General features: G+C 49.2%; 2 protein-coding genes and 2 pseudogenes across 3 annotated transcripts; 3 read left to right on the forward strand and 1 right to left on the reverse strand.

Annotated features, from left to right (window-relative positions):
- Nucleotides 1-231: 231 nt before the first annotated feature.
- LOC141060170 (U7 small nuclear RNA) lies at nucleotides 232-293 on the forward strand (annotated as a pseudogene).
- Nucleotides 294-19,040: 18,747 nt separating this feature from the next.
- On the reverse strand, nucleotides 19,041-19,102 carry LOC141060157 (U7 small nuclear RNA; annotated as a pseudogene).
- Nucleotides 19,103-40,735: 21,633 nt separating this feature from the next.
- Nucleotides 40,736-121,334, forward strand: RNF8 (ring finger protein 8). Of its 2 annotated transcripts, none has more exons than XM_073556251.1 (8): nucleotides 40,736-41,009; nucleotides 43,720-43,848; nucleotides 50,117-50,764; nucleotides 54,158-54,220; nucleotides 70,308-70,394; nucleotides 70,501-70,608; nucleotides 70,694-70,898; nucleotides 120,862-121,334. In XM_073556251.1, the coding sequence occupies exons 1-8, from the start codon at nucleotides 40,896-40,898 to the stop codon at nucleotides 121,113-121,115; spliced, it is 1,608 nt and encodes a 535-aa protein (XP_073412352.1). In that variant the 5' UTR covers nucleotides 40,736-40,895; the 3' UTR covers nucleotides 121,116-121,334. The 2 variants fall into 2 exon arrangements, with proteins under 2 accessions (XP_073412352.1, XP_073412353.1); XM_073556252.1 differs by having other exon boundaries at nucleotides 70,694-70,905; nucleotides 120,862-121,155.
- An 11,355-nt stretch (nucleotides 121,335-132,689) lies between these two features.
- On the forward strand, nucleotides 132,690-135,611 carry LOC141060008 (alpha-1,6-mannosyl-glycoprotein 2-beta-N-acetylglucosaminyltransferase-like). Its single transcript, XM_073556253.1, has one exon. The coding sequence runs from the start codon at nucleotides 133,163-133,165 to the stop codon at nucleotides 134,429-134,431; it is 1,269 nt and encodes a 422-aa protein (XP_073412354.1). The 5' UTR covers nucleotides 132,690-133,162; the 3' UTR covers nucleotides 134,432-135,611.
- The last annotated feature ends 3,092 nt before the right edge of the window (nucleotides 135,612-138,703 follow it).

Here is a 138,703-nt window from a genome sequence, read left to right on the forward strand (position 1 = left end):
TCTTCCTCAACATAGGTCTATTGATAACAGATCTTCCTTCTGCAAATGGCCAATATTCACAAACTCATGCTTTTTGCTAATCTACATATTGTAGCATGATTAGCTCCGCCTCCTCCCTGTTTTTGTAAATACATGTATCACTCTTGTATCCTGCCAAAACCTCTTCTGTGTTGTCTCCATGATATTGATGGTGAGCGGGGAGGGGAGGTCGGATGAAGCGCTCCATGTGATCAGTGTTCGTAGCTCTTTTACTATTTGTTTAATAGCTTTTTGGTAAATTCTGAAAAGCCCAAATATTTGTGAAAAACAGAAGAAAAGCAACTTTGAAAGGATTTTGTTATTATGATGGATGTTTTCTTTTATTTAGTTGTTTCAGAAATTTTGCTTCCTTTTTTGTTATGGTCCCCACGTGTAACACAAGGGCTGGTACAGAGCATTGTGGTACCCCACTTGTAACACTGGGGCCAAGACAGAGCGTTGTGGTCCCTACTTGTAACACTACGGCCAGGACAGAGCCTTCTGGCGCCCCACTTGTAACACTGGGGCCAGGACAGAGCCTTGCAGTACCCCACTTGTAACACTGGGGCCAGGACAGAGCCTTGTGGTCCCTACCAGTAACACTGGGGCCAGGACAGAGCCTTGTGGTCCCCACTTGTAACACTGGGGCCAGGACAGAGCCTTGTGGTCCCTACTAGTAACACTGGGGCCAGGACAGAGCCTTGTGGTCCCCACTTGTAACGCTGGGGCCAGAACAGAGCCTTGTGATCCCCACTTGTAACACTGGGGCCAGTACAGAGCCTTGTGGTCCCTACTAGTAACACTGGGGCCAGGACAGAGCCTTGTGGTCCCCACTTGTAACGCTGGGGCCAGGACAGAGCCTTGTGGACCCCACTTGTAACACTGGGGCCAGGACAGAGCCTTGTGGTCCCTACTAGTAACACTGGGGCAAGGATAGAGCCTTGTGGTCCCTTCTTGTAACCCTATGGCCAGGACAGAGCCTTGTGGTACCCCACTTGTAACACTGGGGCCAGGACAGAGCCTTGTAGTCCCCACTTGTAACACTGGGGCCAGGACAGAGCCTTCTGGCGCCCCACTTGTAACACTGGGGCCAGGACAGAGCCTTGTAGTACCCCACTTGTAACACTGGGGCCAGGACAGAGCCTTGTGGTCCCTACTAGTAACACTGGGGCCAGGACAGAGCCTTGTGGTCTCCACTTGTAACACTGGGGCCAGGACAGAGCCTTGTGGTCCCTACTAGTAACACTGGGGCCAGGACAGAGCCTTGTGGTCCCCACTTGTAACGCTGGGGCCAGAACAGAGCCTTGTGATCCCCACTTGTAACACTGGGGCCAGTACAGAGCCTTGTGGTCCCTACTAGTAACACTGGGGCCAGGACAGAGCCTTGTGGTCCCTACTAGTAACACTGGGGCCAGGACAGAGCCTTGTGGTCCCCACTTGTAACACTGGGGTTAGGACAGAGCCTTGTGGTCCCCACTGCAAACACTTCCATTTGGATGTGCAAGCATTTATCACCACTCTTTGATTATGATGATATAAAACCTACAAGAGAAAAAGTGAGCAAAAGTCCTACTGTAACTAAATAAAACGCAAAAAGTGCATTACAATAGAGTTTTTAGTAAAAAATTTTTTAATCAAACATAGAATAAAAGCCGACCCACTATGACAAGGTAACTCTGATATGGACAGTCCTACACTGTATAATATTATTAACCTTACCATGTGTCAGTGTTGACATCAGTGTGTGAATAAAGGTAGACAAAAGGACTGGGCCCAACCCGTGGAAAACCAGTCTGGGGGAGCCTTACATACAATTTCCGGCTCGGAAGAGGGAGGCCACACCCCGGCTTGCACAAAATGCAATAATAAAAAAAAAAAACTAAACACAAAGATCGAGCTTGACTTGAAATGAGACACAAGCAGAACATAAATGCATGTTCACATTGGCCACAAAAACACATAAAACCTACAAAATAAAAAAGTGAGCAAAAACTCTGCTGTAATTAAGAAAATAAAAAGCATATTATAAAATAAGAAATTTGTCAAAGTTGTTTTTCTCTATTTTTCACAAATATTTGTGTTTTTCAGCATTTGCCAAAAAGCTATTAAACAAATAGTAAAAAAGCTATAAACACTGATCACATGGAGCGTTTCATCTGACCTCCTCTCCCCGATCACCATCAATATCATGGAGACGACACAGAAGAGGTTTTGGCAGGATACAAGAGTGATACATGTATTTACATAAACAGGGAGGAGGCGGAGCTAATCATGCTACAATATGTAGATTAGCAAAAAGCATGAGTTTGTGACTATTGGCCATTTGCAGAAGGAAGATCTGTTATCAATAGACCTATGTTGAGGAAGACAAAGGATAAATATCTTTACTGATGATCAAAGGTACTCAAACATCCATTGAGGAATTTGCCTAGAAAGTGAAGATTTGCATAGCTCCACCCTCCTCTTGAAGATGAGCTGGTTTGGAGCCAGGTGAGCAGCTCACTACAGTATAGAAATCAATGGACTGGAGAGAGCTGTCTGGGATGTTAAGAGTTAACCCCTCTCATGAGTTGTAATTACTGCTCACTCCAGGGTCTGAAGGCCGAGCTTTATTGAAATGAGCTGTAAAAGATAAAAGCTTAATTGAATGAAAATGACAGCAGATAGAAAAAGAAAGTCAATTGCTAAGGCTAGTTTCACACTAGCGTTTATTCCACGCAGCGCACGGCGCCGCTAAATCCCGCCCCCTGCCGGCTCCCTGCCCGCCCCATACGGTCATCGCCATCTACTATCACACATGGACGCTTGTGATCTGCGCACCCTAAATTTAGCACATGCTGCGTTCGGCGCACATGGGCGCAGCTTCAAAAGTGCGCAGCGCACGCCAAAATCGTACTAGCGCACGGCCAGCGCATGATCTGTGCACCCTATACTAAAGATAGGGTGCGCAGACCGCAAGCGTCCATGTGCGATAGTAGGCGGTGATGACCGGATGGGGCGGGGCTTAGCGGCGCCATGCGCTGCGTGGAATAAACGCTAGTGCGAAACTAGCCTAACTTGCTTATTTTCACACTTATTTTGTGAAAAATAAACAGGAAGTTATAACAGTAAATGAAACTTATGTTTATATATCTTAGAGTTTTGTCTGATTCTGAGTATTATTTGTGAGTCTTGATCACTCATTAATCTTTTGACTAAGCACAAGCCTTCGATTGAGCTTTCATTTTTAAGAAATGCGAAAAACCTCTGAGATCAACAATCAGGGAGGAAGATCTGGTTTCCAATAACTTTCATGGAAAAAAAACATGATTGAAGCCGAAAAAAATCTCAACTGAGCAATTTGCCAAACAAATGCTATAGATTAAAATTTGAATAGCCCCACCCCTTTCTAGAAAATTCAGATGGCAGAAACTTCGACGTGCAACCATTTATGACCACTCTAAGAGTACGATCACTGAACCAGTTATGAATCCATCTAACCATAGCCTTCTCAATCCCATACTTGGTCATTTTTTCAATAAACATAATATGAGATGCTTTAGCAAATGTTTTAGTGAATTCAAGATATACCACATTTCCCTGATTCACACAGTCAGTTAATCCATCAAGAAGCAAATACAGCAAGAATAAATACAACGCTTCATTATATTGAATAAGACTGAAAATCAGCAGACTCATTCTATTTTTTACAAATATTTGAGGCTTTACCAAAAACTGTTAAACAAAAGCATTACAAAGACAGATGATATGGATCGTTTCATCCAACCTCCCCTCCCCGATCACCATCAATATTATGGAGACAACACAGTGAAGGTTTCGCCTGGAGAACACAAGAATGATACAAGTATTTACATAAATAGGAAGAGGCGTAACTGATCCTTCAACAATTTGAACTTCATAAGAAAGGGGTAGGAGATATGAATTTCTGAATATTGGCCAGTTGCATAAGGAAGATCTGTCATCAGAAGACCTTTGTCGAGTTAAGTAAAGGATGAAATTTTTCACTGATGATGAAAGGTCCAGAAAAACATTCATTAAGGAGCTTGTCAAGGAAAATAAAGATTTGCATAGCTCCACCCCCTTCTTGAAGATGAGACTAAAAGGAGGGAGGTGAGCAGTTCACTGCTGCATAGAAATCAATGGACTGTAGAAATCTGTCTGGGATGTTAAGAGTTAACCCAGAGTTTTAGAACTTGAGAATACCCTTTATATGTAAAATGTTTATGTGGCACCCCTGAGGGTTCAGTCGCCACAGAGGTGTTACACGTCATCCAGAGGTGTGGTATTCTGCTCTCAGGAAAGGAGGGGGGCACTACCCAGAACCCAGACACTTGCATCCAACACTATACCTCTCAGGGCCCGGGACGAGCTAAGCAGAGTGTGTGGGTGAAGAAAGCAGCAGGGGGGAGCTGAAGGAAGTGACAGTGGGAGAGTGAGACAGTTGGAGCTCATCCCTAGACCAGAACACAGTAGAAGGAAAGACAGAAGAACAGAAAGATAAGCTTTAGTGGAAGAGAGAAAGAAGGGGTCCTAGGGGCACGGATAGTGAGGAATCCAACCGTGGGGCCGTATCCACGCCAATGACCTCCGGACAGCACAAGATGTATAATCTTGCATTTCTCCCTGTTAAATACCATTCTATTTAGTCACTGCCCATTGTTCAAACTTATCTAGATCCTTCTGAATCCTTTCTCTGTCTTCTTTACGGCCCCGTCACACATAGCGATCTCGCTAGGGAGATCGCTATGTGTGACAGCGACCGGCCCCCCTGCCGGTATCGCTGATCGCTGCAAGAAACCTCTGGACATTTTTTTCGTCGCTGATCTCCCGCTGGCCAGCACGCATCGCTACGTGTGACAGGCGGGAGACCAGCGATCAGCTGTACTAAGATGTAAAAATAATTAAAAAAATATTGTTATTCTCACTTTCCGATGTCCCTACAAACACTGATCACATGGAGCGTTTCATCCGACCTCCTCTCCCCGATCACCATCAATATCATGGAGACGACACAGAAGAGGTTTATCCTGGAGGCTACAAGAGTGATACATGTATTTACATAAACAGGGAGGAGGCGGGGTTAATCCTACTACAATATGTAGATTAGCAAAAAGCATGAGTTTGTGACTATTGGCCATTTGCAGAAGGAAGATCTGCTATCAATAGACCTAAATTGAGGAAGACAAAGGATAAATATCTTTACTGATGATCAAAGGTCCAGAAAAACATCAATTGAGGAATTTTTATAGAAAGTGAAGATCTGCATAGCTTCACCCTCCTATTTTATTGTAGTTGATGTTTTTGAGTCTTGGCTTATTATCTGAGATATATCGTTGTTACAGAAAGATAAATGATTGTAGAATGTCTAAAAAAAAGATTTCAGAGAAGATCTGATATCAAAAGGCTGAAAAAGGAGTATGAACAGCCCTCCTAAAAGATCAAACGTCGATCTAATGCCTCTATGCAAAAATGTATTTAAAGTATAAGTGAACAACTTTCATTGCTTTAAAGGAGAAGCGTCGTGCAGTAGCCACCACTGCAGCAACAATGCACTAGCCGGGCGGGTGGCCTGGTGCTCCACAGCGCACATGCTGCAAGACGAGTCCCCAAGACTCACGATCACACCGATCCACAATCACAAAACCACAGCAACAATGGCCAACGCACAGCACCAGTTGTATAATCTTGCATTTCTCCCTGTTAAATACCTTTCTATTAGTCGTTGCCCATTGTTTAATCTTGTCTAGATCCTTCTGAATTCTTTCTCGGTCTTCTTTAGTGTTAGATATCCCTCCTAGTTGTTAGGAACGGCGGAACGCACTAAATAAATAAATAATAAAGTGCGTTCGCCGCTCGGGGTCCACTCTGCAGAAGGTGTTCACACTGTTGCTAACTAATGGCAGACACGCTATATGGCGGTATAATGTGCACGGGTTCAAATTCACCTGATGTGCGCTGAGCGGACTCTGTTAGCTCACAGAGGCGCTGTAACATAAACACCGAGCCTGTTAGAGTCACAGGTCTCAGCGAAATTGCACGCACGGTATCTGGTCACAGGACACGAGTCCAAGACAGGGAGCGGTGTCTGTCTAGACCCACCGTGTATGCGGCGTCGCTACTGCAGACTCCGGTAAGCACTGTTGAATGCAGTGCGGCGGCAGACACAGCCGCTATGTGATAGTGAAGTGAGAGACGTGACATCACCGGACGCTAGTGTAGAGGTGCGGTGTGCACAGTGGCCTATGGCTTGCCGCTGACTCTATAGTTCCCTATCCACATGCGTAATATCAGAGGGAGGGGAATCTTAATAAGCCAGTCACCAGAATCATACATCCATCACCAGTCTAGCAAGAAGAGTCTGTACTAGCTCATGGCCGAACGGCCATGCGGGCCTTATATAGCCGTGCGCTGCCGGGACCTTCCAGATCTCTGAGATGGACCAATCAGATCAGGAGAAGGACCTGAGCACGTGACTCCCGACCTCCAGTGGGAGATCGTCTCGTGAGCATGCTCAGTGGAGTGGCAGAGGAACTTAGCCTCAGGAATGACTTGCTGCAGAGCAGCATGTGAGGCTCTGGATTCCTGTTGTGTAGCTGCAGGAATCCGACGCCTAACATTAGCTTTGCATCATCTGCAAATTTGATTTGTTTACAATCAGTTGCCTTAGCTAGATCATTTATAAAAATGTTGAACAACTCTGGGGCTGGGACAGAGCCTTGTGGTCCCCACTTGTAACACTGGAGCCAGGATAGAGCCTTGTGGTCCCCACTGGAAACACTCTTCCATTTGGATGTGCAACCAGTTATCACCACTCTTTGATTATAATCAATGAGCCAGTTATGAGCCCACCTAACCGTAGCTTTGTCAATCCCATACTTGGTCATTTTCTTAGTAAGGATAGTATGAGATACCTTATCGTCAAGATACACTATATCTACCGCATTTCCCTGATCCACCCAGTCAGTGATTCCATCAAAGAAATCAGATTAGTCTGGCATGACTTGTTTGCTACAAAGCCATGATGGCTCTGTTTAATTACTGAATTCTGATAAATATGTAGAATATATATATATATATATATATAGAGTATTCTACTCAATAGAGATAAGGCTCAATATATTTTTCTTCCTTTTTTACCCAAATATTTCTGGAAATGGAAGCCGTGTGACCTAGGTATGATCAGTTCCCGTTCAGCCGTCTGGAAAAGAAGAATGGCGGGGGCCGAAGCATAGGAAAAGACAAGAGTCCAGAGCCACAGTAGCTGGAGAAAGCGAACAGGACACCCAGAACGAGTGAGCGTGGAGCACACGGCCGAAGTGGAGGATCATCTGGGGCAGATACAGCTACTGCAGTTAGTTCGGCATCTAGCAATTTAAAATTTGTTTTGTGCTAGTTGCACCAAACAAAAATGAGATCCTGTTCCGCGTTTCTACTGGATTACAGGACTAAAACCTTGAATGGAGTTAAACACCTTTGGTAACAAGAATGGACCGTGTGTGGCTGCTCTAGGTCCTGTGCTGTTTTAACCCTGGACTGTTGTTGTTTTAACCCTGAAATGCCCCCTGGTAGTATAAAAGCAGTACACTTGTTTTAAAGGGGCTGTACTCTGTTAAAGGAGGGAGGGGAAACACCTGAACAGTATATGGACTGTTGGAGCGGTGGTGAGTTGGCCACTGAGCTATCATGTTTGTTTACATGGACTTCCTGTGTTTGGACGCCTAGAGCAGGAAAGGACTTGCCCACGGGCCTGAAATATTGCCAGTAAGAACAATGTGTGTATGGGTCCTAGGAGCAGAGGGACCGGGGTCAGTCAGAACCATATTTAAGGAAAAATGAACTTGAACTCTGTTTCTGGGTTCCGACCAAGTGGAACCTGGATCACGGTTGACCAACAAGATGTACTGGACTAAGACTTTATTAACTTTATGTTTTAAATTTGGCAAATGGTGTTTTACATGTGCCGCCAGGGTCGGACATGACCATATTTTAGGAGGGAGGAGTGTAAAGGGAGGTGACAAAGGCCATCATATGCCTCCCCCTCTTTGAGCAGTATTCCCATTAAGTGTGTGTGGTTCCATAATGCTTATGATTGCTAATGTATTCATTTATTGTTACTGTATTGTGTTTAGGAATAGCGACAGTATAGGACAATAGTGAGGCTAGAATAGTGGGGGACTGACAGTCTTAGAATAGGTATAGTTAGCATAAAGGGTTTTCCAGGCTGGGAGGAGTTACAGATGGGTGTGGTACAGGACAGAGGGATATAGTGATAGGACTTCCTGGTTAGTGAGCAGAGCCTGGTCAACCATGGCCAGGGCAAGGTGAAGTGAAGCAAGGCAGAGATTGCTGGTACGGGACAGGGATTGTCCAGGAAAGGCAGAGATTGCCAAGAAGAGGTAGAGATTGCCAGGACGAGACAGGGATTGTCCAGGAAAGGCAGAGATTGCCAGGAAGAGGCAGTATTTATATTGCTGTTCTGAAGTTTTTGTTTATTATCTGATGTTGAATATTTTTCTGTGATATATCATTGTTATATTTTCACCTAGCAAACAGAAGAAAATTGCTGCTGATTTGCAGGAAGGTCGGTTGCCACTGTAGAACTTCAGCTTGACAAAGCTAATTCAGTTATTAATTGAAGCAAAACCAGAGTAGGAAATTTGCATATCTCCGTCTCCTTGTGGGAGAAGGGCTAGTAAACACTTGCTCAGACAGCTTTAAAGATACTTCTAGAAGCAATGGCATCAAGTAAGCCCAACAAAAATGACACATACAGGGTCACACAGGAGCCCCCAGCTAACACTTTTTCCTCCATGGGTTCTTCTGCCTCTCATCCCACCCTACCCCCTCCATCGATTTGAAATTCTCACACTCCTTGCAAACACATTGTCATATTCCTTAAGAGGTTTTGTACAATTGTGCACGAGCCATCCAGATCCAGAAAAGCTATTTACTGTATTATTGTCTGGCAATAGGTTGGTCATAATCCCACAATCAATGACCAAGTTTCAGAAAATCGGCTCCACCACTGGCCTCACATCATGAGCGGGAGGCCTACGCCTTCCCCATACACAACCTGCTAGAAGACGGAGAGGCAGAGAATGTCCCAAATATGCTCGTCCAGGCTAGGGCGGGTGGGACCATCAAAGATGTGGAGATTTGCGACCATTTCTGGTTGGACGAACAGTCCCAGCTGGAGGCAACCCTACACCCCTTCCGGAATTTGTTCAACAACAAGCCCAGAAGGACAGAGTCGGCCATCCATCACGTTGACACCGGGGATCACCCAATGCCACGCATCCATAACCTGCTCGATTTGTTGGCCAGGACCAAGTACCTGACCATCATGGATCCCAGCGGGGATATTGGCAGATTGCCCTGACCCGCGAGGCACAGGAAAGCTCTGCCTTTATCACTCCCTTCGGACTGTATGCATCCATGCCCCTGCCACTTTTCAGCGGAGGATCACCAACTGGGAGGATCACCAAGAGCATCTGGTGCATGTGCTCGGACAGATCCACCGAGCAGCTTAACCATCAAGCCGGAAAAGTGCTAACTGGGTATGAGTGAGGTCCACTACCTGGGACACCGGATTGGCAAGGAGGTTCTAAAGCCAGAGCCCGGGAAGGAGGATGCCAATTGACATTGCTGTCATTCTCCTTCAAAAAAACTTTTGTCTTTTACAGCTCATTTCAATAAAGCTCGGCCTCCAGACCCTGGAGTGAGCAGTAACTGCACCCCAGGAGAGGGGTTAACTCTTAACATCCCAGACAGCTCTCTTCAGTCCATTGATTTGTATAGAGCAGTAAGCTGCTCACCTCGCTCCAAACTATCTCATCTTCAAGAGGAGGATGGAGCTATGCAGATCTTCAATTTCTGGACAAATTCATCAATGAATGTTTTTCTGTACCTTTGATCATCAGTAAAGATCTTCATCCTTTCTCTTCCTCAACATAGGTCTTCTGATAACAGATCATCCTTATGCAATTGGCCAATATTCACAAACTCATCCTTCTTGCTAATCTGGATTTTGTAGTAGGATAAGCCCCACCACTTCCTGCTAATTTACATACAGTAGTAGGACTAGCCCCATCTTTTCCTTTTTATGTAAGTACATGTATTTATCTTGTATCCTCCTGGTTAAACCTTTTCTGTGTCATCTCCATGATATTGATGGTGATCGGGGAGAGGAGGTCGGATGAAATGCGCTATGTGATCTTTGTCTGTAGTTCTTTTTACTGTTTAAGGCTGGTTTCACATTAGCGCATTTTCAGCGCGCGCACGGCCGGGGGTAGCTCCGCCCCCGAGCCGGCTCTCTGCCCGGCGTGCCCGCCCCTTGCTTGTAGCGCCGCCTACTAGCGGACAGCGGCGCCTGCGATCGGCGCACCCTATCTTTAGCATAGGGTGCGCAGATCGTGCGCAGGCCGTGCGCTAGTTGCGCTTTGACCTGTGCTGCGCACTTTTGACGGTGCGCCGTGCGCGCCAAAATCAAACTTTTCGGATTTTGGCGCGCACGGCGCACCGTCAAAAGTGCGCAGCACAGGTCAAAGCGCAACTAGCGCACGGCCTGCGCACGATCTGCGCACCCTATCCTAAAGATAGGGTGCGCCGATCGCAGGCGCCGCTGTCCGCTAGTAGGCGGCGCTACAAGCAAGGGGCGGGCACGCCGGGCAGAGAGCCGGCTCGGGGGCGGAGCTACCCCCGGCCGTGCGCGCGCTGAAAATGCGCTAATGTGAAACCAGCCTAACAGGTTTTTTTTGGCAAATACTGAAAAACCCAAATATTTTATCCTAACAGAGACAGGAGCATGAAATCAGGGTATAGTAAACCATACAAAATTGTATTGTGACATAATAGAAAAATACTACATACAAAGTATAAGGTTAAAGGAAAGGCACATGGTATCAAGAAAAACTACACATGAGCAAACACAAAAATAATGGGAATTAAGATAACCTCATTACAACCTCAGAAAATCCACAAAGGTGGTGCTTCTCTGTAATTAACTATTATAGAGAAGAATATATTATTACTACATCATACAGAGAGACACCAAAATAAATAACTACACTCAAATGATCAATTACATATATTACTGTCATAGTCTAAATAAGGGATAATACTAACAGCCATGAAGTGCATATGAAGGTAAAAATAGTAAATCTGTATATAGAGTGCCCTAAAAAGACATGGCAAAGGTTGATCAGAAGAGGAGAGGTATCTCACCCATAGTAACCTGGTGTGCTCTTGTGCAGACAGCAGCAGCCCCTACGCACGTTTCGTGTGGGCTTCCTCGAGCAGCCCCCCTGTACAAAATGTCTCCAAGAACATAGCAATGTCTTTTCCCAGAGTGGGGGGTTCTTCTTTCTCCCCTCTATAAAGGATAGCTTCCAGGGAGAAAAGAAAGTCCGGACTCAATGACATAACCGCCTCACATTATAATTAAGATGAATGTGACAAAATCTTGGATGCTAAATGTTTCAGACTTGCAGAAATCCTGGTACAGAATCACTTTTCAGAAATCACATTGTGTTACATGTCTAGAGCCTTTCCATCTACCTCAATGGGTTTCAGAGGAATAGTCTGTCTCCTTCAGGACAGCGTGGTTGGGGCAGCTTGGCTTAATATCTCCAGCTCCGACAAGTGGGGGAGGCTTACACACACAAGGAGAGCCAGGGCCAAACTTTCTACCATTGGGGGATTATCAGAAAGATTCTCACTCACTTACCACCTCCAAATATCTCCTGCAGATGTTCATTAGTTTCTGACATATTTAATTTAATAGTTAATTAATTACAGAAGAATTCTGACTTCAAAAAGTGAAAGTGTCTTTTATAGCATTGTAAGCTACAAATTGAAATACAACATAATTATAAAGGATATTTCACTACTTCAGACGCTGTTAGAGAAATCAGAGCAAAAGCGATAACGCCTGTTATCACACAGGTCACATTGGGGGAACGGATTTGCTTCACGGATGAATTATCTCGAAACTAGAAGCAATTCATTAAAATACCTATAATCGATAAAAAAACACATTGGCTCCTGATTATTTTTCTAGACCTGTGTAGTAGATCAGTAATAACACCTGATCTTAAAAGACCAAGAAGCCTCACTGCCACATAATATAATATTCATCTGTTACACAATAACCATACTAACTCCACTTGTTTCTATTTTTCACAAATATTTGGGCTTTTCAGCATTTGCCAAAAAGCTATTGAACAATTAGTCAAAGAGCTACGAACACTGATCACATGGAGCGTTTCATCCGACCTCCCCTCTCCGATCACCATCACTATCATGGGGACGACACAGAAGAGGCTTATCCAGGAGGATACAAGAGTGATACATGTATTTACATAAACAGGAAGAGGCGGGGCTTATTCTACTTTTGTAGGTAAATTAGCAGAAAGGGGAGGTGTGAAGAATTGCACCAGAGAGGTCACATAGATCCATATGTGAAGGATCTGCACCTCCCCACCCGAGGCACGTCAATATTACATCAGTGGAATTAGGCCTCTTTCACACATCAGTTTTTCGCGATCCGGCTTTTTTTTGTAAAACCCGATCAGGCGAAATGCAATGTTGGATCCAGTTTTTCCCCATTGACTTGCATTAGTGCCGGATCACGCCGGATGGCATTGCGTTTCATCCGTTTTTTGCCGGATCCGGCTACTTGTCTCATTCCGGCATCTGGAAAAAACGGCTACTGTAACGTTTTTTGTCTCGGGCGAAAAAGCCGGAAGCGTCGGATCTGACGCTTCCGGCTTTTTCCACAATGAAAGTCTATGGGCGCCGGAATGCGCCGGATCCAGAAAAAGACAGATCCAGCCACCGGATCCGTTTTTTTTTAAGTCTGCGCATGCTCAGATCCAATTGGCCAGCCCCCAGGAAACAGATATAACCTGCTAGATGGATCCGGCAGAAAAACGGATCCGTTTCTACAGTTCTCCAAAATTTATGCCGGATCCGTTTTTTCTAAAAATAGCCGGATCCTGCCTGATGGCAAAAAACTGATGTGTGAAAGTAGCCTTACGTGGTAAGGTCTCTCCACTTGTGCTAATGTGATGGTCCACAACACCTGGGAACCAATAAGGTCAGATCGGTAGTTTTACACTGACTCCCCTATCCACACAGGTCTGGGGAGCGAGAGAATGTGGCTCACAACCCAGAGAGGCTCCTTTCACTAGTGAAACAGAACCTTATCAGCCCGGTAAGACTGCCACCAGTTCCTTATTCGATATATGCCTGGTCTGTTAACAGGATTATATCAGGCCAGGAACCAGCCCCGGTAGCATGAAACATTAAACCGAGAAATGGACGTATAGATTGAGATTAAAAAAAACAGCCCAAAGGCAGGGGATGCCACGTGGGAGGCTTGTGGTCCTCTCTGTTCCTGGACTTCTCACATGATATGCCAATATGCCGTCACAATCTCCCCAGATTCAAAACAATACGCCAGCTCTGCAGGATGATTTTACCCCTCTGGGTCACTCCCCTCCTGCCCTCTGGGCTGAACCTAAATCCCCTCCCCGTGCCTCTGCAGCTGTAAAACTCTGAAACCTATGAAAGGTCATAACTCTGTTCTGGATGGTCGTAGGGCGGTGGTTCTGGAGCCATCGGATCCAGCCGAGTGCCTGCTACGCGTTCAGACCAAACACTGCTGTACCATCTGGTTTGTACTGGCTGTTCTAGGGATCTCCTCACCCTGTGAGGCTAGGATGGCTCCAGACACCATCACAAGGCACGTTAGGTGAATTCGATCATTGAAACCTATCAATGTTTTTATAAATAAGTTTTTTTATAAACTGGTTGTCATTTTAAATGTATTGTTGAAATATTTTTTTGCAATTAACACTGTGAATGTTTGCTAAACCTGTGATGAGGTATGGATTTGTCAAACTACTAATAAGGATGACACTCCCACACCTCGATACAACTGGACCCGGAGAAGCGCCAGACGACGGACGTGAAACAACAGTAGTCCACAATGTCTCCTGCACTCTAAGGAGGTGGAGCTATGCAAATGTCCTACTCTGGATTTGCTTCAGTTAATACCTAAGCGGAGGCTTTTTCGAGCTGCAGTCAGTGACCAAAGTTTTTAGGTGGCGGACAATCTTCCTGCAAAATGTGCAGCAATTTTCTTCTTTTTGCTAGATGGAAATCTAATAATGATATATCACAGATCACACTGAACATCAGATAATAAGTGAAGACTTGAGAGCATCGATACAAGCTAATATCATTTTTCTTTTTGTTCTCAAATATTTTAACTTTTTAGCATTTGACAAACAAATAATAAAATCTATAAACACTGATCGCATGGAGCGTTTCGTCTTCAGTGGATGGTTCTGTGGAGATTTGCTCATCAGTGAAGATCTTCATCCTTTGTCTTCCTCAACAAAGGTGTTTGGATAGCAGAGTTTCTTTCAAGTCTTCTTACAGATTCTATATCGGTTTAAACTAATTTTTGTCCCATGCAGCAAATAACAAAGTAAGTAAAAGAACTTCAGACACTGATCACATGGAGCGATTCATCCGACTTCCCCTCCCCGATCACCATCAATATCATGGAGACGACACAGAAGAGGCTTCGCCCGGAGGATACAAGACTGATACATGTATGTACATAGACTGGGGGCTACATGTTCTCATTATCTGAGCGAGCTGCTCCCCATACTGTGTCCTCCTGCTGGCTCTCATTATATGGTCAGGACCTCGGTCTCTTCTGACATTTCCTTTCTACTTGTATAGAGAAGTCTCTGGCATCTGTTTTACCAGAAGGGGGTGGAGCTATGCAAATTTTCCCTAAAATCTTTTCTTGCCAAATTCCTCAGTGCTTTCCCATTTGGAGTTCTTTGAAAGCAGATTTTCCTCCATAATCACAGAAGCTTCTTCTGAAATCCCCAATAATTAAATATTTGAGTTTAATTTACAGGCCACAGTGCGCCCAAGACTCACAGATAATAGCAAGAAACATGCAGGCCACGAAAACTGGAGAACACGAACTCTGAGTATAATTGTAACTTACTTTCTATTTTACTCCAACATTTGAGCTTTTCAGCATTTGTTAAAAAGATATTAAGTAATTAGAAGAAAAAAAAATGACCTTAACCAACAATCACCTGGAAAGTGTCATTCGACTAAACCTCTTCAGGAACACGACGATTGGCCGGGAGTGTGAGGATGTCATCTGGAGACGGCGCTCTTCTCTTTCTGGTGAAGGAGGATTAAGGGCTCGCTGCTTTCATTGATTTTCATTGATGATGGCTCCTCCACCACCGATCTGGCACAAATAGTTGTCTCTCTCCTATGGAAGCCGGAGCCCAGTGAAAGCTGCTCGCAGTCTCTGAGCGGCTCTGTCCTGATGGAGCTGGAAGGATGGGGTGGGGTGGGGTGTTATGAGAGGTAGAAGGAGCCTTGGAGGAACAAGTATTTGCAGCCTGCGGCCTCCCGTGTGGGTGATCCTTGCTTGGCTTAGTTGATGCCGTTGCTTCTTTCGGTACCCTTATAGCTTTTGGAAGGAGGAGTTAGTAGCTGTTATTCCATAAGGAGGAGGAGCTATGCAAATTTCCTACTCAGGGTTTGCTCCCATTAAAACTTCAGTGAAGGCTTTTTCAAGCTGCAGCCAGTGAACAAAGTTCTTTGAAGGCGGCAGAAAAATATTCAGGATTGAGAGTCCTCAGTAGTTGATACCTTTTAATAGCTAACTGAAAAGATGGTAATACATTGCAAGCTTTCGAGACTACTAATTACTGGTATTGAAAGGTAACTTCAAGTCTCAGAGAGAGAGACGAGTTTGGGAGTACAAATTTATGACGAACTTTGACACTCTCAGTGCTGGAATCAATGTGTCGCATGGATTTATGTCTTTTTACATCAATTAAGGAATTTCCTTTTAAAACCTTGCGGGGCAACACAGAACTAGACCCCAATCAGAGGACCATAAAACATCCGGACTCCTTATCTATGAACTGGTCCAATGTTTATATTTATGTTTCTCCCTCTCCCATATTGATAGTTCTGCTTCACGTCACTTGTCTTATCTATTGCATTTTTTCTAGGCTGTATTGTGCATAAATATGTGACTTCAGATTTTGTATTAGTCTAGCCTGATGAAGAGACCTGAGTAGTCTCGAAAGCTGCAATGTGTCACCATCTTTTCAGTTAGCCATTAAAAGGCATCAACCACTGAGGACTCTCAATCCTGAATAATTTTTCTATCCACTGGCTAACACGGTACAAAGACCTACATCTTTCCTGTATCAAATTGAAGGCGGCAGACCTTCCTGAAGATCTAGAACAACTTTTCATTTTAATCAGATGAAAACCAAACAATGATATTTCACAAAGAATATCTGTTCATAAGCTTAAGGCTGCGTTCACACGTCGCTTTTTTTTGCGTTTTCGCTGCATTTTTTAACGCGCGATTTTGCCATGAAAACGCAAAAAACAGCATCCCATGCAATCCTATGGGATTCCGCAATGCTGTGCTAATGCTGCGGATTTTCCTGCGGTGGAATTGCATCGCGGAAAAATCCACAGCATGCTCATTATTTTGCAGAATCGCGACGATCCCGCACCCATAGGATTTGCATTGTTCTGCTTCCCGCATGTGGCTGTGCGAAAAGTAAGCAGAACATTTGCGGATGGTACCCAGGGCGCGGAGGAGACTCTCCTCCGGGCTGTGGTTACCATAAAAAATAGAATTAAAATAAAAATGGTGTTATATTCACCTTCCGACGTCCCGCGCAGCCCCCCGGGCCTCAGCGATGCTTCCGTTCCCAGTAATGCCTTGCGAGACCTTTGATGACGTTGCGGTCTCGCGATAATGTAGCAGACCCTCGCGAGATCGCTACAGTATCGTGAGCGCGACGTCATCAAAGGTCTCGTAAGGCATTACTGGGAATGGGAGCATCGCTGAGGCCTGGGAAGGCTGTGCCGGACGCCGGAAGGTGGATATAACACCATTTTTTTGATGCCGCAATAGGCAACTTCAGTAGTAAAAGCTGGTCACACCCGACAAACATAGTGTGACCAACCTGCCAATCAGTTCTGCAGGCGATGCTACAGATAGCTTGGAAAACGCTAGCATTCTGCAAGCTAATTACGTTTGCATATCGCATTTTAAATTCCTGCGATTTGGAATGGAATTCTCACGGTAACTTCCGCTACATGTGCACATAGCCTGAGACCATCAACTACAATAATAAGCAATCTTGCCTTTGTTTACAAATAGCCAAGACTATTAAACAATCAGTAAAAGATCTATCAGCACCATAGAGCCTTTCATCCAACCTCCCCTGCCCGATCACCATCAATATCATGGAGACGACACAGATAAGATCTGTAAGATACAAGATTGATACTTCCTGCGCATCTACATATTGTAGCAGCCCCGCCCTGTGTTGTTTATGGAAATACGTGTGTCAATCTTGAATCCTCCTGCATAACCCTCTTCTGTGTCGTCTCCATGATATTGATGGTGATCGGGGAGGTCGGATGAAACGCTCCACATGATTGGTGTCAATACCAGCTTTTTGGTTGAAGAAGTAGACAATGTGCTGTTCCTCAGTCTGTTATACACAATTTAGAACTTTCCATTTGTTTTTTTTGCTTTTGAGCCTTTATTCTTATTCTGGACCTTAGGATTATGTGGGAATATTTACATTCTCTCTGTAAGAAGTTGGCTCAGTTTTCTGCTGAATGATCTTGGTAATGTATCTGATCACTGTGTGTTCTTGTAATGAGAAGGGTTTAGGGCTCAGTTCTCTTAAGACCCCGTCACACACAGCGAGATTGCTGATTTTGTGACGCAATAGCGATCTCACCAGTGTAATCGCTGTGTGTGACATGTATCAGCGACCGGCCCCCCTGCCGGGTATCGCTGATCGCGCTCCATTGGCCTGGGCCGTTCTTTGATCGTTGGTCTCCCGCTGGCCAGCACGCATCGCTGCGAGAGACCAACGATCAGCGACACTGGGAGCTGGTAACCAAGGTAAACAGCGGGTATCTAAGAGCCGCGCAGCTCTTAGATACCCGCTGTTTACCTTGGATACCAGCTTGCTCGCTGGTCCTGATCGCTGGTCGGTCTGTCTATGTGACAACTCACCAGCGATCAGTGTATGTCCCAGCGATCCCATCCATGTCGGATCATTGGTGGGATCGCTGGGACATTGAAGCGTGTAACGGGGCCTTTACGTGTTTCCTCCTGATCGGTCTCGGGGAGCAGTGTGAGGTCATCAGGTTCAGCTTCTCCGAGAGCCTCTCTAGACTGAGCTGTTATAAATCCCCTCGGAGTCCTCTGCTCTCTGCTGGACCTTTGTTCTTGTTCATCTGTCTTGTCATCTCTATGTATAAATACTGGGATAAAAAGTGTAGGAACAAAACACTGATGGCCGAATGTGTTATAGCAGATCTTGTGCTGGGCTTGAGGTGTCACTCAGGAGGAGAGCCAGGAAGAGAGGAGACTGTAAGGATAGTGTAAGGAGTGTTTAAAAAGACGGTAAGGAGTGTGTATGGAGACTGTAAGAAGAGTGTAAGGAAACTGTAAGGAGACTAAGGAATGTGAAAGGAAAGAGTAAGGAGAGAGTGAGAACTGTGTACGGAGAGTGTAAGAAGACTGTAATGAGTGTGTACGGAGACTGTAAGAAGACTGCAGATCTCTGAACTCCTCAGTATAGGAAAGGTGAGAATAATCCTTCAAGGATTATCAGAAAGTGCAGAGACTTATCCTCCTGCATACTGTAGATTAGCAGGATGGGTGGTTTTAATTGTGTGGGCTCTGGAATCACTACACAGAATCAAAACGACACAAGTAGAAGTATCGGCATACATCGGCATGGCCTGCGCACCCAATGCTAAAGATAGGGTACACGGGCCGCATGCCGACGTAGGTGGAACTGAATGGAGGAGGTGTGGCAGTGGGTGGAGCTTCATGGAGGAAGTCCGCATCCCTCCGCAGCGTGAAACTAGCCTAATATAGAGAGTCAGCACATTCGCTTTATTTTTTACACAAATATTTGGACTTTTCAGCAGTTACCAAAAAGCTACTAAACAAATAGTCAAAGAGCTACAAACACTGATCACATGGAGCGTTTCATCCGACCTCCTCTCCTCGATCACCATCAATATCATGGAGACGACACAGAAGAGGTTTAGCCTGGAGGATGCAAGAGTGATACATGTATTTACATAAAAAAAGGGGCGGGGCTGATCCTATCACAATATGTAGATTAGCAGAAATGAGTAGAAAGGATAAGTTTATGAATATTGGCCAGTTGCATAAAGAAGATCTGTTATCAGAAGGCCTTTGGAAACAAAGGAGAAAGATCTTCATTGATGACCAAAGCTCCACAAAATCATCCATTTAGGATTTTACCCAAAAAATGAAAATTTACAATGGGAGGTGACTGAGCAGATCACTGCTGTATAGAAATCAGTCTGCTAATCTACATACAGAAGTAGGATTAGCACCGCCCTATATTTATGAAAAATAGAAAACAGTGTTTGAAAGATAAAACTCACAAGTTTTGGCTGTATGTGGTCTATCATTGATAAAGCAGCAGTGAGGTTTCTGGCTCTTGCTTGGCCTATTTGTTTCGATCGAGTGTAGTATGTCTTATGGGTCTTGGTTGGTGATATGGCCTCTTCCAACACTTCTGTTCTTCAGTAGCCATTGTCCAGAAGAGATGGACTTTATTCAGACTTTTTAGCATTATCCCAAAATGCTATTTAACAATTAGACCACAAAAAAGCTATTAAGACTGATCAGATGGAGCGTTTCATCCGACCTCCCCTCCCCCGATCACCATCAATATCATGAAGACGACACAGAACTGGTTTAGCCTGGAAGATACAAGACTGATACATGTATTTACATGAAGAGGTAGGGGCAGGGCTAAACATTTTACATTTAAAGGCGTGTTCTCAAGTTAGCAATTGACATTCTTTCTCTATCTGCTTTCATTCTCCTTCAATGAAGATATTATCTTTTACAGATCGTTTCAATAAAGACCCTGGAGTAATCATCAGTAATTACATCACATGAGAGGGGTTAGCTCTTAACATCCCAGACAGCTCTTGATTTCTATACAGCAGTGAGCTGCTCTCCTTGCTCAAAACCAGCTCATCTTCAAGAGGAGGGTGGAGCTATGCAGCTCTTCATTTTCTAGACAAATTCCTCAATGGATGTTTTTCTGGACCTTTGATCATCAGTAAAGATCTTCATTAGAGTTGAGCGACTTTAGTCGGATCGGGTTTCATGAAACAAAATTTGTTTCAGATGAAACTGGTCCGACTAGGCAAAAAAGGTCGGAGTTTCGTCGGAAACCCGACCCCAATGCAAGTCAATGGGAAATAAAAGTCGGCATTGAGTGGATGAATGTCATCCGCTCAATGACGACTTTTATTTCCCATTGACTTGCATTGGGGTCGGGTTTCGGACGAAACTCAGACTTTTTTTGCCCTAGTCGGACCAGTTTCATCTGAAACGAATTTTGTTTCATGAAACCCGATCCAACTAAAGTCGCTCAACTCTAATCTTCATCCTTTGTCTTCCTTAACATAGGTCTTCTGATAACAGATCCTTCTTGCTAATCTGCATATTGTAGGATAAGCCCCACCCCTTCCTGCTAATTTACATACAGTAGAACTAGCCCCATCTTTTCCTAACTATGTAATTACATGTATCAATTTTGTTTCCTCCTGTTTAAACCTCTTCTGTGTCGTCGCCATGATATTGATGGTGATTGGGGAGGGGAGGTCGGATGAAACGCTCCTTGTGGTCAGTGTTTGTAGCTCTTTTACTGTTTGGTCAAATAAAGTCCGTGGAGCCTCATTTAAGAGTCTCAAACATGGGACTAGCCAGATATTCTTCCAGGGAAGGACCCAGCCAAGTGGCCCTTTAAGTCAAACTCCACCTCTTTACGAGTTTACAGATATGGCAAGGGAAATACCAAGGCCAGGTATCCATCCACAGACAGCTTTTTTTTTTTTTTTTTTAAACCATTCAGGTTAGTTATAAACAACTCAATATAAGCTCATCAACTTAAACGTCATTGTTTCAACACTCTCATCATCATGGTTCATATTTATTTTAGTACAACAAACCAAGGGTACACACAAAAGACATCCTGAACATCAATAAACATCACTAAAATTCACTGATATTTGATCAGGTGCTGCCATTTTTTAAATTTCCAGACACCCTCTGCATCAGAACCACCACCGCCTTCGCTGTCTAATTTATAAATCAAGTATAATCTAGAAAGGATCAGCTCGACACACTCATTCACAGATACATGCTTCTCTTTGAAAATTCCTAAATTCCTCACCTCACAGTCCCACATAGTATGCCACACAGTCTCGCATCCACCACATCCTTCCCTCGGGCACACATCAGTTCTGGTCAGACCTCGTCTCTTCTGAACCTGTCGCACAGGCAAAATATTGTGCAAGGACATCCATACAATATCCCTTTGTCTATTAGACATCCCGTGCGTTTGCAAACTCTTCCATGCAACCGAAACTTCATTCCCTCTCAGCCCGACAATATTACATTCCACATCATTCTTACGTATTATTTTCATCACATTCTTCGCCATTCTAAAATCATTCATCGGTACACTCAGCAAATCATGCTTCCTCACAAACTTCTCAATCACCTCATACCAGACCGGACACTTGAAAGCAACAGGCACTCTAGCATCCCTCTTTCTCCAACATAAGCCATATAACATCCAACCAGCTGAATAACTTGCCATATACGCTCCCTTATTTCCTTTATTCAGCAAGATAACAACAGTTTTGATATACTGAAGCCCCAGAAAAATCTCAATGTTTGGAGAGGCCATGCCACCATGGTGACACGCCTTGAAAAGACTCTCTCTCTTAAGTTTCTCTATTTTACTGCTCCAGAAAAAAGTAAAAACTAACTTTTCCACTCTTTTTGTTTTCCTACATGACGGTGGAAAAACTGTTGCAATAAAAAGCAAAATCGGAAGAATCACCGCTTTTATGACCAAAATCTTACCACTCAAGGTCAAGTCTCTCAGTCGCCAAAAATGTAACTTACGCTCTATGCACTGTGAGGTAGCGCTGTCATGTAAGTAAGGGGTTCTCGCTTGCAGCGATCGAAAAACACATCCGGCACAGGATTTTCCAACAAATCATAGTCTATGAGGTTTATTTATCCTTCATAAACCTCCAGCAGCAATATACACAGCATTACAGGAGAGCGTCCATTATACAGGCTATTTAGCCCCAGGGTTATCTCACCCACGTCAGGGTTCCCATATGGCTGTTTCTCCAGGCCGCAGAAGTCCACTCACTCCTCAGGGACTCTCAGATACTGGCCGCCATTACACACACAGCCGCTCCACAGGCTGCTGTTAGTGAGGAGATCCTTCTCCTCACGGGACCTTCCAAAAACTGGACCAATCAGGTCCCAGCATTCACTCCATGTGACCTAACCTGGCCACATTATATGGTCCATAGCCACGCCCACCGGGTCACATGACTATGACCTCACCACAGGTCCTTCACACAGACATATATACTTTACAATAGCATTCATAAACATACATATGTCTCTATCTCAAGGTCACCCACCTTGAGATACATAATGGCTCTTCAACCACTCACACTCTTGGGACATCCACACAGCGCCCCCTCGTGGACACAGTGGTCATTACACCACATACCTCCCCCCTATGTTCAAACTTGTGGGGTTGAACACACAACATCACACCAGGGTCTCGAGACCGGGCACGTATTGCACCTTGCCCCACAGGTCGAGAGAACTGTCTCCATTTGTCATACGGCCTCATCTCTACATTAGGCCTCCCCCGCCCCCAGCGGTCATAATACCGGTCATTGTCTTTGACCCTCCAGTCACGGCCTGTCTGCATCATCAGACACTGTTTAGTCACCACACTGTTACAGTGCCCCTTGTCACCTGATCTTTCTCTCATTGACCGTCTCTCTCGGTTGGTGCGGTCATAAGTCTTAGTCGATCCTGCTGTCTGGCACGAGTCTGACTCAGTCAACGTCTCACAGGAACTACAGCCCTTCAACCTCGTACGGTCTGTCGAATTGCCACTCGCTGACATTCTTCGGCCATCTGCCATGTCACTTCTTGGCGTTACCCCTGGGGTCCTTACATCTTGGTATGAAGGCGGCCGCCACCTGGTATTCCGCACTTCTTTATTAATCCGCTGGCGGTCCAGCTTCAACTGTTCAATCTCTTGCAGGTAGCCCACTCTATACTCCAAGAGCAATTGAAAGTTCCTCAGGCTTTCCATGGAGCCAACCACCATCATGGGAATCCTTCCCACTTCACCAGACACCTGGTCTTCGTCATCAGGAGGGATCCTCACCCTCACCACACCGGAGACATTCACAAGGTCCTGCATCACCTTCCCGGACCTTCCAATGATTCTCCCAATCAGAGCTTTGGGTACCGGAACCACATCTTTCCTCAAACCCAACCGATCCATAGCCTCTCTTGCTATCTCTAGGCGTCGAGCAGCCTTCATATTACTCCGCCTAACCAATTGTTTGACACGTAGACACTGCAAATGCATCTCTTTCAGGACAGCTACTCGGTTTGATGTGTTTTCCCTAGCTGATACTATCACCAACTGCCGAGTCTCAGGTGCCCAGTGCACCTTACACGCTTTGACCGCCTCTTTGAAAGCCTCATGCACACCTTCCTCAGCACAGGCTTCTTGCATGTCTTCTGGTACATCAATTACAACCTTGAAGGTCGTGGACTTGCTCTCATCCTGGACAGATGGCTCTGGGTTCCCCACGGACACTTCCCTCAAGATATCTGTCATGACCGGATGACTGTCTTGTGCAGCTCTTGGCTCACCATCTTCCTGAGATTTACAGTCTTCAGGACCCTTTTCCAAGATGGGCTTTGGCAGTTCTGCCTTGCTATCAGTCGGGCAAGGCCGCTGTACGTCTTCGCCCCTCCACTTCTCCTGCAGAAGACCTTTTACTACTCCACTGAGTTCTTGCAGAACTTTATCTTTCTCCTCTGCCAGGTAGCGACGCTCATCCTCTCTCCTGAGAATCTCCTGTTGATGCTTCTCTTGGGCCTCTCTGAGCACCTCCATATCTTCCAACAGGGTCTTGTTCATGGTTTTACACGCTGACAGGTGACCTCTGAGCTCAGAGACTTCCTTCTCCAGCCCATCCACTCTGTGCTCAGCTGCTTGCCTTAGGACTCTTTCCCGTTCGACATGTTCTGTTACAGTCTCCTTTATCAGCTGTATCTCACGATCTTGTTCTCTTTTGTCCATCACGTGTCGCACCACTACCTCTTTAATTATATCGTTAAAGGGTACCACTGGGTCAGTCACCCCAGTCGAGTGAACCCTCCAGTTACCGTCCAGCACCAATGTGTCTAGTCCAGTAGTCTCATCTCCCAGCCCACCATCTGTCTTATCACGAGACGTCAGGTCCGTCAGTTGGGCAGATGTACTTCTTCCTCTGGTCAGTTCTACCTCTGACCTGTCCCTGTCAGGAGCCGTCACTGTCTCAGTGTCCGCTGGCCCCACAGTCGAAGCATCTCCATCATCCGACCAAATGTCATCAAACAAAAGAAAGTCCCGGCCCCTCTCCCAGGCATAGACTAAGTCCCGTGGTATCCCTCTACCTTGGCACTCACCACCTTTGGTCCCCTCAAACACTACTGTGTCTACTGCGTAGTTCACTGTTACCCCGTGTTTACAGTGAACCCTGACGTTTTTCTCGGTCAGAGAGAAAACGAGAGGAGTTCCTGTCAGAGTCACCTGACTCTCTGAGTCCAGCCGACCAAAGGCTCCTTCCCGGTGCAGCATCACTGTACACATCTGTGGCCCATCATTACTACCTGGAAAGGATATTCCACATTCTGAAAAAGACCTGCACATACACTGCGGTACTCCAGACATACCTACTGAGTCACCCAGTGCTGTCACTTCTTCACACTTGGCCCCTTTCTGGACCACCACCCCGCTTTGGGTTGCCACCCCAATTTTGGTCACCGCCCCCTTTTGGAACTCCACCCCTTTTTGGGTTACCACTCCAATTTGGGTCACCGCCCCCTTTTGGGACTCCACCCCTTTTTGGGTTACCACTCCAATTTGGGTCACCGCCCCCTTTTGGGTTTCCACCCCTTTTTGGGTCACCACTCCATTTTGGGTCACCGCCCCCTTTTGGGTCACCGCCCCCTTTTGGGTCACCGCCCCCTTTTGGGATTTCCCCATGTCCGTCCTGCAGAACCTCTTAGGCCACAGTTCACCCAGTACAGTTTGTCTTTTAACGATACCACACAAGTCTTTGCTGGCACCACCACAGCTCCTGCTGTCACTGATCACCGGCACCTCCGGCTGCGGTTCACACACATACACAGCGGCTGGTGTCACTGCAGCTCCTGCTGCGCCATCTTCATGGACCCGCTGATCCACCGGAAGCCGCTTGTCACCTTCGTAACCCCGCCGGGTTACTGGAAGCCGCTTGTCACCCTCAAAGATAAAAAAGCCACAAAAGTGCGCCCATAGGGCCTTACCAGTGCAGGTATAATGGGTTATGCAGCAATAATACAGGGTACTCACCCTTAATAGTTGTGTAAAGCCACAACTGCTGTATCCGCTTATTCACATGCAATAAAGCTGCAGCAGGATGGTGTAGACAGACAGCGTCTGCTACCAATGCTCCCAGGGCAGATCCCTTAAAGAAAACACCAGGTCCCTGTGCTGCGAGACCTTCGTGACCCCACTGAGCCACAGCAAGCACCTTCAGGTTTTGCAGAGGAAAAGAAAAAAAAAAAAACGAAAAAAAACACATGCACAGTCTCTCACATGTCCTGTTCGTGTGCCACTCAGGACGTACCGTCTCCGCCTGAGACCGTCCACCACACAGGGCACACCGGGTGCTATTCAGGGAGCCGACCCTCCTCCCAGGGTCTCCCAACACACCGGCCTCACCAGGTCCAGGGGCTCAGCGGGTGCTATTCAGGACATCTGTCTCGGCCTGAGACTGCCCAACACTTAAGCCTCACCAGGTCCAAGGTCCTACCATGTGCTCCAGGGCTCTTCCCAACACTGACCCTCCAGGACCTTGCTCACTGAACCCTCCAGGAACACAGTCTTTACCACTGACCCAGGTCAGTAAAACACTTTTTCTTTTTTTTTCCCTTCTTTCCCGACCAGCACCTGCTGGCCGCGCAGGTTCTCGGACCTCTCTACCGCAGAGGTATCCTATAAGTCTTTGCCACTGACTCCTGTCAGCACATCACATGGCTTTAAGACCGTCAGCCCTCCTGGCTCAGCGTTGCCCCCAGCAACCGAATCTACAGTCCTTTTCCGTTGCCCCTAGCAACAAGGCTACAATATTGCCCTTTGCTTTCTCCACCATATGTGAGGTAGCGCTGTCATGTAAGTAAGGGGTTCTCGCTTGCAGCGATCGAAAAACACATCCGGCACAGGATTTTCCAACAAATCATAGTCTATGAGGTTTATTTATCCTTCATAAACCTCCAGCAGCAATATACACAGCATTACAGGAGAGCGTCCATTATACAGGCTATTTAGCCCCAGGGTTATCTCACCCACGTCAGGGTTCCCATATGGCTGTTTCTCCAGGCCGCAGAAGTCCACTCACTCCTCAGGGACTCTCAGATACTGGCCGCCATTACACACACAGCCGCTCCACAGGCTGCTGTTAGTGAGGAGATCCTTCTCCTCACGGGACCTTCCAAACTGGACCAATCAGGTCCCAGCATTCACTCCATTTGACCTAACCTGGCCACATTATATGGTCCATAGCCACGCCCACCGGGTCACATGACTATGACCTCACCACAGGTCCTTCACACAGACATATATACTTTACAATAGCATTCATAAACATACATATGTCTCTATCTCAAGGTCACCCACCTTGAGATACATAATGGCTCTTCAACCACTCACACTCTTGGGACATCCACACAGCGCCCCCTCGTGGACACAGTGGTCATTACACCACAGCACAATCCACACTCCTCCCAGCTCTCCGTACCTTCCAAGTCCTTAATAAATAATACTCCCAGCACTTTGATAGCACCCTCCTCACACTTTACCCACTCCATTTTAACCCTGTCATCCCCAAAACATTTAAAACTACATTTATTCCAATTCACTCTAAAGCCAGATGCACCACAGAAAAACTCCAGAAGCAACTTAACCCTACTCATAGACGCAACACTTTCACTCACAGCCACAACATCATCCATATATCCTAGAACTTTCACATGCTTCCCACCACTCCCAGGTACCAACAAACCTCGCATCATTTTATCACGTCTCACCAAGCACAACAGAGGTTCAATCACACATACAAACAAGACAGGGGACATGGGACACCCCTGCCTTACACCAGACTTAATATTCACTTTCTCACTCAACCACCCATTAACAAGAAACTCACTTGACACACAATCATACAAAGACATTATCCCATTCACAAATTTTTGAGGAAATCCCATTCTATCCAGAACTTTAAACAAAAACACATGCGAGACCCTATCAAACGCTTTCTCAAAATCAATTGACAGAACCATACACTTCCGTTTCCTTGCCATGCAGTCTCCAATCAAATCCCTTAATAACAATAAGTTATCACTCATACTTCTTCCAGGCACAGCACACACGTGATCCTCATCCACAACACTACCAATCACCTCACGCATACGATTCGCCAACAATTTGCTGTAGATTTTGTAATCTGCGTTCAGCAATGTTATAGGTCTCCAATTCTCTAAACACTTTCTCTCACCTTTCTTATGCACAAGCACAACCACCCCCTCTTTCATTGATTCACACAACTTACCACTCTCCCACATATACTTACACATCTCAGTCACATCAGCACCCAGAATATCCCACGCCTTCACATGGAATTCTACCGGCAATCCGTCTTTACCTGGAGTCTTAATCTTTTTAGCACTCTTCATCACATTTTCTACTTCTTCCATAATTACGTCCTCATTCAAAATATCACATTCTCCACTATCCAACTTGCTCTCTAACCCATTCAGCACATCTGAAACAAGACCAGAATCAATCCATTTTTTATCATATAACTTGCTATAGAACCTATTCACCTCCTTTATCACATTGTCACCTGACACACACAAACCGTTCCTATCCAGGATTTTATCCATATCAACCTTTCTCCCATTCATTTTCTTAAAAAAGAACCCCGTGCACTTTTCATCTTTCTCAAGATGTTCTATTTTGGTGCGATAGATGATTTCTTTCCCTTTTTCATCCATAACACTCTTTAATTCACTCTTTGTCTCAGCCAGCAGATCAGACACATCCATGCCACCTTCTCCACACTTCCTTAACCAGTCTAAGAGCCTGTTTAAATCATTAAATCTACTCCGATAAATAGCAGCTTTTTTATAGCCCCACTTTTTGAAGAATTTTTTGCAACACACCTTAACCCAGTCCCACCATTCCAGTACACACGCAAAATCCCTCTTACATACTCTCCACTCTTTATACTTTATTTTTAATTCATTCATCACATCCTCATCTTCTAACAATCTTACATTCAGCTTCCAAACCCCACCCCCATACACACTGTCATTAATCGCACTAAACACACCTCTCAAACACTCATGATCAGAAAAAGGTACAGCATTTTGTTCAAAATTCATACACAACATATTTTTGGAAAACAACATTTTATCTATCCTGGATGCAATACCACCCCTATCAGCATGGTACGTTGGCGGTGGTGGGATGCCAAATTTCAGAGCAGCATCTAGAAGGGAAAAATCAGAAATAAGATTGGATAACTTTTTACCAGTTATGTCACAATTCCCTTCTGTGGTGCAATTAAAGTCTCCAACTAAAACTGTAGGTATTTTGCCCAGAAGAAAAACTTAATTTTTCCAAAAGAGCCAGACGCTCCTTTTCCTGTCGTGTCCTGATGGTCAGTACACATTAATAATTCTAGCCCGCCACCCCCTATAGTTAACATGTGCAATTATACATCTACCCACCTCTACCACCGTGTAGCTATCTAAACTAATCTCCCTGTTACCCATTAATATCCCTACACCATCATTCCTATTAACACATGAGCCAGACCATACATGCTGTCCGTAAGGCCAGTCCTTATCGCTTGGCGCCTCCACAATCCCACATTCCTGCAGACAAAAGATGTGAGCATTCATCTGTTTAATATAATCTAGAACGATTGCCCTCCTGAATTTGGATCTAATTTGCCTGACATTCAGGGACGCAATGCCCCAACCAGCTTGGGGAGCCATAACATGACTGTTATTTACATGACGACAAACACGCCACTTCCTCTTCAGCCGTTTTCGTCTTCCATCTGGAACTGCAACTCCTTGAATCTGTTTACGTCTGCGGGAATGCCTAAAAAAGCATTGGTGTCAGGAGAGAAGACATTCTGAGGGTAACTATGTTCACTCACCGGACTTAAACCAACTTCACCGGGGTCTGCCCAATCCGTTCTGGGCTTCTTACAGGAATTTCCAGGCTCCTCATCCTCAGAGGACCTCGCAAGAGTGAAGTCACCTTGATCTCCACAACTGGGCAACTCTTCCTCAGTAGCAAACCAAGATACACTGGGGGTATTGCCAAGAGTACTCTCCAACTCCCCCTCCCCACAGACATCAGACTGAAGAGGGAGCTCACATTCAACATCAGTAGCTTCCAAAACTGCCACCTCTGGGCTGGGAGACTCCGTTTGGGGCAGGGCCTCCTCATGTGCATCCATGATTTCAGGTTCCTCAATAAGTTCAGGGTATGAAACCTGTGGAATGTCAACAACAGCAGCAGGGGGCGCAGCTGCCCCACCTGAGACCTCAGCGTAAAGGGCCTGTCACACTAAGCGATATCGCTAGCAATATCGCTGTCTCTGATACTTACCTACGACCAGCTCCCCCGCTGGTTATCGCTGATCGCGCGAGAACGTTCAGGACTGTTTCTCGTCGTCAGCTTCCTGCGGCGCGTGGAGCCGGGCGGGAGGACGCAGGATCGCCTGGTGTGACAGGTAAGTAGCGACCCCCATCCCCAGCGATGTCGCTAGTGAGATCTGCCTGTGTGGCAGCTCACTAGCGACCACTTAGCGATGTACCAGCGATCCTGACCGCGTCATATCGCTGGTCGGGATCGCTGGTACATCGCTAAGTGTGACAGGGCCTTAAGACCTAGGACTGATCCTGGCCTTACAGTCCCGATACTTATGGCCCTCCTCACCACAAGCCTAAGGGTACCGTTACACCTAGCGATACACCAGTGATCCCGACCAGCGATATGACGCGGTCAGGATTGCTGGGGCATCGCTAGGTGGTCGCTAGTGAGCTGCCACACAGGCAGATCTCACCAGCGACATCTCTGGGGACAGGGATCGCTACTTACCTGTCAGACGTGGCGATCCTGCGTCCTCCCGCCCGGCTCCACGCGTCGCTCGTCGGCGCCACAGGAAGCCCAGCAGGAAGTGACCGACGAGAAATGATCCAGCAGCTTCTCGCGCGATCAGCGATAACCAGCGGGGGAGCCGGTCGGAGGTAAGTATCATATGCAGCGATATCGCTAGCAATATCGCTGCAACGTCACAAAATCGGTGACTTTACAGCGATATCACAGTGTGTAATGGGGGCTTTACGCATAACAGGATTTGTGGTCTTTTGCCATATGGCCAGAAGCATTGCAATTCCTGCAAGTTGGCATCTCCTTGCAACTATCCTGGGTATGCCCAAAATTTTTACACCTCCTGCAATACATCGGGGCATCTGGAAAGAACAAAAAAACAGTATTTTTCCCAATTGAAAAATTAAGAGGGGGGGTAATGGATGCCTCCGGGCCTTGGGGATCCATCCCAAATCTCACAAAAAATGTGTACTTCCCAGTCCAGAGCCCTTCTCCATTCAGGACCCTGTGGGAGTACTGAACATAAATGCAATGTATTTTCAAAAATAAAGCAATGTCCTCCAGGGAAACAAAAGGGTTGTGCATGAAAACTGCAAGTGAGTACAGCACAGTAAAGGTAAGACCTTCCAGCAAAGGATTTGCCACTCCATTTTTCAGGGCAGTAAACAAATTCTGGCAAGCCACCATAGAAGATAGCACCAGTACATACCTGCCTTCTCTCCTAAACTCCTGCAGGCATATTATATCGGACTTCCGAATCTTCAGGATGTCATAAAACACCATGTTGACCAAATATCCCAGAGAAAAATGCAACTTCTTATCTTCAGCGATGTCAATCCTGAATCCATTTTTGACCCGGCTATCACTGGTCCCAGAGAATTGAAGTCAGACTCCCATCGTCCACAACTCCAAGGGTCTCCTCCCCGAAACCTCATGGCTATTTCCCAAAAGCAGCGACCGGCTTAAGCCACCAAAGTGGCGATGCCGGAAGGCCAAGAGACAACACTCAAGGTATTCAGGAAACTCCCCACCTCATCAGTGTGGAGTAGGATTCTGGCTAGGTGGGAGCAATGCCTAGTAGACCAACATCACGAAACAATCACTGACCTCAGGGAGACCAGTCAAAGAAAACACTGCGGCAGCCGGCAAAGACGCTCAATCACAGTGAAATCCTAGGTGCATTGCTACCTGGGAAATACGAATATGCAAATAAAGTCCGTGGAGCCTCATTTAAGAGTCTCAAACACGGGACTAGCCAGATCTTCCTCCAGGGAAGGACCCAGCCAAGGAGTGGCTCCTTTCGGAAACCACCATATTAAGTGGCCCCTTAAGTCAATATCCATCTCTTTACGAGTTTACAGATATGACAAGGGAAATACCAAGGCCAGGTAAACTCATAAAGAGCTGGATATTGACTTAAAGGGCCACTTAATATGGTGGTAATGGTGGTTTCCGAAAGGAGTCACTCCTTGGATGGGTCCTTCCCTGGAGGAATCAGCTCCATAAACATCATATAAAACCGTCTAGACGACATTGGCACCAGAATCACTGAAGATTACAGGAAGAGCATCCGAGACCAACGATCATCGAGAAATCTCTAGAGAAGATTTCTGATAACAAAAGACCTTTGATGAGGAAGAGAAAGGATGGAAACCTTCACCGATGACCAAAGCACCAGAAACGCTCACCTGAGGATGTTACCAAGAAGTGGAAGATTTGCATAGCTCCACCCCCTTGTGGTAAATGGCTACCAATGAAAGGAGGTGACAAAGCACTTATAAGATATCCCTGGCAATATTAGAAGCTCTTCAATACTCCAAATCAATAGTAATGCCATATAAATAGCATAAAAAATGGGACTACTCTAAAGAACTGTTCTACGCAAAGTACTACAGTGTGCAGGCGCTGGACCTCTCTGACCTTTCCTGGCGCCTGCGCACTGCAGTAATAGTATAGACAAGGCGTGCACTCTGTAGGTAGGCGCAAGCTGAACCTGAAGCTTAGTCCAGAAAAATCATCAAGTAAAAAGACAACAGCTGCACTCAAGAGTTTTTTGCTTTTCCAATGCAAAAAAGGTTTATTGAAGACACCAGAGGTAACATTTCGACCCTTTGTCGGGTCTTTCTCAAACCTCACGTAAGGCAAAATTGGAAGTAGAAAACGGGAGGCCACAGCGGAATGAATATACAGGAAGGGCTAAAAAGCCATACATGGAGATCCGGCAGGGCAAAGGACCAGGCAGGAGTCCCGAGATAAGCTGGAAGTGTGAAGCACGATGCGCTGTCTGTGGTGACACCAAAAAACACGTTTTTTTCCTCTATTACATCATGTGTCCAATTTATTATTCTGCCAATCCAAAAAAAACCCTTGTTATGTAAAAAAAAAAAAAATAAAAAAACAACAAAATACATACCTCTCTGCCGTTCAGTCAGGTCCCCCGCTGCAATCAATCAGAAGGGGGTAACTAGTTTACAACAGGGACCAGTGCTAATGCTACCAGCCCCTCTGTAAAACACTGCCAAATGAATGAATGAATTCATGTCTTCGCAGGCGCCCCGGCTGACCAGAGATGAACTGATTAGTGTGGGAAAGTTTCTCTACTTTTTCTCACGCTGTCAGTTCACCGCAGGTCAGGTGGGAACTCCGCGCAGCCTCATCGACTACCGCTGACATCACTGAGGCTGCGCAGAGTCCCCAGCTAACCTGAAGGGAGCTTGATAGCGTGGGAAAGTTTCTGAACTTTTTCCCACGCTGTCAGACCACACTGAGAAACCTACTGGAAGGGGTGGAGGGGGGTTATGTACAGCAAGAAACCTGCTGGAAGGGGTGGTGGGGGTTCTCTCTAGCACATTATTATTATTATTATTATTATTATTTATTGTTATAGCGCCATTTATTCCATGGCGCTTTACATGTGAGGGGGGTATACATAAAAACAAGTACAATAATCTTAAACAATACAAGTCATAACTGGTACAGGAGGAGAGAGGACCCTGCCCGCGAGGGCTCACAATCTTCAAGGGATGGGTGATAATACAGTAGGCGAGGGTAGAGCTGGTCGTGCAGCGGTTTGGTCGATCGGTGGTTACTGCAGGTTATAGGCTTGTCGGAAGAGGTGGGTCTTCAGGCTCTTTTTGAAGGTTTCGATGGTAGGTGAGAGTCTGATATGTTGTGGTAGAGAGTTCCAGAGTAGGGGAGATGCGCGAGAGAAATCTTGTATGCGATTGTGGGAAGAGGAGATAAGAGGGGAGTAGAGAAGGAGATCTTGTGAGGATCGGAGGTTGCGTGCAGGAAAGTACCGGGAGACGAGGTCACAGATGTATGGAGGAGACAAGTTGTGGATGGCTTTGTATGTCATGGTTAGGGTTTTGTAATGGAGTCTCTGGGCAATTGGGAGCCAGTGAAGGGATTGACAGAGGGGAGAAGCTGGGGAATAGCGGGGGGACAGGTGGATTAGTCGGGCAGCAGAGTTTAGAATAGATTGGAGGGGTGCGAGAGTGTTTGAGGGGAGGCCGCAGAGCATGAGGTTGCAGTAGTCAAGGCGAGAGATGATGAGGGCATGGACTAGGGTTTTTGCAGATTCTTGGGTGAGGAATGAACGGATGCGTGAAATATTTTTGAGTTGAAGTCGGCAGGAAGTGGAAAGGGTTTGGATATGTGGTTTGAAGGAGAGATCAGCATCAAGGATTACTCCGAGGCAGCGAGCTTGTGGGACTGGGGAGAGTGGGCAGTCATTTACTGTAATTGATAGGTTCGTAGGGGGGGTCACGTGAGATGGGGGAAAGATGATGAATTCTGTTTTGTCCATGTTGAGTTTCAGATATCTAGTGGAGAAGAAGGATGAAATAGTGGACAGACATTGAGGGATTCTGGTTAGTAGGGAGGTGATATCTGGTCCAGAGATGTAGATCTGTGTGTCATCAGCATAAAGATGATACTGAAAGCCATGAGATTCTATGAGCTGTCCCAGGCCAAAGGTGTAAATAGAGAACAGCAGGGGCCCTAGGACTGAACCTTGTGGGACTCCGACAGATAGGGGGCGAGGTGAGGAGGTGGTGTGTGAGTGGGAGACGCTGAATGTCCAGTCTGTTAGGTATGATGAGATCCAGGAGAGGGCCAAGTCTGTGATGCCGAGGGATGAGAGGGTCTGTAATAATAGGGAATGGTCCACTGTGTCAAAGGCAGCCGACAGGTCCAGGAGGAGGAGGACAGAGTAGTGTCGCTTGCTCTTGGCAGTTAAGAGGTCATTGGTGACCTTAGTAAGGGCAGTTTCAGTGGAGTGGTGTGACCGGAAGCCAGATTGTAAGCGGTCGAAGAGGGAGCAAGAAGACAGATGGGAGGACAGTTCAAGGTAGACGTGTTGTTCCAGTAGCTTGGAGGCGTATGGGAGAAGTGATATAGGGCGATAGCTAGATACAGAGGATGGGTCAAGAGAGGGCTTTTTGAGGATAGGTGTGATGGAGGCATGTTTAAAGCTTGAGGGGAAAACACCAGTTGTTAGTGATAGGTTGAAGAGATGGGTTAGGGTTGGGATGAAGACTGTGGTGAGGTTTGGGATGAAGTGGGATGGGATCGGGTCGAGTGCACAGGTGGTGAGATGTGATCTTGAGAGTAGAGTGGAGAGTCGATCTTCTGTAATGGTGGAGAAGTTGGTTTTGAAGGTGGAGGGCTGGGAAGTCGGGAGGAAGGGCTCTGGGGGTTGTTGACCAAAACTGTCCCTGATGTTATCAATTTTCTGCTTGAAAAATGAGGCAAAGTCTTCAGCTGAGATGAGTGGGGAGGGAGGAGGTGCTGGGGGGCGGAGGAGAGAATTGAAGGTGTTGAATAACTGTTTAGGGTTGTGAGACAGGGAGGATATGAGAGATGAGAAGTAGGTTTGTTTAGCTGTGGCGAGTGTGGTCTTGAAAGTAGTGAGGGACTGTTTGAATGCGATGAAATGCTCGTTGGAGTGGGATCTTTTCCATCTGCGCTCAGCAGCCCTGGAAGCTCGCCTCAGCTCTTTGGTCAGGCTGGTGTGCCAGGGCTGTCTGTTGATTTTGCGAGTTTTGGTATGTGTAAGTGGGGCAGCGGATTCCAAAGCTACAGCTATTGTGGTGTTATATAGAGCGGCAGCGTCATCCGCATTGTGTAAGGAACTTATATCTGTAAGAGGGAGGAGGGATTCGGAGAATGAGTGTAGGTCAAGGTGTTTAAGATTCCTGCGAGGGTGTGAAAGTTTGTGGGGTGGGGATTGTAGACATGGAGTGAAGAGGGAAGAGAATGTGAGCAGGTTGTGGTCAGAGAGAGGAAGAGGTGAGTTAGAGAGGTTAGATAGGGAGCAGAGGCGGGTGAAGATGAGGTCCAGTGTGTGGCCATCTTTGTGGGTGGCTGTAGAAGACCATTGAGTGAGGCCGAAGGAGGAAGTGAGAGATAGAAGTTTAGTGGCAGCTGAGAGGGAAGTGTCAATGGGGATGTTGAAGTCGCCCATGATGATAGTAGGGATGTCCGCGGAAAGGAAATGAAGTAACCAGGTGGTGAAGTGGTCAAAGAAGGTGGTGGCTGGCCCTGGGGGGCGGTAGATGACAGCCAGTTGGAGGTTGGAGGGGGAGTAGATGCGCACAGAGTGCACCTCAAAGGAAGGGAGGGTAACAGAGGGTGGCAGTGGGATTGGGGTGAAGGAGCAGGTATGTGACAGGAGAAAACCAACTCCTCCACCATGTTTGCTGCTGGGGCGGGGGGTGTGAGAAAGGTGGAAGCCGCCATACGAAAGTGCAGCAGGAGAGGCTGTGTCAGAAGGGGTGAGCCAGGTTTCGGTGATGGCGAGGAAGGAGAGTTTGGTAGTAACAAAAAGATCATGGATGTAGGAAAGCTTGTTGCAGACAGAGCGAGCGTTCCACAGAGCTCCTGTTAGTGGGACTGGGGAAGCGGGGGCTGGGTGAATGGGTATAAGGTTGGAGAGGTTACGGAAGGTTGTGATAGAGCGTGGATGGGAGGTAGAAATGACTGTGGGAATGTGGTGAGGAGGACCAGGATTTGGAGAGATATCACCAGCAGTGAGAAGGAGCAGAGAAAGTGTTAGCAGGTGGGAGCAGGAGAGGGCATGAGGGGGCTGTCTGTGTTTGGAGACAGAGGATTGTATGTTAAGGAACAGTTTTGAGGCGGAGGTGAGGTGGATGGGGAGGATTGAAGAAGAGATGAACAGTTCCTTACTAGGAGTAGGGATTAGGGGAATTAGCAGAAAGTGAAGGATTATTGGGGTGAAAGTGAAAACAAACAGAAACATTGTTTACAGTGACTGTGTCCAGTTACCTTCAGTTCCCTTCTGGTTCAATTCTGGTTTTAATTCTTAAATTAATCTTCACACTTCTAGGACACACTTATAGCAATCACAATGCAGACTGAAGTCTATGCAGACTTGTACTCTGCAATATATGTACAACTAAGTGCAGTCAGGTGTGAAGCAGAGAGGAGTGGTCTCTGCTCATCTTGGCCAGACAATTAAGAGTGGACCAGATGTATATGATCAAGCCAGAGTAAACAAGGTCATAAATAACACTGGGGTAAGCTGGGGTTAGCTGAAAGGCATACCATGTGAATGCTAGGTGCAGAGGCAAGTCTATGTGCAAAGCTGGGTGACGCACTGTGTGTCATAAGCACATTGCTGGTGCTTATGATTGGACTACAGGCAGAAGATGCCCCAGAGAAAAGCAACTGATAACGCTCACTTGGACTCACAAGAGTTAACGAATTAGGTGCCAATACTTTGATCGCTAATATCTCCGCAATGCAGATGCAAAATGAAAAAAACAACATTTTAAGCTAAGTGCAGACGTACTTTTTTGCCCTGCGGATTTTTCCGCGCAGAATTGAAGAAATCCGCAGGTCAAATGACCTGCATTTTTCCTGCGGATTTCTTCCTTTTTTCTTGCGGTTTTTGTGCGGTTTTCCCCTGCGGATTTGGAGAATGGAGCAGGTGGAAAACCGCACAAAAGAAGTGACATGCTGCATATTTTGAACCACAAGAAAACCGTTCGGAAAAATCCGCAGCGTCTGCACAGCGTTTTTTTTCTATTGACTAACATGCTACTGTACATCACAATGCAGATATGCAACGTTTCTGCGTGGTAAAATCCGCTGCGGATCCGCTGGATATCTGCATCGTGTGCACATGGCCTAATTCCTCTATTACATCGTGTGTCCAATTCAACGTGAAACATTTGGTGAAAGGTGCCCTGTAAATCATGAGAAGACGAGGCTTCTCTGCGTTAAATGACGAATATTCTGATGGTTATGAATCCTGCAGTGCCATTATAACCCTGCGTTACATAGGGAGCCCCAGGCACACGCATCAACACTGGAACTGCTGCAAATTGTATCTGGATTTATATGGAAAATTAATGTGCACAGTATGGCGCTGCACAGAGTGCACGTGCCCTGGACATTTTTGGTGGAGACGTACAAGTCCAGCATTTATTATTATTATTTATTTATAGCATTTGTGTTCAGTTTCTGATCACACTGTTGATCCTAAGAAAATATCTGACATGTGCTCGACCACACACACTAAGGCTGTGTGCACACAGCGTTTTTTTAGCGGTATTTTTAGCGGATTTGCCAATAAAACCGCTAAAAATAAGCTTCCCATTATTTCTATGCATTTTGCACTTTCTGTGCATAGATACGTTTTTTACCGCGAAAAAAACGCTTTGCGGTAAAAACGCAGCATGCTCATTAATTTCGTGGATTTTTCCGCGTTTCTGGCTATTTCTATGCGTCTTGAAAACGCGTGGAAAAAAACGCATAAAAACCGCGCATTTTTTGCGCAAAAACTACACGGAAAACGCGCAGAAAAAAATGTGTGGTTTCTGGGAAGGGAGTCAGGTTTTTCAGCAGAAATTTTCTGCTACGTGTGCACATAGCCTAACACTGGTCCAAGCGTGATCTGATGTTTCCTCAGATCACATCGGAACGAAATTCCGACCATGTGAGAGCCCTCGGGCTGAATTTCAATACCGTTACAGTCCCCTAGAGCGCGGGCACACGAGCGATGTTATACAGCAGACACCTGCCTCTCAGATCAAGGACTACCCCTTCCCCATTATCCAGTAGTCTGTAAGCCGGGGGGCCGGGTGGTTTCCCTTCTGTGCTGGGGGTGGGTCTCCTCTCTGTGCCGGGGGTCTCCCCTCTGTGCTGGTGGGTCTCTCTTCTGTACCGGGCGATCTCCCCTCTGTGCCGGGCAGTCTCCGAGTCTCCCCTCTGTGCCAGGCAGTCTCCCCTCTGTGTGCCGGGGGCGGTCTTCTTCCTGTGCCGGGGTTGGTCTCCCCTCTGTGCCCGGCGGTGATGCCTCTGTGCTGGGAGGTCTCCTCTCTGTGGCAGACAGTCTCCGCCCTGTGCTGGGCGATCTCTCCTCTGTGTCGGGAGGTCTCCCCTCTACGCCAGGGCGATCTCCTCTCTGTGCCGCGGTGGGTCTCCCCTCTGTGCCACGGTGGGTCTCCCCTCTGTGCCGGGCGGTCTCCTCTCTGAGCCGGGCGGTCTCCCTTGTGCCGGGGGTCTCCCCTCTGTGCCGGGGTGGGTCTCCCCTTTGTGTGCCGGGCGGTCTCCCCTCTGTGTGCCGGGTGGTCTCCGGGTCTCCCCTTTGTGCTGGGAGGTCTCCCCTCTGTGCAGGGCGGTCACTCTCTGTGCTGGGTGTCTCCTTTCTGTGGCAGGCGGTCTCCCCTCTGTGCCGGGGTGGGTCTCCCCTCTGTGCCGGGGTGGGTCTCCCCTCTGTGCCGGGGTGGGTCTCCCCTCTGTGCCGGGGTGGGTCTCCCCTCTGTGCCGGGGTGGGTCTCCCCTCCGTGCCGGGGTGGGTCTCCTCTCTGTGCCGGGGTGGGTCTCCTCTCTGTGCCGGGGTGGGTCTCCTCTCTGTGCCGGGGTGGGTCTCCTCTCTGTGCCGGGGTGGGTCTCTCCTCTGTGCCGGGGTGGGTCTCCTCCCTGTGCCGGGCGGTCTCTCCTCTCTGTGCCGGGGTGGGTCTCCTCTCTGGGCCGGGGTGGGTCTCCTCTCTGGGCCGGGGTGGGTCTCCTCTCTGGGCCGGGGTGGGTCTCCTCTCTGGGCCGGGCGGTCTCTCCTCTGTGCCGGGGTGGGTCTCCTCTCTGTGCCGGGGTGGGTCTCCCCTCTGTGCCGGACGATCTCTTCTCTGTGCCGGGCAGTCTCGCCTCTGTGCCGGACGATCTCTTCTCTGTGCCGGGCGGTCTCCCCTCTGTGCCGGGGTGGGTCTCCTCTCTGGGCCGGGCGGTCTCTCCTCTGTGCCGGGGTGGGTCTCCCCTCTGTGTCGGGGTGGGTCTCCCCTCTGTGCCGGGGTGGGTCTCCTCTCTGGGCCGGGCGGTCTCTCCTCTGTGCCGGGGTGGGTCTCCCCTCTGTGTCGGGGTGGGTCTCCCCTCTGTGCCGGGGTGGGTCTCCCCTCTGTGCCGGGGTGGGTCTCCCCTCTGTGCCGGGGTGGGTCTCCTCTCTGGGCCGGGCGGTCTCTCCTCTGTGCCGGGGTGGGTCTCCTCTCTGGGCCGGGCGGTCTCTCCTCTGTGCCGGGGTGGGTCTCCTCTCTGGGCCGGGCGGTCTCTCCTCTGTGCCGGGGTGGGTCTCCCATCTGTGCCGGATGATCTCTTCTCTGTGCCGGGGTGGGTCTCCCATCTGGGCCGGATGATCTCTTCTCTGTGCCGGGCGGTCTCGCCTCTGTGCCGGCTGTCACTGTGATATTTGTGTCCTGGATGTCACCTCCTCGTGTACAGACTTGGAATTAATGTGCTCTAAACATATAATTAACGTACAGAACCATTGGTGACAGAGTCGCTGATTTCAGCTGACGCCACAAAACAATAACGATGAAAACGTCGATTCTGCCCCCGAACCGTTCACGGTAACGGCCCCGACGCTGCGGAGTCCGAGCCCCGAACCGCGGCCTCAGGTCGCCTCGGAATCAACCACGAAGGACGCAGCGCAATATTATCCTGTCTACTGACCAACACGGTGCAAAGACATAAGCCATATACCGGGACAGTTTACGGTAACGTTACAGCTCGCCGCAATGTCCGGCCTGGGAACAAGACCGAAAACGGAAGGAAAGAACCAACAAAAGCCGCACAGCAGGAAAGGGTTAACACTGGACCAGCCCGCGGTGCTGCCGGCAGCTAGGAGAGCCGCGTCTGTGAGGAATACGGACGGCGCTGCCGCATCACCGGATTTATCAGCAGTTTCCATAGTTTCCCGCCGTTTTTCCGTTGCCATGGGTACCGGCACGCTCGGCATTCAGCTGCTGACGTCTGGCTCTGCCTCGGCCTAGCTCGGTTGCTGATTGGTCGGGCGCCTCAGTGTTTGGTTGTCGGCGCTTGATGACGTTGCCGCTCGGCGGGTGATTGTTGTGCCCTGACCGTCGGTTGCTCCGGTGTCGTTTCTCGCACTGAAGGCTGCGGGTGAGCGGCGGGAAAATGACGGAGACCGAGGCTGTGAGCAACGACGAGGACGGTGGCGTCGGCATGTGCTGGTGTCTGCGGAGACTGGGAGAAAACCGAGACGTGTTACTGCTGCCTGAGGGGGAAGAGGTGAGGAGATGGCGGCCCCGATATACAGCTGACAGGAGGGGCCCCCGATATACAGCTGACAGGAGGGGCCCCCGATATACACAGCTGACAGGAGGGGCCCCCGATATACACAGCTGACAGGAGGGGCCCCCGATATACACAGCTGGCAGGAGGGGCCCCCGATATACACAGCTGACAGGAGGGGCCCCCGATATACACAGCTGACAGGAGGGGCCCCCGATATACACAGCTGACAGGAGGGGCCCCCGATATACACAGCTGACAGGAGGGGCCCCCGATATACACAGCTGACAGGAGGGGCCCCCGATATACACAGCTGACAGGAGGGGCCCCCGATATACACAGCTGACAGGAGGGGCCCCCGATATACACAGCTGACAGGAGGGGCCCCCGATATACACAGCTGACAGGAGGGGCCCCCGATATACACAGCTGACAGGAGGGGCCCCCGATATACACAGCTGACAGGAGGGGCCCCCGATATACACAGCTGACAGGAGGGGCCCCCGATATACACAGCTGACAGGAGGGGCCCCCGATATACACAGCTGGCAGGAGGGGCCCCCGATATACACAGCTGGCAGGAGGGGCCCCCGATATACACAGCTGGCAGGAGGGGCCCCCGATATACACAGCTGGCAGGAGGGGCCCCCGATATACACAGCTGGCAGGAGGGGCCCCCGATATACACAGCTGGCAGGAGGGGCCCCCGATATACACAGCTGGCAGGAGGGGCCCCCGATATACACAGCTGGCAGGAGGGGCCCCCGATATACACAGCTGACAGGAGGGGCCCCCGATATACACAGCTGACAGGAGGGGCCCCCGATATACACAGCTGACAGGAGGGGCCCCCGATATACACAGCTGACAGGAGGGGCCCCCGATATACACAGCTGACAGGAGGGGCCCCCGATATACACAGCTGACAGGAGGGGCCCCCGATATACACAGCTGACAGGAGGGGCCCCCGATATACACAGCTGACAGGAGGGGCCCCCGATATACACAGCTGACAGGAGGGGCCCCCGATATACACAGCTGACAGGAGGGGCCCCCGATATACACAGCTGACAGGAGGGGCCCCCGATATACACAGCTGACAGGAGGGGCCCCCGATATACACAGCTGACAGGAGGGGCCCCCGATATACACAGCTGACAGGAGGGGCCCCCGATATACACAGCTGACAGGAGGGGCCCCCGATATACACAGCTGACAGGAGGGGCCCCCGATATACACAGCTGACAGGAGGGGCCCCCGATATACACAGCTGGCAGGAGGGGCCCCCGATATACACAGCTGGCAGGATGGGCCCCCGATATACACAGCTGGCAGGAGGGGCCCCCGATATACACAGCTGGCAGGAGGGGCCCCCGATATACACAGCTGGCAGGAGGGGCCCCCCAATACACAGCTGACAGTAGGGGCCCCCCAATACACAGCTGACAGGAGGGGCCCCCCAATGCACAGCTGACAGGAGGGGCCCTCCAATACACACCTGACAGGTGGGGCCCTCCAATACACACCTGACAGGTGGGGCCCTCCAATACACACCTGACACTTGGGGCCCTCCAATGCACAGCTGACAGGAGGGGCCCTCCAATGCACAGCTGACAGGAGGGGCCCTCCAATGCACAGCTGACAGGAGGGGCCCTCCAATGCACAGCTGACAGGAGGGGCCCTCCAATGCACACCTGACAGGAGGGGGCCCCCCGATACACACCTGACAGGAGGGGCCCCTGATATACCCACACCTGACAGGAGGGGCCCACAATACACACCTGACAGGAGGGGCCTATGATATACCCACACCTGACAGGAGGGGCCCACAATACACACCTGACAGGTAGGGTCCCTGATATACCCACTCCTGACAGGAGGGGCCCCCCAATACACACCTGACAGGTGGGGTCCCTGATATACCCACACCTGACAGGAGGGGACCCCCAATACACACCTGACAGGTGGGGTCCCTGATATACCCACACCTGACAGGAGGGGGTCCCAATACACACCTGACAGGAGGGGTCCCTGATATACCCACACCTGACAGGAGGGGCCCCCCAATACACACCTGACAGGTGGGGGCCCCCAATACACACCTGACAGGTGGGGGCCCCCAATACACAGCTGACAGGTGGGGCCCCCCCAATACACAGCTGACAGGTGGGGCCCCCCCAATACACAGCTGACAGGTGGGGCCCCCCCAATACACAGCTGACAGGTGGGGCCCCCCCAATACACAGCTGACAGGAGGGGCCCCCCCAATACACAGCTGACAGGAGGGGCCCCCCAATACACAGCTGACAGGAGGGGCCCCCAATACACAGCTGACAGGAGGGGTCCCCCAATACACAGCTGACAGGAGGGGTTGCCATGTGTACATAAGAGCCCCCATATATAATAAAATACTCCCAAAATATCCAAATGTTCCGTCGCTGACCGGCGTCTCCCCCCCCTTGTTCCGTCGTTGACCGATGTCTTCTTCCTCCCATTGCTGCCTTATGTCCCCATGTTTTACTCTTCACCCTGTATTCGGTGCCTGTCTGCACCCCCCCTTTATGATGTACGCAGTACCTGCCGCCCCCACTGATTTCCCGACTACCTATATTGTCATTAGCCCTTAAGTCATGGTGAAGTTCACATTTGGGGTTCTCTCGTCTCTACGGGAGGCCGCGTCACTAATGCTCTTCCATCTTTCCTTCAGGTTTCCTTGGGGAGGGGATACGGTGTGATGTATCAGCTGAGCTCCACCATGTGCCCCCTTATGATCTCCCGCACACACTGCTTCCTCAGGCAGAATGCGGAGGGGCACTGGACCATCACAGACAACAATGTAAGTGTGACAACCCGATAGCAGGAGCAGCATGATGTAGAGGACAATCCCTGCCATGGCACAGGAGATGGGAAAGTGGGCGTCTCTGGAGGGGCGAACATCAGTAGAAAGGTCCCTCCCTACCCCTCTCAACCCCCAACCAAAAAGGCAAAGGTAGAGGGGGGTTCTACAAGAAGGTGGGGGCAGCCGTAGAACAGCACCCAGGGCTTTGCCGATCTGTAGCATTCACTATATGATGTACACAGTCGAGGATGTCTTTATCACAGTGTGACACAAGATGGCGCTGTATGTCAGTGAATTAAGGCCTATAATGACAGGCTTGTATACAAGTATATAGAGAAGCTAAAACATGAAGCATCGGAGGGATCCACCGACGGGGATCCACCGAAACACAAATAACTGCAGAATGAATAACAAATATACTTTTATTAAATACATCAATGAGCTTTTCTGGATTTCTGTAGATGCTTCACACGTTAGTACTTGGTCGATGTGTGACACTAGATGGCGCCACATGTCAGTATATTCTGTTGAGACTGTTATTGGGGGTCTTTACCTGGATAGTTTTATTAGGAGACCTCCTCTAGAATCAGCGCTGCGCACAGCGCCTGCCCTGACAGCTCGTCTACCTTCACATCCTGTTCTCTAGTGTTTCTACATCAGGTCGGGGGCATCAGAGTGGGAGCGGCCGGAGCCTGAGAGCGAACGCAGAACTGTCAGTGGAATGAAAAATAGTGTCATGTACGGAACAATAGAAAAGGTGCCGCTGCTCGCTGGTCTCTCAGGAATTCTTCTTTACAATCTGTGCGCTGTAGGCGAGGAGACCTACGTGATGCCGCCCCAAAGTATTGTCATTTGGAAACTCTAAACCTAGTGGGCGCATTCACTTCTCCAAGCTGAACTCCTGTGACGCCAGAAGCCGTTCAGTCACATGTGTAGAGAAAACTGAACTAAAAATCAGATCGAATTCTGCGCAGACGCTGTAAAAGCAGGAAATACCTGGAAGGTCAGCACTGAGGAATACAGAATAGTGAGGGCAGCTCTGGAGTATAATACAGGAGGTAACTCAGGATCAGTAATGTCATGTATGTACACAATGACTGCACCAGCAGAATAGTGAGTGCAGCTCTGGAGTATAATACAGGAGGTAACTCAGGATCAGTAATGTCATGTATGTACACAATGACTGCACCAGCAGAATAGTGAGTGCAGCTCTGGAGTATAATACAGGAGGTAACTCAGGATCAGTAATGTCATGTATGTACACAATGACTGCACCAGCAGAATAGTGAGTGCAGCTCTGGAGTATAATGCAGGATGTAACTCAGGATCAGTAATGTCATGTATGTACATAGTGAGTGCAGCTCTGGAGTACAAGTCATTACAAGATTAATTATTTATATTATGTATGCTTCAGAGCGCCGTAGTAATGACTTTCAGTGAAGTCTCTTTCAGGTGATCGCTCCCTCCTGTGGCTTTAGTTAGTCCCATCCCATGGTAATTATATGAGACCCCTGATGTGACTATATACTGACTATATATATATATATATATATATTGTGAGGTAGCGCTGTCATTCAGGGTTGGGGGACACTCGCTTGCAGCGATAAAAAACACATCCGGCACAGGATTTTCCAACAAATCATAGTCTATGAGGTTTATTTATCCTTCATAAACCTCCAGCAGCAATATACACAGCATTACAGGAGAGCGTCCATTATACAGGCTATTTAGCCCCAGGGTTATCTCACCCACGTCAGGGTTCCCATATGGCTGTTTCTCCAGGCCGCAGAAGTCCACTCACTCCTCAGGGACTCTCAGATACTGGCCGCCATTACACACACAGCCGCTCCACAGGCTGCTGTTAGTGAGGAGATCCTTCTCCTCACGGGACCTTCCAAACTGGACCAATCAGGTCCCAGCATTCACTCCATGTGACCTAACCTGGCCACATTATATGGTCCATAGCCACGCCCACCGGGTCACATGACTATGACCTCACCACAGGTCCTTCACACAGACATATATACTTTACAATAGCATTCATAAACATACATATGTCTCTATCTCAAGGTCACCCACCTTGAGATACATAATGGCTCTTCAACCACTCACACTCTTGGGACATCCACACAGCGCCCCCTCGTGGACACAGTGGTCATTACACCACATACCTCCCCCCTATGTTCAAACTTGTGGGGTTGAACACACAACATCACACCAGGGTCTCGAGACCGGGCATGTATTGCACCTTGCCCCACAGGTCGAGAGAACTGTCTCCATTTGTCATACGGCCTCATCTCTACATTAGGCCTCCCCCGCCCCCAGCGGTCATAATACCGGTCATTGTCTTTGACCCTCCAGTCACGGTCTGTCTGCATCATCAGACACTGTTTAGTCACCACACTGTTACAGTGCCCCTTGTCACCTGATCTTTCTCTCATTGACCGTCTCTCTCGGTTGGTGCGGTCATAAGTCTTAGTCGATCCTGCTGTCTGGCACGAGTCTGACTCAGTCAACGTCTCACAGGAACTACAGCCCTTCAACCTCGTACGGTCTGTCGAATTGCCACTCGCTGACATTCTTCGGCCATCTGCCATGTCACTTCTTGGCGTTACCCCTGGGGTCCTTACATCTTGGTATGAAGGCGGCCGCCACCTGGTATTCCGCACTTCTTTATTAATCCGCTGGCGGTCCAGCTTCAACTGTTCAATCTCTTGCAGGTACCCCACTCTATACTCCAAGAGCAATTGAAAGTTCCTCAGGCTTTCCATGGAGCCAACCACCATCATGGGAATCCTTCCCACTTCACCAGACACCTGGTCTTCGTCATCAGGAGGGATCCTCACCCTCACCACACCGGAGACATTCACAAGGTCCTGCATCACCTTCCCGGACCTTCCAATGATTCTCCCAATCAGAGCTTTGGGTACCGGAACCACATCTTTCCTCAAACCCAACCGATCCATAGCCTCTCTTGCTATCTCTAGGCGTCGAGCAGCCTTCATATTACTCCGCCTAACCAATTGTTTGACACGAAGACACTGCAAATGCATCTCTTTCAGGACAGCTACTCGGTTTGATGTGTTTTCCCTAGCTGATACTATCACCAACTGCCGAGTCTCAGGTGCCCAGTGCACCTTACACGCTTTGACCGCCTCTTTGAAAGCCTCATGCACACCTTCCTCAGCACAGGCTTCTTGCATGTCTTCTGGTACATCAGTTACAACCTTGAAGGTCGTGGACTTGCTCTCATCCTGGACAGATGGCTCTCGGTTCCCCACGGACACTTCCCTCAAGATATCTGTCATGACCGGATGACTGTCTTGTGCAGCTCTTGGCTGAAATTTACAGTCTTCAGGACCCTTTTCCAAGATGGGCTTTGTCAGTTCTGCCTTGCTATCAGTCGGGGACGGCCGCTGTACGTCTTCGCCCATCCACTTCTTCTCCCACAGAAGACCTTTTACTACTCCACTGAGTTCTTGCAGAACTTTATCTCGCTCCTCTGCCAGGTAGCGACGCTCATCCTCTCTCCTGAGAATCTCCTGTTGATGCTTCTCTTGGGCCTCTCTGAGCACCTCCATATCCTTCACTATAGCTTTGTTCATAGTTTGACACGCTGACAGGTGACCCCTGAGCTCAGAGACTTCCTTCTCCAGCTCATCCACTCTGTGCTCAGCTGTTTGTCTCAGGCCTCTTTCTTGTTTGACACATTCATCCACCTCCTCTCTGAGGGCCTTATTCAGTCCTTGCCACGTTACCATGTGGCCTTTGAGCTCAGAGACTTCTTTCTCTAGCCCTTCTATTCTGTGCTCCCTTTCTTTCTCAGAGCCACAGTCACCCCCAGAGATTAAGTCATCCCTCCAGTTACTCACTAACCGTGTGACTACTTCCGCCGTCTTACCCACCAGGTCAGCGTCAGTTTTGTCACGAGATGTCAGGTCCGTCCGTTGGGCTGACATACCCCTTTTCCCAGTCACTTCCACCTCTGACCTCTCCCCGTCAGGAACCGTCACCGTCTTAATATCTGTTAGCCCAACTATAGGAACGTCTCCCTCCTCGTACCATAGGTCATCCAACATGACAAAGTCCCGGCCGCCCTCCAAGGTATACACCAAGTCTGGTGGTATCCCGCCACCTTGGCACTCACTGCCTCCAGGCCCCTCAAACACCACTCTGTCTAGCATATAGTTCACCGTGACCCCATGTTTACAGCGAACCTGGGCCATTTTCTCGGTCAGACAGAAAGTGAGAGGAGTTCCTATCAGAGTCACCTGACTCTTGGAGTCCAACCGTCCCGAGATTCCTTCCTGGTGCAGCATCACTGAACACACTTGCGGCCCGTCATGCTCCGGAAAGTATATCCCACATTCTGGAAACGACATACACGTACACTGCAGTTTCCCAGACATACCCACTGAGTCACCCAGTGCTGTCACTTCTTCAAACTTGGCCCCTTTCTGGACCACCACCCCACTTTGGGTTGCCGCCCCTTCCCGGGACTCTACCCCTTTTTGGGTTACCACGCCAATTTGGGTCACCGCCCCCTTCTGGGACTCCACCCCCTTTCGGGATCTCCCCATGTCTGTTATACCGGTCTTCTCAGACCACAGTTCACACCACACAGTTTATGTCTCTCACGATACCAGACAAGTCCTTGTTGACACCACCACAGCTCCTGCTGTCACCGATCACTGGCACCACCGGCTGCTGTTCAAACACACAGCGGCTGGAGTCACTGCAGCTCCTGCTGCGCCGTCTTCATGGACCCGCCGATCCACCGGAAGCCGCTTGTCACCTTTGTGACCCCACTGAGCCACATCAAGCCGCTTGTCACCTTCTTGACTCCCACTGAGCCACCGCAGGCTGAGTCGAGAAAAAGAAAAAAAACACACCACAAAAAAAACTCACGTGTCCTGACTGTGCGCTATTCAGGACGCTCCTGTCTCCACCTGAGACCGTCCAACACACAGGGCGCACCGGGTGAGATTCAGGGAGCGACCCTCCTCCCAGGGTCTCCCCACACACCGGCCTCACCAGGTCCAGGGGCTCAGCGGGTGCTATTCAGGACATCCGTCTCGGCCTGAGACTGCCCAACACTTAAGCCTCACCAGGTCCAAGGTCCTACCATGTGCTCCAGGGCTCTTCCCAACACTGACCCTCCAGGACCTTGCTCACTGAACCCTCCAGGAACACAGTCTTTACCACTGACCCAGGTCAGTAAAACACTTTTTCTTTTTTTTTTCCTTCTTTCCCGACCGGCACCTGCTGGCCGCGCAGGTTCTCGGACCTCTCTACCGCAGAGGTATCCTATAAGTCTTTGCCACTGACTCCTGTCAGCACATCACATGGCTTTAAGACCGTCAGCCCTCCTGGCTCAGCGTTGCCCCCAGCAACCAAATCTGCAGTCCTTTTCCGTTGCCCCTAGCAACAAGGCTACAATATTGCCCTTTGCTTTCTCCACCATATGTGAGGTAGCGCTGTCATTCAGGGTTGGGGGACACTCACTTGCAGCGATAAAAAACACATCCGGCACAGGATTTTCCAACAAATCATAGTCTATGAGGTTTATTTATCCTTCATAAACCTCCAGCAGCAATATACACAGCATTACAGGAGAGCGTCCATTATACAGGCTATTTAGCCCCAGGGTTATCTCACCCACGTCAGGGTTCCCATATGGCTGTTTCTCCAGGCTGCAGAAGTCCACTCACTCCTCAGGGACTCTCAGATACTGGCCGCCATTACACACACAGCCGCTCCACAGGCTGCTGTTAGTGAGGAGATCCTTCTCCTCACGGGACCTTCCAAACTGGACCAATCAGGTCCCAGCATTCACTCCATGTGACCTAACCTGGCCACATTATATGGACCATAGCCACGCCCACCGGGTCACATGACTATGACCTCACCACAGGTCCTTCACACAGACATATATACTCTACAATAGCATTCATAAACATACATATGTCTCTATCTCAAGGTCACCCACCTTGAGATACATAATGGCTCTTCAACCACTCACACTCTTGGGACATCCACACAGCGCCCCCTCGTGGACACAGTGGTCATTACACCACAATATATATATATATATATATATATATATATATATATATATATATATATACTGACCGCTGTTTCTTCTGGCTGTATGATGCTGTTGGCTATACTGAAGTTGGGGTTTGGGCCATATACAATCACCTGGCTGTTTATGGTGGGGGAGGTATCTCGGGAGATGCTGATCATCTTCTCTCTCATGTTGCAGAGCCTCAATGGAGTTTTGCTCAATAAAGAGAAGCTGACGCCTCAGACACCGTACGTCGTGACCAAAGGAAGCAGCATTCAGATTGGTGTCATTATGCCTAATGCAGAGAGGGCCGAGTTTGAGTACGAGTTGGTTCAAGAAAATTTAGAACAGATTCAGCCGTTCCTAATTCATCCACAGTCGGGAAAGAGAAAGTCGACCAGAAGCAAACGGAAACTAAACTGTGAAGAGTCTGAGGCCTCTGGGGCAGAGGGCACCTCCAGCATGTCCAAGGCCAAAATCCCCCGCATCTTAATAGACAGCAACGAACCAACCAGGTCACAAAAGGCTGAGATATCTAAGCAGCCCACAGTAAAGATGGAGGCATCTGTGGACCTGGACTGTTCTGTAGAAGTGGACCTTGTGGCCTCCACTCAAACGCCAACTGAGAACATGCTCCATTTTGCTAAAATAAGGCAGTCTCTTGTAGAAATTAAGAACTTTATTGCCAAGGTCAAGGAGAAGATGAAGACCACTCAAGAGAGTGGATCCACCGGGGACAGATGGGAGCTCCTGGACCTGCAGAAGGAGCTGAGCAGTAAACAAGAGGAGCATCTCCAGAGAGTCAACGAGATGAAGACGACCGTCCAGGAGCCACAAGGAAGCCAGGTATGAGGAGGAGACACTGGTGTGAACTATGATTGCACACCGTGACTCCCTTTGGGATTGTGTTTGCTAGATGGAAATACAGGGACTTTCTGAACTACACTTATGTGATGAGGATCGTGTCGGCACAGGAGCCTGGCCAGTGTGATCTGCAGCAGGAGGCAGGTTGTGATCGACAGATGGGCTCGATCTAGGACGACTCGGATGAGAGAAACCTCTGATCCCAGATGTTTAACCCTCTAGATTCCACTACAGAGCTTAGTAGGGGAGGACACTACTCTGCCCATTGATTTCTTTCATCGCAATTTCAGGGTAGTTGCGAACTTAAGAATGCCCCCAGGTCTGCCACGAGGGTCCGCCAGAGACACGTCCTAGTGGCTTGCCTGCAGTATATGATCTCCGCCTTTTTTTCTTTGCTTTTGTAATTTTTACACTTTTGTTTTTTCTTTTGAGAGCTATGTTTTTTATTTATCTGTGGATGTGGCCATGAATTTTTTTTTTTTCTTTCACAACAAATTTTTTCTGATTGACACTATTAATAACTATGCGATCATACTAAAATAAGTAAAATGGAGAAAAAAATGACCCAGGAGCGCTATTCTCCAAACTTATTTAGCTTTGGTGGTTTTTTTTTTTTCCACAAAAAAATAATAAATATTTCAGTCAGTTATAAGAAATAAAAAACAAGTATAATGATTTTATTAATCCTTTTTCCTCATGATAAATTTTATTCCATTTTTAATTTTTTTTTTACCTGAAAAAAAATTTAAAACTTGAATAAAATTTTAGCTTACATCGCCATTTTCTGTGAACTTTTTTCGTTGAAAGAGCCGCATGAGGGCTTGTTACAACGTAACTAGCTGACTGTTTTTGTTTTTGTCTTTTTTTGCTATTTTGCGGTACATAAGAACAATTTCAGTGATTTTTGGGGAGTTGTGACTACCAAAAAACTTCTAGCTTATTTTTCATTATTTCTTAAGTGTTTACAGGACTTCTGTGGATGTGGCAATACTTTGTTCACAGGGGTTAATGTCCTTTTTATATATGTTAAATTTTTTAAAAAATATTTAATGTAATATACAGTGCTCAAAAAAATAAAGTCAACACTAAAATCCCACATCCTAGATATCACTGAACGAAATATTCTAGCTGCAAATCTGTATTCATTTAATAGTGGAATGCGTTGAGAAAAATAAAACATAAACATGATCAATGTAAATCAAAATTAATATCCCATGGAGGTCTGGATTTGAATGATGCTCAAAGTCAAAGTGGAAAATCAAATTCCAGGCTGATCCAACTTCAGTGGAAATGCCTCAAGACAAGGAAATGAAGCTCAGTAGTGTGTGTGGCCTCCACGTGCCTGTGTGACCTCCCTACAACACCTGGGCATGGTCCTGATGAGGCGGCAAATGTTCTCCTGAGGGTCCCCTCCCACACCTGGATTAAAGTATCAGTCAACTCCTGGACAGTCTGTGGTGCAGCGTGGCGCTGGTGGATGGAACGAGACATGATGTCCCAGATGTGCACTCAGGTCTGTGGAACGGGCAGGCCAGTCCATAGCACCAATGACTTCATCATGGAGGAACAGATGACACACTTCAGCCACATGAGGCCTAGCATTGTCATGCATCAAAAGGGACCCAGGACCCAGTGTGCCTGCATCTGGTCTCACAATGGGTCTGAAGATCTCATCCCGGTACCTAATGGTAGTCAGGGTACCTCTGGTTAGCACATGGAGGTCTGTGCGACCCTCCAAAGAAATGCCTCACCACGCCATTACTGACTTAAAGGAGGAGGTAGCGGTCGTGCTGTTGGGTTGTTGTCCTCCCATGGCCCCCTCCACATTTCCTGGTGTACTTACCTGTCTCCTGGTATCTGCTCCATGCTCTGGACACTGGGCTGACAGACAAGGCTACCCTTCTTGACCCAGTTCGCATTGGCGTGCCTTCCTGGATGAGCTGCACTACCTGAGCAACTTCTGTGGATTATAGACACCACCTCATGCTACTGTACAGTATCTCTAGGGGAGAGAGCAATGACAAAATGCAATAGTGACTAAAACAGCAGCAACCAAGGATGAGAACAGAGAAATGGTCTGTGGTCACCCCCTCAGAACTGCTCCTTTATAGGGGGTGTCTTGCTAATTGCCGATCATTTCTACCTGTTGTCTGTGCCATTTACACAACAGCAGGAGAAATCGATTCACAATCACTGTTGCTTCATAACTGGACAGGTTGATTTCACAGAAGTGATTGACTTGGAGTTATATCGTGTTGTTTCAGTGTTCCCTGTATTTTATGAGCAGTGTATTTAAAATCCTACAGTGTGATTTTCTGGCTTTTATCTTTAGATTCTGTCTCTCACAGGTGACGTGTATCTACAGTAACTATTACAGATCTCTCCATGCTTTGTAGGTGGGAAGAATGGCAAAATCAGTAGTGTATCAAATACTTATTTTTCCCACTATATGTCATCTCTTTTCTACTTTTATTTACTTATTTACTATTAGGCGGGTTTAATATCATGACAGGACAGGAGGTCACACTCACTTCTACACTGTGCTGCCAATTTTTTTTAATCATTTTTAATTTAACCTGTCCCCAGTTCTTCAATACATTCACTTCAAGTAATATTCTAATATTACCGTATTTAGTTGCTCGTGTCTATCTAAAAATTCAAAGATGTTTTTTGTTTAATTTTGTCATGTTATCTCATGATAACCCCCTTAGAATTACAAAACTTTCTGATCTCTCGAGGTCAGCACCTCTGACACCAGTGCTGCCTGCAATACAATTCTGTTCCACACACACACAAAGGGGACAAGGCAGAAACTCCCATCACAGTTAATGATGATGACTGCACAGCTCCGGTCACACAATTATAATGGAATCCTGTCTCCATGACTGAGTACTTATAACATATTAGGCTATTTGGGGGAAGGAGAATAATCACACTGTCCTCCCTGCAGGCCGAGATGTTGCTGCCTCTAGATTATCACGTACTGGAACATTATGGGATTGATAGCCTGGCATAGATGAATAAAGTAAGACGGAGGAAGCACTGTAGGAAAATGACACCATGCATTAGAAAAGTCCTGCGTGTGATAGATAAGGACCTAGTGAGACCCATGGGCAGGAGAAGAGCCTAAGGGACTGTGTGACATCTGAGCAGACCTGACGCTACAGACTTACTTACCAACACGTTAGTCTAAAACTTTTGAGACTTGCAAAGTCAGTGCATAAGTTTCCAGATCCGTCCCCTTCACCTTATCTGCTTTTATACGGCCTCCACCTGCATTGCTGAGGGTCAGGGTTACTCCGTTATGTGGCCAGCAGTGCTGTACGTCTGGGGTTTCTCCTGTGTCACTCACAGATTTTCTCCTTCTGACCACAGGGGAATTCATTGCAGTCAGAAGAGGAGCGTCTGAAGGAGCCGCTGGCACAGATACTGGCAGAGGTGACGTATCGCTGAGAGCCTCAGATGAATGATATCGAGTAGGAAGCGTGTCTTCTGTCGGCTGTGTCCACAGGGCAGAATTACTGTGGGATTACTGGGACATTGTATATCCAGCGGATTTTGATTTAATGGTCATTGGATTTGATGTTGCAAATAAGAAAAAAAAACCACAAACCTGCCATTTCCCAGCATTTCTGGGGCTCATATGATGGCCTCTAGGTGACGTGCTCTGCTGCCATGACCCCTCGTTCTGCAGAGACCACAAGCAACGGGATGTTTATTGTTTTTGCAGAAGTTGTACAACCTGCTGCAGATAATCCGCAGCAAAACTTGCAACAAAGTGGGTACCATTTTACCACACGTCAATGCTGGTAATAGAGGGGGTGCGCTTTTCTATAGTAATGTTCTATGGGGGTGTTAATGGCCGGGGAACACATCTTTATGATGTATGGGGGTGCTGGTAATAGGCGGGGTGTGCGGCTCTATAGTAATATTGTATGGGGGTGCTGGTAATAGACAGGGGGCGCAGCTCTATAGTAATATTGTATGGGGTGCTGGTAATAGACGGGGTGTGTGGCTCTATAGTAATATTGTATGGGGGTGCTGGTAATAGACGGGGTGTGCGGCTCTATAGTAATATTGTATGGGGGTGCTGGTAATAGACAGGGGGCGCAGCTCTATAGTAATATTGTATGGGATGCTGGTAATAGATGGGGTGCGCGGCTCTATAGTAATGTATGGGGTGCTGGTAATAGATGGGGTGCGCGGCTCTATAGTAATGTATGGGGTGCTGGTAATAGACGGGGTGCGCGGCTCTATAGTAATATTGTATGGGGTGCTGGTAATAGACGGGTGCGCGGCTCTATAGTAATATTGTGTGGGGTGCTGGTAATAGATGGGGTGTGCGGCTCTATAGTAATATTGTATGGGGTGCTGGTAATAGACGGGGTGCGCGGCTCTATAGTAATGTATGGGCTGCTGGTAATAGACGGGGTGCGCGGCTCTATAGTAATATTGTATGGGGGTGCTGGTAATAGACGGGGTGTGCGGCTCTTTAGTAATATTGTATGGGGTGCTGGTAATGGGGTGCGCGGCTCTATAGTAATATTGTATGGGGGTGCTGGTAATAGACGGGGTGTGCGGCTCTTTAGTAATATTGTATGTGGTGCTGGTAATAGACGGGGTTTGCGGCTCTATAGTAATATTGTATGGGGGTGCTGGTAATAGACAGGGGGCGCGGCTCTATAGTAATATTGTATGGGGGTGCTGGTAATAGACGGGGTGTGCGGCTCTTTAGTAATATTGTATGGGGTGCTGGTAATAGACGGGGTGTGCGGCTCTATAGTAATATTGTATGGGGGTGCTGGTAATAGACGGGGTGTGCGGCTCTTTAGTAATATTGTATGGGGTGCTGGTAATAGACGGGGTGCGCGGCTCTATAGTAATATAGTATGGGAGTGCTGGTAATAGACGGGGTGCGCGGCTCTATAGTAATATTGTATGGGGTGCTGGTAATAGACGGGGTGTGCGGCTCTATAGTAATATTGTATAGGGGTGCTGGTAATAGACAGGGTGCGCGGCTCTATAGTAATATAGTATGGGGGTGCTGGTAATAGACGGGGTGCGCGGCTCTATAGTAATATTGTATGGGGGTGCTGGTAATAGACGGGTTATGCGGCTCTATAGTAATATTGTATGGGGTGCTGGTAATAGACGGGGTGCGCGGCTCTATAGTAATGTATGGGGGTGCTGGTAATAGACGGGTTATGCGGCTCTATAGTAATATTGTATTGGGTGCTGGTAATAGATGGGGTGCGCGGCTCTATAGTAATGTATGGGGGTGCTGGTAATAGACGGGGTGCGCGGCTCTATAGTAATATTGTATGGGGGTGCTGGTAATAGACGGGGTGCGCGGCTCTATAGTAATGTATGGGGGTGCTGGTAATAGACGGGTTATGCGGCTCTATAGTAATATTGTATTGGGTGCTGGTAATAGATGGGGTGCGCGGCTCTATAGTAATGTATTGGGGTGCTGGTAATAGACGGGGTGTGCGGCTCTATAGTAATATTGTATGGGGGTGCCGGTAATAGACGGGGTGCGCGGCTCTATAGTAATGTATTGGGGTGCTGGTAATAGATGGGGTGTGCGGCTCTATAGTAATATTGTATGGGGTGCTGGTAATAGACGGGGTGCGCGGCTCTATAGTAATGTATTGGGTGCTGGTAATAGATGGGGTGTGCGGCTCTATAGTAATATTGTATGGGGGTAATGGTAATAGACGGGGTGCGCGGCTCTATAGTAATATTGTATGGGGGTGCTGGTAATAGACGAGGTGAGCGGCTCTATAGTAATATTGTATTGGGTGCTGGTAATAGATGGGGTGCGCGGCTCTATAGTAATATTGTATGGGGGTAATGGTAATAGATGGGGTGCGCGGCTCTATAGTAATATTGTATGGGGGTGCTGGTAATAGACGAGGTGAGCGGCTCTATAGTAATGTATTGGGTGCTGGTAATAGATGGGGTGTGCGGCTCTATAGTAATATTGTATGGGGGTAATGGTAATAGATGGGGTGCGCGGCTCTATAGTAATATTGTATGGGGGTGCTGGTAATAGACGAGGTGAGCGGCTCTATAGTAATATTGTATTGGGTGCTGGTAATAGATGGGGTGAGCGGCTCTATAGTAATATTGTATGGGGTGCTGGTAATAGATGGGGTGCGCGGCTCTATAGTAATGTATGGGGTGCTGGTAATAGACGGGGTGCGCGGCTCTATAGTAATATTGTATTGGGGTGCTGGTAATAGACGGGGTGCGCGGCTCTATAGTAATGTATGGGGGTGCTGGTAATAGACGGGGTGCGCGGCTCTATAGTAATATTGTATGGGGTGCTGGTAATAGACGAGGTGCGCGGCTCTATAGTAATATTGTATGGGGTACTGGTAATAGACGGGGTGCGCGGCTCTATAGTAATATTGTATGGGGTGCTGGTAATAGACGAGGTGCGTGGCTCTATAGTAATATTGTATGGGGGTGCTGGTAATAGACGGGGTGCGTGGCTCTATAGTAATATTGTATGGGGGTGCTGGTAATAGACGGGGTGCGCGGCTCTATAGTAATATTGTATGAGGGTGCTGGTAATAGACGGGGTGCGCGGCTCTATAGTAATATTGTATGGGGTGCTGGTAATAGACGGGGTGCGCGGCTCTATAGTAATGTATGGGGTGCTGGTAATAGACGGGGTGCGCGGCTCTATAGTAATATTGTATGGGGTGCTGGTAATAGACGAGGTGCGCGGCTCTATAGTAATATTGTATGGGGTGCTGGTAATAGACGGGGTGCGCGGCTCTATAGTAATATTGTATGGGGTGCTGGTAATAGACGAGGTGCGTGGCTCTATAGTAATATTGTATGGGGGTGCTGGTAATAGACGGGGTGCGTGGCTCTATAGTAATATTGTATGGGGGTGCTGGTAATAGATGGGGTGCGCGGCTCTATAGTAATGTATGGGGGTGCTGGTAATAGACGGGGTGCGTGGCTCTATAGTAATATTGTATGGGGGTGCTGGTAATAGACGGGGTGCGCGGCTCTATAGTAATATTGTATGGGGGTGCTGGTAATAGACGGGGTGCGTGGCTCTATAGTAATATTGTATGGGGGTGCTGGTAATAGACGGGGTGTGCGGCTCTATAGTAATATTGTATGGGGGTGCTGGTAATAGACGGGGTGCGTGGCTCTATAGTAATATTGTATGGGGGTGCTGGTAATAGACAGGGTGCGTGGCTCTATAGTAATATTGTATGGGGGTGCTGGTAATAGACGGGGTGCGCGGCTCTATAGTAATATTGTATGGGGGTGCTGGTAATAGACGGGGTGCGTGGCTCTATAGTAATATTGTATGGGGGTGCTGGTAATAGATGGGGTGCGCGGCTCTATAGTAATGTATGGGGGTGCTGGTAATAGACGGGGTGCGCGACTCTATAGTAATATTGAATGGGGTGCTGGTAATAGTCGGGGTGCGCGGCTCTATAGTAATGTATGGGGGTGCTGGTAATAGATGGGGTGTGCGGCTCTATAGTAATATTGTATGGGGTGCTGGTAATAGTCGGGGTGCGCGGCTCTATAGTAATGTATGGGGGTGCTGGTAATAGATGGGGTGTGCGGCTCTATAGTAATATTGTATGGGGTGCTGGTAATAGTCGGGGTGCGCGGCTCTATAGTAATGTATGGGGGTGCTGGTAATAGTCGGGGTGCGCGGCTCTACAGTAATGTATGGGGGTGCTGGTAATAGACGGGGTGCGCGGCTCTATAGTAATATTGTATGGGGTGCTGGTAATAGTCGGGGTGCGCGGCTCTATAGTAATGTATGGGGGTGCTGGTAATAGATGGGGTGTGCGGCTCTATAGTAATATTGTATGGGGTGCTGGTAATAGACGAGGTGCACTGCTCTATAGTAATGTATGGGGGTGCTGGTAATAGACGGGGTGCGCGGCTCTATAGTAATGTATGGGGTGCTGGTAATAGACGGGGTGCGCGGCTCTATAGTAATGTATGGGGGTGCTGGTAATAGACGGGGTGCGCGGCTCTATAGTAATGTATGGGGGGTGCTGGTAATAGATGGGGTGTGCGGCTCTATAGTAATATTGTATGGGGGTGCTGGTAATAGATGGGGTGCGCGGCTCTATAGTAATATTGTATGGGGGTGCTGGTAATAGACGGGGTGCGTGGCTCTATAGTAATATTGTATGGGGGTGCTGGTAATAGACGGGGTGCGTGGCTCTATAGTAATATTGTATGGGGGTGCTGGTAATAGACGGGGTGCGCGGCTCAATAGTAATATTGTATGAGGGTGCTGGTAATAGACGGGGTGCGTGGCTCTATAGTAATATTGTATGGGGGTGCTGGTAATAGACGGGGTGCGCGGCTCTATAGTAATATTGTATGGGGTGCTGGTAATAGACGGGGTGCGCGGCTCTATAGTAATGTATGGGGTGCTGGTAATAGACGGGGTGCGCGGCTCTATAGTAATATTGTATGGGGTGCTGGTAATAGACGAGGTGCGCGGCTCTATAGTAATATTGTATGGGGTGCTGGTAATAGACGGGGTGCGCGGCTCTATAGTAATATTGTATGGGGGTGCTGGTAATAGACGAGGTGCGTGGCTCTATAGTAATATTGTATGGGGGTGCTGGTAATAGACGGGGTGCGCGGCTCTATAGTAATATTGTATGGGGGTGCTGGTAATAGACGGGGTGCGTGGCTCTATAGTAATATTGTATGGGGGTGCTGGTAATAGATGGGGTGCGCGGCTCTATAGTAATGTATGGGGGTGCTGGTAATAGACGGGGTGCGTGGCTCTATAGTAATATTGTATGGGGGTGCTGGTAATAGATGGGGTGCGCGGCGCTATAGTAATATTGTATGGGGGTGCTGGTAATAGATGGGGTGCGCGGCTCTATAGTAATATTGTATGGGGGTGCTGGTAATAGACGGGGTGCGCGGCTCTATAGTAATATTGTATGGGGGTGCTGGTAATAGACGGGGTGCGTGGCTCTATAGTAATATTGTATGGGGGTGCTGGTAATAGACGGGGTGCGTGGCTCTATAGTAATATTGTATGGGGGTGCTGGAAATAGACGGGGTGCGCGGCTCTATAGTAATATTGTATGGGGGTGCTGGTAATAGACGGGGTGCGTGGCTCTATAGTAATATTGTATGGGGGTGCTGGTAATAGATGGGGTGCGCGGCTCTATAGTAATGTATGGGGGTGCTGGTAATAGACGGGGTGCGCGACTCTATAGTAATATTGAATGGGGTGCTGGTAATAGTCGGGGTGCGCGGCTCTATAGTAATGTATGGGGGTGCTGGTAATAGACGGGGTGCGCGGCTCTATAGTAATATTGTATGGGGGTGCTGGTAATAGATGGGGTGTGCGGCTCTATAGTAATGTATGGGGTGCTGGTAATAGACGGGGTGCGCGGCTCTATAGTAATATTGAATGGGGTGCTGGTAATAGACGGGGTGCGCGGCTCTATAGTAATGTATGGGGGTGCTGGTAATAGACGGGGTGCGCGGCTCTATAGTAATATTGTATGGGGGTGCTGGTAATAGATGGGGTGTGCGGCTCTATAGTAATATTGTATGGGGTGCTGGTAATAGTCGGGGTGCGCGGCTCTATAGTAATATTGTATGGGGGTGCTGGTAATAGATGGGGTGTGCGGCTCTATAGTAATATTGTATGGGGGTGCTGGTAATAGACGGGATGCGCGGCTCTATAGTAATGTATGGGGGTGCTGGTAATAGATGGGGTGCGCGGCTCTATAGTAATATTGTATGGGGGTAATGGTAATAGACGGGGTGTGCGGCTCTATAGTAATATTGTATGGGGTGCTGGTAATAGTCGGGGTGCGCGGCTCTATAGTAATGTATGGGGGTGCTGGTAATAGACGGGGTGCGCGGCTCTATAGTAATATTGTATGGGGTGCTGGTAATAGTCGGGGTGCGCGGCTCTATAGTAATGTATGGGGGTGCTGGTAATAGACGGGGTGCGCGGCTCTATAGTAATATTGTATGGGGTGCTGGTAATAGTCGGGGTGCGCGGCTCTATAGTAATATTGTATGGGGGTGCTGGTAATAGACGGGGTGCGTGGCTCTATAGTAATATTGTATGGGGGTGCTGGTAATAGATGGGGTGCACGGCTCTATAGTAATGTATGGGGGTGCTGGTAATAGACTAGGTGCACTGCTCTATAGTAATGTATGGGGGTGCTGGTAATAGATGGGGTGTGCGGCTCTATAGTAATATTGTATGGGGGTGCTGGTAATAGACGAGGTGCGCGGCTCTATAGTAATATTGTATGTGGTGCTTGTAATAGACGGGGTGTGCGGCTCTATAGTAATATTGTATGGGGTGCTGGTAATAGATGGGGTGTGCGGCTCTATAGTAATATTGTATGGGGTGCTGGTAATAGACGAGGTGCGCGGCTCTATAGTAATATTGTATGGGGTGCTGGTAATAGACGGGGTGCGCGGCTCTATAGTAATATTGTATGGGGTGCTGGTAATAGACGGGGTGCGCGGCTCTATAGTAATATTGTATGGGGTGCTGGTAATAGACGAGGTGCGCGGCTCTATAGTAATATTGTATGGGGTGCTGGTAATAGACGGGGTGCGCGGCTCTATAGTAATATTGTATGGGGTGCTGGTAATAGACGAGGTGCGCGGCTCTATAGTAATATTGTATGGGGTGCTGGTAATAGACGGGGTGCGCGGCTCTATAGTAATATTGTATGGGGGTGCTGGTAATAGACGGGGTGCGCGGCTCTATAGTAATATTGTATGGGGTGCTGGTAATAGACGGGGAGCGCGGCTCTATAGTAATATTGTATGGGGTGCTGGTAATAGACGGGGTGTGCGGCTCTATAGTAATATTGTATGGGGGTGCTGGTAATAGACGGGGTGCGCGGATCTATAGTAATATTGTATGGGGTGCTGGTAATAGACGGGGTGCGCAGCTCTATAGTAATATTGTATGGGGGTGCTGGTAATAGATGGGGTGCGCGGCTCTATAGTAATATTGTATGGGGTGCTGGTAATAGACGGGGTGCGCAGCTCTATAGTAATATTGTATGGGGGTGCTGGTAATAGACGAGGTGCGCAGCTCTATAGTAATATTGTATGGGGGTGCTGGTAATAGACGGGGTGCGCAGCTCTATAGTAATATTGTATGGGGGTGCTGGTAATAGACGGGGTGCGCGGCTCTATAGTAATATTGTATGGGGGTGCTGGTAATAGACGAGGTGCGCGGCTCTATAGTAATATTGTATGGGGGTGCTGGTAATAGACGGGGTGCGTGGCTCTATAGTAATATTGTATGGGGGTGCTGGTAATAGACGGGGTGCGTGGCTCTATAGTAATATTGTATGGGGGTGCTGGTAATAGATGGGGTGCGCGGCTCTATAGTAATGTATGGGGGTGCTGGTAATAGACGGGGTGCGTGGCTCTATAGTAATATTGTATGGGGGTGCTGGTAATAGACGGGGGGCGCGGCTCTATAGTAATATTGTATGGGGGTGCTGGTAATAGACAGGGTGCGCGGCTCTCTAGTAATATTGTATGGGGGTGCTGGTAATAGACGAGGTGCGCGGCTCTATAGTAATATTGTATGGGGGTGCTGGTAATAGACGGGGTGCGCGGCTCTATAGTAATATTGTATGGGGGTGCTGGTAATAGACGGGGTGTGTGGCTCTATAGTAATATTGTATGGGGGTGCTGGTAATAGACGGGGTGTGCGGCTCTATAGTAATATTGTATGGGGGTGCTGGTAATAGACGGGGTGTGTGGCTCTATAGTAATATTGTATGGGGGTGCTGGTAATAGACGGGGTGTGCGGCTCTATAGTAATATTGTATGGGGGTGCTGGTAATAGACGAGGTGCGCGGCTCTATAGTAATATTGTATGGGGTGCTGGTAATAGACTGGGTGTGCGGCTCTATAGTAATATTGTATGGGGTGCTGGTAATAGACGGGGTGCACTGCTCTATAGTAATATTGTATGGGGTGCTGGTAATAGACGGGGTGCGCGGCTCTATAGTAATGTATGGGGGTGCTGGTAATAGACGGGTGTACGGCTCTATAGTAATATTGTATGGGGGTGCTGGTAATAGACGAGGTGTGCGGCTCTATAGTAATGTATGGGGGTGCTGGTAATAGACGGGGTGTGCGGCTCTATAGTAATATAGTATGGGGGTGCTGGTAATAGACGGGGTGCGCGGCTCTATAGTAATATTGTATGGGGTGCTGGTAATAGATGGGGTGCGCGGCTCTATAGTAATATTGTATGGGGTGCTGGTAATAGTCGGGGTGCGCGGCTCTATAGTAATGTATGGGGGTGCTGGTAATAGACGGGTGTACGGCTCTTTAGTAATGTATGGGGGTGCTGGTAATAGACGAGGTGTGCGGCTCTATAGTAATGTATGGGGGTGCTGGTAATAGACGGGGTGTGCGGCTCTATAGTAATATAGTATGGGGGTGCTGGTAATAGACGAGGTGCGCGGCTCTATAGTAATATTGTATGGGGTGCTGGTAATAGATGGGGTGCGCGGCTCTATAGTAATATTGTATGGGGTGCTGGTAATAGACGGGGTGTGCGGCTCTATAGTAATATAGTATGAGGGTGCTGGTAATAGACGGGGTGCGCGGCTCTATAGTAATATTGTATGGGGTGCTGGTAATAGATGGGGTGCGCGGCTCTATAGTAATATTGTATGGGGTGCTGGTAATAGACGGGGTGTGCGGCTCTATAGTAATATAGTATGAGGGTGCTGGTAATAGACGGGGTGCGCGGCTCTATAGTAATATTGTATGAGGTGCTGGTAATAGACGGGGTGCGCGGCTCTATAGTAATATTGTATGGGGGTGCTGGTAATAGACGAGGTGCACTGCTCTATAGTAATGTATGGGGGTGCTGGTAATAGACGGGGTGCGCGGCTCTATAGTAATATTGTATGGGGGTGCTGGTAATAGACGGGGTGCGCGGCTCTATAGTAATATTGTATGGGGGTGCTGGTAATAGACGGGGTGTGCGGCTCTATAGTAATATTGTATGGGGTGCTGGTAATAGACGAGGTGCACTGCTCTATAGTAATGTATGGGGGTGCTGGTAATAGATGGGGTGTGCGGCTCTATAGTAATATTGTATGAGGGTGCTGGTAATAGACGGGGTGCGCGGCTCTATAGTAATATTGTATGGGGGTGCTGGTAATAGAACGGGGTGCGTGGCTCTATAGTAATGTATGGGGGTGCTGGTAATAGACGAGGTGCACTGCTCTATAGTAATGTATGGGGGTGCTGGTAATAGATGGGGTGTGCGGCTCTATAGTAATATTGTATGGGGGTGCTGGTAATAGACGGGGTGCGCGGCTCTATAGTAATGTATGGGGGTGCTGGTAATAGATGGGGTGCGCGGCTCTATAGTAATATTGTATGGGGTGCTGGTAATAGACGGGGTGCGTGGCTCTATAGTAATATTGTATGGGGGTGCTGGTAATAGACGGGGTGTGCGGCTCTATAGTAATGTATGGGGGTGCTGGTAATAGACGGGGTGTGCGGCTCTATAGTAATATTGTATTGGGGTTCTGGTAATAGACGGGGTGCGCGGCTCTATAGTAATGTATGGGGGTGCTGGAAATTGACGGGGTGTGCGGCTCTATAGTAATATTGTATGGGGGTGCTGGTAATAGACGGGGTGCGCGGCTCTATAGTAATATTGTATGGGGTGCTGGTAATAGACGAGGTGCGCGGCTCTATAGTAATATTGTATGGGGTGCTGGTAATAGACGGGGTGCGTGGCTCTATAGTAATATTGTATGGGGGTGCTGGTAATAGACGGGGTGCGTGGCTCTATAGTAATATTGTATGGGGGTGCTGGTAATAGACGGGGTGCGTGGCTCTATAGTAATATTGTATGGGGGTGCTGGTAATAGACGGGGTGCGCGGCTCTATAGTAATATTGTATGGGGGTGCTGGTAATAGACGGGGTGTGCGGCTCTATAGTAATATTGTATGGGGTGCTGGTAATATACGGGGTGCGCGGCTCTATAGTAATATTGTATGGGGGTGCTGGTAATAGACGGGGTGCGCGGCTCTATAGTAATATTGTATGGGGTGCTGGTAATAGATGGGGTGTGCGGCTCTATAGTAATATTGTATGGGGTGCTGGTAATAGACGGGGTGCGCGGCTCTATAGTAATATTGTATGGGGGTAATGGTAATAGATGGGGTGCGCGGCTCTATAGTAATATTGTATGGGGGTAATGGTAATAGATGGGGTGCGCGGCTCTATAGTAATATTGTATGGGGGTAATGGTAATAGATGGGGTGCGCGGCTCTATAGTAATATTGTATGGGGTGCTGGTAATAGACGGGGTGCGCTGCTCTATAGTAATATTGTATGGGGTGCTGGTAATAGACGGGGTGCGCGGCTCTATAGTAATATTGTATGTGGTGCTGGTAATAGACGGGGTGCGCGGCTCTATAGTAATATTGTATGGGGGTGCTGGTAATAGACGGGGTGCGCGGCTCTATAGTAATGTATTGGGGTGCTGGTAATAGACGGGGTGCGCGGCTCTGTAGTAATATTGTATGGGGTGCTGGTAATAGACGAGGTGCGCGGCTCTATAGTAATGTATGGGGGTGCTGGTAATAGACGGGGTGCGCGGGTCTATAGTAATGTATTGGGGTGCTGGTAATAGACGGGGTGCGCGGCTCTGTAGTAATATTGTATGGGGTGCTGGTAATAGACGGGGTGCGCGGCTCTATAGTAGTATTGTATGGGGGTGCTGGTAATAGACGAGGTGCGCGGCTCTATAGTAATATTGTATGGGGTGCTGGTAATAGACGGGGTGCGCGGCTCTATAGTAATATTGTATGGGGGTGCTGGTAATAGACGGGCACTTAGGCATAGTAATGTATGGGGGTGCTGGCAATAGACGGGGTGCGCGGCTCTATAGTAATATTGTATGGGGGTGCTGGTAATAGACGAGGTGCGCGGCTCTATAGTAATATTGTATGGGGTGCTGGTAATAGACGGGGTGCGCAGCTCTATAGTAATGTATGGGGGTGCTGGTAATAGATGGGGTGTGCGGCTCTATAGTAATATTGTATGGGGGTGCTGGTAATAGACGGGGTGCGCGGCTCTATAGTAATATTGTATGGGGTGCTGGTAATAGACGAGGTGCACTGCTCTATAGTAATGTATGGGGGTGCTGGTAATAGATGGGGTGTGCGGCTCTATAGTAATATTGTATGAGGGTGCTGGTAATAGACGGGGTGCGCGGCTCTATAGTAATATTGTATGGGGGTGCTGGTAATAGAACGGGGTGCGTGGCTCTATAGTAATGTATGGGGGTGCTGGTAATAGACGAGGTGCACTGCTCTATAGTAATGTATGGGGGTGCTGGTAATAGATGGGGTGTGCGGCTCTATAGTAATATTGTATGGGGGTGCTGGTAATAGACGGGGTGCGCGGCTCTATAGTAATGTATGGGGGTGCTGGTAATAGATGGGGTGCGCGGCTCTATAGTAATATTGTATGGGGTGCTGGTAATAGACGGGGTGCGTGGCTCTATAGTAATATTGTATGGGGGTGCTGGTAATAGACGGGGTGTGCGGCTCTATAGTAATGTATGGGGGTGCTGGTAATAGACGGGGTGTGCGGCTCTATAGTAATATTGTATTGGGGTTCTGGTAATAGACGGGGTGCGCGGCTCTATAGTAATGTATGGGGGTGCTGGAAATTGACGGGGTGTGCGGCTCTATAGTAATATTGTATGGGGGTGCTGGTAATAGACGGGGTGCGCGGCTCTATAGTAATATTGTATGGGGTGCTGGTAATAGACGAGGTGCGCGGCTCTATAGTAATATTGTATGGGGTGCTGGTAATAGACGGGGTGCGTGGCTCTATAGTAATATTGTATGGGGGTGCTGGTAATAGACGGGATGCGTGGCTCTATAGTAATATTGTATGGGGGTGCTGGTAATAGACGGGGTGCGTGGCTCTATAGTAATATTGTATGGGGGTGCTGGTAATAGACGGGGTGCGCGGCTCTATAGTAATATTGTATGGGGGTGCTGGTAATAGACGGGGTGTGCGGCTCTATAGTAATATTGTATGGGGTGCTGGTAATATACGGGGTGCGCGGCTCTATAGTAATATTGTATGGGGGTGCTGGTAATAGACGGGGTGCGCGGCTCTATAGTAATATTGTATGGGGTGCTGGTAATAGATGGGGTGTGCGGCTCTATAGTAATATTGTATGGGGTGCTGGTAATAGACGGGGTGCGCGGCTCTATAGTAATATTGTATGGGGGTAATGGTAATAGATGGGGTGCGCGGCTCTATAGTAATATTGTATGGGGGTAATGGTAATAGATGGGGTGCGCGGCTCTATAGTAATATTGTATGGGGGTAATGGTAATAGATGGGGTGCGCGGCTCTATAGTAATATTGTATGGGGTGCTGGTAATAGACGGGGTGCGCTGCTCTATAGTAATATTGTATGGGGTGCTGGTAATAGACGGGGTGCGCGGCTCTATAGTAATATTGTATGTGGTGCTGGTAATAGACGGGGTGCGCGGCTCTATAGTAATATTGTATGGGGGTGCTGGTAATAGACGGGGTGCGCGGCTCTATAGTAATGTATTGGGGTGCTGGTAATAGACGGGTGCGCGGCTCTGTAGTAATATTGTATGGGGTGCTGGTAATAGACGAGGTGCGCGGCTCTATAGTAATGTATGGGGGTGCTGGTAATAGACGGGGTGCGCGGGTCTATAGTAATGTATTGGGGTGCTGGTAATAGACGGGGTGCGCGGCTCTGTAGTAATATTGTATGGGGTGCTGGTAATAGACGGGGTGCGCGGCTCTATAGTAGTATTGTATGGGGGTGCTGGTAATAGACGAGGTGCGCGGCTCTATAGTAATATTGTATGGGGTGCTGGTAATAGACGGGGTGCGCGGCTCTATAGTAATATTGTATGGGGGTGCTGGTAATAGACGGGCACTTAGGCATAGTAATGTATGGGGGTGCTGGCAATAGACGGGGTGCGCGGCTCTATAGTAATATTGTATGGGGGTGCTGGTAATAGACGAGGTGCGCGGCTCTATAGTAATATTGTATGGGGTGCTGGTAATAGACAGGGTGCGCAGCTCTATAGTAATGTATGGGGGTGCTGGTAATAGATGGGGTGTGCGGCTCTATAGTAATATTGTATGGGGGTGCTGGTAATAGACGGGGTGCGCGGCTCTATAGTAATATTGTATGGGGGTGCTGGTAATAGACGGGGTGCGCGGCTCTATAGTAATGTATTGGGGTGCTGGTAATAGACGGGGTGCGCGGCTCTATAGTAATATTGTGTGGGGTGCTGGTAATAGACGGGGTGCGTGGCTCTATAGTAATATTGTATGGGGGTGCTGGTAATAGATGGGGTGCGCGGCTCTATAGTAATATTGTATTGGGGTGCTGGTAATAGACGGGGTGCGCGGCTCTATTGTAATATTGTATGGGGGTGCTGGTAATAGACGGGGTGTGCGGCTCTATAGTAATATTGTATGGGGTGCTGGTAATAGATGGGGTGCGCGGCTCTACAGTAATATTGTATGGGGTGCTGGTAATAGATGGGGTGCGCGGCTCTATAGTAATATTGTATGGGGTGCTGGTTATAGACGGGGTGCGTGGCTCTATAGTAATATTGTATGGGGTGCTGGTAATAGATGGGGTGCGCGGCTCTATAGTAATATTGTATGGGGTGCTGGTAATAGATGGGGTGCGCGGCTCTATAGTAATATTGTATGGGGGTGCTGGTAATAGACGAGGTGCGCGGCTCTATAGTAATATTGTATGGGGGTGCTGGTAATAGACGGGGTGCGTGGCTCTATAGTAATATTGTATGGGTTGCTGGTAATAGACGGGGTGCGTGGCTCTATAGTAATATTGTATGGGGGTGCTGGTAATAGATGGGGTGCGCGGCTCTATAGTAATATAGTATGGGGTGCTGGTAATAGATGGGGTGCGCGGCTCTATAGTAATATTGTATGGGGTGCTGGTAATAGATGGGGTGCGCGGCTCTATAGTAATATTGTATGGGGTGCTGGTAATAGACGGGGTGCGTGGCTCTATAGTAATATTGTATGGGGTGCTGGTAATAGATGGGGTGCACGGCTCTATAGTAATATTGTATGGGGTGCTGGTAATAGATGGGGTGCGCGGCTCTATAGTAATATTGTATGGGGTGCTGGTAATAGATGGGGTGCGCGGCTCTATAGTAATATTGTATGGGGGTGCTGGTAATAGACGAGGTGCGCGGCTCTATAGTAATATTGTATGGGGGTGCTGGTAATAGACGGGGTGCGTGGCTCTATAGTAATATTGTATGGGTTGCTGGTAATAGACGGGGTGCGTGGCTCTATAGTAATATTGTATGGGGTGCTGGTAATAGATGGGGTGCGCGGCTCTATAGTAATATTGTATGGGGTGCTGGTAATAGATGGGGTGCGCGGCTCTATAGTAATATTGTATGGGGGTGCTGGTAATAGACGAGGTGCGCGGCTCTATAGTAATATTGTATGGGGGTGCTGGTAATAGACGGGGTGCGTGGCTCTATAGTAATATTGTATGGGTTGCTGGTAATAGACGGGGTGCGTGGCTCTATAGTAATATTGTATGGGGGTGCTGGTAATAGATGGGGTGCGCGGCTCTATAGTAATATTGTATTGGGGTGCTGGTAATAGACGGGGTGCGCGGCTCTATAGTAATATTGTATGGGGGTGCTGGTAATAGACGGGGTGTGCGGCTCTATAGTAATATTGTATGGGGGTGCTGGTAATAGATGGGGTGCGTGGCTCTATAGTAATATTGTATGGGGGTGCTGGTAATAGACGGGGTGTGCGGCTCTATAGTAATGTATGGGGGTGCTGGTAATAGACGGCGTGCGCGGCTCTATAGTAATATTGTATGGGGGTGCTGGTAATAGACGGGGTGTGCGGCTCTATAGTAATGTATGGGGGTGCTGGTAATAGACGGGGTGTGCGGCTCTATAGTAATATTGTATGAGGGTGCTGGTAATAGACGGGGTGCGCGGCTCTATAGTAATATTGTATTGGGGTGCTGGTAATAGACGGGGTGCGCGGCTCTATAGTAATATTGTATTGGGGTGCTGGTAATAGACGGGGTGCGCGGCTCTATAGTAATATTGTATGGGGGTGCTGGTAATAGACGAGGTGCGCGGCTCTATAGTAATATTGTATGGGGGTGCTGGTAATAGACGAGGTGCGCGGCTCTATAGTAATATTGTATGGGGGTGCTGGTAATAGACAGGGTGCGCGGCTCTATAGTAATATTGTATGGGGGTGCTGGTAATAGACGGGGTGCGCGGCTCTATAGTAATATTGTATTGGGGTGCTGGTAATAGACGGGCAGTAATGTATGAGGGGCTGTGGTAATATCTGGGTGAGCGTGGATTTGTTGTCGTTATTTTTCCATCCGTGGGATTTCGGGGGGATTTACCGCTTCTTCTCTTGATGTGTCCTCAGTATTCACAGCTCCTGGATGACTTGAGTCGTTCTCACCAAGACTTGGAACTGATTATTAAAGCCAAGAATAAAGAGCAGGAAGCCAAGGTGCATCATCGTCTGTCCATGTTATCATTGACACACACGGGTTGAGCTCCTTTCAGCTCTGCTGGGTGTTGTAGTCCTCACATTGTGACTTTTCTGTATTTTGCAGGAAGAGAAGGAGAAGATGGAGGCGCAGAAGAAAGATGTTCTGCATCACATGAATGATGTCCTGGATAACGAGCTGCAGTGCATCATCTGCTCCGAGCACTTCATAGAGGTGAGGGGCCTTCACCGCCAGGAGGGTTAGAGATGCAACAGGTGCTAATGTGATGTGCATTACCTGATGCTTACTGCCCCCACAGGCGGTCACCCTGAACTGCGCCCACAGCTTCTGCGCTTTCTGCATCCAGGCTTGGAGAAACAGGAAGGAAGAGTGTCCCATCTGCCGGCAGGAGATAAAGTCACTGACGCGCTCCCTCGTCCTTGATAATTGTATTAACCGCATGGTGGACAAGCTGAGCCCCGAAATGAGAGATCGCCGGCTGGCCCTCATCCTAGAGCGCAAAGGTGAGAGGTGGGTGACCCGTATCACAGCTTTCTCTTACTGAACCCCAAGAAACAGCAGAGCAAGAACCGCTGATCTCTGGTGATGAATTGGAGGCATTCTCAGTGATGTCACCGCTGATCTCTAGTGATGGATAGGAGACATTCTCAGTGATGTCACCGCTGATCTCTAATGATGGATAGGAGGCATTCTCAGTGATGTCACCTCTGATCTCTAGTGATGGATAGGAGGCATTCTCAGTGATGTCACCTCTGATCTCTGGTGATGAATAGGAGGCATTCTCAGTGATGTCACCTCTGATCTCTAGTGATGGATAGGAGACATTCTCAGTGATGTCACCGCTGATCTCTAATGATGGATAGGAGGCATTCTCAGTGATGTCACCTCTGATCTCTAGTGATGGATAGGAGGCATTCTCAGTGATGTCACCTCTGATCTCTGGTGATGGATAGGAGGCATTCTCAGTGATGTCACCTCTGATCTCTAGTGACGTATAGGAGACATTCTCAGTGATGTCACCTCTGATCTCTGGTGATGGATAGGAGGCATTCTCAGTGATGTCACCTCTGATCTCTGGTGATGGATAGGAGGCATTCTCAGTGATGTCACCTCTGATCTCTGGTGATGAATAAGAGGCATTCTCAGTGATGTCACCGCTGATCTCTAGTGATGGATAGGAGACATTCTCAGTGATGTCACCGCTGATCTCTAATGATGGATAGGAGGCATTCTCAGTGATGTCACCTCTGATCTCTAGTGATGGATAGGAGGCATTCTCAGTGATGTCACCTCTGATCTCTGGTGATGGATAGGAGGCATTCTCAGTGATGTCACCTCTGATCTCTAGTGACGTATAGGAGACATTCTCAGTGATGTCACCTCTGATCTCTGGTGATGGATAGGAGGCATTCTCAGTGATGTCACCTCTGATCTCTGGTGATGGATAGGAGGCATTCTCAGTGATGTCAACTCTGATCTCTGGTGATGGATAGGAGGCATTCTCAGTGATGTCACCTCTGATCTCTAGTGACGTATAGGAGGCATTCTCAGTGATGTCACCTCTGATCTCTGGTGATGGATAGGAGGCATTCTCAGTGATGTCACCTCTGATCTCTAGTGACGTATAGGAGGCATTCTCAGTGATGTCACCACTGATCTCTGGTGATGGATAGGAGGCATTCTCAGTGATGTCACCTCTGATCTCTAGTGACGTATAGGAGACATTCTCAGTGATGTCACCTCTGATCTCTAGTGACGTATAGGAGACATTCTCAGTGATGTCACCTCTGATCTCTGGTGATGGATAGGAGACATTCTCAGTGATGTCACCTCTGATCTCTAGTGATGGATAGGAGGTATTCTCAGTGATGTCACCTCTGATCTCTAGTGATGGATAGGAGGTATTCTCAGTGATGTCACCTCTGATCTCTAGTGACGTATAGGAGACATTCTCAGTGATGTCACCTCTGATCTCTAGTGACGTATAGGAGACATTCTCAGTGATGTCACCTCTGATCTCTGGTGATGGATAGGAGGTATTCTCAGTGATGTCACCTCTGATCTCTAGTGACGTGTAGGAGACATTCTCAGTGATGTCACCTCTGATCTCTGGTGATGGATAGGAGACATTCTCAGTGATGTCACCTCTGATCTCTAGTGATGGATAGGAGACATTCTCAGTGATGTCACCTCTGATCTCTAGTGATGGATAGGAGGTATTCTCAGTGATGTCACCTCTGATCTCTAGTGATGAATAGGAGGTATTCTCAGTGATGTCACCGCTGATCTCTGGTGATGGATGGGAGACATCTTCAGTGATGTCACCGCTGATCTCTGGTGAAGGATAGGAGGCATTCTCAGTGATGTCACCTCTGATCTCTAGTGATGGATAGGAGGCATTCTCAGTGATGTCACCTCTGATCTCTGGTGATGGATAGGAGACATTCTCCGTGATGTCACCGCTGATCTCTAGTGATGGATAGGAGGCATTCTCAGTGATGTCACCGCTGATCTCTAGTCATGGATAGGAGGCATTCTCAGTGATGTCACCTCTGATCTCTGGTGATGGATAGGAGGCATTCTCAGATATATCACCGCTGATCTCTGGTGATGGATAGGAGGCATTCTCAGTGATGGCACCGCTGATCTCTAGTAATGGATAGGAGGCATTCTCAGTGATGTCACCTCTGATCTCTAGTGATGGATTGGAGGCATTCGCAGTGATATCACCGCTGATCACTGGTGATGGATAGGAGGCATTCTCAGTGATGTCACCGCTGATCTCTAGTGATGGATAGGAGGCATTCTCAGTGATGTCACCGCTGATCTCTAGGGAACAATAGGAGGCATTCTCAGTGATGTCACCGCTGATCTCTGGTGATGGATAGGAGACATTCTCAGTGATGTCACCACTGATCTCTAGTGATGGATAGGAGGAATTCTCAGTGATGTCACCTCTGATCTCTGGTGATGGATAGGAGGCATTCTCAGTGATTTCTCCTCTGATCTCTGGTGATGGATAGGAGGCATTCTCAGTGATGTCACCTCTGATCTCTAGTGATGGATAGGAGGCATTCTCAGTGATGTCACCTCTGATCTCTGGTGATGGATAGGAGACATTCTCAGTGATGTCACCTCTGATCTCTAGTGATGGATAGGAGGCATTCTCAGTGATGTCACCTCTGATCTCTGGTGATGGATAGGAGGCATTCTCAGTGATGTCACCTCTGATCTCTGGTGATGGATAGGAGGCATTCTCAGTGATGTCACCTCTGATCTCTAGTGACGTATAGGAGACATTCTCAGTGATGTCACCTCTGATCTCTGGTGATGGATAGGAGGCATTCTCAGTGATCTCACCTCTGATCTCTGGTGATGGATAGGAGGCATTCTCAGTGATGTCACCTCTGATCTCTAGTGACGTATAGGAGGCATTCTCAGTGATGTCACCTCTGATCTCTGGTGATGGATAGGAGGCATTCTCAGTGATGTCACCTCTGATCTCTAGTGACGTATAGTAGGCATTCTCAGTGATGTCACCACTGATCTCTGGTGATGGATAGGAGGCATTCTCAGTGATGTCACCTCTGATCTCTAGTGACGTATAGGATACATTCTCAGTGATGTCACCTCTGATCTCTGGTGATGGATAGGAGACATTCTCAGTGATGTCACCTCTGATCTCTAGTGATGGATAGGAGGTATTCTCAGTGATGTCACCTCTGATCTCTAGTGATGGATAGGAGGTATTCTCAGTGATGTCACCTCTGATCTCTAGTGACGTATAGGAGACATTCTCAGTGATGTCACCTCTGATCTCTGGTGATGGATAGGAGGTATTCTCAGTGATGTCACCTCTGATCTCTAGTCACGTATAGGAGACATTCTCAGTGATGTCACCTCAGATCTCTGGTGATGGATAGGAGACATTCTCAGTGATGTCACCTCTGATCTCTAGTGATGGATAGGAGACATTCTCAGTGATGTCACCTCTGATCTCTAGTGATGGATAGGAGGTATTCTCAGTGATGTCACCTCTGATCTCTAGTGATGGATAGGAGGTATTCTCAGTGATGTCACCGCTGATCTCTGGTGAAGGATAGGAGGCATTCTCAGTGATGTCACCTCTGATCTCTAGTGATGGATAGGAGGCATTCTCAGTGATGTCACCTCTGATCTCTGGTGATGGATAGGAGACATTCTCCGTGATGTCACCGCTGATCTCTAGTAATGGATAGGAGGCATTCTCAGTGATGTCACCGCTGATCTCTGGTGATGGATAGGAGGCATTCTCAGTGATGTCACCGCTGATCTCTAGTAATGGATAGGAGGCATTCTCAGAGATGTCACCTCTGATCTCTAGTGATGGATTGGAGGCAATGTCAGTGATATCACCGCTGATCACTGGTGATGGATAGGAGGCATTCTCAGTGATGTCACCGCTGATCTCTAGTGATGGATAGGATGCATTCTCAGTGATGTCACCTCTGATCTCTGGTGATGGATAGGAGGTATTCTCAGTGATGTCACCTCTGATCTCTAGTGACGTGTAGGAGACATTCTCAGTGATGTCACCTCTGATCTCTGGTGATGGATAGGAGACATTCTCAGTGATGTCACCTCTGATCTCTAGTGATGGATAGGAGACATTCTCAGTGATGTCACCTCTGATCTCTAGTGATGGATAGGAGACATTCTCAGTGATGTCACCTCTGATCTCTAGTGATGGATAGGAGGTATTCTCAGTGATGTCACCTCTGATCTCTAGTGATGGATAGGAGGTATTCTCAGTGATGTCACCTCTGATCTCTAGTGACGTATAGGAGACATTCTCAGTGATGTCACCTCTGATCTCTGGTGATGGATAGGAGGTATTCTCAGTGATGTCACCTCTGATCTCTAGTGACGTGTAGGAGACCTTCTCAGTGATGTCACCTCTGATCTCTAGTGATGGATAGGAGACATTCTCAGTGATGTCACCTCTGATCTCTACTGATGGATAGGAGGTATTCTCAGTGATGTCACCTCTGATCTCTAGTGATGAATAGGAGGTATTCTCAGTGATGTCACCGCTGATCTCTCGTGATGGATGGGAGACATCCTCAGTGATGTCACCAGGGCTGTGGAGTCGGAGTCGTGGAGTCGGAGTCGGAGTCGGTGCTCATTTTGGTGGAGTCGGAGTCGGAGTTGGAGTCGGTATAAAATGGACCGACTCCGACTCCTAAAATATATAATAAATTGGGTACAGTAATTCAATGCAGGATGTGCTGAATATTTTTTCATAGGAGTTTGGGAAAGTTATGAAATGTCCTATAAATGGCTGTTATATTCCTGATCTAAGGCTACATTCACACACAGCGTTTTTCCTGTGTTTTTTGAGGATACGTTTTTCAGCTGCAAAAGTTGATCATCTTTTTAAAAAACTGCATCACCTGAAAGGTTTTTGAGCTCATAGATAATGTTACTCAATAGCAAAAGCAGATTAGAAATCTGCTCTATCTATCCATTTATCCATATCTGTCTATCCATATCGTATCTGTACCAAAAAGAATGAAAACCGGGTAGTACACCAATATATATTCTGTTCTATCTAAATATCTTGATTATTGGATCATAAAAATGATTAAATGTCTGAGGTTCACATTGTACTACAATACATTTTTCACTTAAATATAAGCAATATGTGTGGGAGTCGGAGTCGTGGAGTCGGAGTCGGAGTTGGAGTCGAAGTCGGTGTAAGGGAAATTGAGGAGTCGGAGTCGCAGGTTTGGCTTACCGACTCCACAGCCCTGGATGTCACCGCTGATCTCTGGTGAAGGATAGGAGGCATTCTCAGTGATGTCACCTCTGATCTCTAGTGATGGATAGGAGGCATTCTCAGTGATGTCACCTCTGATCTCTGGTGATGGATAGGAGACATTCGCCGTGATGTCACCGCTGATCTCTAGTGATGGATAGGAGGCATTCTCAGTGATGTCACCGCTGATCTCTAGTCATGGATAGGAGGCATTCTCAGTGATGTCACCTCTGATCTCTGGTGATGGATAGGAGGCATTCTCAGATATATCACCGCTGATCTCTGGTGATGGATAGGAGGCATTCTCAGTGATGTCACCGCTGATCTCTAGTAATGGATAGGAGGCATTCTCAGTGATGTCACCTCTGATCTCTAGTGATGGATTGGAGGCATTCGCAGTGATATCACCGCTGATCACTGGTGATGGATAGGAGGCATTCTCAGTGATGTCACCGCTGATCTCTAGTGATGGATAGGAGGCATTCTCAGTGATGTCACCGCTGATCTCTAGGGATCAATAGGAGGCATTCTCAGTGATGTCACCGCTGATCTCTGGTGATGGATAGGAGACATTCTCAGTGATGTCACCACTGATCTCTAGTGATGGATAGGAGGAATTCTCAGTGATGTCACCTCTGATCTCTGGTGATGGATAGGAGGCATTCTCAGTGATGTCACCTCTGATCTCTAGTGATGGATAGGAGGCATTCTCAGTGATGTCACCTCTGATCTCTGGTGATGGATAGGAGACATTCTCAGTGATGTCACCTCTGATCTCTAGTGATGAATAGGAGGCATTCTCAGTGATGTCACCTCTGATCTCTGGTGATGGATAGGAGGCATTCTCAGTGATGTCACCTCTGATCTCTGGTGATGGATAGGAGGCATTCTCAGTGATGTCACCTCTGATCTCTAGTGACGTATAGGAGACATTCTCAGTGATGTCACCTCTGATCTCTGGTGATGGATAGGAGGCATTCTCAGTGATGTCACCTCTGATCTCTAGTGACGTATAGGAGGCATTCTCAGTGATGTCACCACTGATCTCTGGTGACGGATAGGAGGCATTCTCAGTGATGTCACCTCTGATCTCTAGTGACGTATAGGAGACATTCTCAGTGATGTCACCTCTGATCTCTGGTGATGGATAGGAGACATTCTCAGTGATGTCACCTCTGATCTCTAGTGATGGATAGGAGGTATTCTCAGTGATGTCACCTCTGATCTCTAGTGATGGATAGGAGGTATTCTCAGTGATGTCACCTCTGATCTCTAGTGACGTATAGGAGACATTCTCAGTGATGTCACCTCTGATCTCTGGTGATGGATAGGAGGTATTCTCAGTGATGTCACCTCTGATCTCTAGTCACGTATAGGAGACATTCTCAGTGATGTCACCTCAGATCTCTGGTGATGGATAGGAGACATTCTCAGTGATGTCACCTCTGATCTCTAGTGATGGATAGGAGACATTCTCAGTGATGTCACCTCTGATCTCTAGTGATGGATAGGAGGTATTCTCAGTGATGTCACCTCTGATCTCTAGTGATGGATAGGAGGTATTCTCAGTGATGTCACCGCTGATCTCTGGTGAAGGATAGGAGGCATTCTCAGTGATGTCACCTCTGATCTCTAGTGATGGATAGGAGGCATTCTCAGTGATGTCACCTCTGATCTCTGGTGATGGATAGGAGACATTCTCCGTGATGTCACCGCTGATCTCTAGTGATGGATAGGAGGCATTCTCAGTGATGTCACCGCTGATCTCTAGTCATGGATAGGAGGCATTCTCAGTGATGTCACCTCTGATCTCTGGTGATGGATAGGAGGCATTCTCAGAGATATCACCGCTGATCTCTGGTGATGGATAGGAGGCATTCTCAGTGATGTCACCGCTGATCTCTAGTAATGGATAGGAGGCATTCTCAGAGATGTCACCTCTGATCTCTAGTGATGGATTGGAGGCATTGTCAGTGATATCACCGCTGATCACTGGTGATGGATAGGAGGCATTCTCAGTGATGTCACCGCTGATCTCTAGTGATGGATAGGAGGCATTCTCAGTGATGTCACCTCTGATCTCTAGTGACGTATAGGAGACATTCTCAGTGATGTCACCTCTGATCTCTGGTGATGGATAGGAGGTATTCTCAGTGATGTCACCTCTAATCTCTAGTGACGTGTAGGAGACATTCTCAGTGATGTCACCTCTGATCTCTGGTGATGGATAGGAGACATTCTCAGTGATGTCACCTCTGATCTCTAGTGATGGATAGGAGACATTCTCAGTGATGTCACCTCTGATCTCTAGTGATGGATAGGAGACATTCTCAGTGATGTCACCTCTGATCTCTAGTGATGGATAGGAGGTATTCTCAGTGATGTCACCTCTGATCTCTAGTGATGGATAGGAGGTATTCTCAGTGATGTCACCTCTGATCTCTAGTGACGTATAGGAGACATTCTCAGTGATGTCACCTCTGATCTCTGGTGATGGATAGGAGGTATTCTCAGTGATGTCACCTCTGATCTCTAGTGACGTGTAGGAGACCTTCTCAGTGATGTCACCTCTGATCTCTAGTGATGGATAGGAGACATCCTCAGTGATGTCACCGCTGATCTCTGGTGAAGGATAGGAGGCATTCTCAGTGATGTCACCTCTGATCTCTAGTGATGGATAGGAGGCATTCTCAGTGATGTCACCGCTGATCTCTAGTCATGGATAGGAGGCATTCTCAGTGATGTCACCGCTGATCTCTGGTGATGGATAGGAGACATTCTCCGTGATGTCACCGCTGATCTCTAGTGATGGATAGGAGGATGTCACCGCTGATCTCTAGTCATGGATAGGAGGCATTCTCAGTGATGTCACCTCTGATCTCTGGTGATGGATAGGAGGCATTCTCAGATATATCACCGCTGATCTCTGGTGATGGATAGGAGGCATTCTCAGTGATGTCACCGCTGATCTCTAGTAATGGATAGGAGGCATTCTCAGTGATGTCACCTCTGATCTCTAGTGATGGATTGGAGGCATTCGCAGTGATATCACCGCTGATCACTGGTGATGGATAGGAGGCATTCTCAGTGATGTCACCGCTGATCTCTAGTGATGGATAGAAGGCATTCTCAGTGATGTCACCGCTGATCTCTAGGGATCAATAGGAGGCATTCTCAGTGATGTCACCGCTGATCTCTGGTGATGGATAGGAGACATTCTCAGTGATGTCACCTCTGATCTCTAGTGATGGATAGGAGGCATTCTCAGTGATGTCACCTCTGATCTCTGGTGATGGATAGGAGACATTCTCAGTGATGTCACCTCTGATCTCTAGTGATGGATAGGAGGCATTCTCAGTGATGTCACCTCTGATCTCTGGTGATGGATAGGAGGCATTCTCAGTGATGTCACCTCTGAACTCTGGTGATGGATAGGAGGCATTCTCAGTGATGTCACCTCTGATCTCTAGTGACGTATAGGAGACATTCTCAGTGATGTCACCTCTGATCTCTGGTGATGGATAGGAGGCATTCTCAGTGATGTCACCTCTGATCTCTGGTGATGGATAGGAGACATTCTCAGTGATGTCACCTCTGATCTCTGGTGATGGATAGGAGACATTCTCAGTGATGTCACCTCTGATCTCTAGTGATGGATAGGAGACATTCTCAGTGATGTCACCTCTGATCTCTGGTGATGGATAGGAGGCATTCTCAGTGATGTCACCTCTGAACTCTGGTGATGGATAGGAGGCATTCTCAGTGATGTCACCTCTGATCTCTAGTGACGTATAGGAGACATTCTCAGTGATGTCACCTCTGATCTCTGGTGATGGATAGGAGGCATTCTCAGTGATCTCACCTCTGATCTCTGGTGATGGATAGGAGGCATTCTCAGTGATGTCACCTCTGATCTCTAGTGACGTATAGGAGGCATTCTCAGTGATGTCACCTCTGATCTCTGGTGATGGATAGGAGGCATTCTCAGTGATGTCACCTCTGATATCTAGTGACGTATAGGAGGCATTCTCAGTGATGTCACCACTGATCTCTGGTGATGGATAGGAGGCATTCTCAGTGATGTCACCTCTGATCTCTAGTGACGTATAGGAGACATTCTCAGTGATGTCACCTCTGATCTCTGGTGATGGATAGGAGACATTCTCAGTGATGTCACCTCTCATCTCTAGTGATGGATAGGAGGTATTCTCAGTGATGTCACCTCTGATCTCTAGTGATGGATAGGAGGTATTCTCAGTGATGTCACCTCTGATCTCTAGTGACGTATAGGAGACATTCTCAGTGATGTCACCTCTGATCTCTGGTGATGAATAGGAGGTATTCTCAGTGATGTCACCTCTGATCTCTAGTCACGTATAGGAGACATTCTCAGTGATGTCACCTCAGATCTCTGGTGATGGATAGGAGACATTCTCAGTGATGTCACCTCTGATCTCTAGTGATGGATAGGAGACATTCTCAGTGATGTCACCTCTGATCTCTAGTGATGGATAGGAGGTATTCTCAGTGATGTCACCTCTGATCTCTAGTGATGGATAGGAGGTATTCTCAGTGATGTCACCGCTGATCTCTGGTGAAGGATATGAGGCATTCTCAGTGTTGTCACCTCTGATCTCTAGTGATGGATAGGAGGCATTCTCAGTGATGTCACCTCTGATCTCTGGTGATGGATAGGAGACATTCTCCGTGATGTCACCGCTGATCTCTAGTGATGGATAGGAGGCATTCTCAGTGATGTCACCGCTGATCTCTAGTCATGGATAGGAGGCATTCTCAGTGATGTCACCTCTGATCTCTGGTGATGGATAGGAGGCATTCTCAGAGATATCACCGCTGATCTCTGGTGATGGATAGGAGGCATTCTCAGTGATGTCACCGCTGATCTCTAGTAATGGATAGGAGGCATTCTCAGAGATGTCACCTCTGATCTCTAGTGATGGATTGGAGGCATTGTCAGTGATATCACCGCTGATCACTGGTGATGGATAGGAGGCATTCTCAGTGATGTCACCGCTGATCTCTAGTGATGGATAGGAGGCATTCTCAGTGATGTCACCGCTGATCTCTAGGGATCAATAGGAGGCATTCTCAGTGATGTCACCGCTGATCTCTAGTGATGGATAGGAGGCATTCTCAGTGATGTCACCGCTGATCTCTGGTGATGGATAGGAGACATTCTCAGTGATGTCACCACTGATCTCTAGTGATGGATAGGAGGAATTCTCAGTGATGTCACCTCTGATCTCTAGTGATGGATAGACATTCTCAGTGATGTCACCGCTGATCTCTAGTGATGGATAGGAGGCATTCTCAGTGATTTCACCTCTGATCTCTGGTGATGGATAGGAGGCATTCTCAGTGATGTCACCTCTGATCTATAGTGATGGATAGGAGGCATTCTCAGTGATGTCACCTCTGATCTCTAGTGATGGATAGGAGGCATTCTCAGTGATGTCACCGCTGATCTCTAGTGATGGATAGGAGGCATTCACAGTGATGTCACCTCTGATCTCTAGTGATGGATAGGAGGCATTCTCAGTGATGTCACCGCTGATCTCTAGTGATGGATAGGAGGCATTCTCAGTGATGTCACCTCTGATCTCTAGTGATGGATAGGAGGCATTCTCAGTGATGTCACCGCTGATCTCTAGTGATGGATAGGAGGCATTCTCAGTGATGTCACCTCTGATCTCTAGTGATGGATAGGAGGCATTCTCAGTGATGTCACCTCTGATCTCTAGTGATGGATAGGAGTCATTCTCAGTGATGTCACCTCTGATCTCTAGTGATGGATAGGAGGCATTCTCAGTGATGTCACCTCTGATCTCTAGTGATGGATAGGAGGCATTCTCAGTGATGTCACCGCTGATCTCTAGTGATGGATAGGAGGCATTCACAGTGATGTCACCTCTGATCTCTAGTGATGGATAGGAGGCATTCTCAGTGATGTCACCTCTGATCTCTAGTGATGGATAGGAGACATTCTCAGTGATGTCACCTCTGATCTGTAGTGATGGATAGGAGGCATTCTCAGTGATGTCACCTCTGATCTCTAGTAATGGATAGGAGGCATTCTCAGTGATGTCACCTCTCATCTCTAGTGATGGATAGGAGGCATTCTCAGTGATGTCACCTCTGATCTCTAGTGATTGATAGGAGGCATTCTCAGTGATGTCACCTCTGATCTCTAGTAATGGATAGGATGCATTCTCAGTGATGTCACCTCTGATCTCTAGTAATGGATAGGAGGCATTCTCAGTGATGTCACCTCTGATCTCTAGTGATGGATAGGAGGCATTCTCAGTGATGTCACCTCTGATCTCTAGTGATGGATAGGAGGCATTCTCAGTGATGTCACCGCTGATCTCTAGTGATGGATAGGAGGCATTCACAGTGATGTCACCTCTGATCTCTAGTGATGGATAGGAGGCATTCTCAGTGATGTCACCGCTGATCTCTAGTGATGGATAGGAGGCATTCACAGTGATGTCACCTCTGATCTCTAGTGATGGATAGGAGGCATTCTCAGTGATGTCACCTCTGATCTCTAGTGATGGATAGGAGGCATTCTCAGTGATGTCACCTCTGATCTCTAGTGATGGATAGCAGGCATTCTCAGTGATGTCACCTCTGATCTCTAGTAATGGATAGGAGGCATTCTCAGTGATGTCACCTCTGATCTCTAGTGATGGATAGGAGGCATTCTCAGTGATGTCACCTCTGATCTCTAGTGATGGATAGGAGGCATTCTCAGTGATGTCTCCGCTGATCTCTAGTGATGGATAGGAGGCATTCACAGTGATGTCACCTCTGATCTCTAGTGATGGATAGGAGGCATTCTCAGTGATGTCACCTCTGATCTCTAGTGATGGATAGGAGGCATTCTCAGTGATGTCACCGCTGATCTCTAGTGATGGATAGGAGGCATTCTCAGTGATGTCACCTCTGATCTCTAGTGATGGATAGGAGGCATTCTCAGTGATGTCACCTCTGATCTCTAGTGATGGATAGGAGTCATTCTCAGTGATGTCACCTCTGATCTCTAGTGATGGATAGGAGGCATTCTCAGTGATGTCACCTCTGATCTCTAGTGATGGATAGGAGACATTCTCAGTGATGTCACCTCTGATCTCTAGTGATGGATAGGAGGCATTCTCAGTGATGTCACCTCTGATCTCTAGTGATGGATAGGAGGCATTCTCAGTGATGTCACCTCTGATCTCTAGTAATGGATAGGAGGCATTCTCAGTGATGTCACCTCTGATCTCTAGTGATTGATAGGAGGCATTCTCAGTGATGTCACCTCTGATCTCTAGTAATGGATAGGAGGCATTCTCAGTGATGTCACCTCTGATCTCTAGTAATGGATAGGAGGCATTCTCAGTGATGTCACCGCTGATCTCTAGTGATGGATAGGAGGCATTCTCAGTGATGTCACCTCTGATCTCTAGTGATGGATAGGAGGCATTCTCAGTGATGTCACCTCTGATCTCTAGTGATGGATAGGAGACATTCTCAGTGATGTCACCTCTGATCTCTAGTGATGGATAGGAGGCATTCTCAGTGATATCACCTCTGATCTCTAGTGATGGATAGGAGACATTCTCAGTGATGTCACCACTGATCTCTAGTGCTGGATAGGAGGCATTCTCAGTGATGTCACCGCTGATCTCTAGTGATGGATAGGAGGCATTCTCAGTGATGTCACCTCTGATCTCTAGTGATGGATAGGAGGCATTCTCAGTGATGTCACCTCTGATCTCTGGTGATGGATAGGAGGCATTCTCAGTGATGTCACCTCTGATCTCTAGTGATGGATAGGAGACATTCTCAGTGATGTCACCGCTGATCTCTAGTGATGGATAGGAGGCATTCTCAGTGATGTCACCGCTGATCTCTAGTTGATGGATAGGAGGCATTCTCAGTGATGTCACCTCTGTTCTCTAGTGATGGATAGGAGACATTCTCATTGATGTCACCTCTGATCTCTAGTGATGGATAGGAGGCATTCTCAGTGATGTCTCCTCTGATCTCTAGTGATGGATAGGAGGCATTCTCAGTGATGTCACCGCTGATCTCTAGTGATGGATAGGAGGCATTCTCAGTTATGTCACCGCTGATCTCTAGTGATGGATAGGAGGCATTCTCAGTGATGTCACCGCTGATCTCTAGTGGTGGATAGGAGACATTCTCAGTGATGTCACCTCTGTTCTCTAGTGATGGATAGGAGGCATTCTCAGTGATGTCACCGCTGATCTCTAGTGATGGATAGGAGGCATTCTCAGTTATGTCACCGCTGATCTCTAGTGATGGATAGGAGGCATTCTCAGTGATGTCACCGCTGATCTCTAGTGGTGGATAGGAGACATTCTCAGTGATGTCACCGCTGATCTCTAGTGATGGATAGGAGACATTCTCAGTGATGTCACCTCTGTTCTCTAGTGGTGGATAGGAGACATTCTCAGTGATGTCACCTCTGTTCTCTAGTGATGGATAGGAGACATTCTCAGTGATGTCACTGCTGATCTCTAGTGATGGATAGGAGGAATTCTCAGTGATGTCACTGCTGATCTCTAGTGATGGATAGGAGACATTCTCAGTGATGTCACTGCTGATCTCTAGTGATGGATAGGAGACATTCTCAGTGATGTCACCTCTGATCTCTAGTGATGGATAGGAGACATTCTCAGTGATGTCACCGCTGATCTCTAGTGATGGATAGGAGACATTCTCAGTGATGTCACCGCTGATCTCTAGTGGTGGATAGGAGACATTCTCAGTGATGTCACCTCTGTTCTCTAGTGATGGATAGGAGACATTCTCAGTGATGTCACTGCTGATCTCTAGTGATGGATAGGAGACATTCTCAGTGATGTCACCGCTGATCTCTAGTGATGGATAGGAGACATTCTCAGTGATGTCACCGCTGATCTCTAGTGGTGGATAGGAGACATTCTCAGTGATGTCACCTCTGTTCTCTAGTGATGGATAGGAGACATTCTCAGTTATGTCACCTCTGATCTCTAGTGGTGGATAGGAGACATTCTCAGTGATGTCACCTCTGTTCTCTAGTGGTGAATAGGAGGCATTCTCAGTTATGTCACCGCTGATCTCTAGTGATGGATAGGAGACATTCTCAGTGATGTCACCTCTGTTCTCTAGTGGTGGATAGGAGACATTCTCAGTGATGTCACCTCTGTTCTCTAGTGATGGATAGGAGACATTCTCAGTGATGTCACTGCTGATCTCTAGTGATGGATAGGAGGAATTCTCAGTGATGTCACTGCTGATCTCTAGTGATGGATAGGAGACATTCTCAGTGATGTCACTGCTGATCTCTAGTGATGGATAGGAGAATTCTCAGTGATGTCACCGCTGATCTCTAGTGATGGATAGGAGACATTCTCAGTGATGTCACCGCTGATCTCTAGTGGTGGATAGGAGACATTCTCAGTGATGTCACCTCTGTTCTCTAGTGATGGATAGGAGACATTCTCAGTGATGTCACTGCTGATCTCTAGTGATGGATAGGAGGAATTCTCAGTGATGTCACTGCTGATCTCTAGTGATGGATATGAGACATTCTCAGTGATGTCACCGCTGATCTCTAGTGATGGATAGGAGGCATTCACAGTGATGTCACTGCTGATCTCTAGTGATGGGTAGGAGGCATTCACAGTGATATCACTGCTGATCTCTAGTGATGGATAGGAGGCATTCTCAGTGATGTCACCGCTGATCTCTGGTGATGGATAGAAGACATTCTCAGTGATGTCACCGCTGATCTCTAGTGATGGATAGGAGGCATTCACAGTGATGTCACTGCTGATCTCTAGTGATGGATAGGAGGCATTCTCAGTGATGTCACCTCTGATCTCTAGTGATGGATAGGAGGCATTCTCAGTGATGTCACTGCTGATCTCTAGTGATGGATAGGAGACATTCTCAGTGATGTCACCTCTGATCTCTAGTGATGGATAGGAGGCATTCTCAGTGATGTCACCGCTGATCTCTAGTGATGGATAGGAGACATTCTCAGTGATGTCACTGCTGATCTCTAGTGATGGATAGGAGGCATTCTCAGTGATGTCACCTCTGATCTCTAGTGATGGATAGGAGGCATTCTCAGTGATGTCTCCGCTGATCTCTGGTGATGGATAGGAGGCATTCTCAGTGATGTCACCTCTGATCTCTAGTGATGGATAGGAGGCATTCTCAGTGATGTCACCTCTGGTGATGGATAGGAGGCATTCTCAGTGATGTCACCGCTGATCTCTAGTGATGGATAGGAGGCATTCTCAGTGATGTCACCGCTGATCTCTAGTGACGGATAGGAGGCATTCTCAGTGATGTCACCTCTGATCTCTAGTGATGGATAGGAGGCATTCTTAGTGATGTCACCTCTGATCTCTAGTGATGGATAGGAGGCATTCTCAGTGATGTCACCGCTGATCTCTAGTGATGGATAGGAGGCATTCTCAGTTATGTCACCGCTGTTCTCTAGTGATGGATAGGAGGCATTCTCAGTGATGTCACCGCTGATCTCTAGTGATGGATAGGAGACATTCTCAGTGATGTCACTGCTTATCTCTAGTGATGGATAGGAGGCATTCTCAGTGATGTCACTGCTGATCTCTAGTGATGGATAGGAGGCATTCTCAGTGATGTCACCGCTGATCTCTAGTGATGGATAGGAGACATTCTCAGTGATGTCACTGCTGATCTCTAGTGATGGATAGGAGGAATTCTCAGTGATGTCACTGCTGATCTCTAGTGATGGATAGGAGGAATTCTCAGTGATGTCACCGCTGATCTCTAGTGATGGATAGGAGACATTCTCAGTGATGTCACCTCTGATCTCTAGTGATGGATAGGAGACATTCTCAGTGATGTCTCCGCTGATCTCTGGTGATGGATAGGAGGCATTCTTAGTGATGTCACCTCTGATCTCTAGTGATGGATAGGAGGCATTCTCAGTGATGTCTCCGCTGATCTCTGGTGATGGATAGGAGGCATTCTTAGTGATGTCACCTCTGATCTCTAGTGATGGATAGGAGGCATTCTCAGTGATGTCACCTCTGGTGATGGATAGGAGGCATTCTCAGTGATGTCACCGCTGATCTCTAGTGATGGATAGGAGGCATTCTCAGTGATGTCACCGCTGATCTCTAGTGATGGATAGGAGGCATTCTCAGTGATGTCACCGCTGATCTCTAGTGATGGATAGGAGGCATTCTCAGTGATGTCACCTCTGATCTCTAGTGATGGATAGGAGGCATTCTCAGTGATGTCACCTCTGATCTCTAGTGATGGATAGGAGGCATTCTCAGTGATGTCACCGCTGATCTCTAGTGATGGATAGGAGGCATTCTCAGTTATGTCACCGCTGATCTCTAGTGATGGATAGGAGGCATTCTCAGTGATGTCACCGCTGATCTCTAGTGATGGATAGGAGACATTCTCAGTGATGTCACCTCTGTTCTCTAGTGATGGATAGGAGGCATTCTCAGTGATGTCACTGCTGATCTCTAGTGATGGATAGGAGGAATTCTCAGTGATGGCACCGCTGATCTCTAGTGATGGATAGGAGGCATTCTCAGTGATGTCTCCGCTGATCTCTGGTGATGGATAGGAGGCATTCTTAGTGATGTCACCTCTGATCTCTAGTGATGGATAGGAGGCATTCTCAGTGATGTCACCTCTGGTGATGGATAGGAGGCATTCTCAGTGATGTCACCGCTGATCTCTAGTAATAGATAGGAGACATTCTCAGTGATGTCACTGCTGATCTCTAGTGATGGATAGGAGGCATTCTCAGTGATGTCACCTCTGATCTCTGGTGATGGATAGGAGACATTCTCAGTGATGTCACCTCTGGTGATGGATAGGAGGCATTCTCAGTGATGTCACCGCTGATCTCTAGTAATAGATAGGAGACATTCTCAGTGATGTCACCGCTGATCTCTAGTGATGGATAGGAGACATTCTCAGTGATGTCACTGCTGATCTCTAGTGATGGATAGGAGGCATTCACAGTGATGTCACTGCTGATCTCTAGTGATGGATAGGAGGCATTCTCAGTGATGTCACCTCTGATCTTTAGTGATGGATAGGAGGCATTCTCAGTGATGTCACCTCTGATCTTTAGTGATGGATAGGAGGCATTCTCAGTGATGTCACCTCTGATCTCTAGTGATGGATAGGAGTCATTCTCAGTGATGTCACTGCTGATCTCTAGTGATGGATAGGAGACATTCTCAGTGATGTCACTGCTGATCTCTAGTGATGGATAGGAGGCATTCACAGTGATGTCACTGCTGATCTCTAGTGATGGATAGGAGGCATTCTCAGTGATGTCACCTCTGATCTTTAGTGATGGATAGGAGGCATTCTCAGTGATGTCACCTCTGATCTTTAGTGATGGATAGGAGGCATTCTCAGTGATGTCACCTCTGATCTCTAGTAATGGATAGGAGGCATTCTCAGTGATGTCACCGCTGATCTCTAGTGATGGATAGGAGGCATTCTCAGTGATGTCACCTCTGATCTCTAGTGATGGATAGGAGGCATTCTCAGTGATGTCTCCGCTGATCTCTAGTGATGGATAGGAGACATTCTCAGTGATGTCTCCGCTGATCTCTAGTGATGGATAGGAGACATTCTCAGTGATGTCACCGCTGATCTCTAGTGATGGATAGGAGGCATTCTCAGTGATGTCACCTCTGATCTCTAGTGATGGATAGGAGGCATTCTCAGTGATGTCTCCGCTGATCTCTAGTGATGGATAGGAGACATTCTCAGTGATGTCACTGCTGATCTCTAGTGATGGATATTAGGCATTCTCAGTGATGTCACCTCTGATCTCTAGTGATGGATAGGAGGCATTCTCAGTGATGTCACCGCTGATCTCTAGTGATGGATAGGAGGCATTCTCAGTGATGTCACCTCTGATCTCTAGTGGTGGATAGGAGACATTCTCAGTGATGTCACCGCTGATCTCTAGTGATGGATAGGAGGCATTCTCAGTGATGTCACCTCTGATCTCTAGTGATGGATAGGAGACATTCTCAGTGATGTCACCTCTGATCTCTAGTGATGGATAGGAGGCATTCTCAGTGATGTCACCTCTGATCTCTGGTGATGGATAGGAGGCATTCTCAGTGATGTCTCCGCTGATCTCTAGTGATGGATAGGAGACATTCTCAGTGATGTCTCCGCTGATCTCTAGTGATGGATAGGAGACATTCTCAGTGATGTCACCTCTGATCTCTGGTGATGGATAGGAGGCATTCTCAGTGATGTCTCCGCTGATCTCTAGTGATGGATAGGAGACATTCTCAGTGATGTCTCCGCTGATCTCTAGTGATGGATAGGAGACATTCTCAGTGATGTCACCTCTGATCTCTAGTGATGGATAGGAGACATTCTCAGTGATGTCACCTCTGATCTTTAGTGATGGATAGGAGGCATTCTCAGTGATGTCACCTCTGATCTTTAGTGATGGATAGGAGGCATTCTCAGTGATGTCACCTCTGATCTCTAGTGATGGATAGGAGGCATTCTCTGTGATGTCACCTCTGATCTCTAGTAATGGATAGGAGGCATTCTCAGTGATGTCACCTCTGATCTATAGTGATGGATAGGAGACATTCTCAGTGATGTCACCGCTGATCTCTAGTGATGGATAGGAGGCATTCTCAGTGATGTCACCGCTGATCTCTAGTGATGGATAGGAGGCATTCTCAGTGATGTCACCTCTGATCTCTAGTGATGGATAGGAGACATTCTCAGTGATGTCACTGCTGATCTCTAGTGATGGATAGGAGACATTCTCAGTGATGTCACTGCTGATCTCTAGTGATGGATAGGAGACATTCTCAGTGATGTCACCGCTGATCTCTAGTGATGGATAGGAGACATTCTCATTGATGTCACCTCTGATCTCTAGTGATGGATAGGAGGCATTCTCAGTGATGTCACCTCTGATCTCTAGTGATGGATAGGAGACATTCTCAGTGATGTCACTGCTGATCTCTAGTGATGGATAGGAGACATTCTCAGTGATGTCACTGCTGATCTCTAGTGATGGATAGGAGACATTCTCAGTGATGTCACCTCTGATCTCTAGTGATGGATAGGAGACATTCTCAGTGATGTCACTGCTGATCTCTAGTGATGGATAGGAGACATTCTCAGTGATGTCACTGCTGATCTCTAGTGATGGATAGGAGACATTCTCAGTGATGTCACTGCTGATCTCTAGTGATGGATAGGAGACATTCTCAGTGATGTCACCGCTGATCTCTGGTGATGGATAAGAGACATTCTCAGTGATGTCACCTCTGATCTCTAGTGATGGATAGGAGACATTCTCAGTGATGTCACCTCTGATCTTTAGTGATGGATAGGAGGCATTCTCAGTGATGTCACCTCTGATCTCTAGTGATGGATAGGAGACATTCTCAGTGATGTCACCTCTGATCTCTAGTGATGGATAGGAGACATTCTCAGTGATGTCACCACTGATCTCTAGTGATGGATAGGAGACATTCTCAGTGATGTCACCGCTGATCTCTAGTGATGGATAGGAGGCATTCTCAGTGATGTCACCTCTGATCTCTAGTGACGTATAGGAGACATTCTCAGTGATGTCACCTCTGATCTCTGGTGATGGATAGGAGGCATTCTCAGTGATCTCACCTCTGATCTCTGGTGATGGATAGGAGGCATTCTCAGTGATGTCACCTCTGATCTCTAGTGACGTATAGGAGGCATTCTCAGTGATGTCACCTCTGATCTCTGGTGATGGATAGGAGGCATTCTCAGTGATGTCACCTCTGATATCTAGTGACGTATAGGAGGCATTCTCAGTGATGTCACCACTGATCTCTGGTGATGGATAGGAGGCATTCTCAGTGATGTCACCTCTGATCTCTAGTGACGTATAGGAGACATTCTCAGTGATGTCACCTCTGATCTCTGGTGATGGATAGGAGACATTCTCAGTGATGTCACCTCTCATCTCTAGTGATGGATAGGAGGTATTCTCAGTGATGTCACCTCTGATCTCTAGTGATGGATAGGAGGTATTCTCAGTGATGTCACCTCTGATCTCTAGTGACGTATAGGAGACATTCTCAGTGATGTCACCTCTGATCTCTGGTGATGAATAGGAGGTATTCTCAGTGATGTCACCTCTGATCTCTAGTCACGTATAGGAGACATTCTCAGTGATGTCACCTCAGATCTCTGGTGATGGATAGGAGACATTCTCAGTGATGTCACCTCTGATCTCTAGTGATGGATAGGAGACATTCTCAGTGATGTCACCTCTGATCTCTAGTGATGGATAGGAGGTATTCTCAGTGATGTCACCTCTGATCTCTAGTGATGGATAGGAGGTATTCTCAGTGATGTCACCGCTGATCTCTGGTGAAGGATATGAGGCATTCTCAGTGTTGTCACCTCTGATCTCTAGTGATGGATAGGAGGCATTCTCAGTGATGTCACCTCTGATCTCTGGTGATGGATAGGAGACATTCTCCGTGATGTCACCGCTGATCTCTAGTGATGGATAGGAGGCATTCTCAGTGATGTCACCGCTGATCTCTAGTCATGGATAGGAGGCATTCTCAGTGATGTCACCTCTGATCTCTGGTGATGGATAGGAGGCATTCTCAGAGATATCACCGCTGATCTCTGGTGATGGATAGGAGGCATTCTCAGTGATGTCACCGCTGATCTCTAGTAATGGATAGGAGGCATTCTCAGAGATGTCACCTCTGATCTCTAGTGATGGATTGGAGGCATTGTCAGTGATATCACCGCTGATCACTGGTGATGGATAGGAGGCATTCTCAGTGATGTCACCGCTGATCTCTAGTGATGGATAGGAGGCATTCTCAGTGATGTCACCGCTGATCTCTAGGGATCAATAGGAGGCATTCTCAGTGATGTCACCGCTGATCTCTAGTGATGGATAGGAGGCACTCTCAGTGATGTCACCGCTGATCTCTGGTGATGGATAGGAGACATTCTCAGTGATGTCACCACTGATCTCTAGTGATGGATAGGAGGAATTCTCAGTGATGTCACCTCTGATCTCTAGTGATGGATAGACATTCTCAGTGATGTCACCGCTGATCTCTAGTGATGGATAGGAGGCATTCTCAGTGATTTCACCTCTGATCTCTGGTGATGGATAGGAGGCATTCTCAGTGATGTCACCTCTGATCTATAGTGATGGATAGGAGGCATTCTCAGTGATGTCACCTCTGATCTCTAGTGATGGATAGGAGGCATTCTCAGTGATGTCACCACTGATCTCTAGTGATGGATAGGAGGCATTCACAGTGATGTCACCTCTGATCTCTAGTGATGGATAGGAGGCATTCTCAGTGATGTCACCGCTGATCTCTAGTGATGGATAGGAGGCATTCTCAGTGATGTCACCTCTGATCTCTAGTGATGGATAGGAGGCATTCTCAGTGATGTCACCGCTGATCTCTAGTGATGGATAGGAGGCATTCTCAGTGATGTCACCTCTGATCTCTAGTGATGGATAGGAGGCATTCTCAGTGATGTCACCTCTGATCTCTAGTGATGGATAGGAGTCATTCTCAGTGATGTCACCTCTGATCTCTAGTGATGGATAGGAGGCATTCTCAGTGATGTCACCTCTGATCTCTAGTGATGGATAGGAGGCATTCTCAGTGATGTCACCGCTGATCTCTAGTGATGGATAGGAGGCATTCACAGTGATGTCACCTCTGATCTCTAGTGATGGATAGGAGGCATTCTCAGTGATGTCACCGCTGATCTCTAGTGATGGATAGGAGGCATTCACAGTGATGTCACCTCTGATCTCTAGTGATGGATAGGAGACATTCTCAGTGATGTCACCTCTGATCTGTAGTGATGGATAGGAGGCATTCTCAGTGATGTCACCTCTGATCTCTAGTAATGGATAGGAGGCATTCTCAGTGATGTCACCTCTGATCTCTAGTGATGGATAGGAGGCATTCTCAGTGATGTCACCTCTGATCTCTAGTGATTGATAGGAGGCATTCTCAGTGATGTCACCTCTGATCTCTAGTAATGGATAGGAAGCATTCTCAGTGATGTCACCTCTGATCTCTAGTAATGGATAGGAGGCATTCTCAGTGATGTCACCTCTGATCTCTAGTGATGGATAGGAGGCATTCTCAGTGATGTCACCTCTGATCTCTAGTGATGGATAGGAGGCATTCTCAGTGATGTCACCGCTGATCTCTAGTGATGGATAGGAGGCATTCACAGTGATGTCACCTCTGATCTCTAGTGATGGATAGGAGGCATTCTCAGTGATGTCACCGCTGATCTCTAGTGATGGATAGGAGGCATTCACAGTGATGTCACCTCTGATCTCTAGTGATGGATAGGAGGCATTCTCAGTGATGTCACCTCTGATCTCTAGTGATGGATAGGAGGCATTCTCAGTGATGTCACCTCTGATCTCTAGTGATGGATAGCAGGCATTCTCAGTGATGTCACCTCTGATCTCTAGTAATGGATAGGAGGCATTCTCAGTGATGTCACCTCTGATCTCTAGTGATGGATAGGAGGCATTCTCAGTGATGTCACCTCTGATCTCTAGTGATGGATAGGAGGCATTCTCAGTGATGTCTCCGCTGATCTCTAGTGATGGATAGGAGGCATTCACAGTGATGTCACCTCTGATCTCTAGTGATGGATAGGAGGCATTCTCAGTGATGTCACCTCTGATCTCTAGTGATGGATAGGAGGCATTCTCAGTGATGTCACCGCTGATCTCTAGTGATGGATAGGAGGCATTCTCAGTGATGTCACCTCTGATCTCTAGTGATGGATAGGAGGCATTCTCAGTGATGTCACCTCTGATCTCTAGTGATGGATAGGAGTCATTCTCAGTGATGTCACCTCTGATCTCTAGTGATGGATAGGAGGCATTCTCAGTGATGTCACCTCTGATCTCTAGTGATGGATAGGAGACATTCTCAGTGATGTCACCTCTGATCTCTAGTGATGGATAGGAGGCATTCTCAGTGATGTCACCTCTGATCTCTAGTGATGGATAGGAGGCATTCTCAGTGATGTCACCTCTGATCTCTAGTAATGGATAGGAGGCATTCTCAGTGATGTCACCTCTGATCTCTAGTGATTGATAGGAGGCATTCTCAGTGATGTCACCTCTGATCTCTAGTAATGGATAGGAGGCATTCTCAGTGATGTCACCTCTGATCTCTAGTAATGGATAGGAGGCATTCTCAGTGATGTCACCTCTGATCTCTAGTAATGGATAGGAGGCATTCTCAGTGATGTCACCTCTGATCTCTAGTAATGGATAGGAGGCATTCTCAGTGATGTCACCTCTGATCTCTAGTGATGGATAGGAGGCATTCTCAGTGATGTCACCTCTGATCTCTAGTGATGGATAGGAGGCATTCTCAGTGATGTCACCTCTGATCTCTAGTGATGGATAGGAGACATTCTCAGTGATGTCACCTCTGATCTCTAGTGATGGATAGGAGGCATTCTCAGTGATATCACCTCTGATCTCTAGTGATGGATAGGAGACATTCTCAGTGATGTCACCGCTGATCTCTAGTAATGGATAGGAGGCATTCTCAGAGATGTCACCTCTGATCTCTAGTGATGGATTGGAGGCATTGTCAGTGATATCACCGCTGATCACTGGTGATGGATAGGAGGCATTCTCAGTGATGTCACCGCTGATCTCTAGTGATGGATAGGAGGCATTCTCAGTGATGTCACCGCTGATCTCTAGGGATCAATAGGAGGCATTCTCAGTGATGTCACCGCTGATCTCTAGTGATGGATAGGAGGCATTCTCAGTGATGTCACCGCTGATCTCTGGTGATGGATAGGAGACATTCTCAGTGATGTCACCACTGATCTCTAGTGATGGATAGGAGGAATTCTCAGTGATGTCACCTCTGATCTCTAGTGATGGATAGACATTCTCAGTGATGTCACCGCTGATCTCTAGTGATGGATAGGAGGCATTCTCAGTGATTTCACCTCTGATCTCTGGTGATGGATAGGAGGCATTCTCAGTGATGTCACCTCTGATCTATAGTGATGGATAGGAGGCATTCTCAGTGATGTCACCTCTGATCTCTAGTGATGGATAGGAGGCATTCTCAGTGATGTCACCGCTGATCTCTAGTGATGGATAGGAGGCATTCACAGTGATGTCACCTCTGATCTCTAGTGATGGATAGGAGGCATTCTCAGTGATGTCACCGCTGATCTCTAGTGATGGATAGGAGGCATTCTCAGTGATGTCACCTCTGATCTCTAGTGATGGATAGGAGGCATTCTCAGTGATGTCACCGCTGATCTCTAGTGATGGATAGGAGGCATTCTCAGTGATGTCACCTCTGATCTCTAGTGATGGATAGGAGGCATTCTCAGTGATGTCACCTCTGATCTCTAGTGATGGATAGGAGTCATTCTCAGTGATGTCACCTCTGATCTCTAGTGATGGATAGGAGGCATTCTCAGTGATGTCACCTCTGATCTCTAGTGATGGATAGGAGGCATTCTCAGTGATGTCACCGCTGATCTCTAGTGATGGATAGGAGGCATTCACAGTGATGTCACCTCTGATCTCTAGTGATGGATAGGAGGCATTCTCAGTGATGTCACCGCTGATCTCTAGTGATGGATAGGAGGCATTCACAGTGATGTCACCTCTGATCTCTAGTGATGGATAGGAGACATTCTCAGTGATGTCACCTCTGATCTCTAGTGATGGATATGAGGCATTCTCAGTGATGTCACCTCTGATCTCTAGTGATGGATAGGAGGCATTCTCAGTGATGTCACCTCTGATCTCTAGTAATGGATAGGAGGCATTCTCAGTGATGTCACCTCTGATCTCTAGTGATGGATAGGAGGCATTCTCAGTGATGTCACCTCTGATCTCTAGTGATTGATAGGAGGCATTCTCAGTGATGTCACCTCTGATCTCTAGTAATGGATAGGAAGCATTCTCAGTGATGTCACCTCTGATCTCTAGTAATGGATAGGAGGCATTCTCAGTGATGTCACCTCTGATCTCTAGTGATGGATAGGAGGCATTCTCAGTGATGTCACCTCTGATCTCTAGTGATGGATAGGAGGCATTCTCAGTGATGTCACCGCTGATCTCTAGTGATGGATAGGAGGCATTCACAGTGATGTCACCTCTGATCTCTAGTGATGGATAGGAGGCATTCTCAGTGATGTCACCGCTGATCTCTAGTGATGGATAGGAGGCATTCACAGTGATGTCACCTCTGATCTCTAGTGATGGATAGGAGGCATTCTCAGTGATGTCACCTCTGATCTCTAGTGATGGATAGGAGGCATTCTCAGTGATGTCACCTCTGATCTCTAGTGATGGATAGCAGGCATTCTCAGTGATGTCACCTCTGATCTCTAGTAATGGATAGGAGGCATTCTCAGTGATGTCACCTCTGATCTCTAGTGATGGATAGGAGGCATTCTCAGTGATGTCACCTCTGATCTCTAGTGATGGATAGGAGGCATTCTCAGTGATGTCTCCGCTGATCTCTAGTGATGGATAGGAGGCATTCACAGTGATGTCACCTCTGATCTCTAGTGATGGATAGGAGGCATTCTCAGTGATGTCACCTCTGATCTCTAGTGATGGATAGGAGGCATTCTCAGTGATGTCACCGCTGATCTCTAGTGATGGATAGGAGGCATTCTCAGTGATGTCACCTCTGATCTCTAGTGATGGATAGGAGGCATTCTCAGTGATGTCACCTCTGATCTCTAGTGATGGATAGGAGTCATTCTCAGTGATGTCACCGCTGATCTCTAGTGATGGATAGGAGGCATTCTCAGTGATGTCACCTCTGATCTCTAGTGATGGATAGGAGGCATTCTCAGTGATGTCACCTCTGATCTCTGGTGATGGATAGGAGGCATTCTCAGTGATGTCACCTCTGATCTCTAGTGATGGATAGGAGACATTCTCAGTGATGTCACCGCTGATCTCTAGTGATGGATAGGAGGCATTCTCAGTGATGTCACCGCTGATCTCTAGTTGATGGATAGGAGGCATTCTCAGTGATGTCACCTCTGTTCTCTAGTGATGGATAGGAGACATTCTCATTGATGTCACCTCTGATCTCTAGTGATGGATAGGAGGCATTCTCAGTGATGTCTCCTCTGATCTCTAGTGATGGATAGGAGGCATTCTCAGTGATGTCACCGCTGATCTCTAGTGATGGATAGGAGGCATTCTCAGTTATGTCACCGCTGATCTCTAGTGATGGATAGGAGGCATTCTCAGTGATGTCACCGCTGATCTCTAGTGGTGGATAGGAGACATTCTCAGTGATGTCACCTCTGTTCTCTAGTGATGGATAGGAGGCATTCTCAGTGATGTCACCGCTGATCTCTAGTGATGGATAGGAGGCATTCTCAGTTATGTCACCGCTGATCTCTAGTGATGGATAGGAGGCATTCTCAGTGATGTCACCGCTGATCTCTAGTGGTGGATAGGAGACATTCTCAGTGATGTCACCGCTGATCTCTAGTGATGGATAGGAGACATTCTCAGTGATGTCACCTCTGTTCTCTAGTGGTGGATAGGAGACATTCTCAGTGATGTCACCTCTGTTCTCTAGTGATGGATAGGAGACATTCTCAGTGATGTCACTGCTGATCTCTAGTGATGGATAGGAGGAATTCTCAGTGATGTCACTGCTGATCTCTAGTGATGGATAGGAGACATTCTCAGTGATGTCACTGCTGATCTCTAGTGATGGATAGGAGACATTCTCAGTGATGTCACCTCTGATCTCTAGTGATGGATAGGAGACATTCTCAGTGATGTCACCGCTGATCTCTAGTGATGGATAGGAGACATTCTCAGTGATGTCACCGCTGATCTCTAGTGGTGGATAGGAGACATTCTCAGTGATGTCACCTCTGTTCTCTAGTGATGGATAGGAGACATTCTCAGTTATGTCACCGCTGATCTCTAGTGATGGATAGGAGACATTCTCAGTGATGTCACTGCTGATCTCTAGTGATGGATAGGAGACATTCTCAGTGATGTCACTGCTGATCTCTAGTGATGGATAGGAGACATTCTCAGTGATGTCACCGCTGATCTCTAGTGATGGATAGGAGACATTCTCAGTGATGTCACCGCTGATCTCTAGTGGTGGATAGGAGACATTCTCAGTGATGTCACCTCTGTTCTCTAGTGATGGATAGGAGACATTCTCAGTTATGTCACCTCTGATCTCTAGTGGTGGATAGGAGACATTCTCAGTGATGTCACCTCTGTTCTCTAGTGGTGGATAGGAGGCATTCTCAGTTATGTCACCGCTGATCTCTAGTGATGGATAGGAGACATTCTCAGTGATGTCACCTCTGTTCTCTAGTGATGGATAGGAGACATTCTCAGTGATGTCACTGCTGATCTCTAGTGATGGATAGGAGGAATTCTCAGTGATGTCACTGCTGATCTCTAGTGATGGATAGGAGACATTCTCAGTGATGTCACTGCTGATCTCTAGTGATGGATAGGAGAATTCTCAGTGATGTCACCGCTGATCTCTAGTGATGGATAGGAGACATTCTCAGTGATGTCACCGCTGATCTCTAGTGGTGGATAGGAGACATTCTCAGTGATGTCACCGCTGATCTCTAGTGGTGGATAGGAGACATTCTCAGTGATGTCACCTCTGTTCTCTAGTGATGGATAGGAGACATTCTCAGTGATGTCACTGCTGATCTCTAGTGATGGATAGGAGGAATTCTCAGTGATGTCACTGCTGATCTCTAGTGATGGATATGAGACATTCTCAGTGATGTCACTGCTGATCTCTAGTGATGGATAGGAGGCATTCACAGTGATGTCACTGCTGATCTCTAGTGATGGGTAGGAGGCATTCACAGTGATATCACTGCTGATCTCTAGTGATGGATAGGAGGCATTCTCAGTGATGTCACCGCTGATCTCTGGTGATGGATAGGAGACATTCTCAGTGATGTCACCGCTGATCTCTAGTGATGGATAGGAGGCATTCACAGTGATGTCACTGCTGATCTCTAGTGATGGATAGGAGGCATTCTCAGTGATGTCACCTCTGATCTCTAGTGATGGATAGGAGGCATTCTCAGTGATGTCACTGCTGATCTCTAGTGATGGATAGGAGACATTCTCAGTGATGTCACCTCTGATCTCTAGTGATGGATAGGAGGCATTCTCAGTGATGTCACCGCTGATCTCTAGTGATGGATAGGAGACATTCTCAGTGATGTCACTGCTGATCTCTAGTGATGGATAGGAGGCATTCTCAGTGATGTCACCTCTGATCTCTAGTGATGGATAGGAGGCATTCTCAGTGATGTCTCCGCTGATCTCTGGTGATGGATAGGAGGCATTCTCAGTGATGTCACCTCTGATCTCTAGTGATGGATAGGAGGCATTCTCAGTGATGTCACCTCTGGTGATGGATAGGAGGCATTCTCAGTGATGTCACCGCTGATCTCTAGTGATGGATAGGAGGCATTCTCAGTGATGTCACCGCTGATCTCTAGTGACGGATAGGAGGCATTCTCAGTGATGTCACCTCTGATCTCTAGTGATGGATAGGAGGCATTCTTAGTGATGTCACCTCTGATCTCTAGTGATGGATAGGAGGCATTCTCAGTGATGTCACCGCTGATCTCTAGTGATGGATAGGAGGCATTCTCAGTTATGTCACCGCTGTTCTCTAGTGATGGATAGGAGGCATTCTCAGTGATGTCACCGCTGATCTCTAGTGATGGATAGGAGACATTCTCAGTGATGTCACTGCTTATCTCTAGTGATGGATAGGAGGCATTCTCAGTGATGTCACTGCTGATCTCTAGTGATGGATAGGAGGCATTCTCAGTGATGTCACCGCTGATCTCTAGTGATGGATAGGAGACATTCTCAGTGATGTCACTGCTGATCTCTAGTGATGGATAGGAGGCATTCTCAGTGATGTCACTGCTGATCTCTAGTGATGGATAGGAGGAATTCTCAGTGATGTCACCGCTGATCTCTAGTGATGGATAGGAGACATTCTCAGTGATGTCACCTCTGATCTCTAGTGATGGATAGGAGACATTCTCAGTGATGTCTCCGCTGATCTCTGGTGATGGATAGGAGGCATTCTTAGTGATGTCACCTCTGATCTCTAGTGATGGATAGGAGGCATTCTCAGTGATGTCTCCGCTGATCTCTGGTGATGGATAGGAGGCATTCTTAGTGATGTCACCTCTGATCTCTAGTGATGGATAGGAGGCATTCTCAGTGATGTCACCTCTGGTGATGGATAGGAGGCATTCTCAGTGATGTCACCGCTGATCTCTAGTGATGGATAGGAGGCATTCTCAGTGATGTCACCGCTGATCTCTAGTGATGGATAGGAGGCATTCTCAGTGATGTCACCGCTGATCTCTAGTGATGGATAGGAGGCATTCTCAGTGATGTCACCTCTGATCTCTAGTGATGGATAGGAGGCATTCTCAGTGATGTCACCTCTGATCTCTAGTGATGGATAGGAGGCATTCTCAGTGATGTCACCGCTGATCTCTAGTGATGGATAGGAGGCATTCTCAGTTATGTCACCGCTGATCTCTAGTGATGGATAGGAGGCATTCTCAGTGATGTCACCGCTGATCTCTAGTGATGGATAGGAGACATTCTCAGTGATGTCACCTCTGTTCTCTAGTGATGGATAGGAGGCATTCTCAGTGATGTCACTGCTGATCTCTAGTGATGGATAGGAGGAATTCTCAGTGATGGCACCGCTGATCTCTAGTGATGGATAGGAGGCATTCTCAGTGATGTCTCCGCTGATCTCTGGTGATGGATAGGAGGCATTCTTAGTGATGTCACCTCTGATCTCTAGTGATGGATAGGAGGCATTCTCAGTGATGTCACCTCTGGTGATGGATAGGAGGCATTCTCAGTGATGTCACCGCTGATCTCTAGTAATAGATAGGAGACATTCTCAGTGATGTCACTGCTGATCTCTAGTGATGGATAGGAGGCATTCTCAGTGATGTCACCTCTGATCTCTGGTGATGGATAGGAGACATTCTCAGTGATGTCACCTCTGGTGATGGATAGGAGGCATTCTCAGTGATGTCACCGCTGATCTCTAGTAATAGATAGGAGACATTCTCAGTGATGTCACCGCTGATCTCTAGTGATGGATAGGAGACATTCTCAGTGATGTCACTGCTGATCTCTAGTGATGGATAGGAGGCATTCACAGTGATGTCACTGCTGATCTCTAGTGATGGATAGGAGGCATTCTCAGTGATGTCACCTCTGATCTTTAGTGATGGATAGGAGGCATTCTCAGTGATGTCACCTCTGATCTTTAGTGATGGATAGGAGGCATTCTCAGTGATGTCACCTCTGATCTCTAGTGATGGATAGGAGTCATTCTCAGTGATGTCACTGCTGATCTCTAGTGATGGATAGGAGACATTCTCAGTGATGTCACTGCTGATCTCTAGTGATGGATAGGAGGCATTCACAGTGATGTCACTGCTGATCTCTAGTGATGGATAGGAGGCATTCTCAGTGATGTCACCTCTGATCTTTAGTGATGGATAGGAGGCATTCTCAGTGATGTCACCTCTGATCTTTAGTGATGGATAGGAGGCATTCTCAGTGATGTCACCTCTGATCTCTAGTAATGGATAGGAGGCATTCTCAGTGATGTCACCGCTGATCTCTAGTGATGGATAGGAGGCATTCTCAGTGATGTCACCTCTGATCTCTAGTGATGGATAGGAGGCATTCTCAGTGATGTCTCCGCTGATCTCTAGTGATGGATAGGAGACATTCTCAGTGATGTCTCCGCTGATCTCTAGTGATGGATAGGAGACATTCTCAGTGATGTCACCGCTGATCTCTAGTGATGGATAGGAGGCATTCTCAGTGATGTCACCTCTGATCTCTAGTGATGGATAGGAGGCATTCTCAGTGATGTCTCCGCTGATCTCTAGTGATGGATAGGAGACATTCTCAGTGATGTCACTGCTGATCTCTAGTGATGGATATTAGGCATTCTCAGTGATGTCACCTCTGATCTCTAGTGATGGATAGGAGGCATTCTCAGTGATGTCACCGCTGATCTCTATTGATGGATAGGAGGCATTCTCAGTGATGTCACCTCTGATCTCTAGTGGTGGATAGGAGACATTCTCAGTGATGTCACCGCTGATCTCTAGTGATGGATAGGAGGCATTCTCAGTGATGTCACCTCTGATCTCTAGTGATGGATAGGAGACATTCTCAGTGATGTCACCTCTGATCTCTAGTGATGGATAGGAGGCATTCTCAGTGATGTCACCTCTGATCTCTGGTGATGGATAGGAGGCATTCTCAGTGATGTCTCCGCTGATCTCTAGTGATGGATAGGAGACATTCTCAGTGATGTCTCCGCTGATCTCTAGTGATGGATAGGAGACATTCTCAGTGATGTCACCTCTGATCTCTGGTGATGGATAGGAGGCATTCTCAGTGATGTCTCCGCTGATCTCTAGTGATGGATAGGAGACATTCTCAGTGATGTCTCCGCTGATCTCTAGTGATGGATAGGAGACATTCTCAGTGATGTCACCTCTGATCTCTAGTGATGGATAGGAGACATTCTCAGTGATGTCACCTCTGATCTTTAGTGATGGATAGGAGGCATTCTCAGTGATGTCACCTCTGATCTTTAGTGATGGATAGGAGGCATTCTCAGTGATGTCACCTCTGATCTCTAGTGATGGATAGGAGGCATTCTCTGTGATGTCACCTCTGATCTCTAGTAATGGATAGGAGGCATTCTCAGTGATGTCACCTCTGATCTATAGTGATGGATAGGAGACATTCTCAGTGATGTCACCGCTGATCTCTAGTGATGGATAGGAGGCATTCTCAGTGATGTCACCGCTGATCTCTAGTGATGGATAGGAGGCATTCTCAGTGATGTCACCTCTGATCTCTAGTGATGGATAGGAGACATTCTCAGTGATGTCACTGCTGATCTCTAGTGATGGATAGGAGACATTCTCAGTGATGTCACTGCTGATCTCTAGTGATGGATAGGAGACATTCTCAGTGATGTCACCGCTGATCTCTAGTGATGGATAGGAGACATTCTCATTGATGTCACCTCTGATCTCTAGTGATGGATAGGAGGCATTCTCAGTGATGTCACCTCTGATCTCTAGTGATGGATAGGAGACATTCTCAGTGATGTCACTGCTGATCTCTAGTGATGGATAGGAGACATTCTCAGTGATGTCACTGCTGATCTCTAGTGATGGATAGGAGACATTCTCAGTGATGTCACCTCTGATCTCTAGTGATGGATAGGAGACATTCTCAGTGATGTCACTGCTGATCTCTAGTGATGGATAGGAGACATTCTCAGTGATGTCACTGCTGATCTCTAGTGATGGATAGGAGACATTCTCAGTGATGTCACTGCTGATCTCTAGTGATGGATAGGAGACATTCTCAGTGATGTCACCGCTGATCTCTGGTGATGGATAAGAGACATTCTCAGTGATGTCACCTCTGATCTCTAGTGATGGATAGGAGACATTCTCAGTGATGTCACCTCTGATCTTTAGTGATGGATAGGAGGCATTCTCAGTGATGTCACCTCTGATCTCTAGTGATGGATAGGAGACATTCTCAGTGATGTCACCTCTGATCTCTAGTGATGGATAGGAGACATTCTCAGTGATGTCACCACTGATCTCTAGTGATGGATAGGAGACATTCTCAGTGATGTCACCGCTGATCTCTAGTGATGGATAGGAGGCATTCTCAGTGATGTCACCTCTGATCTCTAGTGATGGATAGGAGACATTCTCAGTGATGTCACTGCTGATCTCTAGTGATGGATAGGAGACATTCTCAGTGATGTCACTGCTGATCTCTAGTGATGGATAGGAGACATTCTCAGTGATGTCACCTCTGATCTCTAGTGATGGATAGGAGACATTCTCAGTGATGTCACTGCTGATCTCTAGTGATGGATAGGAGACATTCTCAGTGATGTCACTGCTGATCTCTAGTGATGGATAGGAGACATTCTCAGTGATGTCACTGCTGATCTCTAGTGATGGATAGGAGACATTCTCAGTGATGTCACCGCTGATCTCTGGTGATGGAGAGGAGGCATTCTCAGTGATGTCACCTCTGATCTCTAGTGATGGATAGGAGGCATTCTCAGTGATGTCACCTCTGATCTTTAGTGATGGATAGGAGGCATTCTCAGTGATGTCACCTCTGATCTTTAGTGATGGATAGGAGGCATTCTCAGTGATGTCACCTCTGATCTTTAGTGATGGATAGGAGGCATTCTCAGTGATGTCACCTCTGATCTCTAGTAATGGATAGGAGGCATTCTCAGTGATGTCACCGCTGATCTCTAGTGATGGATAGGAGGCATTCTCAGTGATGTCACCTCTGATCTCTAGTGATGGATAGGAGGCATTCTCAGTGATGTCTCCGCTGATCTCTAGTGATGGATAGGAGACATTCTCAGTGATGTCTCCGCTGATCTCTAGTGATGGATAGGAGACATTCTCAGTGATGTCACCTCTGATCTCTAGTGATGGATAGGAGGCATTCTCAGTGATGTCTCCGCTGATCTCTAGTGATGGATAGGAGACATTCTCAGTGATGTCACTGCTGATCTCTAGTGATGGATATTAGGCATTCTCAGTGATGTCACCTCTGATCTCTAGTGATGGATAGGAGGCATTCTCAGTGATGTCACCGCTGATCTCTAGTGATGGATAGGAGGCATTCTCAGTGATGTCACCTCTGATCTCTAGTGGTGGATAGGAGACATTCTCAGTGATGTCACCGCTGATCTCTAGTGATGGATAGGAGGCATTCTCAGTGATGTCACCTCTGATCTCTAGTGATGGATAGGAGACATTCTCAGTGATGTCACCTCTGATCTCTAGTGATGGATAGGAGGCATTCTCAGTGATGTCACCTCTGATCTCTGGTGATGGATAGGAGGCATTCTCAGTGATGTCTCCGCTGATCTCTAGTGATGGATAGGAGACATTCTCAGTGATGTCTCCGCTGATCTCTAGTGATGGATAGGAGACATTCTCAGTGATGTCTCCACTGATCTCTAGTGATGGATAGGAGACATTCTCAGTGATGTCACCTCTGATCTCTGGTGATGGATAGGAGGCATTCTCAGTGATGTCTCCGCTGATCTCTAGTGATGGATAGGAGACATTCTCAGTGATGTCACCTCTGATCTCTAGTGATGGATAGGAGACATTCTCAGTGATGTCACCTCTGATCTCTAGTGATGGATAGGAGGCATTCTCAGTGATGTCACCTCTGATCTCTAGTGATGGATAGGAGGCATTCTCAGTGATGTCACCGCTGATCTCTAGTGATGGATAGGAGGCATTCTCAGTGATGTCACTGCTGATCTCTAGTGATGGATAGGAGACATTCTCAGTGATGTCACCGCTGATCTCTGGTGATGGATAAGAGACATTCTCAGTGATGTCACCTCTGATCTTTAGTGATGGATAGGAGGCATTCTCAGTGATGTCACCTCTGATCTCTAGTGATGGATAGGAGGCATTCTCTGTGATGTCACCTCTGATCTCTACTAATGGATAGGAGGCATTCTCAGTGATGTCACCGCTGATCTCTGGTGATGGATAAGAGACATTCTCAGTGATGTCACCTCTGATCTTTAGTGATGGATAGGAGGCATTCTCAGTGATGTCACCTCTGATCTTTAGTGATGGATAGGAGGCATTCTCAGTGATGTCACCTCTGATCTTTAGTGATGGATAGGAGGCATTCTCAGTGATGTCACCTCTGATCTCTAGTAATGGATAGGAGGCATTCTCAGTGATGTCACCGCTGATCTCTAGTGATGGATAGGAGGCATTCTCAGTGATGTCACCTCTGATCTCTAGTGATGGATAGGAGGCATTCTCAGTGATGTCTCCGCTGATCTCTAGTGATGGATAGGAGACATTCTCAGTGATGTCTCCGCTGATCTCTAGTGATGGATAGGAGACATTCTCAGTGATGTCACCTCTGATCTCTAGTGATGGATAGGAGGCATTCTCAGTGATGTCTCCGCTGATCTCTAGTGATGGATAGGAGACATTCTCAGTGATGTCACTGCTGATCTCTAGTGATTGATATTAGGCATTCTCAGTGATGTCACCTCTGATCTCTAGTGATGGATAGGAGGCATTCTCAGTGATGTCACCTCTGATCTCTAGTGATGGATAGGAGGCATTCTCAGTGATGTCACCGCTGATCTCTAGTGATGGATAGGAGGCATTCTCAGTGATGTCACCTCTGATCTCTAGTGGTGGATAGGAGACATTCTCAGTGATGTCACCGCTGATCTCTAGTGATGGATAGGAGGCATTCTCAGTGATGTCACCTCTGATCTCTAGTGATGGATAGGAGACATTCTCAGTGATGTCACCTCTGATCTCTAGTGATGGATAGGAGGCATTCTCAGTGATGTCACCTCTGATCTCTGGTGATGGATAGGAGGCATTCTCAGTGATGTCTCCGCTGATCTCTAGTGATGGATAGGAGACATTCTCAGTGATGTCTCCACTGATCTCTAGTGATGGATAGGAGACATTCTCAGTGATGTCACCTCTGATCTCTGGTGATGGATAGGAGGCATTCTCAGTGATGTCTCCGCTGATCTCTAGTGATGGATAGGAGACATTCTCAGTGATGTCTCCGCTGATCTCTAGTGATGGATAGGAGACATTCTCAGTGATGTCACCTCTGATCTCTAGTGATGGATAGGAGACATTCTCAGTGATGTCACCTCTGATCTCTAGTGATGGATAGGAGGCATTCTCAGTGATGTCACCTCTGATCTCTAGTGATGGATAGGAGGCATTCTCAGTGATGTCACCGCTGATCTCTAGTGATGGATAGGAGGCATTCTCAGTGATGTCACTGCTGATCTCTAGTGATGGATAGGAGACATTCTCAGTGATGTCACCGCTGATCTCTGGTGATGGATAAGAGACATTCTCAGTGATGTCACCTCTGATCTTTAGTGATGGATAGGAGGCATTCTCAGTGATGTCACCTCTGATCTTTAGTGATGGATAGGAGGCATTCTCAGTGATGTCACCTCTGATCTCTAGTGATGGATAGGAGGCATTCTCTGTGATGTCACCTCTGATCTCTAGTAATGGATAGTAGGCATTCTCAGTGATGTCACCTCTGATCTCTAGTGATGGATAGGAGACATTCTCAGTGATGTCACCGCTGATCTCTAGTGATGGATAGGAGGCATTCTCAGTGATGTCACCGCTGATCTCTAGTGATGGATAGGAGGCATTCTCAGTGATGTCACCTCTGATCTCTAGTGATGGATAGGAGGCATTCTCAGTGATGTCACCTCTGATCTCTAGTAATGGATAGGAGGCATTCTCAGTGATGTCACCTCTGATCTTTAGTGATGGATCGGAGGCATTCTCAGTGATGTCACCTCTGATCTCTAGTGATGGATAGGAGACATTCTCTGTGATGTCACCTCTTATCTCTGGTGATGGATAGGAGACATTCTCAGTGATGTCACCGCTGATCTCTAGTGATGGATAGGAGGCATTCTGAGTGATGTCACCTCTGATCTCTAGTGATGGATAGGAGGCATTCTCAGTGATGTCTCCGCTAATCTCTAGTGATGGATAGGAGGCATTCTCAGTGATGTCACCTCTGATCTCTGGTGATGGATAGGAGGCATTCACAGTGATGTCACTGCTGATCTCTACTGATGGATAGGAGGCATTCTCAGTGATGTCACCTCTGATCTCTAGTGATGGATAGGAGACATTCTCAGTGATGTCACCTCTGATCTCTAGTGATGGATAGGAGGCATTCTCAGTGATGTCACTGCTGATCTCTAGTGATGGATAGGAGGCATTCTCAGTGATGTCACCGCTGATCTCTAGTGATGGATAGGAGACATTCTCAGTGATGTCACCGCTGATCCCTAGTGATGGATAGGAGGCATTCTCAGTGATGTCACCTCTGATCTCTAGTGATGGATAGGAGACATTCTCAGTGATGTCACCTCTGATCTCTAGTGATGGATAGGAGGCATTCTCAGTGATGTCACTGCTGATCTCTAGTGATGGATAGGAGGCATTCTCAGTGATGTCACCGCTGATCTCTAGTGATGGATAGGAGACATTCTCAGTGATGTCACCGCTGATCCCTAGTGATGGATAGGAGACATTCTCAGTGATGTCACCGCTGATCCCTAGTGATGGATAGGAGGCATTCTCAGTGATGTCACCTCTGATCTCTAGTGATGGATAGGAGGCATTCTCAGTGATGTCACCGCTGATCTCTAGTGATGGATAGGAGGCATTCTCAGTGATGTCACCTCTGATCTCTAGTGATGGATAGGAGACATTCTCAGTGATGTCACTGCTGATCTCTAGTGATGGATAGGAGACATTCTCAGTGATGTCACCTCTGATCTCTAGTGATGGATAGGAGACATTCTCAGTGATGTCACTGCTGATCTCTAGTGATGGATAGGAGACATTCTCAGTGATGTCACCTCTGATCTCTAGTGATGGATAGGAGGCATTCTCAGTGATGTCTCCGCTGATCTCTAGTGATGGATAGGAGACATTCTCAGTGATGTCACCGCTGATCTCTAGTGATGGATAGGAGGCATTCTCAGTGATGTCACCTCTGATCTCTAGTGATGGATAGGAGACATTCTCAGTGATGTCACTGCTGATCTCTAGTGATGGATAGGAGACATTCTCAGTGATGTCACTGCTGATCTCTAGTGATGGATAGGAGACATTCTCAGTGATGTCACCTCTGATCTCTAGTGATGGATAGGAGACATTCTCAGTGATGTCACTGCTGATCTCTAGTGATGGATAGGAGACATTCTCAGTGATGTCACTGCTGATCTCTAGTGATGGATAGGAGACATTCTCAGTGATGTCACCTCTGATCTCTAGTGATGGATAGGAGACATTCTCAGTGATGTCACTGCTGATCTCTAGTGATGGATAGGAGACATTCTCAGTGATGTCACTGCTGATCTCTAGTGATGGATAGGAGACATTCTCAGTGATGTCACTGCTGATCTCTAGTGATGGATAGGAGACATTCTCAGTGATGTCACCGCTGATCTCTGGTGATGGATAAGAGACATTCTCAGTGATGTCACCTCTGATCTTTAGTGATGGATAGGAGGCATTCTCAGTGATGTCACCTCTGATCTTTAGTGATGGATAGGAGGCATTCTCAGTGATGTCACCTCTGATCTCTAGTGATGGATAGGAGGCATTCTCTGTGATGTCACCTCTGATCTCTAGTAATGGATAGGAGGCATTCTCAGTGATGTCACCTCTGATCTCTAGTGATGGATAGGAGACATTCTCAGTGATGTCACCGCTGATCTCTAGTGATGGATAGGAGGCATTCTCAGTGATGTCACCGCTGATCTCTAGTGATGGATAGGAGGCATTCTCAGTGATGTCACCTCTGATCTCTAGTGATGGATAGGAGGCATTCTCAGTGATGTCACCTCTGATCTCTAGTAATGGATAGGAGGCATTCTCAGTGATGTCACCTCTGATCTTTAGTGATGGATAGGAGGCATTCTCAGTGATGTCACCTCTGATCTCTAGTGATGGATAGGAGGCATTCTCAGTGATGTCTCCGCTGATCTCTAGTGATGGATATGAGGCATTCTCAGTGATGTCACCTCTGATCTTTAGTGATGGATAGGAGGCATTCTCAGTGATGTCACCTCTGATCTCTAGTGATGGATAGGAGACATTCTCTGTGATGTCACCTCTTATCTCTGGTGATGGATAGGAGACATTCTCAGTGATGTCACCGCTGATCTCTAGTGATGGATAGGAGGCATTCTCAGTGATGTCACCTCTGATCTCTAGTGATGGATAGGAGACATTCTCAGTGATGTCACCGCTGATCTCTAGTGATGGATAGGAGGCATTCTCAGTGATGTCACCTCTGATCTCTAGTGATGGATAGGAGGCATTCTCAGTGATGTCACCTCTGATCTCTGGTGATGGATAGGAGGCATTCACAGTGATGTCACTGCTGATCTCTACTGATGGATAGGAGGCATTCTCAGTGATGTCACCTCTGATCTCTAGTGATGGATAGGAGACATTCTCAGTGATGTCACCTCTGATCTCTAGTGATGGATAGGAGGCATTCTCAGTGATGTCACTGCTGATCTCTAGTGATGGATAGGAGGCATTCTCAGTGATGTCACCGCTGATCTCTAGTGATGGATAGGAGACATTCTCAGTGATGTCACCGCTGATCCCTAGTGATGGATAGGAGGCATTCTCAGTGATGTCACCTCTGATCTCTAGTGATGGATAGGAGACATTCTCAGTGATGTCACCTCTGATCTCTAGTGATGGATAGGAGACATTCTCAGTGATGTCACTGCTGATCTCTAGTGATGGATAGGAGACATTCTCAGTGATGTCACTGCTGATCTCTAGTGATGGATAGGAGACATTCTCAGTGATGTCACCTCTGATCTCTAGTGATGGATAGGAGACATTCTCAGTGATGTCACTGCTGATCTCTAGTGATGGATAGGAGACATTCTCAGTGATGTCACTGCTGATCTCTAGTGATGGATAGGAGACATTCTCAGTGATGTCACCTCTGATCTCTAGTGATGGATAGGAGACATTCTCAGTGATGTCACTGCTGATCTCTAGTGATGGATAGGAGACATTCTCAGTGATGTCACTGCTGATCTCTAGTGATGGATAGGAGACATTCTCAGTGATGTCACTGCTGATCTCTAGTGATGGATAGGAGACATTCTCAGTGATGTCACCGCTGATCTCTGGTGATGGATAAGAGACATTCTCAGTGATGTCACCTCTGATCTTTAGTGATGGATAGGAGGCATTCTCAGTGATGTCACCTCTGATCTTTAGTGATGGATAGGAGGCATTCTCAGTGATGTCACCTCTGATCTCTAGTGATGGATAGGAGGCATTCTCTGTGATGTCACCTCTGATCTCTAGTAATGGATAGGAGGCATTCTCAGTGATGTCACCTCTGATCTCTAGTGATGGATAGGAGACATTCTCAGTGATGTCACCGCTGATCTCTAGTGATGGATAGGAGGCATTCTCAGTGATGTCACCGCTGATCTCTAGTGATGGATAGGAGGCATTCTCAGTGATGTCACCTCTGATCTCTAGTGATGGATAGGAGGCATTCTCAGTGATGTCACCTCTGATCTCTAGTAATGGATAGGAGGCATTCTCAGTGATGTCACCTCTGATCTTTAGTGATGGATAGGAGGCATTCTCAGTGATGTCACCTCTGATCTCTAGTGATGGATAGGAGGCATTCTCAGTGATGTCTCCGCTGATCTCTAGTGATGGATATGAGGCATTCACAGTGATGTCACCTCTGATCTTTAGTGATGGATAGGAGGCATTCTCAGTGATGTCACCTCTGATCTCTAGTGATGGATAGGAGACATTCTCTGTGATGTCACCTCTTATCTCTGGTGATGGATAGGAGACATTCTCAGTGATGTCACCGCTGATCTCTAGTGATGGATAGGAGGCATTCTCAGTGATGTCACCTCTGATCTCTAGTGATGGATAGGAGACATTCTCAGTGATGTCACCGCTGATCTCTAGTGATGGATAGGAGGCATTCTCAGTGATGTCACCTCTGATCTCTAGTGATGGATAGGAGGCATTCTCAGTGATGTCACCTCTGATCTCTGGTGATGGATAGGAGGCATTCACAGTGATGTCACTGCTGATCTCTACTGATGGATAGGAGGCATTCTCAGTGATGTCACCTCTGATCTCTAGTGATGGATAGGAGACATTCTCAGTGATGTCACCTCTGATCTCTAGTGATGGATAGGAGGCATTCTCAGTGATGTCACTGCTGATCTCTAGTGATGGATAGGAGGCATTCTCAGTGATGTCACCGCTGATCTCTAGTGATGGATAGGAGACATTCTCAGTGATGTCACCGCTGATCCCTAGTGATGGATAGGAGGCATTCTCAGTGATGTCACCTCTGATCTCTAGTGATGGATAGGAGACATTCTCAGTGATGTCACCTCTGATCTCTAGTGATGGATAGGAGACATTCTCAGTGATGTCACCTCTTATCTCTAGTGATGGATAGGAGACATTCTCATTGATATCACCGCAAGTGCAAGGGATGGCAAACATTAGAAGGAGGCACTCCAATACCCCTTTTGAAGAGATGTAGTGGGGAGCCTCTGAAAACTTTTTTCCCCATTATTAAGGAGTGCGTATCCTAGACTGGTAATGCACTAAGTGTATGGGCTGAAAAACATTTACCCCTAGGGGGTATACATATATATCAAAGAATGTTAGAGTTAAGTATCTAAAAATTGTTACTGCCGGCATCATAAACACCCTTAAACATTTTATAGCAAGGGAAGCCTGATCACCCTGTTGATGTGGTGAAGGACGACACAAAAAAGATGAAATCCTGGAGCAGATGCCCATGTTTGGGTGGGAAGGGGTGTATGGGAATAAAAAACCCACTGCATTTGAGTTTATGTTCGTGTCATCCAGTGGTGTACAGAAGTCTGGCCCAAGCTAGCCCTTGTTCATTTTGGTAAGAGTCAGCCTGTCCGCATTTTCATTTGACAGGCGGATGCACCTATCGGTTATAATAGCCCCGACGGCACTAAAACCCGCTCTCACAAAACACTAGCGACAGGCCAGGACCTGCAAGGCATAGAGAGACGGTTCTTGCCACGTGTCCAGCTTTGATCCCCAATAGTTGTAAGGCACAGAGTAATCACAGAGGACGTTGGTACCTTCGGCAAGGTACTCCCTCATCATCTTCACAAACTTTTCCCTCCTTGTCAGAGTACCCCGCACATCAGGTCGATTGGATGGTCTGAGAAAACTGTCCCAGAACTTTTGAGAATGTTCCCGTGCCCCTGCTGCATCTGGTGTCTCCCCCTTGTCTACACTCCTTTGTTATCCAATGAACTGTGACCTTTGTCGCCTGCTTTGGCAGATGGAAATTTTTTAATAATTCTTCAACTAGGGTCTGTTGGTACTGCAACATTTTTTTAGGCCTATTGTAGCGTGGGTCTAGAAGGGTGACCAACAGCCAAGACTTCCCTGTCCCCACCAAGAGGACGACTGTCCATGTTGTCCTCTTCATCCTCCCTCTCCTCCTCGTCTTCAAGCCATCCACAAGAAACTGACATGATGAAGGTGGTGTGGTTACCACCGTTTGTAGCACAGACAAACCAGCTCCTGTTCCTCGTCCTCCCACTCATTATCACCCAATCCGCGTTGAGATGAGGCTAGGCTGTGTAGCATCACCTTGTATAGTATTTTGCTCCATTTCAACTTGCTCCTCCTGCAAAGCCTCCTTTTTGTGAGCATCGAGCGGTTCAGTAGGCAAAGAAGCAGGATGGTGACGGTGATTATGGCGTCATTGCCGCTCACCATCTTGGTCAAGTCTTCAAATTTTTGGAGAACTGCACAGATGTCAGACATCCATGCCCACTCACCAGCTCTTATGTGTGGTGGCTGAGCGGAATACTGACCTGCATGGTGTAGCTGGTGTTCAACTACTGCCCTCAGCTTCTCTCAAAACCTTTGCCAACAACTGAAACATTGAATTCCTACACGTGGTGACATCACACACCAGTCGGTGAGCTTGAAGTTACAAACGCTGCTACAGCTCTGCCAGGGCTGCTGGAGTTGTAGGTGACTTGCGGAAATGGGCACACGCGGCTTAGTTTCCCAAGTAGCTCAGGCAGATCTGGGTAAGTTTGAGAAACCGCTCACCCACTAAGTTGAGCACATGGGCCAGGCATGGTAGGTGTGTGAGGTTGCCAAGCTTCAGAGCTTCCACCAGATTACGTCCATTGTCACACACGACCATGCCTGGTTGTAGGTTCAGGGCCGAGAGCCACAGATCAGTCTGGTCTGTTAGTCCTTTCAACAACTCCACAACAGTGTGCGGATTGTCACCTAAGATGATTAGCTTCAGCAGATCTTGTTGCCACTTGGCCGAGGCAGTGCTTCCAGCTTGCGACTGATGTTGACGTTTGTGATATGAAGGGTGAGGAAGAGGTGCAGAAACTGCTGTAGAAGGTGGGATCATCCCTGATTGAACTAGGGCCCCCAATTCTAGGTGTTGGTAGCACGTATTCTTTCTCCTTCGCCTCATTGGGGGACACAGATACTGTGGGTGTATGCTTCTGCCGCTAGGAGGCTGACAGTAAGTGAAAAAAAGAGGTTAGCTCCTCCTCCATCGTATACACCCTCGCCCCTATTGCGGGCGGAACTCGTTTTTTTGCTTAGTGTCCATGGAGGCACACACGTCTGGTTTTGCTGCAGACTTTCTTTTTTTTTTTCTTTTTTTTCCCATGAAGATGAGACAGGGGCGACGGACCCTATTGAAAGGGTCCGATCTCCCCAAACCATCAACGGGTGAGCACGTGTTGAGTATCGTCTCCACGTATCCTCCCCCACACCGTGGGACATATCTGAGTCGTTTTCCCCCAGACCTTTTTTTATTTTATTTTTACCGTCTATGAAGATGAGACTGGGGCAACGGATCCTATTGAAAGGAAGCTGAAGAGGATCGTCAGTGAGGAGAGGGCCTGGGAGGGCTCCTGCGGCGAAGATCCGGGGCTGGAGCCCTTAGCTGTCAGATGCCACCGGCCAGTGGCTGCAGAGTGGTGCGGAGAAGCTCGCGCCAGTAAGTAGCGCCATTTTTTTGTGGTGCCATGGAGTTCGCGCCCCCGTCACGGGCAGGGGATAAATTGAGGCTGTGGCTAGGCCGCGACCGGAAGTTCCGCCTCTGGGCCGCGCGTCACTTTCGGCGGCCCGCCCCCCAGGCCTGGGCGGCGGGGGATAAATTTAGTCCCCGGCTTCGGAGCGCGGCTAGGCCGCAGACTTGGAAGCACCGCCCCTGGACTGGTTTATATGCTGGCGGTCCGCCCCACAGCTGGTGGCGTGCGATTTTTGAGCAGAGGCATCCAGCAGCAGGGGGGCACAGGACTGGGGTAAGTGCTGCCCGGGAGACCACAGGGAAAACGAGGTCGGGATGAGGATTCTAGGGAAAATGTTGGCAGCAATGGGAGCGGTACCATTCACCCAGTTCCATTTTCACCCCCTGCAGTACACCCTCTTGGCAGCCTGGGATAAGAATCCTTTCATGCTCGATCGGCGGTGCCGACTGTCCTCTCAAGTCAGGCAGTCGCTCGGATGGCGGATAACCAGTTCCTCTCTGACCCAGGGGAAACCCTTCCCCCCACACCATTGGTTGGTGGTAACAACCGTCACAAGTCTCCTTGGCTGGGGAGCAGTATTTCGCCACCATACAACCCAGGGACTGTGGTCGCGACAGTAGGCACGTCTCCCGATCAACTTATTGGAGATACGAGCGATTCGGCTGGCTCTGCAGCAGTTTCATCACTTCTTAGCAGGCCGCCCCGTCCGAATTCAATCGGACAACGCCACGGCAGTGGCTTACATAAATCACCAAGGGTGCACCCGCAGCAGAGCAACTATGCGCGAGGTGGGGCACGTTCTTCATTGGGCCGAAGCAAACCACTCAGTGATTTCGGCAGTCCACATCCCGGGTGTGGAGAACTGGGCGGCAGACTTTCTCAGGCGGCGGGGTCTTGCGTCCGGAGAGTGGTCACTACATTCTGAGGTCTTCCAGCATATTTGTCAACTGTGGGGAACTCCGGATGTGAACCTGATGGCTTCCAGAGTGAGCGCCAAGGTACCCACATATGTCGCTCGGGCCAGGGACCCGCAAGCGACCGTTGTGGAGGCGTTGGTTCCGCCATGGAACCAGTTCCGCCTCCCATATCTATTTCCCCCGCTGCCACTACTTCCGAGAGTTATCAAAAAGGTCAGGACGGAAAGGGTTTCGGCGATTCTGCTGGCCCCGGACGGGCCTGTCGGGCGTGGTACACAGATCTAATGCAGCTGCTCGCCAACGTTCCTTGGCGACTGCCAGAGCGCCCAGATCTACTTTCTCAAGGGCCGATCTGCCACCTGAACTCAGGGGCCCTGTGTTTGATGGCATGGCCTTTGAATCTTGGATTCTAACCCAGGCAGGGTTCGGGAGCAAGGTGGTCGCTACAATGGTTAGCGCCCGGAAGCCGGCTTCAGTACAAATTTACCACCACACCTGGAAGGTGTTCTTTGCTTGATGTCGAGGCCGCGTTGTTTCTCTGCTGAGATTCTCGATCCCCAACAACTTGGCTTTTCTCCAGTCGGGCCTAGACTTGGGCTTGGCCCCAAGTTCCCTCAGGAGACAAATATCGGCCTTCCAGCTCAGAATTGCTAACAATTTGCAGGTGAAGACTTTCATCCAGGGAGTCTCCCACTTGGTACCTCCCTATAAGGCGCCTATGGACACCATGGACCTTAACCTGGTCCTAAGTGTTCTGCAGGAAGCTCCATTTGAACCGCTTCAGGATATCTCCTTGAGGTACCTTTCCTGGAAAGTGGTGTTCCTGGTGGCCATCACTTGTATCAGGCGGGTTTCAGAGCTGGCGGCCCTATCCTGCCGAGCTCCATTCATAACTTTCCATAAGGATAAGGTGGTGCTCAGACCAGCCCCTCTTTTTCTGCCGAAAGTCGTGTCCTAATTTCACATTAATGAGGATGTTGTCTTGCCTTCATTTGGTCCAGCACCGGTGCACCGTATGGAAAAGGCTCTTCACACATTAGACCTGGTAAGAGCCCTCCGGAGGTACGCATCGCGGACGGCGCCCTTACGTCAGACGGACACGCTGTTCGTGCTCCCTGAAGGGCGCAGGAAGGAACTCGCTGCCTCAAAATCGGCCATAGCCAGATGGATTCGTTTGACTATTCAGGAGTCCTACCGCATTAGAGGCACGCCGATCCCAGCAGGGATCAGAGCGCACTCTACTCGGGCAGTGGGCGCCTCTTGGGCGCTTCGGCACCAGGCTTCGGTGGAACAGGTTTGCAAAGCAGCAACCTGGTCCAGCCGGCACACATTTGCCAGACATTATAATAGTCATACTCAGGCCTCGGCGGATGCGAGCCTGGGTAGAAGGATTCTCCAAGCAGCAGTGGCGCACCTTTAAACAAGAGGTGCATGTAGCTTGAATCGGTGAGCAGACCCAGGGACTGCTTTAGGACGTCCCACAGTATCTCTGTACTCAGTGAGGCGAAGGAGAAACATGGATTTTTGTGATAAACTCACCGTAAAATCCTTTTCTCCAAGACGCTCATTGGGGGACACAGCACCCACCCTATTAGCCAGTTGGCTCTGTTTTTGTTTAATACGCATTTATTTATGTGATATAAGGGTGGTCCTTTTCTGGACATGTTGTATCTGTATTAAGACTGATTTTGTCCTCCTACTGCTTTGGCACCAAACTGAGTTCTGCCCGCAATAGTGGCGAGGGTATATACGATGGAGGAGGAACTAACCTCTTTTTTTCACTTAGTGTCAGCCTCCTAGCGGCAGAAGCATACACCTACAGTCTCTGTTTCCCCCAATGAGCGTCTCTGAGATAAGGATTTTACGGTGAGTTATCACAAAAATCCATGTTTCCAGGGTCCTAATGGGTCCCGTCTTTCACAATATTCACCCAGCGTGCCGTCAGGGCAATGTAGCATTCCTTGCCATAAACACTTGTCCAGGTGTCCATGGTTAAGTGGACCTTCCCAGTCACAGCGTTGGTCAGGGCTATGGGACACGTGCTTGTGTTAAGTCAGGGACGGCACACCAGGAGAAATAGTGGCGGTTGGGGACTGAGTACTGAGAGACGGCCGCTGCCATAAGGTTGCGGAAAGGTCCCCCACAAGGCTAAACTGCAACATTTCCAGGGCAAGCAGTCTGGAAATGTGGACGTTTATTTTTGTGGCTTGTGGTTGGGTGGCTGCGTATCTACTCTTGCGTTCCAATGTCTGGAGTAGGGACAACTGAACGCTATGCTGTTACAAGGACATGGTTGCAAGTGTGCAACGACAAGTGCCAGGCAGGCGTTATCTTTGCCTACATCAAGGACGGGATTGACATGCCCGTAGAAGAGAGATAGAGGCAGTGGTGTCACCCGCAGACACTGTTTCTGGAACCTGACATTCGGCCTAAGTAGTCGGGTGCTTTGCATGCATGTGCCTGGGCATGCTGGTAGTGGTCAGGCTGATAGTTGTGATGCCCCTGCTGATGCTGGCCTGGGAAATGTTGCAAATGGCCTTTTTTGGGTTAACTGGACTGTCTTTAAAAAAAGCACCAGACTCGAGAACACCTAAACCTCGGCCTGGCAACTTCACCCATGTTGGTTCTCTGGGGAACACTTGCCCACCTTGTGTTTCTGGCCACCCCACTGCCTTTTCCTGCCTGTTGTGGTGCTGTGGATCCCTCCCCCTGTGTGCTGTTGTCCTCACTCTGCATGTCACCTTCCCTTGTTGGGTCAGTGAATTCATCGTCCACCACCTCATCTTCCACTTCCGCACCCTGGTCCTCCTCTTGACTTGCTGACGTAACAACACCACTTGTTGGCGATTGTGTCTCGTCATCATCCAGCTCTTGCGACAGTAATTGCTTTTTCCCACCGTTACCTTCTTGTGAGCGTGTCTCAGGGTTGTCATTCCGACGCACCGGTGATCCGCGATCACGTGACACGGGTCACCAGTGAGCGCATTTCCGGTCCGATGGCCAGAAGCGCCATTTAAATGCCGCTGTCATTTGACAGCGGCATTTAACTAGTTAATAGCTGCGGGTGGATCGCTATTCCACCCGCCACTATTGTGGGCACATGGCAGCTGTTCAAAACAGCTGACATGTCCCGGAAAAGATGTGGGCTCACCGCCAGAGCCCACATCAAAGCGAGGGATACCGACATTGGCGTACTATTACTCCTGATGTCGGTAAGGGGATAACAAAATTGCAGTATTACTATGGCAGGAAAATTTGCCCACCTCAGACCTATGAGACTGCAGTACTAAGACTGCTATTGAGATCCAACCAAGTCTGGCTGTAGCTATTGATGCACTATTCCTGCAGTATAAATGATGTATACTATTTCCCTGCTCAGAACAATCAGCAGGATTAGGAGCAACAATATTATTAGCCCTGAGAAGGAGTTTTGGTATGATCTGCAGCATAAAGGACGTGCAATTCACCCTATTCTGTCCTGCACAATCCCTTCAGCACAATCTCTCCCTACGTGCTACTAACAGCAGTATTACTATTGATCTTCATTAGCCCTAAGAAGCGCTGTTGTAATACTTCACAGAAATATAAATGTAGTTGAATCCCCGGCTAATACGCAGCTACAATCCTGTCCCGTTTTCACCAGCACCTCTCCCTGCTGTGCCTGTGTTCGGGGTACAGTGTAATGAGCAAGGTGTCACGAGTCTTATATACATATAGATTATGTAGACAATGAAGATGGCTACAGCATTACAGTGACTGACAGGCAATCCCCACATGTTCATTGGCAGTCTGTCATGCAGGGCAGGGGCTAAAGCTCCCACTAGAACATTTAAAAAATACTAGCCAAGTAACGAGCATCCCAAGCACACTGATGCTTGAGCAAGTAACAAGCACCCTAGCTCATCACTATTAAGTGCCACTTTTGCGTACGATCAGTGAGCTAGTTATGAATCCACCTAACCGTAGCCTTGTCAGTCCCTTACTTGGTCATTTTCTCAATAAGGATAATATGAGATACTTTATCTAATGCTTTGCTGAAATTGAGATATACTATATCTACCGCATTTCCCTGATCCACTCAGTCAGTGATTCCATCATAGAAGGAAATTAGTCTGGCACTTGTTTGCTACAAACCCATGCTGGCTCTGGTTAATTACTGTATTCTTATCCAAGTACTTGCATACATGCTGTTAAATAATTTGTTCACAGATCTTTCCTGGTATAGAGGTAAGGCTCACTGCCCTGTAATTTCCTGGCTCAGTCTCCTTTCCTTTATTGAAGATGGGGACAACATTTGCCCTTCTCCAATCTTCTGGGACTTTTCCTGTTCTCCAGGATTTTTCATAGATTCTGGCTAGTGGTTCTGCAGTTACCTCTGCTAACTCTTTCAGTCCCCTAGGATGTAATTCATCTGGACCAGGAGATGTAAATTCATGTAAATTAGCTCAGTGTTCCCTCACCATCTCTCTTTATGGCTATTGTGGATTCTTTTCTTCCTGTGATGGCGCCGTGAAGATCAGTTGTTCAGTTGCATTTTTGCTGCTTTTAGTCTCCCTTACAAGCCTCACTTCATTACTGGCTTTAGCTCTTCTCACTCCTGCCCTGCATTCCCTGCAGACAGCATTATATTCTTCTTTAGATATGCCCCCTCGTTCCATTTAATATACATTTCTTTTTTCCTTTCTAACTAGTGAATCTGTGTTCATCCATCCCGGTCTCTTTAAATGCTTTTACTTCTTCCTTTTCAGGAGAGCATTTATTTAGTGTAATCTCCCCTCCGTGGATGGGTCCCAGCTCTGCAGTGTGTAACCCTCTCTCTGTCTCTTCGCAGATCAAGCAGTGGCGACCCCCCACATCCTGGTCTCCTCGGACAGTGAGGGCAGCCCCCTTCACTCTGACATCTCCATTCTGTCCAACAGTGAGGACATGGACGACCTGTCTGACAATGAGGAGATCCACAGCTACTTCTCGGAGGACGAGTTTGACAGCGACGATCGGGGGGATCTGTTCTCTGATGACTACATGTTTGATTACGACGAAGATGATGACGAAGACGACTTCCTTTTCTTAGCATTTGATGATTAGAGGTCGAAGGAGCAGTCGCATTAAAACCCTGCAACGTTCACTGCCCTAGCTAAGAGTTCGTTTGTTTAGGCTTGAGGTGGTGGACTGAAGGGCGGCGTGCTGTCGGGAGGGCGTTATTTATTTTGTATCGTGTTCTGTACAGGATTGGACCGGTGCTGGGTCCAGTTGTAAATTGTCTGCATTTTGTTCTGTTAATACAAAGATTACACTTGTTCTGTTGCCTGGAGTTGGGGGTTTTCAATTGTCATATCTGCATCAGCCCTGGTCTGCGGGATCACGTGTCACCATATCCTCTCCACTCTGCCGGGTCATTAGTCGCTGTGCTTGCACCGCCCCCTCCCTGCCGAGTCATTGGTTTCTGTGACTGCACCACCCTCCTCTTTGCCAGGTTAGGCCCGTTTCACACCTCCGTTTTTTGACGTCAGTTGCAATCCGTGAAAAATGAGAAAAACGGATCCTTGTCCGTTGTGACACCAACGTGTGCCACCGGACCGTTGTTTTGACGGATCCGCCGAAGTTGGAATTTTAACGGAACCGCAGAGAGAGAGAATCAATCTACCAGGCATGCGCACTGTAAAATAGCGGACCGTCGCTGAAATAGAACGTTGCGTCTTCCGCCCGGGAAACGCTAAAATTTTCACGGATCCGTCAAAAAACAGATCTGACAGACGACCATCAGTCAAGATCCGCCGAAAAATGGGCGGATCCGTTTTTTTCTAAAAGTGGCGGATTTTGACTGACATCAAACAACGGAAATGTGAAACAGGCCTTACTGGTCACCATGACTGCACCGCTCACCTCCCTGCCGGATCACTGCGTCTGCACCGCCCCCACTGTGCCCGGGTTGGTGGTTGCCATGACTGCAACGCCCCCGCTCTGGCCGGGTCGCTGGTTGCCGTGACTGCACCGCCCCCGCTCTTCCCGGGTCGCTGGTTGCCGTGACTGCACCACCCCCGCTCTGCCCGGGTCGCTGGTTGCCGTGACTGCACCGCCCCCGCTCTGCCCAGGTCGCTGGGCGCCGTGACTGCACCGCCCCCGCTCTTCCCGGGTCGCTGGTTGCCGTGACTGCACCGCCCCCGCTCTTCCCGAGTCGCTGGTTGCCGTGACTGCACCGCCTCCCGCTCTTCCCGGGTCGCTGGTTGCCGTGACTGCACCGCCCCCGCTCTGCCCGGGTTGCTGGTCGCCGTGACTGCACTGCCTCCCGCTCTTCCCAGGTCGCTGGTCGCTCTGACTGCACCGCCCCCGCTCTGCCTGGGTCACGGGTTGCCATGACTGCACCGCCCCCCGCTCTGCCCGGGTCGCTGGTTGCCGTGACTACATCGCCCCCGCTCTGCCTGGGTCACTGGTTGCCGTGACTGCACCGCCCCCACTCTTCCCGGGTCGCTGGTTGCTGTGACTGCACCGCCCCCGCTCTGCCCGGGTTGCTGGTTGCCGTGACTGCACCACCCCCGCTCTGCCCGGGTCGCTGGTTGCCGTGACTGCACCGCCCCCGCTCTTCCCGAGCCGCTTGTTGCCGTGACTGCACCGCCCCCGCTCTGCCCGGGTCGCTGGTCGCCGTGACTGCTCCGCCCCCGCTCTGCCCTGGTCGTTGGTCGCCGTGACTGCTCCGCCCCGGCTCTGCCCGGGTTGCTGGTCGCTGTGACTGCACTGCCCCCGCTCTTCCCGAGTCGCTTGTTGCCGTGACTGCACCGCCCCCGCTCTGCCCGGGTCGCTTGTTGCCGTGACTGCACTGCCCCCGCTCTGCCCGGGTCATTGGTCGCTGTGACTGCTTCGCCCCTGCTCTGCCCGGGTCGCTTGTTGCCGTGACTGCACCGCCCCTGCTCTGCCCGGGTCGTTGGTCGCCGTGACTGCACCGCCCCCGCTCTGCCCGGGTCGTTGGTCACCGTGACTGCTCCGCCCCTGCTCTGCCCGGGTTGCTGGTCGCCGTGACTGCACCGCCTCCCGCTCTTCCCAGGTCGCTGGTCGCTCTGACTGCACCGCCCCCGCTCTGCCTGGGTCGCTTGTTGCCGTGACTGCACCGCCCCCGCTCTGCCCGGGTCGTTGGTCGCCGTGACTGCTCCGCCCCCGCTCTGCCCGGGTTGCTGGTCGCCGTGACTGCACCGCCTTCCGCTCTTCCCAGGTCGCTGGTCGCTCTGACTGCACCGCCCCCGCTCTGCCCGGGTCGCTGGTCGCTCTGACTGCGCCTCATCCTGATTTCTACCCTCTATTTATTCTTTTTATGCACATCAGCAGCTCCACCTACATATCGGCAAGGGCTTATACTCTCCACCATGCTTTACACTTCAGCTGTGCTTGTTTGCAGTGGCATCCACCTCTTCATACAATGGTAAATGAAGATTGTGTCCCACCCGAGGGCGCCCAATAATTGGGTCGCATCCGCGTCTTCTTCCTTCCTCTGTGTTGCTTAGTGCTGCGTCACTGCTCAGTTGTGGGGGTAATTATCTGGGGTCCTGTAAAGCCCCCTCTGCCAGGTTTATTGTGGTGCCCACAGCTGACTGTGACAGGATGTCTGCACCCCTGGGTGACCTCACCCCAGCTGGAGGCCTCAGCACCCACGTGCCCCGGCGTCAGTCATCTTGTTGGACTGGTTCTGTGGGTCCATGATTAACCCCGTCTGTGCTGGGCGCTGCACACTGGGAAGCACATTGTAATACAAATCTGCACCTGCCGGGGTGGCACAGCAGGTCCCGGCGGGGATGAAAGTGCGGATTAGTGGAACCACAGAGATTTCCAGCTCCCGCAGTCAGAACATTGTCCCAAAAATGTATCTGGAAATTGGGGAAAAAAGGAACAATAAAGGGCTCGAATAGCAGGGGCCCGGGACCAAGCACCAACCAGAGAAAGATCGGTCATCGTGCTGCCACCGCCAGGAAATCAAGTGTCCAGAAACCACTGACCACCAGGGGCCCGGGCATGAGCGTGCACCACTGACCACCAGGGGCCCCGGGCATCACGTGTACCCACTGACCACCAGGGGCCCCGGGCATCACGTGTGATCACCAGGGGCCCCGGGCATCACGTGTACCACTGACCACCAGGGGGCCCAGGCATCACGTGTACCCACTGACCACCAGGGGCCCCGGGCATCACATGTGATCACCAGGGGCCCCGGGCATCACGTGTACCACTGACCACCAGGGGGCCCAGGCATCACGTGTACCACTGACCACCAGGGGGCCCCGGGCATCACGTGTACCACTGACCACCAGGAGTCCAGGCATGAGCGTGTACCACTGACCACCAGGGGCCTGGGTATCGCGTGCACAACTGACCACCAGGAACCCGGGCATGAGCGTGTACCACTGACCACCAGGGGCCCCGGGCACTCAGATACTAAATATTTTAGGTTCCTCTGTGCACTGGAGCACTTTTCTTTGATTAATGGTTGGCGCAGGAAATGCTTCCCCTCCAGAGCAAAACTCCTCATCGCTGATCTCATCAGTCTTGATGGGTGAGGGGATGATGCTGAAACCTTTGTACAGATTGGTTTCACTTCACTGCAATGTTACAAAATTTTGCTAAATTTTCAGAGAAACCGACAAATACGGAAAGAAATTACTGATCATATAAAATAATCCGAGACCTTCGTCAGTAGCGAGAGCACACGTCAGCCTGTCCAGCACTCACACCGTCCTGCAGCCTGTCCACCGCTCACACCGTCCTGCAGCCTGTCCTCCGCTCACACCGTCCTGCAGCCTGTCCTCCGCTCACACCGTCCTGCAGCCTGTCCTCCGCTCACACCGTCCTGCAGCCTGTCCTCTGCTCACACCGTCCTGCAGCCTGTCCTCCGCTCACACCAGTCCTGCAGACTGTCCTCCGCTCACACCAGTCCTGCAGACTGTCCTCCGCTCACACCGTCCTGCAGCCTGTCCTCCGCTCACACCAGTCCTGCAGCCTGTCCTCCGCTCACACCAGTCCTGCAGCCTGTCCTCCGCTCACACCAGTCCTGCAGCCTGTCCTCCGCTCACACCAGTCCCGCAGCCTGTCCTCCGCTCACACCAGTCCCGCAGCCTGTCCTCCGCTCACACCAGTCCCGCAGCCTGTCCTCCGCTCACACCGTCCTGCAGCCTGTCCTCCGCTCACACCGTCCTGCAGCCTGTCCTCCGCTCACACCAGTCCTGCAGCCTGTCCTCCGCTCACACCGTCCTGCAGCCTGTCCTCCGCTCACACCAGTCACGCAGCCTGTCCTCCGCTCACACCAGTCCCGCAGCCTGTCCTCCGCTCACACCAGTCCCGCAGCCTGTCCTCCGCTCACACCGTCCTGCAGCCTGTCCTCCGCTCACACCGTCCTGCAGCCTGTCCTCCGCTCACACCAGTCCTGCAGCCTGTGCTCCGCTCACACCGTCCTGCAGCCTGTCCACCGCTCACACCGTCCTGCAGCCTGTCCTCCGCTCACACCGTCCTGCAGCCTGTGCTCTGCTCACACCGTCCTGCAGCCTGTCCACCGGTCACACCAGTCCTGCAGCCTGTCCACCGGTCACACCAGTCCTGCAGCCTGTCGACCGCTCACACCAGTCCTGCAGCCTGTCCTCCGCTCACACCAGTCCTGCAGCCTGTCCTCCGCTCACACCAGTCCTGCAGCCTGTCCTCCGCTCACACCAGTCCTGCAGCCTGTCCTCCGCTCACACCGTCCTGCAGCCTGTGCTCTGCTCACACCGTCCTGCAGCCTGTCCACCGCTCACACCAGTCCTGCAGCCTGTCCTCCGCTCACACCAGTCCTGCAGCCTGTCCACCGCTCACACCAGTCCTGCAGCCTGTCCACCGCTCACACCAGTCCTGCAGCCTGTGCTCTGCTCACACCGTCCTGCAGCCTGTGCTCTGCTCACACCGTCCTGCAGCCTGTCCACCGCTCACACCAGTCCTGCAGCCTGTCCACCGCTCACACCAGTCCTGCAGCCTGTGCTCTGCTCACACCAGTCCTGCAGCCCACCCTCCGCTCACACCGTCCTGCAGCCTTTACCCTAGAATTAAAGGGATTGTCTGGATCCGTCACTTCTATTTCAAGGGTCGAGTGGTGCTGATGTCATGTCTGCACATATCTGACAGGAACCACACACTGTCGACAGGTAACGCGCACACGAGCCGTCGGGTAACCTCCCGGTACATAAGTGGAAGCATCGGGAAACCCCTTTAATGTGATGGATGGAGCGGCGGAGTTCTCCACGTTTCAGGTCTTGTAAAGCAGCTACCGGTGATTAGTAAAACATGGCTGCTTAGTTTCAGAAGTGGCGCCACTCCGGCCCATGGCCTTGTCTGGTATTACAGCTCGGCTCCGTTGTGTGATGCGCTGTAGTGAGATCGTCCTATAAAGATTCCTGTGACCTGATATTCGGGCCCCGGGTCCCATTGAGTAGAGGCACAGTCCTGCATTGTGTCTCGGAGCCGCCGCCTGCTCACACCCCGGTCTTTATAGGCTTATAAATGAGGTCACGGCACATAAACGTGTAATGACACAGGGTGGCGCGTTCCCCTAGTGTCAGGCTGGGGCCCTTTATTGGGGAGGGTCCGACATGTAATGGGGGTGAGATGAGCCATCCGGAGGTGTGAGACATGAAGAGCAGTGAGGAGAGCGGGGGGGCCGGCGATGCCCCCACATTCTCAGTGTATGATGCTCGGTGCTGGGTAAGGATAAGATGAGGACATGCTAATGAGCTCCAGCCCAGAAGAACATGCTGCAGCTCATTTACATATTTCTCCCAGGGAGCATTGCCTGTAAGACTCGCAGCTGCTGGGCCATTCAGGGCACCAGGAAAGCTTGGTGATGACCTATGAAGATGCCGATCATTGGATCTTGTTCTCATGGCAGAGTCTGGTTTCCAGGATTTGGAGACTTCTGGGCCAGTTGGATATAAAATGTCATTCTCCACAGCGTCCGCCATCACTCAGGAGCTGACACTCTAATTGCCTATCACTCCCGTCATTACAGAGGATGTGTCACAGCTGCTCAGCGCTTCATGTCCGGTCAGCCCCAAACCTGATGATGAGGGTGATAGTGATGACGGACACAGAGAAGGGCTCCTGTGCAAGAACAATAAATGGGCTCTCGGGCAGCCCAAGAGCTCCTGAAAATGCAAAATTGCACCTGCTTTGGAGGTAGAAAATGGGGCCCCTTACCTCTTGGGCCCCTGTGTGGCTGCACAGGTTGCACCAATCATATGTCCCTGGGTGGGGGCTCCGGAGCATTGTGTTGCATCTCTGATGATGGTGGTTGTGGCAATGATGAGGGTAGTAGTTCTAATGACTTGCAGGCAGGGCCGACGTCCAACACCCAAGCAAGTGATGGGTCCTGAGCACGTGGGGGGGGGCACTCACAGTTGGGGACACCAGCACACTATGCCCTCCCCCTACTTGCTCGGGGCCCCAGTACTTGCAATACTTACCTCTTCCCGTTCTCCCGCGTTTTCTGACTGACGGTTCAGGTCAAGGTGCAATGACGTCACTATAGCACGCTCTGCTCTGAATAGTCACAGTGCAGAGAGATGAAAGGCAGTGACGTTGAGGAGTCCGGAGCAGAGCAGCGGCCAGTGAGGAGCGGTGAGGATTTCATATTTTATTTATGTTTGGAGCATTATATGGGGCCCATCATACACTGTATGGAGCATTATATTGCCCTCATTATTCTGTATGGAGCAATATATTTGGGGCTCATTATACTGTATGGAACAATTTATGGGGCTCATTATACTGTATGGAGCATTATATGGGGCCCATAATAATGTATGTAGGACTATGTGGTGCCCATGATATTGTATGGGGCATTATATGAAGCTCATTATTCAGTATGGAGCAATATATGGGGCTCATTCTGTATGGACCAAAATATGGGGCTCATTATACTATATGGAGTATTACATGGGGCTCATACTGTATGGAGCATTATATGGGGCTCATTATACTCTATGGAGCAATATATGGGGCTCATTATACTGTGTGGAGTATTACATGGGGCTCATTACTCTGTATGGAGCATTATATGAGGCACATTATTCTGTATGGAGCAATATATATGGGGCTCATTATACTCTGGAGCGTTATATGAGGCATATTATACTCTATGGAGCATTATATGGGGCTCATTATTCTATATGGAGTATTAAATGGAGCTCATTATTCTGTATGGAGCATTATATGGGGCTCATTATTCTGTATGGAGCAATATATGGGGCTCATTATTCTGTATGGAGCAATATATGCGGATCATTATTCTGTCTGGAGCAATATATGGGGCTCATTATTCTGTATGGAGCAATATATGGGGCTCATTCTGTATGGACCAAAATATGGGGCTCATTATACTATATGGAGTATTACATGGGGCTCATTATACTGTATAGAGCATTGAATGGGGGTCATTATACTGTATGGAGTATTACATGGGGCTCATTACACTGTATGGAGCATTATATGAGGCACATTATTCTGTATGGAGCAATATATGGGGCTCATTATTCTGTATGGACCAATATATGGGGCTCATTATACTCTATGGAGCATTATATGAGGCATATTATACTCTATGGAGCATTATATGGGGCTCATTATTCTATATGGAGTATTAAATTGGGCTCATTATTCTGTATGGAGCAATATATGGGGCTCATTATTCTGTATGGAGCATTACATGGGGCTCATTATTCTGTATGGAGCAATATATGGGGCTCATACTGTATGGAGCATTATATGAGGCACATTATACTCTATGAAGCATTATATGGGGCGCATTATTCTGTATCGAGCAATATATGGGGCTCATTATACTGTATGGAGCAATATATATGGCTCATTATTCTGTATGGAGAAAGATATGGGGCTCATTATACTGTATGGAGCCATTATACTGTATGGAGCATTATATGGGGCTCATAATTCTATATTGAGTATTACATGGGGCTCACCTTTTGATTTGCGCACTATGGCGCCAGCCTTATTTCCTCATTAGCGGTCATCCTCCTGTTACACGGGCGCCGGCCTTTTTTCCTCATCGGTCATCCTCCTGTTACGCGGGCGCCGGCCTTTTTTCCTCGTTATCGGTCATCCTCCTGTTACGCGTGCGCCGGCCTTTTTTTTTCCTCATTATCAGTCATCCTCCTGTTACCCTGCACTTCAGGTGACCCTGATTCGCCAGTGACGCCACATCTGATGGTTTCCTGTGGTGACGTTGTGACCTCCTGCAGCGCAGACTCGCGCGGTCCCGATGTGTTGGGCTTTTATCGCCGGTCACAGGCGACTCGTTTGCCGTAGACTTCAATGTAAGAGACACTGAACGGTGACTGTGCTGCGAGTCGTCATCCTTTACTGCCCGAGGAGCTGCGAGGCAGCAGGTCCCAGACTCGTCGCCCCAGGGTCTGAGTCGTTGCTGTGTCCCGCCGGCTGCTCACCTCACGTTTGGCCGCACAGCTGCAGATCAGTTGTCGGCGCCGTCGCCATCTCAGACATAAAGTGACTTTACTGTGACAATAAAAGCAGAAAATCTGCAAACTTTTTCTTTGCGCAAAGTCTGTGCGGCCGGCGCCTCGGGCCACGTTCCCACGGTCAGGATTTACATCAGTATTTATAGCCAAAACGGGAAACAGAGGGAACGTGTCCGGGTGTGTGCTCACGGTGCGGACTTGGCCCTGCGGATCCGTAGCCGTTTTCTATGCGGTGTACAGCACCATGTAACCTATGGAAAACCAAAACCGCTGTGCACATGCTGCAGAAAAATCCGCGCAGATTTGCTGTGGTTTATTTTCGGCAGCATGTCAATGCTTTGTGAAGATTCCGCAGCGTTTTTACACCTGCTCCATTCTTGGAATCCGCTACATGTGCACATACCCTCATAGAAACTCATCACCCCTCTAGCTACAACTACTGACCGTGTGCATGGGGCCTGATCCTTGGGTAATGTCTAGTACTGGTGCCCTGAATGTCAGACCCCCCCGCTCCCCCCCCATGGCCGGGACCCCCGCTCCCCCCCCCATGGCCGGGACCCCCGTTCCCCCCCCCCCATATGGCCGGGACCCCCGCTCCCCCCCTCCATATGGCCGGGACCCCCGCTCCCCCCCCCCCCATGGCCGGGACCCCCGCTCCCCCCCCCATATGGCCGGGACCCCCGCTCCCCCCCCCATATGGCCGGGACCCCCGCTCCCCCCCCCATATGGCCGGGACCCCCGCTCCCCCCCCCCATATGGCCGGGACCCCCGCTCCCCCCCCCCATATGGCCGGGACCCCCGCTCCCCCCCCCATATGGCCGGGACCCCCGCTCCCCCCCCCCATATGGCCGGGACCCCCTGCTCCCCCCCCATATGGCCGGGACCCCCGCTCCCCCCCATGGTCGGGACCCCCGCTCCCCCCCCCCATATGGCCGGGACCCCCGCTCCCCCCCTCCATGGCCGGGACCCCCGCTCCCCCCCCCCATGGCCGGGACCCCCGCTCCCCCCCCCCATGGCCGGGACCCCCTGCTCCCCCCCCCATATGGCCGGGACCCCCGCTCCCCCCCCCCATATGGCCGGGACCCCCGCTCCCCCCCCCCATATGGCCGGGACCCCCGCTCCCCCCCCCTCCATGGCCGGGACCCCCGCTCCCCCCCCCCCATATGGCCGGGACCCCCGCTCCCCCCCCTCCATGGCCGGGACCCCCTGCCCCCCCCCCCCCATATGGCCGGGACCCCCTGCTCCCCCCCATGGTCGGGACCCCCGCTCCCCCCCCATATGGCCGGGACCCCCGCTCCCCCCCCTCCATGGCCGGGACCCCCGCTCCCCCCCCCATGGCCGGGACCCCCTGCCCCCCCCCCCATGGCCGGGACCCCCTGCTCCCCCCCCCCCATATGGCCGGGACCCCCGCTCCCCCCCATGGTCGGGACCCCCCGCTCCCCCCCCCCTATATGGCCGGGGCCCCCGCTCCCCAACATGGACGGGACCCCCGCTCCCCCCCATATGGCCGGGACCCCCTGCTCCCCCCCCATATGGCCGGGACCCCCGCTCCCCCCCATGGTCGGGACCCCCGCTCCCCCCCCCATATGGCCGGGACCCCCGCTCCCCCCCCCATATGGCCGGGACCCCCGCTCCCCCCCCCCCATATGGCCGGGACCCCCGCTCCCCCCCCCCCATATGGCCGGGACCCCCGCTCCCCCCCTCCATGGCCGGGACCCCCGCTCCCCCCCCCCCATGGCCGGGACCCCCGCTCCCCCCCCCCCATGGCCGGGACCCCCTGCTCCCCCCCCCATATGGCCGGGACCCCCGCTCCCCCCCCATATGGCTGGGACCCCCGCTCCCCCCCCATATGGCTGGGACCCCCGCTCCCCCCCCCCCATGGCCGGGACCCCCTGCTCCCCCCCCCCCCATATGGCCGGGACCCCCGCTCCCCCCCAATCGTCGGGACCCCCGCTCCCCCCCCCCTATATGGCCGGGACCCCCGCTCCACCCCATGGTCGGGACCCCCGCTCCCCCCCCCCCCTATATGGCCGGGACCCCCGCTCCCCCCCATGGTCGGGACCCCCGCTCCCCCCCCTCCATGGCCGGGACCCCCGCTCCCCCCCCTCCATGGCCGGGACCCCCTGCCCCCCCCCCCCCCCATGGCCGGGACCCCCTGCTCCCCCCCCCCATATGGCCGGGACCCCCTGCTCCCCCCCCCCATATGGCCGGGACCCCCGCTCCCCCCCATGGCCGGGACCCCCGCTCCCCCCCATGGCCGGGACCCCCTGCCCCCCCCCCCCCCATGGCCGGGACCCCCTGCTCCCCCCCCCCATATGGCCGGGACCCCCGCTCCCCCCCATGGTCGGGACCCCCGCTCCCCCCCCCCTATATGGCCGGGACCCCCGCTCCCCAACATGGACGGGACCCCCGCTCCCCCCCCCCCATATGGCCGGGACCCCCCGCTCGCCCCCATGGCCGGGACCCCAAAATGGCCGGGACCCCCGCTCGCCCCCATGGCCGGGACCCCAAAATGGCCGGGACCCCCGCTCGCCCCCATGGCCGGGACCCCAAAATGGCCGGGACCCCCGCTCCCCCCCCATGGCCGGGACCCCCCCCATGGCCGGGACCCCCCCCTATTATCGCCTCATGCGCTGACGGTTAACAAGGAACTGGCTGACGTGCTGGCAGCTCTGCCATTAGTAAACATGGCTGACCCGGCATTCACCTCGCTCCTTATTGGCGGAAAGTTGGTGCTGGACACTCCCCTGTGGGCGGTCCCGCCGCTCAGTGCGTCGTCAGTGCTATGTGATTGGTGGTGAGGACGTGACGTCACGCTGCCCGTGGACGGGTAAAGTCCGAACAGTCAGTTGTTCAGGTGTTCGGTACCTGGAGGACGGAGGAGCCGCGGGCGGAGGAGACTGAGGGGCAGCGGAGCCCGGGAGGAGCCGGGGCAGGAACTGACAGCAGGAAGGGGCGGCTGAGCGGAGAGTATAGGGGGGGAGCAGGGGTCTATATTGGGGTCATTGGTACAGAGTAGTATACAGGGGGTGTATAGCGGGGTACAGGGGGTGTATAGCGGGGTACAGGGGGTGTATATACAGGGACAGGGTGTATAGCGGGGGCTGTGGGTATATAGCGGGGTACAGGGGGTGTATAGTGGGGGCTGCGGGCACGGGGGTGTATATACAGGGACAGGGTGTATAGTGGGGGCTGTGGGTATATAGCGTGGGTGTATAGTAGGGGCTGTGGGTGTATAGTGGGGGCTGCGGGTATATAGCGTGGGTGTATAGTAGGGGCTGTGGGTGTATAGTAGGGGCTGTGGGTGTATAGTGGGGGCTGCGGGTATATAGCGTGGGTGTATAGTAGGGGCTGTGGGTGTATAGTGGGGGCTGCGGGTATATAGCGTGGGTGTATAGTAGGGGCTGTGGGTGTATAGTGGGGGGCTGCGGGTATATAGCGTGGGTGTATAGTAGGGGCTGTGGGTGTATAGTGGGGGCTGCGGGTATATAGCGTGGGTGTATAGTAGGGGCTGTGGGGGCTGTGGGTGTATAGTGGGGGCTGCGGGCACGGTGCAGTCGCTCGGCTGAGGCAGGGGCGCACTTGTCAGCTGAGCCCTCAGTCCCGTCCCCTGCCCCGCGGCGCCCATCTCTTACCATGCGGCTGACACTGCACAAGAAGAAGATCGCCGCCCTGCTGCTGCTCCTGGGGATGGCATTCGGCACTTGGCTGCTGCTCTCGTCCTCCCGCCTGGACGACCCGCTCCCCACAGAGCCGCTGTCCACTGAGAAGAGAGACCGGTCTGGTTTCCGGCCGCCGCAGGGCGCTCCGCTACAGATGAGACTGGCAGCGTACCGTAACAACCTGCGCCAGCCGGTCCTCAACGCAGAACTGTTTCCCGGTCGTCCGGAGCTGGTGGTGGTGGTGCAGGTCCGCGGGGGGCCAGGCAGTGGGGCCAGGCTGCAGTTACTGGCCGAGTCTCTGCAGAGCGCTGGGCCCGGTGCCACCGGCCGCCTCCTGCTGGTGCTGAGCATGGAGCAGCCGTGCCCAGAGGTCACCGAAGCCATGAGGTCCATAGACTTTTGCCGGGTGCTGCCAGTCTACTTCCCGTACAGTCTGAGCTTCTACCCGTATGAGTTTCCTGGCAGCGACCCAGCCGACTGCCCGCGGGATATGCCCAAAGAGTCTGCCCTGCTGAAGGGCTGCACCAACGCGGAGTACCCCGACAGCCACGGGCACTACCGGGAGGCCGTCTTCACCCAAGACAAGCACCACTGGTGGTGGAAGCTGCACTTCACCTGGGAGCGGGTGCGGGAGCTGAGCGGGCACAGTGAGCACGTCCTGTTCCTAGAGGAGGGCAACTACCTGCTCCCGGACTGGCTCCACGTCCTGCGGCTCATGCAGAAGCAATGCCGGGAGGAAGGCTGCCACATGCTGAGCCTGGGGGGCATCAGTGTCCCGGAGCCCACCCCGGAGCCGCAGCTGATGGAGCTGAGCAGTTTTGTGGCCTCTCGGCACAGCGCTGCCATCACCGTGCCACGAGAGACGTACTACCAGCTGATGGGCTGCCTGGCCGAGTTCTGCACCTACGATGACTACAACTGGGACTGGAGCTTACAGCACGTCTCTGCCGCCTGCCTGGCGCACCCGCTCAAGGTGCTGTCTGCCCGCCTGCCGCGAGTGCTGACGCTGCCTGCCAAGACGGAGGATGGCGGCTTGTGTGGGCGCTCCGGGCCCTGCTCCGATATTGACGCCGCCTCCCAGTCTCTGCGGGCAAAAGTGCGGGAACTGAGCGGCCAACTCTTCCCAAAGACAATGACTGTAGCCACCCGGCAGCAAGAAGTGCGCAACCCCCCGGCCATGAAGAACGGCGGCTGGGGGGACATCCGGGACCACAGACTGTGCCAGTCTTATGCCCGGCTCTGAATGTCCTGACCATGACCAAAGCTCTCCATACTCAGGGATTACTGCACCCGTCACGGACACCAGGGGCATCGCTGCTCGTTATATGATGCCCGGAGCCGCCATCTTGGTTCTTCTGGGAAAAGAAGTAAATTTGTTAAACGTAAATTATTTTCTTGTGACTTTTTTCCTTTTTCCTACGTGGAGGCGGCGCCCGACCGCCGCAGGATGGGGGATCGCTGAGACAGCAGAGTTATGTGCGACACCACTGGGCTGCAGCGGTCAGGACATGCTGGGAGATGTAGTTCCACAGCAGTGTTGACTGATGACTTAACCTATTGTTTGCTGGGAGGAGGAGGGGGCACAGACTTATGTCACCATATCGCCCCGTGTACCTTTGTTGTCTGGTGTCTCAGGTGCGCAGTTCCTGTACTGCAGGGGTTAACGAGGAGCCGGTCGGTCCTGTTTCGGGGCAGGAGCGTCACAGGTTGCACAACATTCTGCTCCACCAGTTTCCCAGCATTCCCTCCTGTCTGCTGGTGTCAAAAAAATCCTGCCTGAAGCCACATACCGAGTGCTGACGTTTCTCCGGTGCCTCGCGCCTCCGTGTGCACATACCAAATATTAACTGTCGTGCCTCCGTCAGATCCGCCGGCCCTTTATTAACTGCACATATAATCTGTTTACTGAATGAGACGGGTGTAGGGTGCGGTGCCTCGCGCCTCTGTCCTGTCAGTGGCACCTAATATCAGGGTGGATAGAAGCTGTATGTACCAAATGCTGAGTGTTCCATCAGAGGCATCAGGTGCCTCGCACCGCCATCATGTCAGACGTGGCCGACGGTTATACTGAAGCTGTGTGCCAGGTGCCGCCCGTTGTGCCAGGTGCTGGTGATATCATTGAGGTGCGAGGCTGGTGCATTGTAAGCCTCAGTCAATCCAACAGGCTCCGCTAATGCCATATATGAGATGCTGGCACCAGTGACGCTGCCAAGCGGGATGTTACTGATCACCTGGTGCCTCGCTGTACCCACGTGCCTTATAGTTTACACTCTGTGAGGTGTCTGGTGCCTCGCTGTACCCACGTGCCGTATACGCTCTATGAGGCGTCGGCGCCTCTGTCTTTTCTGCTTTTGTATTTAATGAATTACAGATGATTTTATAATGAATTTCTTGATTGAAGGAAACATAAAGTTTAATCTTTTGCTCTTGTGTTTTCTGTCTTGCTCGGCCTCTCCACGTTCAGCGCTTGGGACGGACGGCGTGGGGTTCAGGGTGCGTCGCCCCCAGAAGTGCAGGGCTCGCCCTGGTTGGCAGCGGGGCCTCTTACTGCACAGAGATTATCATATACAAGGTTGTGAAATAGATCGTGGCTGACCGGAGTGGATGAGATGTGGGGGCACACGAGGACCCCACAATGTGCTGCCGCCACTGTCCAACAGAACCGTCCACTCCTCCTATAGAATTTCTCAGAATTGTTTGATACTTGGTATTTTATTGGTTACATTGTAGCAGTGCGGTCGGGGCCCAGTGATAATTTTGTGCCAAATTTTATAAATGCCAAAATTAATTCTTGGAAGAGCCGCGGCTTCCATAAACCTAGCGGAGAGGTCAGGTGTTTGGTCAGGTCTGTGTGTGACCACAAGATGGCGCTGATTGGCTGCGAATGGGCCTAGGCTGCTGAGTTGTCACAAAGTGAACTGGAATGCTGCCGCCACCCTGTGGTCAGTCACAGCAATGCGCTTACATCTGACCAGACCTGTCCTGGGGGAAGAAAGCAATTATTATCAGAAGTAGCGGTGATGCAAAAGTCCAGACGTCTCCGCCCTCCAGTGATCCCCAGCCGCTACTTATCTTACACGTTTTTTATTTTCTATGATCAGTGACGCTCGGTCATCAGCTGCCGTGTCTGTGGGACTCTGCGTAAATCAAAGCCCCCCCACTCCCGTCTCTTCAGGGCCTCAAGATCCTCATTTTCCCTCATACTTTGCACTGCAGCTCTGGTTGTACAAATTGGTTGCAGTCTGAGTGCATGTATGAAGGAGAAGAATAGCATGTGCAGAGAGCAGCAGTATCTGTATAATATGGGGTGCAGCCGAGGGAGGATTGTGGTGCAATTCTACTGCAAAAACTGGGGGCAGAGAATGCACCAAAGTATTTATGTGCTGATTCCTCTAACACGAGGGGAGCGCTTCCTCGTTCACATGACTGATGCGCTCGGGGAGGTGGCGCAAGAGTGGCAGTGAGTATAAGGGGAGGTGGCGCAAGAGTGGCAGTGGGTACGAGGGGAGGTGGCGCAAGAGTGGCAGTGAGTATGAGGGGAGGTGGCACAAGACTACAATGGGAGGTGGCGCAAGAGTGGCAGTGGGTACGAGGGGAGGTGGCGCAAGAGTGGCAGTGGGTATGAAGGGAGGTGGCGCAAGAATGGCAGTGAGTGGGGGAAGTGGCAGTGGGTATGAGGGGAGGTGGCGCAAGAGTCGCAGTGAGTATGAGGGGAGGTGGCGCAAGAGTGGCAGTGGGTATGAAGGGAGGTGGCGCAAGAGTGGCAGTGGGTATGAGGGGAGGTGGTTCAAGAGTGGCAGTGGGTATGAGGGGAGGTGGTTCAAGAGTGGCAGTGAGTATGAGGGGAGGTGGTTCAAGAGTGGCAGTGAGTATGAGGGGAGGTGGCGCAAGAGTGGCAGTGGGTATGAGGGGAGGTGGCGCAAGAGTGGCAGTGGGTATGAGGGGAGGTGGCGCAAGAGTGGCAGTGGGTATGAGGGGAGGTGGCGCAAGAGTGGCAGTGACTACAATGGGAGGTGGCGCAAGAGTGGCAGTGGGTATGAGGGGAAGTGGCAGTGGGTATGAGGGGAGGTGGTTCAAGAGTGGCAGTGGGTATGAGGGGAGGTGGTTCAAGAGTGGCAGTGGGTATGAGGGGAGGTGGCGCAAGAGTGGCAGTGGGTATGAGGGGAGGTGGCGCAAGAGTGGCAGTGGGTATGAGGGGAGGTGGCGCAAGAGTGGCAGTGGGTATGAGGGGAGGTGGCGCAAGAGTGGCAGTGGGTATGAGGGGAGGTGGCGCAAGAGTGGCCGTGAGTAGGAGGGGAGGTGGAACAAGAAGTAACTGATGATGAGGGGAGGTGGTGCTGATCACGCAGGGAGGATGGATGAAGCCACTGCAATGATCGCAGACCAGTGGTGCCGTACCTGCTGGTATCTGCAGCAGTCATGGAGAAGATGATGTTCTCCGGCACAACCGACTTGGTAAAAAATTCTAATTCATTAAATCAAGTTGGCTGTGCCGGAAACTACCGTCGTCTTCTCTAATAGAATCCAAGCTGAAACTCAGGAATGATGGCGGATGGGGCCGGAGCCTCTGCTGGTACATATAGCGCATCTTGCAAACGAGTTGCCCTGGGCTTTCACTAGTGGAGAGAAGTGGCCATCACACTCTGGAGGAGCCGCTGATCTCCATAGAGAGATTGAAGGAAAATCTAACCCGATCCTGCTGGAGTCCCCAAAGCCGCGCAGATTATGTATGCTGGGAGATGTAGTTCCACACCAGCCGCAGCGTATTCTGAAGACTTATGTTCTTATCCTCTCGTATGCTGAGAGGAGGCCACTGCCTAATAAACCTCCGTCCTCTGGCGTCCTTCGGTGGAGCGGCTCCCTGTCTGTGCTGTGGGGGTTAATGGGCAGTCGTTTGCTCCCGCAGGCAGGAGACCACCAGTCGAGCTGACGGACTACATTCCACTCCACCAGTTTCCCATTATTTCCTTATGACAACGCAATGATTGAAAATTCAGCTGTTAATGTTGTCCAGAGGAGTATCAAGGTTTTCCTGCACCCGGGGCAAGAATTCAGTTCGGCGACCACACACACACGTACATATGCGATTTGCTGGGGCCAGACTTGTGAGAAACTCGGACGAGTCTTGTACGTCAATACCGGGCGCTGCCGCCGGCACTCGGGAGCGGAGCGTGCGGCTCCGTGTATTTTATGCAGCTGAACGCTCCTGTCCAAGTGCCGGCAGCAGTGCCGGGTATTGATGTGTGAGACTTGTCCAAGTTTCTCGCAAATCTGACCCCGGCCTTAGTCATGTACCAACGAGCTTCTCTCCCTCAGGCTGGAGTCACACTTAACGTATAAAAATACGGTCCGTATTACAGAGAAATGGTCCCTAAACAGTGCTCCGTATGTCATCCGTTTTCAAGGTGTGGCCGCGTATTTTGCGCATGTAAGCAATCAGTATGCCGAGATTTTCTCGCCACCTTGCAAAATGGACATGTAATGGAGCCCTATATATACATGTCATTGAGACATA

This window comes from Dendrobates tinctorius, unplaced genomic scaffold (assembly GCF_039654945.1).
Source record: "Dendrobates tinctorius isolate UK_male_01 unplaced genomic scaffold, ASM3965494v1 ptg000232l, whole genome shotgun sequence".
Classification (NCBI taxonomy): domain Eukaryota; kingdom Metazoa; phylum Chordata; class Amphibia; order Anura; family Dendrobatidae; genus Dendrobates; species Dendrobates tinctorius.

What these genes read in the sequence shown, in the direction of transcription:
- LOC141060008 (XM_073556253.1), top strand. Translation starts at nt 133,163, where the DNA reads ATGCGGCTGACACTGCACAAGAAGAAGATCGCCGCCCTGCTGCTGCTC.
- RNF8 (XM_073556251.1), top strand. Translation starts at nt 40,896, where the DNA reads ATGACGGAGACCGAGGCTGTGAGCAACGACGAGGACGGTGGCGTCGGC. An exon ending in ATAAAGAGCAGGAAGCCAAG is followed by an intron (nt 70,395 to 70,500) that starts GTGCATCATCGT and finishes TGTATTTTGCAG; the next exon opens with GAAGAGAAGGAGAAGATGGA. An exon ending in CCTCATCCTAGAGCGCAAAG is followed by an intron (nt 70,899 to 120,861) that starts GTGAGAGGTGGG and finishes GTCTCTTCGCAG; the next exon opens with ATCAAGCAGTGGCGACCCCC.